General features: G+C 49.2%; 1 protein-coding gene across 2 annotated transcripts; it reads right to left on the reverse strand.

Moving 5' to 3' along the window:
• Window positions 1-13,140: 13,140 nt before the first annotated feature.
• Window positions 13,141-80,662, reverse strand: Taf1b (TATA-box binding protein associated factor, RNA polymerase I subunit B). Of its 2 annotated transcripts, none has more exons than XM_006976616.4 (15): window positions 80,547-80,662; window positions 78,380-78,478; window positions 72,876-72,963; window positions 68,748-68,845; window positions 68,215-68,310; window positions 64,545-64,695; window positions 62,521-62,677; window positions 55,032-55,131; window positions 26,643-26,790; window positions 23,997-24,174; window positions 23,383-23,429; window positions 21,739-21,829; window positions 15,655-15,725; window positions 14,905-15,127; window positions 13,141-13,543 (listed from the first exon to the last, which is right to left on the reverse strand). In XM_006976616.4, the coding sequence occupies exons 1-15, from the start codon at window positions 80,562-80,564 to the stop codon at window positions 13,342-13,344; spliced, it is 1,767 nt and encodes a 588-aa protein (XP_006976678.3). In that variant the 5' UTR covers window positions 80,565-80,662; the 3' UTR covers window positions 13,141-13,341. The 2 variants fall into 2 exon arrangements, with proteins under 2 accessions (XP_006976678.3, XP_076415759.1); XM_076559644.1 differs by having other exon boundaries at window positions 80,448-80,572.
• Between the last annotated feature and the right edge of the window lie 63,517 nt (window positions 80,663-144,179).

The following is a 144,179-nucleotide window of genomic DNA, read 5'->3' on the forward strand; positions in this document are numbered from 1 at the left end:
TAGAGCATCCTAATTTGGGAAGTAATGCTGATTCCTTTGGTGTGCCACCGAGAGGTGGCAAGCTCTGTGGGCAGGTCGGGAGAGCTCAAAAGTGAGGGGTACTCCCGTAGGGGTGAGGGCACAGCCATGGACTGGGATAGCGGGGTATCAGCTGTCCACTGAAGAGCTGGGAGAGCAGAGACCGGTTACTAGGGAGTAACTGGACACAGGCGGAAACTGTAGAGCCCGCAGGCTTCGGTAAGGTCTTAAAGGAGGAAGCTTCGTGGAGGGCTTGGGGTAGGGTCTAGACACACCTCATTCGTGTTTTAAAATAATCTGGCTGCTGAATTTTGAACGAATATCAAAATTACTAGCGAAAGATAAATAGTAGCCGGGAGCATGGCCCGGGGTCACGGAACAGTGAGAAGTGTTTGAATTCTAGATAGATTCGTGTTCGCAGAACTAACAGGATTTCCTGAGCACCGAAAAGCAAGTTACAGAGTTTCATGGATAGATGGTGTGTCTACAACCCCAGGACTCAGGAAGTTGAAGCAGGAGGCTTTCAAGTCTCAGGCCAGGCCCAGAGTGAGACTCACCACCACCAAAAAAAAAAAAAAAAAAAAAGAGTTAAGAGTGACCAGAGGTTTTGCAGCTGAACAACTGGGTAGAATGACTTGTCCCCTGAGATGGTGAGGGGCAGCGAACATAGACGTTCAGGGGTGGGCAAGGGTCCTGTTTAGGATGTGTTAAGTTTAAAGTCCAATTTTCATCAGAGTAGATGTGTCACCTAGATGGATTCTAGATCAGGAGTCCAGGAGGGAAATCTGGACCGAAATTTGACCTCTGGGCATGTCATCCTGAGGGTGGAATTCAAAGCCTTGAAATGGCTGAACCTCCAGGGCATGTAGGAGGAAATAGGATGCAATGGACCCTGGGTTCTGAAGCCTTCAACATGGAAGGCTTGGCGGGAGAAGAGCCAGTAGAGGAGACGGCAGACAGGCTGAGCTTTGAGGAAAGTGGGGGCCAGGGAAAGATGCTGAGCCAAGAAGGAAGGTGTGCTCTTGCTGAGGACCGAGCACCTAAGGTCACCCATGCCTTCGTCCTGTGTTAGCCACCCCTCTGTTCTCCACCCTGTCTTCTCACATCTCTGAGGCCCGAGGGCCCCAGTCAGTAACCATGGCTATTTCCAGCCTCTGTGCCCAGCCCTGGTGAAACACTGGGGCCCTGGCACCTGTTCTTTCTTTACTTGATAGTTGTATATTTAAGAAAATTACACACACATATGCACACGTGCACACGTGCACACGCACACAGACGTCTCCATACTCTCGCCAGAGTGTCCCTTCATAAAGCTTAATCCCATGTTACCCCCAGTAAAGTCCACCCTTCCCAAGTCAGCTGCTTCTCTGGAGATTAGCAGACTCCAATTCACTCACAGACTCACGTGTACCTCTGTTCCCCTATCCAGACTTCCTGACCCCTCCTGTGTGACCCCTCCTGTGTGGCCCATCCTGTGTGACCCACAGTGCCTCCAGCATATTTCCAACGTTTACCATGCCCTGTCTTCCGTGTGCAAGATTCTTATGTGAGCTCTTGCAGAGAGGACATTGTTCTGTCATTGTTGGGTTCCCAGCACTGGCATGTACATGGCAATGTCCTAGAGATGATTATTAAAAGGCACAGTTCTCTGTAGGCACCTAAGGCCCCACATTCTGGCCCCTCCTGGCCTACCTGAGGACACTGAGGAGCATTGGTCCACTGGGTCCACTGTCTGTCCCAAATAAACAGCAATAGTGAAGACAGACGTGTTAAGCCAAAACCTCAGAAACAGAGCGGGAAGGCCCACTGGTATTAGGGACAGATGTAGTGATAGAAACGTATGATCTTAGGTGTGATGGTGCACAGCTGTAATGCCAGCAATCAGGAGGTAGAGGCAGTCATCCTCATCTGTATAGTGAGTCTGAGGCCAGCCTGGGCTACATGAGACCCTGTAACAAAACAAAAATCTGAAAAAAACCTCTCTCTTGTTAGTAAACCTCAAGACTATTCCATTTATTGCTAACGCATTCTGAAGTTCAAATCCACATCTGTGAGCTGTTAGCATTATGTCTTTATTTTTACTTAAAATTTTTTACACTTATTTACTTAGTGTAGGGGGGATGTGGGGGTGTATGAGCCTGAGCACGTGTGTGGAGGTGAAAGGACAATTTGTGGGAGTTGGTTCTCTTCTCTCATCATACAGGTTCCAGGGATCGAAGTCAGGTCATCAGGCTTGGTGACAAGCTCCCATACCCACTGAACCATCTCGAAGGCCCTTAATTATACTTTAACATTATTTTAAATTATAAAATAATAACTACTCATGGTTCAAGATAAAGAAACTAGTAAGGAAAGGGAAGAAAGACATTTAAGCAATACAGAAGAGCTAGAGTTCAGATGGGCCCCTCCCTCTGCCGTCCCCACTTCCCTGAGAGAACTAACCACTTGTAACTGTTTTTGTGTATGTTTCCAGATTTTTCTGTGTAAACAAAGGCATTATATGATTTGTCCAGGGACGAGTTACCACTTCTTACATTTCCCACAGTTTTCGTGTCAGACACTGGAATCTATTTCTTTTCGTAGATATATGATAGGGGCTAGTGCTTAGCAATCCGTTTTCCCTTAGCTTATGAGAATCACAAACATTCGCAATAAACATCCTCCCAAGTACATTTTTGCATTCTAGGCCAGGTATAGTCATAGAATAGATTCCTAGAATTGGAGTTTGGGGCGGCGGGGCGGGGAGGGGAGGTATGCACACTTGCCTTTTAAAATGAACGTTTTTACTCTTGTACACGTGTGCACATGATGTATATATGTGGGCCTGTTCGTGTGCCAAGGGGCATGTATGGAGGACACCATGCAGTTAGCTCTCCCCTTCCATCTTTATGTGAGTTCCAGGGATGAAACTCAGCTTCACAGGCCTCTTCTACAAGCGTCTTCACCCATTGACCTAACTCTCACCGGCCCACAGACGTTTTTCCAAAAGGCTGTGCCTTTTAGACAAGTAGCTACTCAAACTGGCCAAAGCCATGACCGTGCCAACACCAGACATTGTCAGAGATTGCTATGAAAAAAAAAAAAAAACCTACTGTTTTGAACTGCACTTTTAATGTTATGAGCAGGGCTTATCTTTTTGGAGGGGCTTCTTAAATTTAAGAATGGAACTGGGTGGTGGTGGCACATACTTTTAATTCCAGCACTTGGGAGGCAGAGCCAGGCGGATCTCTTCGAGTTAGAGGCTAGCCTGATCTACAGAGTGAGATTCAGGACAGGCTCCAAAGCTACACAGAGAAACCGTGTCTCGAAAACACAAAACAAAAGAATGAGGTGGTTTTGCTGTTTCTGCTTTGTTTTCCTGAGATAGGATCTGATTATATGGCCCCAACTGATCTCAAACTTCTGGGCTCAAATAATCCTTCTCCCGCAGGCTTGAGTAGCTGTGTCCAGGCATGTAGGATGCACCCAGCTGCAGTCTAATTTTGTTTCTTTGTTACTATCACTTTAATTTGGGGGATGTGTTTGTAGTTGTTTTTTAGACAGAGTCTCACTATGTACCCCATGCTAACCTCAAATCCTCCTGTCTTAGTCTCCCAAGAGGACAGTTACAGAAATGTCACACATGCCCAGTCAGTGGCACTGCTTTCAAAAGATTGTATCCTAAGCGATGGGTATCAGAGTAGGGTACTCCCTGGACCTCCCTCCCAGTGCGGATCCTGTGGTAGCATTGGACTCTGGAAACAATGTGTCAGGGTTGGATGCACTTTAAGAGGGTCATAGCATAGATGCTCATGCTGGCTAGTGAGGTGCACAGTTGGACAGGTCGTGTGTGTGTGTGTGTGTGTGTGTGTGTGTGTGTGTGTGTGTGTGTGTGTCCCACTCCTATATTCCAGGACTCTAAGGACAGTTTCTGTGATCACAATCAGCCTCGACATTGCAGTTCCTTCCCAATCTGGCCCCCACCATGTTTCCTAATTGACACCCCCGTTAAAAGCTTCCAACACGATGTACCCCTATTACGGAGTCCCGACACTGTGATTCACATGTGCTGAATTCTAGCCCCTTTCCCTGGCTCTGTTTAAACCAGCCCAGTTTAAACCAGCCCGCCTTAACCACTAGAATTGCCCCGTTAGAGGGCACCCCTCAGGCTGCTCTGCCTTCTCACTCATTCCAGTTCCACACGACCTTTTGAGCTCAGGATTCAAATGCTAGGTCAGTATCGCATTTTTAACCGGAGTAGCCATGCCTCCGACATTACTCAGTTTCCATTTGGGAAGTCAGGGAGTAGCTTTGGGTGCTGTGGAGTTAACTGAGTGATGTATTTCAGGACTTCCCCACAGTGCGGGGAGGTGTGAGAGGGTGTATGACAGAAAACAGAGGGGAAATCTGGAGACTGAAGAACGAAGAGAGCTAGCCAGAGGGGACAGGAGAGGAGGAGCAGGAATTGAAGTAAGGTCGAATGACACACACGGGTGAAAACGTCCGCGTGAGAACCATTAGTGCGTGTGCTAGCTCTAAACATTACAGACACAGCTAAACTTATACAAATCCCCCCCCCCCACACACACACACAAGGCCAGGAGTGGTGGCGCACAACTTTAATTCCAGCATCTGGGAGGCAGAGGTAGGAGGATCTCCGTGAGTTCAAATCAGCATGGTCTACAGACTGAGTTCCAGGAGAGCCAGGGCTGTGACACAGAGAAACCCTGTCTGGAAACAAAACAAAACAAAACAAAACGAATCCCACATCACCTGGTCCATGGCCATTTAAAGATGTCTTCTATCCTCTCTAAAGATCATGAGGGGCTAGAGTATATTGCAACACTTGGTCAGAACGTGCCGGAACTGGCATTTAGCCCCCAGTGTTCTCCCTGCGTCCCAACGACAGAAATAATTCTCAGAGCAGGAGTCTGTGCTGTTCATCCTCAGGCATGCCGCCGCGCTGCCTCCCGTGACTTTAGGAGCCGTGTGAACGACTCCCTGCCTCCCGTGACTTTAGGCCCGATGACGAGGCTGCTGTGGGAAGGATGTCTCAAGTGGCTCGATGATAATGGCAGAGCCTCTGTGCCAGATCTCCAACCACCCCACCCCGCTCACCGCCTCAGACCTTTGCCAGCCTGAGATGAAAGACTTTGCACTCTGGAGAGCAGGGTGTGGGCGGCCAGGGAGGCTGACTCTCTCCACTGCCTCCAGCCCTGAGATGTCGGAGGCCGTTCAACCTTTGCGCCCACCGTGGGCAATCAGATCATGATCACTGTTATTATTCAAGTCTTTGGCTAGTTTTAAAGAAAAATGTCACAAATTGGGAATAGGGGGGCATACCTGTAATCCCATCACTTCCAAAGGCGGAGGCAGGAGGCTTAAAAAGTCACACTAGTCTGAGCTGCCCAGTAAGACCCTCTCAAATAAAAAGAAAAGTGAGATGTCCCATAGATTTCCAGGTATGTAACAGGCGCTTAATGACTGCTAAACTTACAACTTCATCGATTTTCCCTTATCCTCATATACGCTGTTTAAAGGATAAAAACTTTACCTTATTAAAAAAAAACTGTCAAGCGTATTAGCATGAGTGGTCATTGTCATTCAGGGTGGTAATGACATTGGTCTCCCTTGGGGAGTATCAAGGGTCCAGCATAATCAGACACACCCCACAGCCTCTGATTCTTGAAGCTCTGTTAGGTAGTTTGAGGTCATCTCTCATAGATGGAGAAGTTGCTATGGAGAGATAATTAGTTTCGGAGTCTCAAAGCCGGTGAGTATGGAATGTGCGCTTCAGCGTCTTGAACCCTATACTTTGTAATAGGTCTTGATGTTTCTGCCCCGAGATTCCGAGATTAACCCATGGCCCAGCGTAGAGCAGTCGGGGACACACTGAACGCGGCAGAGCTGTAGCTGGCACTGTCTAGTGACAGCGTGTGGCTTTGGAGATGGCGTTTGGTGGTTGCCTAAGCGGGTTCTCAACTCTTGAGATCCCCGGGCTCTCAGGAGCGTATCCATTCCTGTCACCCACGCGCTCTGCTTTCAGCTGTGACAGTTGTCATGAACATTTGCCGTAGGTTTGTCCCCTTCCCCCAGCCTGTCTGCCCACTGCCAGGTCTGGTAATCCCTGGTGAGTCTTGTCAGGTACCTGGGACTCGATCCAGACTCCAGTCACCAAGAAGTCAGCTGTGCTCCTGTTTGTGAATGGAGGCCGGAGCGGCTCAGTGGGATAGGGCGGCACCCGCTTGCTGGCAACTGGAAGAACCAGGATACCTCACATTCTTTTCCCGTGGCTTCACTGTCAATTGATCGCTCCGGCGAGGGCTCGGCCGTTGCAACATAGTTACCAGAAAGCCCTAGGCTCAGCAGCCCAGGCCTTCACCTCGAGAAGGCCCTCAAACCTGTGACTGAACAGCGCAGAGGCGTAGCCATCCGATTCGCTGCCACTTGAAGGAAACACCCAGGCGGGGTCTGAGGGCCGAGACCACGCTTGCTGCTGGCTCACACGGCCACATCTGCTCCTTGAAGGAGCCGTCCTAGTGGTAACAAGTGGTCAGATATCTTTGATACAAAATAGATACCTGTTTAAAATTGTTGGAGCATCACATCCATCGTAGTGAAGGGGAGACAACCTTGCTTTGGACCTGGGGAACAAGCAAGGGTTGAATCACGTGCTCAAAGTTCAAGCCTCACTGCCCCGGATCTTACAGTGATTTCCCTGCACTGACAATGTCCTTTGCTTGAAAAAAAAAAAATCACATATTTTTGCTCTATATTTTATATGTCCTTTCTCAACCACAAAACCACCAAGTCCAGTGTCTGGAATGTTGAGTAACTCTGTAGTGCTAATTGGAATAAAGAACTACAGGCTGGAGAAAGAGAAAATCAAGGGCATTTTTGCAATAAGCGTTGGCAAGGAGACGCAGGAGCAGTTAGGGGGATTCTGTGACAGCCCTCCAGGAGCAGATAGTGCTTGGTCTGAACAAAGTGTGAGCATGTGCAGCGCTGCTGCTTTGGAACAGGGAGGTCGCATAGCAATGTGCAGCTTGGATATCCTTCAATCCCATTTTTAAAAACTTTTAAATTATGTGATCATTTTATGTGTACTGATGTTTTGCATGTATCTTTGTGTACCACTAGTGTGTCTGGTGGCAATAGAGGCTAGAAGAGGGTGTGGGATCCCCTAGAACTGGAGTTACAGACAGTTGTGAGCTGCCATGTGGGTGCTGGGAATTGAACCCAGGTCCTCTGGAAGAGCAGCCGGTGCTCTTAATCCCTGCACCATCTCTCCAGCCCCTCCTTTAACTCTCTTAAGAGCTCCTCCAAGCAGCATATAACTTCATCTTTACTCTGCTCTGAGCTATGGTGGGGTGAGCAGATGGTTCTGCAGCATGAAACCAGCAGACGGCCAGGCAATGAGTGAATGGGATGTGTGCGCATGTGTGTGCGTGTGCATGAGCGAGAGCGAGAGTGAGAGCGAGAGAGAAAGCATGCGCTGTCTGTGTCTGAGAATGGAACCCAGGGTCTCACACCGGATCTCTGCCACGTTGTAGCATCCCCAGCCAGGTGAGTGAGTGTGTAGTAAGCTGAGCAGACTTACAGACGGCATAATGAAAATGTTGACGGGATGGCCAGCACTGTTGGCAAAGGACTGTGGTCTCAGCTAATGGGGAGGCACGAGTTCAAGGCTAACCCGGAGTTCAAGGCCAGCCTGGGCAAGGTAAGAAACCCTTTTTGAGACAGAAAGAAAACAGAGAGCTAGAGCCACAGCTCGGGGCCAGGGCTCTTGCCTAGGATGCCTGAGATCCTCGCTTGCATCACCAGCGTGACCAGCAGAGATGGGAGACTGTGGTCCTGACGTTCTGGGGCGATGCACGGTGAACAGCGAGAACCATGGAGAGTCCGTTTGTACTTAGATGGGTCCTGTGTCCTCGGCACCTGTCTTTGAATGCTACCTACATGCTTAGGAATTCCACTTCTTATACAAGGTCTTGAGTTTCTTACCCCGAAGTCTCCTGGGCCCTCAGGGCCATGGGGACGGCATGCTGAGCTGACTGACCTACCTGGCTTGTGGCACTGGACCCAGGTGTGCACAGCTGACCCCACCCCCAGCTCTCCAGTTGCTCTCTAGGGAACCACAGCTTCCCAAATGCCATTTACTCACTGACCGTGGTGTGTGCGCTGGGAACGGGGAACTGAGCTGGGAAAGGCTGGCTGGAGATGCCATCTAAGCAGGGTTCTCAGGGAAGAGAAGTTCTTCCGAGAAGAGAGAGGACATCCCATGTCAGCCCCGGCAAGAGCCTGGGGGAATGAGATGTCATGGCTTGTCTGAGCTGAGGGAGCATGTGAGGCAGGAGATGTGAAATCGTAGAGGAGCCATGGTCCACTGAGAAGCCACTGGGCCTCTAGACAGCAAGGAGCCATCAAAGGCTTTCGAGCCCCAGAGTGCCAGTAAATCTATTTTTGGACGATTACTGGCTGAGGAATGACAGATGCCTGGAGAGAAGGGAGGTGTTGCAATCCCCCCAGAAGAGAAGCGAGAGTGTCTGAGCTGGGCAGTGACCCCGTGGGGCTCTGTCAGGGCTGGATGGAGGTCGGTGCCACAGGCAGGGAGGGGGAGAGATTTGTAGCTGGTGTGAGAGGCAGGGTACACCTCTGAGGGAGATCAGGTTTGGGGTGAGGATGGGGGCGGTTCTAAGGATTTCTATTGATTGAGGGCAATGTTCTCATCCACACCACCCCCAGTTGAGAAAGGCAGCCCTGTGAGTGGATGTAGCCCAGGAACTCTAGAGCCAAGCCAGGATGCCTGGGATCAGATCTTGATCTGTTTGACCCTGAGCAATCGATGAACTTGGTGTCTCAATATTCCCACTTGTAAAATATGGAGAGCCTCGTTACAGTAGTTAAGGGGCGGAGTATAAAATAATGGGGAGCCGTTTGCAGTAGGGAAGAGGCTGAGGAGTCTCAGGAGCGGTGGTGCCTTGGAACACTAGGCAGGCAAGGGCTATTTGATGGTAATGAAAACAATGCCCAGTTCCTTCTCTAAGAACTCAGAGTGACTTAGAACCAGTCCTCAGGAGGCACAAACGAGTCTGTTCAGTGCACAGTGCCCTGGAGTGACCGATGCGGTGGGGAACAGTTAGTGATGTCCCCCCACGCTTGGAGCATCTACCAACAACAGAGTTCTCCAAGGAGCCACAGCAATGACCCTGGACCAGAGGACCCAGCGAGGCAACTATGTTAAATGTGCCAAGTAGGATGCCCTGTAGGTGCTGAGCAACTGGAAGAGAGGAGTATCCGGGTGCCGGGGAAGGGTCAGGGAGGAGGGGACAGGGTGGGGCACCAGGGAGAAGGTGCCCAGCTGCAGGTCCTGGGAAGGCAGAGACGTAAGGAGCACGTGCAGGCAGTGGACATCGCGTCCACTCTGTCCTTCCTGCTGGGTGACTCTGGGCTACTCCTTACCTGGGCTCCATTCCTCTGCTGCAGGACTGCCTTGTGCAAAGCATGGCAGCTAGAGACAGGGACAGTTAAAAAGCCAAGCCACCAAAGGAAAACCGACCCAGCTTTGGAGCAGAGGAGTTGGCTGCACGGAGGGAGAGGACACAGTGATCCCACAGGCAGGGGCCTTTCCAGAGGATTTTCCTTCGGGTGTGGATTTCCAAGAAGAGGAAACGAAACAAATTCCATCTTCCTATGCTTTAGCCTTGGGGTTAGTTTTCTTCCTAAGACATTCCTCCCTCCCTCTCTCTCCCTCCCTCTCTCCCTCCCCCCTCCCCCCTCCCCCTGGGGCGTGTAGACAGGCACGCCAGTGAGCCCTGGGAATCCACCTGTCTAGGCTCCCACCCAGCACCAGACTGACAGCTGTGTGCTGTCGAGCTAGGCTTTTTTACCTGGATGCTGGGGGTCCGAACCCGGTCCTCAGGCTTGTGCAGCAGGCACCTCCACCTCAAAGCCATAGCCCCAGCCCAATCCTGGGCGTTTTTTAAATTAAGAAAGCATCCTTTCCACTTGAGGTAAAATTTAATCACTTAATGCAATTAACGTGAACAACCATGGCAACCAAAGGTCATTACATTTAAGTGGTAGTTTCACTTTAAAAGGGGTACTCCCTTGGGAGTACTCACAAGCCACCCAGCTCCCCGAAAAGATTCGGAAGGCATGCACTGGTTGTTCCAAAAGGAAATGATCGTCCCGGAGAGCAAAAGGCCAGGTGAGCCAACATGAGGGGCTCTTCATGTACTGAGTCTTCTTGGCCATGCGTGTTAGCAGCTCAGCCTGTCACACCATGGGCAGCAATTGTACACACACTGAGAGCTCCTTGAGTGCATTTCACGAAGAGACTGAGCTGTGCGAATCTACTCGGCGTTCAAGAACTCAGAGAGACCGGGTGGTGGTGGCACATGCCTTTAACCTCAGCGTTCGGGAGGTAGAGGCAGACGGATCTCTGTGAGTTCAAGGCCAGCCTGATCTACAGAGCAAGATCCAGAACAGGGGCAACACTGAGAAACCTTGTTTAGACAAAACAAACAAACAAAACAAAAAAACCACAAAACACCCCAGAGGCATTTTAAGTGAAAAACAATAAAACCCCTCACCAGCCACACACTTGAGATAAAAATCTCTACTTATCTGTAGCATTCAATCACCTCATGCAACTTTCACAGCAGCCATGCTTGGAAATTCTGTTCGCAGTCTTCGGGAGGACTGAGTACAGTGCCCCTTCCCAGTATCTTTTTTATTTGGTTTTTTCCAGACAGGGTTTCTCTGTGTAGCTTTGCGCCTTTCCTGGAACTCACTCTGTAGACCAGGCTGGCCTCGAACTCACCGAGATCCACCTGCCTCTGCCTCCCGAGTGCTGGGATTAAAGGCATGCGCCACCACTGCCCGGCCCCAGTATCTTTCTGTGTGTACACAGAGTCGAATATGTGCCAGCGAATGGGACTGGGGTGTGGGGATTAGAATTACAGGCACTCTACAGTCGAACTCACCATCTGCTGGCTGCCAGGTGTCAGGGCCAGGACCTGGGCTCTCCCCTCCATTGCAAGGTCAATGGCAGGCAGGCCTGCTGTGGCCCCCCAAAACCACTCTTTGAAGGGATGAGGCACTTTACCCACCGGAAACCAGCACTGCAGTCCCAGAGCAATGCCCGCTGCTCCTGTGCATGGGAGTCAGAGCTGCAGGGATGTACGCCTTTGAAATGCAATGCCCGGTCTCAGCCTACCAGAGAACACACGTATTTCAGAGGGGGTTCACTAAGAATAGCTAGCAGTGTGTGGGCATTATGCAGAGGAAGTGTCCAAGTTGTACCAGTGCGCATGGTCATGCTTGTGTACTAAAAAATGGTAACCAGGTCAAAATCCACTGGTACGATTAAAATGCAGTGGGCTGCATGGGCTTTGAAAACCTTTACATCGCGGAGACTGCCATGTGCTGCTCCAGACCTTGAGCCACTGTGCCTCAGGGTCAGTGCACTTGACTGCCAGGCGAGCCGGGTCAGGGCATCCACCGTTTATGCCGCCTGGCCATCTTGGATCTAACTCCTTGCTGATTAGGTCAGAGCTGAGGACAGCCACAGTCCCATCGATGGAAGCTGGACCCATTACTAAAACATAAGATCTCAAAAAAAAAATCCAAGACCATACAAAACAAGACTCCAGAATGTCCCTCTTGAACAGAGAGCAAAGATTTATCAACAGAATTTTAGCATATCAGCTATGCCTCAATCCCAGCTGGCTTAGGAGGCCGAGACAGGAGAATCGAGTCAAGGCTATCAAAATGTTGTCTCAAACAAATCTAAAAACACTTAATATACAAAACAGAGGACAGATCAAGGCCAAGGGAGAGGTATCCCAGGAATGCAAGGTTGATCCAACATCTGGAATTCCGTCAGTGTAAACAACTGCATTAGCTGACCAAAATGAGACCGCCGGACCACCCCAGAGATGCCAAAAACCATCTGTTTAAAAAGAATTTCCTCAGGCTTCCGCTTATATTTCCCCAAAGGTTCCTGTGACAAGCTTGAGGTAGAATTCTTCTCCTGGCCTTGAATGGCGTGCCCACCTCGTGGGTCCCAACATCTCTCGCACTCTCGCCCATCTGTCACCCGACACCCCCGGTAGCTGGCTGCCCTTGAGTCTGTCAGCCGCTGTTCTTGGTCCCTCTGTGATTGATGATTTTCCCTGAGGTGACACAGCCTGTTCCCTCTGCTGTTCTTCATGCAAGTTGGTCTCTGTTCCAGTGTCGCCTCTCTGGAAGGTCCCTCACCTGTGCTCTGTAGAGTACCCCTTCTTATCCCTCGCCAGTCACCCCACGTGTCCCTGCTTGGTTTCATTCCCCTACCACAGACTACTATCAGCTCAACTCCATCATACGAGCCTTAAAGCAGCCGCTTGTTCAGTGCCGTACCCCTGGTGCCTAGCTTGTGACCAGAACACGGCAGTTCTCAGTGTGTGCCGCAAAATAACTTTCAATGGCCTGGCCGTGTGTCACACCTCTTTAAAACACCTGCCGGGCTACTGTGTGGAAAGAGCATTGCGTCCGTATCTCTCCACTGAGTGAGGTGGGGTATCGCGTCTTTTCAGCGCGGCTTTGAAGTTCCCTAGGCCTTCTCCTGCTGCTTTGCATGCACCATTGCTACATTAAATGCTGTTCCTCTGCCCGGTGAATGCTCAGACACGTCACCCCAGTTTGCTGTTTGTCATGGTGATGCCGCTCATCTTTTCTTATCCACTGAGCCATCGCTCCAGCCCTATGCTCATCTTTTCTCTTGGCTTCCGGGTTTGAGATAAGCTCAGGTCTTCCCCAATCCCAGGAATCGAAGCATCCATACTGTTTTCTCATAATCCTTACACGTAGGAGGAAGTGAATGCTTATGCTGTCTAGATCTTGATCCGTCTGAATTAACTTTACAAAGAGTAAGGAATAATCTAAGTAAGAAGTAAACTCAAAGCCAATCACATTCATGCAGACTTGTAATCCCTGATTCAAAATGGAAATGCACTGAGGCCAGCCTGGGCTACAATAGGGAGTTCCAGGCTAGCCTGAGCTGCACATTGAGTTCTAGATCTGCCCTACATAGCTCGTGTTCTCATCTTGGAAAGAGAAAGTTGAGCTTTAAAATCCAATGAATACAAGTGTTCGGGGTCGTTTACATAACGTTTTAATTTTCTGAAAAAAGCTTTTATGAAAATAATTCAAAGTTCACCTATTTTACAATGCATATAGAGACACATGTCAACATGTATGTGTGTACAATAGTGTATTTCCCACAACTCCCTGGAAAGTGGCACTAAGATCCGACGCTACCCTATGGCAAGCCCTTCCAAGCAAGCGCCTCTATGGTTCTCAGTGTCTTCTTATTTTCTTGGGTCTTGATCTCTTTTTTAATTCATTGTATTTTTTTTCAAAAAGTTTCTTTTCAATTAAGCTCACTTCTTCATGGAGAACAGAGGTCTTTACTCTTAGTAAGAACGAGAAGATGCTTAGTATAAACTGGTAACTCAGAGAAAAATTGGATTCTTCATAGGTTGTCACATGTTTGCAGTAGCTAGAATGGGAAGGAAAAAAGGTAAATTATCTTTAAATAGTAATTCAGAAACTCTGGCATCCATCCACTAACCACCTCCCAAGTCCCTTTGCCAGTAGATACGGTTAAAACAGTGTTTAGGATTGTATTTAGGAGGAAAGCTTGGAAAATTTGCTGAGGCTCCTTAATTATACAAAGAGAAAACTCTTCACAGTGTCCATGATTGCTAAGCTGGAGACGGGAGGGGTCTCGCTGTAACAACCTCGATTTCTGGAATGTTTGATCTAGCCTGTAGTCATGCTTAGAGACAAGTAAACACACATCCCTTGGCCATCATTCTGAGCAGTGTGACCCATGTGTGTGTGTGCCCTAAACTCCTGAGGGTTTTTTGTTTGTTTTTTAAGGAATGAGAAACCGACAATCACTTTAGTAAACCAGCACTAACTATACTCTGTGTCCATCCTTACATCCGCAGCTAAGTGTCACCCACATCCTCACCGAGGAAACTTCTCTTTGCAGTAGATGGGGGCCAGGCCCGAAAATCACAACCAATCAAGTTGCAGAGGTGGGGAGCCCAGTCCTAATGGGCTCATCTACAAAGCGCTCCTGTACCCCAGGCTCAGGGCGCCTAGCAGAGGAGGGGCGGGGAGACTGTAAGGCGGAGGACCAGGCGTTTGCTATGAGGTTGTGTCTCCTAACGTCAGCAGCTTCACCCACAAAGTCTCACTAACACGACTGCCTAAACTCAAGCTGAACAAGGACAACAGACATGCCAAAGTGGATGGGGAGGAGAGGAGCCCGTGAGGCCTCGACACTACACAAAGAACTACAGACAACTAAGGAACGCTGAGGGCAGGAGAAACAGTCTTTCCCAGCGAAGAGCGCAGCAATCGGTCAGCCCTGAAAACGTACCTATAAGTAACACTACACACACACACACACACACACACACACACACATGCACACACACACATACACACACACACACACATACACCACACACATACACACACACACACACACACACACACACACACGCACACACACATGCACACACATGCACACACACATACATACAAGTAACACTACAAAGACTGAGCAGGGTGTGTTTATATATTTTATATATAGATATAGATAATGTATATACACACACACATATATACACATACATACATACATACATGTATGTAACAATGAAAAAAGTGCAAGGCAGTGAATCTGAAAGATAGCAAGGAGGGGTTTTGGAAAGGTCTGGAAGGAAGAAAGGGAGATAGGAAATGGCGTGATTATATAGTAACCTCAAAGAGGAAAGGAACACTCTTCAGGCAGAGCTGGAGATCTCATCACACCTCAAGCTTCTGGAGTTTTGAAAACATACGTACCTTTTGCAGAATCTCTGGGTACTGAGCCAATACAGTGAGTTCTTGGTTATCAAGGACTGGCCTTTCTTTATCAGGAGTCCCTGGAGGCTATGGCCATGGAAACAAGGGTGATCAGTGTCCTCTTCGGTCCAGTTGAACTGAAAACTCGAAGGGCCCTTCTTTTCCACCACAGGCATGGAACCAACCAGGGCACTAAATTGCTTTTGAAGATTCTTCACCATTTCTGCAGATGGAAGGCAGAAGCAAACGTCAATTCACAAGTGAGGCCTGGAGTTCATAAGAATGGACTAGTGTTGGTTCCTTAGCCTCTGGGGGTGAGGGTGGGGCGATCTGGCCTCCAACCCCGGAGCCGCCTCCTGAGGGCACACTCACACCAGCTGGTTTCATAACCGCAATAACATGCAGGTAGCATTAGGTGAGGCTGGCGCTGCATGAGGGGCCGCAGGAAGTTACTTAACAATGATTTAAAAAGAGCACCAGACCATCTCAAGACAAGCTTCCCAACAGAGCCCTCATAGTCACAGAAACGGATGATCTCAGAGTTTGCTGGGCCCTTAAGCTCAGCTATGAAGAGGCAGACAAGTTCCCAGAAGGTGGGTTTCTATGTGGTGTTTCCTTTGAAGGAGACAGACATGAGAACATCCCCATTGAGTGGGAAGCGTGCTCATGCATCGGCTTTCTGTGTGCAGACGGCTGGGGCTCCCAACTGCACTGCCGCCACCTGGAACACAGGGAACCCAGCACACTCACCTCTTCTCTTATAGGCGACTGACTTGTCGATGTGCGACCGGTAGACTGGTCTTTCGGTTTTCCAAGAATATCTGTACAAGGCAGGAAAGAAGTGGAGCAGAATGGGAGGTGACTGCCCAGACCCAGTCCAGAGACGGAGGCAGGACCCGGAGCTCAGGGGCTCTGGGCATTGGTCTGCAGCCTCTCAGCAGCGCTTCCATCCAGAAGGAAGCACCCGGGAGAGCCGGGCAGGGAGAGCCGGGCAGGGAGAGCCGGGCAGGGAGAGCCGGGCAGCGAGGGCCGGGCAGGGAGGGCCGGGCAGGGAGAGCCGGGCAGGGAGAGCCGGGCAGGGAGGGCCGGGCAGGGAGGGCCGGGCAGGGAGGGCCGGGCAGGGAGGGCCGGGCAGGGAGGGCCGGGCAGGGAGAGCCGGGCAGGGAGAGCCGGGCAGGGAGAGCCGGGCAGGGAGAGCCGGGCAGGGAGAGCCGGGCAGGGAGAGCCGGGCAGGGAGAGCCGGCCGGTGTCATGCTCCTTGTAGGAGACAAGGACCCTTCAGGAGCCATTATACAGAACACAGGAGAGACGTTTCCATCACCGCACACCCCCTTGCTGTTTACTCACTGCTGTCCTCCTGCCTCCGCCCCATGCTCATCACTGAGGGCTGCCCTCAGAAATCCGATTTTGAAAACTCATACAAAATAGACAGTGCCAGTCTCTCTGGCACACAGTGTCAGGAAATCTACCCTCTTCCTGGTGAGAAGAAGGAAGGATCCAAATTCTAGCACGCCAGACCTAAGAACATCCCTTCGCCGAGGCAACCTGATCTTGTCTAGGGAAGGCCAGTCAGGTGTGTTCATTGTAGAGGGTGCTGGGCTGAGCTGGTCCACAGGGTCCCTACCCCCACCCCAGGGCATAGGCTAAGTGCTATCTGCATTCCTGCGGGTGACTAGTGACCACAAATGAACAGTGACATAACCATTTCTGGTCCAGGCAGTTAGTAAACTGCCCAGGAGGGGCTGCTGGTGTGGGACCAGATATCAACATGTTTCCAAGCTCCTGTTCATCCTCCCTGTGCTTCCCAAAGTAGGAGACTTCCAGAAACTGCAATAAAAAAATTCACTCTGATGCAGGCCACTTTAAAAAAAAAAAAAAAAAAAGACACCATAACAGCAGAGGTCAGAGGGTCTGGTCTGCTTCTGCAAGTGTCCAGCAGCCCGAGTGACCATGGAGGTTCTGGAAGGCAAGGGCTGTCTCGTCTCCTTTATGCCCTCGAGGGCACACAGTAGGCATTCAACTGAAGTGTTTGTTAATATGGAACAGATGAATAAATAAGCCAACAAACACGTTTAGCATCTGTACCCTGTTTCCTACTCTTAAAGGGCTGTTACAAGAGTAATCTGCATCATATTTGCTGGGCCTGGAGGGTGGTTGCACACACCTTTAATCCCAGTGCTCAGAATGCAGAGGTGAGGTGAGTTCCACACCAGCCAGGACTATGTGGTGAAACCATCTCAAAGCAAAAACAAAAAAAGATAATATGTTTTGCTATGTGCTGCCAGGAGTGGTGGTACAGCCCTATAATCTCAATACTCAAGAAGTAGAAGAATTAGGAGTTCAAGACTAGCCTGAGCTACATGGTGAATTTGAGGCCAATCAGGGTTACATGAAATTCTGTCTTAATAACAAGAAAAACAACCACCAAATTATACTGTACAAACCCTATGCAGTCATTAGGTGTGGCATATCCAGTTCTTGGCGAAGTGCCTGGCTCAGAGGTACTCATGAAACAACCAGAACTTTCTGGAAAAGACACTAAGGAGCAGGAAGCCAGAAACACAAATGTCTCCATTTACCTATAAAACTCCCCTCATTCTTAAGTGTTAGTTAAGAAAACATATGTATTAAAGAAATGCTCAACATCCTTAGTCATCAGAGAAATGCAAATAAAAACGACTCTGAGATACCACCTTACACCTGTCAGAATGACTATGATCAAAAACACTAATGACAGTCTGTGTTGGAGAGGATGTGGAGCAAGGGGAACACTCCTCCACTGTTGGTGGGAGTGCAAACTTGTACAACCACCATGGAAATCAGTATGGCGGTTTCTCAGAAAACTGGGAATTGATCTACCTCAAGACCCAGCCATACCACTCTTGGGCATATACCCAAGGAATGCTCAATCATACCACAAAGATACATGCTCAACTATGTTCATAGCATCACTATTCTTAATAGCCAGAACCTGGAAACAACCTAGATGCCCGTCGACTAAAGAATGGATTAAGAAAATGTGGTACACCATGAAACTTGCAGGCAAATGGAACGAGAAAATATCCTGAGTGAGGTAACCCAGACCCAGAAGGACAACCATGGTATGTACTCACTCATAAGTGGATACTAGATATAAGGCAAAGGACAATCAGACTGCAACCCACAGATCCAGGGAGGCTACCTAGCAGGGAGAACCCTAGGATTAGTGTGGCTTATAATAAGTTTTGGTTTTGCCCAATCACTGGGCATGCTTTAGTGAAACATTTCACTATTAGGATAAGAATTTGTACTGTATCAAGCTGATGAAAGGATATACTGGCTGTACTTTCAGGAGGGGGGGCTAAAATCTTTTTAGATTATGGATTAGCCTATAGAAAAATGTCTGCCATAAATCAAACGGTGAAGGGGAAGATAAATAGGAATCCCACTTACACAACTTAAGTAAAACATAGCTCTCTGAACAGACGAAGATAGGTTTCTTCTGTATCCCAGAATCTAATCAATATTTATATGTATAATTCAGCTATTATTTGGCTTAAAAGGGCTTATTGGGAAATGTTATCATTTTTACCATTTCCTACAGAGAAAATATTTTCCAGTTTCAAATAACTCTGGACTTTGGAATTATAACCTGTTTTTTTTTGTTTGTTTGGTTGGTTTTGTTTTTTTGAGACAGGGTGTCTCTGTATAGCTTTGTGCCTTTCCTGGAACTCACTCTGTAGCCCAGGCTGGCCTGGAACTCACAGAGATCTACCTGCCTCTGCCTCCTGAGTGCTGGGATTAAAGGAATGCACCACCACTGCCCAGCTATAACCTGTTTTTATGCTAAAAAAAAAAAAATTAAGTGGAAAATGCTGAAGGACCACTGAACTTGATGTTGTATTTACATATCTATATCAGTATAAAATAATGATTAGAAATGTCTGTTTAAAAAGGTGAAGTGCAAATGTAAATATAACAAGAAGTTGTAGATTTTCAACACTGCACACAAACTCCTTTGTTACAAATAAATATTTATGCTTCTAAAAAAACACTGTACACACAGACTGTTTAGTAATGTTAGGATTAAGTAACAAATATCACTTTACCCAATTTAAGAACTGAGATTTTTCTCAAAGAGTAAAAAAATTCAAATTAGCTGGGCATGGTGGCGCACACCTTTAACCCCAGCACTCAGCAGGCAGAGGCAGGCGGATCTCTATGAGTTCAAGGCCAGCCTGGTCTACAGAGCCAGTTCTAGGACAGCAGAGCTACACGGAGAAATCTTGTCTTGAAACAAAAACAACACATCAGTGAGCTGGTCATTTAGCTCTATGGTGAGTGTGGTTCTCTAAGACATCTTAAAATTATCATTTATTTTTTAAGTGATAAATGTAACAAGGACCCCATATGGTCACGTCCTCAGGAACACCCACTACCAAGCTTTCCTTAGGAGCTGGGTCTAGATGGGTATTTCTTGTGCACTGATAAAGAAGACCTAGACAAGTGGCTACCACCACAATCAAGGAGGCATCCCTGCCACCCAGGGCCACATGCCCCAAAGATGGGACAGGCAGGGACCGAGGATGACAAAGTTCCAGCTGTTGGACGCCCTCCTGCAATGGGTCTCCTCCAGACGTCTGCCCCCATTTGCCTGCTTCTCCAGCACACAAAGGTTCCCAAAGAGACACACAAAGGCCTGCGTTTCTAGCTAGACCCTCTACATGCTTCCCTCCTCTTTTCACTGTTTGAAAAAAAGGATCAAGGTATAATTTCCATATAATGAAACCCCTTTCAGGGAACTTCCAATTAGCATTCACACACAGCTGTGTAATCACGGCTGTGACTAATACACACAACAGCCCCATGGCTCCAAAGGCCAGGGCCCTTTGTAGTGGATCCTTCACACACCCTTGACCTTGGGCAACCACGGTCCTTATCCTGCAAGCCCGGCCATTTTGAGAATGTGATATAAATAGACTGCTATGGTGTGCAACCTCTGGGCCCTCGCTTAGCATGCAAGACATTAGGAGTCACTGCTGGCTGGATGGGCAGGCTCTGGTTTGTGCTCTCAGTGGGCTGCATGGCGGGATATGCCAGTCACTGTCTCATCACTAGCAAAAGTCACAACAAACATTCCATAGGGACTTCTGCGTGAACGTACGTACCACTTTGCACTCCTATGCTTGGTGTGCGTGATTCTAGTTTGAAAGTGACCCCTTCAACGACACCGGCATCTTTTCTTGTATGTCCTGTACGTCTTCAGTTTTTCATTTGAAAAATCGAGTTGTTTTCCTATTTTTATGAATTCTTTATAGTTTATAGATGAAAATCTCTCATCATACATGTGATCTTCAACCATTCTCTTTCTCTCTCTTGGGTTTTTTTTTTTTTTTTTTTTTTCTGCTTCCCAAGATAGGGTTTCTCTATGCAGCCCTGACTGTCCTGGAACTCACTCTGTAGACCAGGCTGGCTTTGAACTCAGAGATCTGCCTGCCTCTGCTTTTCAACTGCTGGGATTGAAGGCGTGCACCACTGTGCCCAGTCTTCAACTGCTTTCTCTAAGACTAGGCTTTGTTTTCTCTTAATTACCTTTGAAGAAATTGTTCCCTCTATAGTCCAGTTTCCAATTTCTCCTTTATGGATCATGCTTTTGATGTAACTAAGAAAATTCTGCCTAACCCAGGAGATCAGCAAGCCTTCCCTTCCCTCTCTTCTTCCGTGGTGTGCACATGTGCATGTGTGTGTAGGCCAGAGGTCAACCTCAGGAGCCCCTTCAACTTGTTTTTTGAGGACCTGGGGCTTAGGCTAGACTGGGTGGCCGGCAAGCCCTTGGGATCCTCCTGTCTCTGTCTCTCCAGTGCTGGGTTCCAGGTGTGCACTCAGCACATCTGGCTCTTTACATGGGTGCTGGGGATTGAACTCACGACCTAATGCTTGCTGGCTGTGCCATCTCCGCCAGCCCAGCAATGAGTTCTTCTACATGTGCTTCTAGACTTTCACCCAGGCTCTTCTCAGCCCTGCGTAAGCTGGCGGCTCCTGAGCTGGTTAAACTACTGTTTTTACCAGCGTTTTTCATGACCTCATGCGAAACACCACGATCAACTTTAGAAAATGCAGGGATGACCATCTCACAGCCCAAAAGATGATGCCCAGAGCAAAAGGGAGGTCTGGGCTCCATCCCTTGTAGTAAACAAACACATAAAATAATAAATAATTCATACTGCAGGATTAGAATTAGTTATATGCCTCAAAGTACTGGCATTTAGCTACATCAGGGGAGTATTTTGTAATCAAAAGGAGTAAGTCTACTTAAAAGAATCCATTTTCCAGGGAGACACTAGGTCCCAGGGCTGTCCAGTGGATCCCGTACCAGAGCCGTCCTCTCCACAAGGTATGATAGTGCTCTCTCTCTCTCTCTCTCTCTCTCTCTCTCTCTCTCTCTCTCTCTCTCTCTCTCTCTCTCACACACACACACACACACACACACACACACACAGGCGGTGGCAGCCTCCACTAACCAGTGTTGGTCACTGCCCCTGATGTGTGGGCACAGAGCCCCTGAGCATGCTGAACGCCTGCCCCTTGGTGTCATCCATGACAACCCATTTTCACATGAACCTCTATTTCCTGCCTTCCCTTAAAGAAAGGAACAACTAGAATGTACATGGCCAACATTTCCAGAGAAAGGTCACATGCTGCCAAGCATGCACTGATGAGTGCAGAGAGACACAGAGAGACACGGGCAGGAGAGGCAGAGGTGGGGGATGGGGCAGGAGAGGCAGAGGTGGGGGACACGGGCAGGAGAGGCAGAGGTGGGGGATGGGGCAGGAGAGGCAGAGGTGGGGGACATACTTGGCCCTCGCTTCCTCCCATTTTCGTCTTTTCTCATCAAAAGTTTTCTTCATAACCTGGTACCATTTTCTGAACTCAAACTGCGGCTTGTCTGAAAGAGATGAGATCCGTGCTTAGCAGTGGAATCCATCCATCACAGTGACGCATCATCACACCCGAGGTCATTCCCAAGGACAACATCCATGGCAGCGCATGGAGAGCAGGAGAGAGCCTCGGTCTCCACACCGGCGCTCCATGCCACCTGTCCCTCTGCCCACGAGACCACCCTGAAATCTTTTTAGTTTCTCCTCGGCTTCAAGGGCTTTCTGCTGCCTCCTGGAGAAGGCTGCTGCACAAATCTTTCCAACTGGCCGGTCTCAGCAAACAGTGCAGCTGCATAGGCCGTACAGCAGAGAGGAGGCCATGCAAAGGACTGGAAAGGCCGAGGGCAGCTGAGAGTTGAGTCAACTCAAGTTCTCGGGCCCCAGGCTCCTCACGAGACAGGGGTGAAGGGGACGGAGGGGTGAAGGGGAGGGAGGGGCGGTACCCAGGGCAGTGGAGAGCACAGACACAAGCCTTGTGCTGTTGATGGGAAAGTCAAAGCGCTCTCTTAGCCACATCGACACAACTGGCCTTCACCTCTAGCACTGAAGGAGCATCAGAGGACGTCTAGTTCAACCTATGTGCGTGTTACTGTGAGCACTGGACAGAAAGAAGCGTCTCACTTCACACACATAATGGAAAACGCATGAACCGAGAATATTAACCCCAAACTCCTAAAACCAATGACCAAAAATCTTTCTACAAACGGAAGCCACACCTGAATTTAAGTATTCATATAGACACAAAACCCGCACTGAGTCACTCTTGGCTGCTAACTGTGTTCCACATCAAAGATAAACTCTCAAAAAGCAAGTATGAACTGAACCTGGCGGCACTGGACTGTAACCCAGTTACTTGGGAGGCTGAAGCAGGAGGATCATAAATCACGTACAAAGCGACACAAACATGGGCAGCTTAGCCAGACCTTGTCTTAAAATAAAAAAGCAAAAAGAGGCTGGGGGTACAGTTCAGGGTAAGAGAGCTGGCCAAGGCACGTGTGAAGCCCTGCATTCAATCCACAGCAGCTGTCTGTCTGTCTGTCACTTACAAAGTGCACGCCAGCCCATCATCTAAGGGTTGATAAACAGCGGCAGTCTAGCAGGGACAGACAGACGCAGGCCATCGGTTATAATCCCATGTGCTAAGTATCCAGGGGAGTCTGCCAGAAGCCATGGTGGCAGGCAGGATCAGCTCGGGCTCTGGAAAAGGGCGGGGGTTGGAGTGAGGGTGTGGAGTGAGGGGTGAGGGGTGTGGGGTGAGGGGTGAGGGGTGTAGGATGAGGGATGTGGGGTGAGGGGTGTGGGGTGAGGGGTGAGGGGTTTGGGGTGAGGGGTTTGGGGTGATGGGCTGGTCTGGCGAGCGAGCAAGAATTAACAACAGGTGGTCCTGAACCCAAGAGAAACCTCCCACATTTCCTGCAGCCAGACATAACAACGAGATCTAGAGACGGAAAGGACAGCACAAGACCCAGTGCACACACGGACACGCGTGTGCGTGACTGTCCATCGCTGTCCTCACATCATCCACAACCACGCTGAACCGACCGACACAAAACCCACGTACCTTCTCTGTGTTTTTCATTATACGCCTCAGCAAGACCAGAGTAAGACCTGGGGATGACAAGACACAAGGCAACGTCTTTAGACGGCATGTGGCTGGACGTTCATTTTTTATTTTATTTTGGTTTTCTGAGACAGGGTCTCACTATGTAGCTCTGTGTAGCCCAGGCTGGCCTTGAGTTTACAGAGATCCGCCTGTCTCTGTCTCCCAAGTGCTAGGATTAAAGGAGTGCCCCGCCACACCCAGCTTGGACAGCTAATGCCAACTTCTGAGGAGAAGGCGCTAAGCTGGAAAGGCAGTCACTGTCCTGGCGAAGACAGAGACCTTCGATCCTGGGGACTTCTAAGAGGATGACACTGCAAAGCACCTTTCTGAGAGATGTGCTGCCAGGGGCCTAAAGGCGTCCTGATACGGTGCCAGATTGTTCTTTATAATGTGCGATGATGTTTTAAAAATCAGAAATGTGTGGGAGAACATGATGATGAGAAATGCTGCTAGCCCAGAATCAGGCACGACCAGCCGCCTGTGGCCACAGCACAGCGGACTCCACATTCTGCGGAGGAAACACAGGGTCCCCGCAATCGGGGAACTAGCAGAAGCACCTGCCGTGGACTCACCACTCTAACTTGTCATCCAGCAAAAAGAGCAGTTTCAACGCGACCACGATGACAGCCACAGCCTGCACATCGTATCTAACTGTCCTTTTCTTTTTGGCGATAGGGTCAAAGGTCAGAAAATCCACTTCTCCGATTCCAGTCATCTTCACCACTTGGCAGGTTAAGCTGTGCATTTCGTCTGTTGGAAAACGAAACAGTCGAACACAGGTTACATTACCTGGCTCGCCAGGCCACAGTAGTGTGCATGTTCATAAAGCATCTGTGCACATCTGCTTTGTTCGTAAGGCAGGAGCTTGCTGTATAGCGCCGACTGGCCTCGAACTCAATGACTCTAATGGAAGTGGGTTATAGGCTTGCAGCCCCTTACCCAGCAACCTTTTATTGAAAACATGATGCCATGCAGGACTTTGGAGAGCAATACTTGATAAAATACTAAAAGATGAGGCCAGTGTAGAAACAGAAATGGGTGAATCCTGGCAAGTCCTACTTGACTTCCTAAAACATTTATGCGTGGGGCACACTGGGTCTCATGGCAGACAGGCACATACCAGCTTTGTGCTGCCCCACACATGTGCCTCTACAGCAGGGGACACTTACCGTGTGTGTAGAACGGACCTCCAGACAGCACATGGCTGTTGGGTGCCACGGTGAGCCCTGGAGGCTCACACACTCTCAGCGACATGCTGTGCTTTCCCCGAGAAACTGTGCATTCAGCACAGGCCATATGAACGGTAGGAAAGCCCTACGACGTGAGACTTAAAACCTGAAACCCTAGGGCCTTCCCAATCAGGAGCCACATGATCAGAGTCACACAGCCTCAGCTTCTGCACCTTTTTTTTTTTTTTTCCTTAAAGGACAGGGTTTTGCTGTGTAGCTTAGGTTTGGGATTACAGGCATGAACCACTAGACCTAGCCAAAGCCTCCTCATTTGTGAAGTGGGTTATGAGAGAATAAAGTGAGATTAAATATGTTGTTATACAGAGGGATATTCTTTGAAAGTTCTAAGTTGTATAGGAAACTCCTCACTGGCCTACATATAACAGGTGCACCACAGCCTCCTAACTGAAGGAAACAGCCTCTGAAGAGAAGCATGTAGCTCACAGAATCGACACGGGTCTCGGTTCACTGACCTCTCCCTGCACAGAGCAGACGGCACAGGGGAAAAGCGGACCCTACCCTTACTAGGTCCGTGTGACCTCAGACGCGTTACCCGACCTGAGCCACGACCCTGTCTTCTAGTCATGAATGTGACGCGGACTAACCTGCCTAAAGCACCGGGGTCAGTGCTGGCGGCCCCCATCCCCATCTGTCCTCGCCATTACGACCGTCCCTGCTCCCTCGTGAGCCGGGCTCCCGTCTGCTCACCCCGGTGAAGGTGAGACCATCAGCTCATACTCCTGATCAAGAACTCATGAAAACTGTCGGCTCCCGGACCCAGCAGGTCTCAAATTTCCCCAAGCCTGCACGGTCACCTGCCTCTGTCTGCACAGCTCTCTGGTCCCCTCACCTCCACAGTTCTCCCCCCATTTCGTATCAGCAGCTTCTCGGGCTGGTTTTCACGTCACAGGTTGTGGCTATACCAACGGCTTCTCAGAAGACCTGGGTAACACCAGCAGACTTCCCCAGGCAGCCCTGTCTCGGTGCTAAGGTTCCCCCAAGACTTCCTTCATGGACCGATGGTTTGTAATCTGAATGCCAACACACAGAGACTGTCCCGTCGTAATCGGAACTGCTGCTTCCCCTCACCTGCTACACTAGGAACCCAACACAGGCCACCTCAACAAAGCAGGAGAAGGGAAGTGACATGAGCGTGGTGACTCAGCAACAGTCACTCCGAGGCTGAGCACGGTGACTGACGCCCACAGGCCCAGCAAAGGCAGAGGCAGAAGGGTCTCGTGAGTTCTGGGCCAGCCTGGTCTACATAGGGAGCTCCAGGCCAAGACCACATAGACAGGCCCTGCCTCAACCCCTCCGGCACCCCCCACACAAACAAATCCACCCAGACAGACAGCAGAAGTCCAAGCCGTCATCTTTCTAGTCCGGTATGAAATGCAGGGGGCCTCGCGCCCCAGGCCGCATCCGGGTTGCCTGGCACGTGGTCTGCATGAGATGGCTGAGACGCTCATCAGCCTCGCTGCTCTGAAGAGCTCACTGGGCTGTCCACACTGTTCTCTGTGCCTCTGGGCACTGGAACTTGCACATGTTACCAGGCTGTGTTCTGAATCAGGGTCCCCTGCTGGCTCAGTCCAGCCCTGAGCTCCTCCCCAAGCTCACATTCGGCCTGTATTTTTGTTCTGGATTAGAGTTCGTTATGCAGTCCTCATGCTCTCAGGTGAAGAGTGTGGCTCTTCCACGCAGATCACCAAGGCCCACAGAGACACTTGCTGCTTCACCGGCACTCAGTCAACTTGCCACAGAAGCTACGAGTTCTCCCAAGTGTAAGTCACACAGAAACAGAACTCTGTTTCTGAGCACTGTCCCTTTAACCACGTTATACGGTCCGAATTAAATTAAGGAAGCCTCTGAATTAAGTTCCTGTCACTACGGACTCCCTCAGGTGGCTTGAGTAGCTACAGCTGAAAGGCCCTTCTGTTCTGCCTAGTGTAACTTGGTAAAGCCTCCTCCTCCCCGCCCACCACAGCTCACCAGGGAGATTGAGCTCCAGTAAGTACTTCATGCACAAGACGTTGGGATGAAGGTAGCAGTCTTCAGTTATATCTGGAAAACGAGGCAAGTCCAAAAATATGGCGACTTCAATCATATTGTTATAGATGTCTCCATAGTCAGGCCAAGACTGAAATTTTAAAAAGACATAATCAGGACAGTAATTCTTGCAACATAAATTATTTTAAAAATATTTTCTTCAGGCCAGGCGGTGGTGGTACATGCCTTTAATCCCAGAACTTGGGAGGCAGAAGCATGTGAATCTCTGGGTTCCAGGCCAGTCTGGTCTACAGAGTGAGTTCCAGGACAGTCGGAGTTATACAGAGTTATACGGAGTTAACCCTGTTTCAAATAAAACAAAGATATTTTCTTAAAATTATTTTAAAGGTATTTTCTGACTTGAATGAATTAATTAATTAGTTAATTAATTAATTAATCTGTGGGGTAGGAGGGCAGCCAGAGGGATGGCTCAGCAGTTAAGAGCATTAGCTGCTCTTTTGTTGTTGTTGTTTTCAAGACAGGGTTTCTCTGTGTAGCTTTGCCCCTTTCCTGGAACTCGCTTTGGAGACCAGGCTGGCCTCAAACTCACAGAGATCCGCCTGCCTCTGCCTCCTGAGTGCTGGGATTAGAGGCGTGCGCTCTTGCAGAGGACCCAAGATCAGTTCCCAGCACCTGCATCAGAGAGCTCCAGCTCCAGAGAGCCACACCCTCTTCTGGTCTCCACAGGAACCTGCATGCACATGTGCACCTGCACACACTACACACGAATAAATCAATCTTTTAACGCAGTGTGTGGGTTGGTAGGATGGCTCAGTAGGTACAAGTGCTCGCTACCAAGCCCGAGGAACTGAGTCAACCCCTGGGGCCCACACAGTGGAGGGAGAGAACTGGCTTTGACAAGGGTCCCTCTGAGGTCCCTATACACCACACAGTATGTGCAATGGGGCACCTGTACCTCCCCTACAAGATCAGCAAATAAACAAAAACTGTAAAAGCATTGTGTATTTATTAGACTTGGGCACGGCAGTACATGCCTTTAACCTCAGCACTTGGAGAGCAGATGGAACCTTATCTCTGGAGTTCAAGGCCAGCTTTGTCTATACAGTGAGCTCCATGCCAGCTCCAAGGCTACATAGTGAGAGCCAGTCACACAAGAAAGTATTATGCATTCATTAAATGCAATTTAGAATATGGAGAAAAATATGAAAGGTGAATACTCATAAATCCTACTATTCACATCTGGCCATTTTAAACAATCACGACACTAACCTAAAATGCCACACAGTTCTACCTGGCTCATAGACTCCATCCTGCCTTGCTCATGATTTAGTGAAATCATTACTTCCTGCCTTAGATATGAAGGAAAAAGAAAACCGAGACTCAGCTGAAGACGCACTGGGCGAAAATACAATTCAGTGGCATTAGCAAGGCTGTAGGTTCAATTCCCAGTACAATCAATCAATCAATCAATTAATCAATCAATCAAGCAAGCAATCAATCAATCAGCTTGAGTCACAGCATGGTCTTAACTGCTCTAACCCACAACCCTCCTCTCCCATACTTTCCCATTCATTGTCAAATCACAGAAACAGGAGTGCCCACGGTGACCTAACATTTCTGATCCCATGAGGGCGATAACACCATTCTCTAAGTCACAAGTTAAAAGTCTGCAGCTCAACTTCATACTACAGCTCTTCACATAAAGGCATGTACACTCTTCTTTGAAACTTTAGAGAAGTCTGGAGTTGTCTAGAGAACACATTCTGCCCCTGGTTTTTATGCATATCATTTGTCCACATGAAGCTTATGAACGTGCCTAGTGATATGAACAGTGTCTCATGGGATTTCAGGAAAATCGAGGTTTTCGTTACAGTGGGGACCGTGCTAAGGCTATCCTTGACAGAAATGTTGCAAGCCTGTTGGGATACACATACTAGACATTGTATAACAACACTGTTTGTAGAAGCCCAAGCAGGAAACATGAATGTCTGCCGGGGATGGGACAAGTGGGTAGATCTTGGTATCTCACAATGCAACAAGAATCAGCAATAAAATGCATATGCTACATGCAACAATGTGAGTTTTCAAAATATAAAGTTCAAAGAAGGGTGCCAGACGTGAGCGAAGGACTCAGTGTGTGAAAAGAACAGGGCTCAACAGTCTGGGACCCAGTCTTGTGCAGTTACGTGAGGACAGCCCCAGGGAGGGCCGGCTCATGGCTAGCCAGAGGAACCTGGGGAGATGCTGGAGGCCGAAGGCCTGACTGCGCCGGCTGTGAAAACCCATTGTGCTGCCCACATTTATGACATGTGCGTTTCCCAGACGTCGGTTTGCCGCTGTGAAAATGAGGAGGGGGAGGAGGAAAGACAGTACCCGCTGGGCAAACTGCTCTGCATATCAGCTTCGCGGGGCAACTGTCCAACCAAGGACAGCAGCACAGGAAACCCTCAGAATCCCCAGTGGGAGGTGCCTGGCTTCCAACCAGCACTTCCCCAAGCAGGCACTCCACCGCCTCCTCTTTTTTCGGGGGTGCGGGGGTGCGGCACACACGTTCTGCCACTGAGCTACCCCTCCATCTCCAGTCTTTCTACTTTCAGTGGGCTAACCATTCAAAACTTCTCCCTCAGTAACGGAAACAACCGCTCCCCACTTGGAGCTCAGTCGGTGAAATGGAGTTGTTTAGAAAGCCCTGCCTTGAGTCGAGTCCTTCCCGCCGACTGAGGAATTACTATTTCTTTATAAAAGGGTTCAGGAGTAAGTGTGCAGGATGCAGTTGGGTGTGGGCGTCTAGACGTCATCCTATGCTGATCTGACTTTTCGTGGTGCACAGGCATCTCTGTCGTGTACCTTCTTTAACACGGTTTCACTACCTAGGCTCATGAATCTCAGGAGGAGCACACCGCCTTCTAGTCCATGCTATGACATCCACACAGGATTGATTACTGCTGGGGAGCACAAAGTGACTGCTCCCATTCAAGGTGGCAATGCGTTCTTTCAAAACCTTTCTAGCATTGAGATAAAGTAATTCTACACATATGCTAAAATACAATTACCTGTATTCTAATTTGCCAATTTAAAAGAGAAAAAAAAACACAAATTCTCATCAGTCTTTAGGGAGAAAGTGTCTGTTTCCTTAAAAAAAAAATAATTCATTTAGAACTCTGTTTCTCTCTGCACAGAGCCTAGAGTGTCTTTGAAGTTAAGACAATTTTAGCATCACTGACAGGATTTATGGCAGCTCCTAATCCTTTTCAATAAGGCCAAGAGGAGACATAGTAAGTGCTTTTTACCTTCAAGCAAAACACTAGAGCAGCACACAGCCCCTTAGAAAAACAATCACCTCACCCAGAAAAGTGATTTAATAGACGACAAATTCCTGACAAACAGGTCGCTAATGAGCCGCAATTTGGTAGGCTAATACCACTAAGTATGTTTTCAAAACTGCCACACAGAGAGCTGATCCATCAGTCTGTCATGAATTGGCCACCATCTTTTCAAATATGAAAAGAGGAGAAAATAATTCCTTACAATGTAAATCTACTCATTTGTACTAACACTTAGATTCTAAATTTTTCTAATCTCAAGCTGGCATTTTAGATTTCACTTTAAAAATTTCCTATTTAAGTATTTACCTTGGCTTTTAGATTTGCTTTGTAGCCCAAATGGTCTAAAACCCACTAGGTAGCCCAGGCTGGCTTCAAACTTGTGATCCCCCTGCCTCTACCCACCAAGTTTTAGGATTACAGATGTGAGCTACCAGTCTTGGGAAAATTTATTTATTTATTTATTTTATTTTTTATTTTTTATTTTTGGTTTTTCGAGACAGGGTTTCTCTGTGTAGCTTTGCGCCTTTCCTGGAACTCACTTGGTAGCCCAGGCTGGCCTCGAACTCACCGAGATCCGCCTGGCTCTGCCTCCCAAGTGCTGGGATTAAAGGCGTGCGCCGCCACCGCCCAGCTGGGAGAATTTATTTTTAAACAGAGCCTATTTTTAAATTTCTGAATGACCAAAAAGTATACAATATCATTCCATTTATTCTTTAAGGCAGTCTTTCATCATTATGATGTGTCTAAATTACAACTGTATTTCAGAACATTTAAGTTTCGTTATAAAACTAATAGTGATCATAAATTTCAGAAATACAGGATACTGCACTGAAGACAACAAAAAAGCCAGGCGTGGTGGCACACAGGGGTGGTGGGGCACACAGGGGTGGTGGGCACACAGGGGTGGTGGGGCACACAGGGGTGGTGGGCACACAGGGGTGGTGGGGCACACAGGGGTGGTGGGGCACACAGGGGTGGTGGGGACACAGGGGTGGTGGGCACAGGGGTGGTGGGCACAGGGGTGGTGGGCACACAGGGGTGGTGGGCACAGGGGTGGTGGGCACACAGGGGTGGGGCACAGGGGTGGTGGGCACAGGGGTGGTGGGCACAGGGGTGGTGGGCACAGGGGTGGGGCACAGGGGTGGTGGGCACAGGGGTGGGGCACAGGGGTGGTGGGCACAGGGGTGGTGGGCACAGGGGTGGGGCACACAGGGGTGGTGGGCACAGGGGTGGGGCACAGGGGTGGTGGGCACAGGGGTGGGCACAGGGGTGGTGGGGACAGGGGTGGTGGGCACAGGGGTGGGGCACAGGGGTGGTGGGCACACAGGGGTGGTGGGCACAGGGGTGGTGGGCACACAGGGGTGGTGGGGCACACAGGGGTGGTGGGCACACAGGGGTGGTGGGCACAGGGGTGGTGGGCACACAGGGGTGGTGGGGCACACAGGGGTGGTGGGCACAGGGGTGGTGGGCACACAGGGGTGGTGGGGCACACAGGGGTGGTGGGCACAGGGGTGGTGGGCACAGGGGTGGGGCACAGGGGTGGTGGGGACAGGGGTGGGGACAGGGGTGGGGACAGGGGTGGTGGGCACAGGGGTGGGGACAGGGGTGGTGGGCACAGGGGTGGGGGGGACAGGGGTGGGGACAGGGGTGGGGCACACAGGGGTGGTGGGGACAGGGGTGGTGGGGACAGGGGTGGGGACAGGGGTGGGGCACAGGGGTGGGGCACAGGGGTGGGGCACAGGGGTGGTGGGCACAGGGGTGGTGGGCACAGGGGTGGTGGGCACAGGGGTGGTGGGCACAGGGGTGGTGGGCACACAGGGGTGGTGGGGACAGGGGTGGTGGGCACAGGGGTGGGGACAGGGGTGGTGGGCACACAGGGGTGGTGGGCACAGGGGTGGTGGGCACAGGGGTGGGGACAGGGGTGGTGGGGACAGGGGTGGTGGGCACAGGGGTGGGGCACACAGGGGTGGTGGGCACAGGGGTGGGGCACAGGGGTGGTGGGCACAGGGGTGGGGCACAGGGGTGGTGGGCACAGGGGTGGGCACAGGGGTGGGGCACAGGGGTGGGGCACAGGGGTGGGGCACAGGGGTGGTGGGGACAGGGGTGGTGGGGACAGGGGGGGTGGGGACAGGGGTGGTGGGCACACAGGGGTGGTGGGGACAGGGGGGGTGGGGACAGGGGTGGTGGGCACACAGGGGTGGTGGGGCACACAGGGGTGGTGGGCACACAGGGGTGGTGGGCACACAGGGGTGGTGGGCACACAGGGGTGGGGTACAGGGGTGGGGCACAGGGGTGGTGGCACACAATCTTCATCTCAGCGCTCACTAGGCAGAAGCAGGCAAATCCCTGTGAGATCAAAGCCAGCCTGATGTACACAGGATCCAGGCCAGCCAAGGCTACAGTGAGACACTGTACACATACATGCGTGTGCGCATGCGCACGCACACACACACACACACACACACACACACACACACACACACACTCACGCAACAAAACGTCCAAGAAAAAGTCACAACTTGCTGGGCAGTGGTGGCTGAGGCAGGCAGATCTCTGAGTTCCAGGCCAGCCTGGTCTACAGAGAGCTGTTTCAGGACAGCCAGAGCTACACAGAGAAAGAAACCCTGTCTCAAAGGTCACACCTCAAATGTGGGCTCTCCTCGCAGCCATCTTGGGCACAGCCAAGTTGACCACACTGGGTTTTCACCCCAACAGCCTGGTTAGCGTTTCTCCATACACAGCTCTCCCATGTGCTGAAATATCCCAAACTCTCATCTGCCTCTCCCACGCTACCCACCATCAGTGCTCCTTAGGTGAGCACTGCCACGACCCTTTCACAATGAACATGTATGCATCGGTACTGCTCCAGTCACCCCGTCTTCCGTGAGCAGAGGAAGGCAGCGCCCTTTGGTGGAGTTCAACCAACCGCTGGCCTGTGGCATCCTGAAGGGAGGGAGCCGTGGCTGCAGACGCCGCGCTGAGGCCTCTGCCCGTGCATCTGATCGTCATTCAGGGAGCCCAGAGAGGGATGAAGGGACTTTCCTTCAGTGCCTCGAATGAGGTGAGCATTATCATGACACCGCTGAGCCCCACTCCTGTCCCGGGGGAGGGTGTCAGTGAGACGGGGTTTGGCCTGACCATGGACACACACCACAGCCCCAGTGACAGTACAATTAAGCCAGGCCAATCCGGGGTCCCATACTGCTCCCTGGCCTGGTTTTAGAAAAGGAACACTTTTGCCTCTATCCTACTGCCCTTAGCCCAGAGAGGGCAGTCAGTCTCTGATATCCACAAGGTTCTCAGGCTCAGATAGCCAGCATGTAATTACCGTAAACATCCAGGGGAGACTGCAGAACACGCCCAAGGGAAGGGTCCCACACGAGCTGCGGGTGTGTGTAGCATGTTCTCACTAGATAAGTGGAGCCCACAGTGTAGTAATGAGGGAGCTTTAGGGACCCCAGAGCAGGAGTTTGGGGATCCTGCTCAGAGCACGGCTTGTTTAGTAAGGCGCGGTTGCAGTTTGCTTCCCGCTGACCCCTGGGTTATCTGCTAATCAGTCCAGCTCCTACCTCGAACTCACTGTGGGCCCGTGGGGACTACAAAGGAAGGACAGACGAGAGATAAGATGCTGCACTGGATGCATCGCAGCACCTCCGCCAGGATGCTTATTACGCAGGCGTCTGCTTAGATCGCATACCTAGATCTCCTGCCTGAGTCCACCTGGGTCGAGCCGACAGGCTAAACAACCACTTCAGAATTTATTATATTTCATTATTTGTTTTGTTTTGTTTTGAAGACAGAGTTTTTCTCTGTCACCCTGGCTGTCCTGGAACTCACTCTGTAGACCAAGCTGGTCTCAGAACTCACAGAGATCCGCCTGCCTCTGCCTCCTGAGTGCTGGGATTAAAGGTGTGCGCCACCACCGCCCGGGTAATTTTTTTTCTTTTTCTTTTCTTTTCTTTTTTTTTTTTTTTGAGGCAGTGTCTCTCAGTAAAAAGCTCAAGCTGTCCCAGATCTCACAATTCTCCTGCCTCATCCTTAACAGGTGTGGGCCACAGTCTTACGCTTACTGAAGTGGGAGCCTCTCCAGTGGCTCCCCAGGGAGGACAACAGCCAGTGTGTGTGGCGGGGGCCAAGGCACAGATGCGGGGGCCTCCATCCTTGTTTCCCTTCTGCGCTGGTGGAAACGCTCAGCTGGTTTTTCCCTGAGAAGCGGGCACACACACTCCAGGGATGTCTAAGACACAGGAGGCCAGGAACAAAAGCCACCGGCTGGCCTCCACGCTGTCTAGCGGCAGTGACCCCCAGGGGAGGGGTGGGAGCCGGGAGCCGGGCGCACCTGTGGCCACCACACTTGGCTGTGTCTCCCTCAGGCAGATTTTGCACTGTCAGACTCTTATTCTGACACAGATTGCACAAGCACACTCGAGGGGCACACGTGCCTTACCGAGTGGGGGTGAGCGGGCCCACAGGAAGGTCTGAGGACGGGGTGTATTAACCCTGCTTAAACACTGACTGCTAAGGCCGAGACGGACAGCTCTGGAGGAGTCTTTTCCTTCCCTCCACCGAAAGGGACCTCGTTCCACAGAGGGTGTGAGATTGCTCCAAGGCAGAATGAATCATCATGGCAGAGAGCCACTCAGTGGGCTCGGCTGAGCATGCATCCATCGCATCTTCTCTCTCTGTTGTCTGGAAGGAGACATGCTGCTGTCAGGACTCAGAACAGCACATGCGGACTTCAGGACGCTGCTGTCAGGACTCAGAACAGCACATGCGGACTTCAGGACGCTGCTGTCTGTACTCAGAACAGCGCATGCGGACTTCAGGACGCTGCTGTCTGTACTCAGAACAGCGCATGCGGACTTCAGGACGCTGCTGTCTGTACTCAGAACAGCGCATGTGGACTTCAGGACGCTGCTGTCAGGACTCAGAACAGCACATGTGGACTTCAGGACACTGCTATCAGGACTCAGAACAGCGCATGCGGACTTCAGGACGCTGCTGTCAGGACTCTGAACAGCACATGCGGACTTCGGGACTCTGCTGTCAGGACTCAGAACAGCACATGCGGACTTCGGGACTCTGCTGTCAGGACTCAGAACAGCGTGTGCGGACTTCAGAAGGGCTCTGCTGTCTTCTTTGTCCCCACTTGCCGAGTCTAATGAGCAATGACAGAATGGCTAACTCTTGAGAGGAAGACTTAGAAAAATTGCTAAGGACAGCGGTTGGATATGTACACTATCCAGTATCTATTTATAAATATATACAAGAATCACGGCCCAAAAGATGCTGCCTTCCCGCCTGTCGGTCATCAGCAGATAGCCTGTAGCCTGTATCTACTGGAGGCCAGTGTGGCTAGGTCCAATGTTTCGGCTCCACTAATGACTGTCCTGCTGTGTGGACGGGGTGCCCTCAAAAGGACTGGGTGTTCCGGTTAACTCTACCACAGACCCGAGACAGCTTTGCTAGAAGCCGCCACGTCCAGAACCTTGCGTGAAGAGTGAATCCGGAAGGATGCAGACATGCGATCCTCAAGTTCATTAGTAAACAGGCACAGCGGAGACCGCCCGCGTGGGGCTGGAAGTCACACCTCAGAAAAGGAGATCACAGGAAGCAGGGACACTGAAATGAGCACACCGCCTGCTCCGCAGACCGCCCAACTCGGACCTGAGACTCTCTGGGCCTGCGTGCGAGAAACAGCCCACTCAGCACTCTTCGGTCCCCTCCACCCTCCTGTCCGAGTGGGTTTCCTGATGCTCCCGGGCAGAGGGCCCTCCTGAGAACTGACCCAGCTAATGGCAGGAAGCGGCTCCCCTCCAGCAAAGATTCAAAAGGGGGGGTTTCAAGCCCTTTTCGGTGGGGTGGTTGCCCCGGGTGTTCTTAAGGCATGCCAAACCTCCTGAAATAACAGAACTAGAACAACGCCCCGATAAAGCCAGTCCCCAGAGCCCACACAGACCCCACTGCCATTATCTTCAGGGCCATCTCTGAGCACAGTCACACCTTCTGTCAGTTCTGGTGGAGGTGCAGCTGCTCAAGAAGCCAAGACTTGGAGGAGAAAGCTAAGCCAGGGAGGGGAAGAAAATGCTCCCTTTGTTAGTGAAAAGCCGTTTCCACGGAAAGGTTTCATCATACAGAGCGAACGCACTTTTGTAAGCAGGGGCAGCGCACACCGTGAAGGAAAGCTGCCTGTGCGCTAACAAACACTGCGTCCCCTTCTCTTGAGAAGAGGTCTCCACTCCACCAGACACAGATCTGACACGGGCTTCCAGAGGGACACAGGTTCCCTCGGTTACACCCGATTCATGTGTTCTGTAAGACCACAGGCTGTAATAAATTGTCCCGGCACGCATTTAAAAACGGAGTGCTTGGGAAAGCGTTTTAATTGAATTTCACAAATATTCCGGCGCGTTTGTTTCCCTTCATGAAGCAATGCTGCAGGACAGGCGAGGACAAGCTGGAGTTTCTGTTACACAAGAGCAGGTTCCCGTGATAAAGCAGCAGATTACAATACCCCATCAGAGCCGACTTCCTGCTCAGCTAGGAAGAAGTGCGGCCGCACCCTGCCTGCTGCTGCCGTGAAGCCCAACTCCAGCTAAGCAGCAGCAGTCAGCCCTGCATGCACCTGTGAATCCAAGTTTATTACAAGGCTTTCGTCCGAGAGCCCTGACAAGGAGTAAAATCACCACAATCAAAAAGCATTGCAGCATGGGTTCTTTATGGAGAAAGGATAAAATGAATTCCACATATATTATGACTCCAAAAGCTCACCAGGCTATTGAGACTGCTAGAGTTATCTTAATGGTTACACATTTACTGTGTGGTAACGAAAGGTACTTCTTATGTTCACCGTGTCATTGTGGTGAATGTGGTGCGTGTATGGGGTGCAGTCTTGGGCTGACAGCTTCTCACAAACTTTTGCACAGGTAAATCTAAGCCCTGTGGGAAAATACGAAATTAGCAACTGACACCCAGGGAGGACTTGCCACCTCCAGGAGATGGTGACTTGTTCTGGCCCCAGGATCAGAGCTAGGGACAACTTTTGGGTTGTGCTGACTGTTGCATCCAATGTCATGACCTCTTACTAAAGGGGACTAAGAGCTCGTGTCCAGCGGAGCAGATAGTCCCCACTTGGAGCTGATGCTGCAGGAGCGGAGTGGCTGTTTCTCTGCAGCAGATTTATGCCTGTCAGCATCAAGTGCAGAGCAAGTTCCTACTCTCTCCCCTGGGTAGTGCAGGGAGGAGAAATTGGACTGAGCACACTGGGTACTGGGTGTAGTAGCTCAAGATCAAGCTAAATCACAGATAATCCACATGAAATCACCAGTTTCACTTGGCAGTGAAGTATGGCTCTCTTAAAAGCAATATAAATGGCCGGGCGGTGGTGGCGCACGCCTTTAATCCCAGCACTCGGGAGGCAGAGCCAGGCGGATCTCTGTGAGTTCGAGGCCAGCCTGGGCTACCAAGTGAGCTCCAGGAAAGGCGCAAAGCTACACAGAGAAACCCTGTCTCGAAAAAACCAAAAAAAAAAAAAAAAAAAAAAAAAAAAAAAAAGCAATATAAATGTCCCCACATGGACACCCTTTCTGAGTATAGCTGCCTGGAGGACTGGCGAGGAGTTCACGCTGGTAACATGATGTATCTCACAGCTGATCCTGACACGCCCATGATTCTCACTGTTATGAACAGGAGTCACACACCTCAGGTGTTTACTACACAAGCTTAATACAATTCTTGTTTTGTTTCTATTTTATATGCATTGGTGTTTTTGCCTGCATGTATGTCTGTGTGAGGGTGTCAGATCCCCTGAACTGGAGTTTCAGACAGTTCTGAGCTGCCATGTGGGTGCTGGAAATTGAACCCGGGTCTTCTGGAAGAGCAGCCAATCTTCTTAAGCAGTGAGCCATCTCCCTAGCCCCAATTTTTTTTTTTTTTTTTTTTTTTTGGTTTTTCTTTTTTTTTTTTTTTTTGGTTTTTCGAGACAGGGTCTCTCTGTGTAGCTTTGCGCCTTTCCTGGAACTCACTTGGTAGCCCCGGCTGGCCTCGAACTCACAGAGAACTCGAACTCACCTGGCTCTGCCTCCCGAGTGCTGGGATTAAACGTGTGCGCCACCACTGCCCAGCCCAAATTCTTTTTTTAAAACTAAATATTACTATGTAATGGACTTCTGAAGTATTACACAATGATTATGTCGGAAGCAGATGGAAACTTCTGGTTTGGGTAGACAAGTAAAAACTTCAGCAAATCAATTTGAATCTCCCCAGAGCAAAATGTTTGAATATATTTTGTTTCATATTAGTTTCTTATCATTTGCTCAACCACACAGACTAAACCCTTCCATGCATACAGTTCTTGTGGACTGAACCAGCAAACATGGTCCGAAGTCACAAAGCATTTATGCTTCACAGCCGGAGACAGAGGGCATAGAAACACCCTTGAACCACAAGCTGCCCGCGGCCTCTCTTTCAGGGACCCCACTTAGACAGCATCCTCCAACTACTCAAACTACCCTTACACTTTTGAGAAACACACAAGAACACATTTGCAGCTTGAAGTAAGACAGGAAAGTGAACACCTATGCACCCCTACCTGCTCAGGGACCTAGGACCTCACCGCTATGGACATACCCCAGGATGTGCCTTCCCCACCCAGCCCTCTGTCCACTGGAGGCAGTTTCCCCGGTGTCCTGAATGTAAATCACCAGAACTTACACCAAAAGGTGAGACCCTTTTATACAGACTTACCTGAGTCTACAAGTTTCTCAGTCCCAGCCCTGGTCCTTGCAGCTGCAGCCTATTTATTTCAACATTTGTTCAATACAGTCAATACAAACTTAACATGTCTTATCAATTATCAATTTTCCTACTGTAGACATTAGATGACTTTTACTTTAGTTTTTGTTTTTTATTAGTGAGCTGCCTTCTCTAGCCTTTTCCCCAAACACAAAGCTTGTATCCAGAGAGCTACTTAAATTATGGCACATCTATGCTACAGCTCTAAAGAGAATAAAAATTTGTAAGTAAATTGCAGCATGTAAAAGAATATTCTTAGTCTCAGGAAATGCATGCTGAAGTACTTAGAGGCACGAAGCCACGGCTGTAACTTGTCTCAGTGACTCAGAAGTAGAATTATGTAACTACACAGGTAGACAGAGACAGACAACGGCAGCAGTACTTCTAAAAAGAATACAATGTTAACAATATTTGAATTTGAGTAAAGGCCAGAATATGGATTTTTTTTTTTTTTTTTACTGCTTTTAGTATTGCAGTTTTCCTAGAAATCTAAGGTCATCCCTAAAAGAATGTTATTTTTAACGTTCTCCAAGAGGGCCAGAGAGATGCACCAGAGGGTAACGGAGCTTGCCACCACCTAACAAGCTCAGCATGATCCGTGGACCAACAAGGGAAAAGGAGCGAGCCAACTCCTGTGATCTGTCCTCTGACTCCATCTGTGCATCTTAGGTTAGTGCCCCCCACCCCCACCCCCAAATGTAATGAAGATGCAGTAGAGGAAAAGCCCGGGGCTGGAGGCCTCCGTAGTCAAGAACATGGCCGCCCTTGCAGATCCGGCACGCATACCTCAGCTCATGATAATCTGTAACTTCACTTCCAGGAGATCTGACGCCCCTTTCTGGCCTCCCAGAGCACAGCATGCATGTGGCACACAGACACACATGAAGGCAGAACACCCCCCCACACACACACAGTTTTCTCAAATAGAGAGAAAATGGATAAAAGCTCTCTGACACATAAGTGAAAAAGTCAATTCAATGGCTGCTACCAATAATTCTTTATCTTTATTATATTTATATTTCCTACTGAAAACTGTAAGAAATCTCTCTAGTTTTCGTAACACTTCATTCAGGATTACTTCTGAGGGATAAAAGACGACTGGGAAAGATGTAGAGAAAGAACTCTTCCACACTGCTGGTGGGAGTGTGGATTAGTGTAACCATTGTGATAAACAATGCAGAGACACTAGAAATGGAGTGAACCTGTAGGGCAGTGTCTGTGCTTCACCCCTGAAGTACCGCCCCTACTCAGCAGCAGGTAAGTGCTGGGTACCTGCCCCCGCCCGGGGTGTGGCCGAGACGGGACCCCCTAAGACCTGAGATGCTGCGTGCTCACTGTCTCTTGGCTATCTCGTGACCCTGGACGCCGGATGCGGGACTGCAGACCAAGTCAGAGTTCTCCAGAGAACCGCACTGGACTGCACCTCCCCTCTCCTGGATCCCGTAACCGACCCCTTTGCTTGCTGTAAGTTGACCCAACATAAACCTCTTTTGACTGTCAGATAAACTACGTGGAACTGCCTCATTAATTCCCACCACACAAACCCACGCGGGACACACATCCCAAGGAACCGAGGTCTGCACTCTCAGGTCCACTGCAGCATGGCTGGCTGCAGCCAGGGCCCATCACTGGTGGGTAGACAGCACCAACCCCGCCCTGAACTGCGGGGTGCAGAAAGGAGCTGAGCGCAGGCAGGCAGGTGGGCAGCGCGAGAGTGTGCACACACACACACACACACACACACACACACACACGCACGCGCGCGCACACACACACACACACACACACACACACACACACACACACACACACTCTCACGGCCTCCACTCTTGACTGTGGGTGTGACGTGACCTGAAGCGCCCGTGACCTTCACTTCCCCACAATGACGGATGGTACCCTGGAACTGGAAGCAAAAATAAATCCTTTCCTCCCTAAACTGCTTGTTGTGAGACAATTTGCCACAGCGACAGATGAACCCAGAACAGGGATGAACTGAGGAGGTGCGGTCGCTGCTGTGTGGACCTGACCATGTGGCTTTTATACCTTTCGACTATTTGGGGGAAGAGCTTGTAAGTGCTGTGGGCAAAGCATCCTGGGCTTCACTGTGGGAACTTAGCAGACAGGCCTGATGAGAGAGGGCTGGAGGGACAGCTCAGCAGTGCAGCAGACGGACAGACGGACGGGCTACGCCCCTGCCAGGCTCACTTCGGACCCCAGCACCCATGCCAGGCAGCTCACAAGGACCACAGCCCCAGCCTGGGAGATTCGTGGGCTCTCTCTCTCTCTCTCTCTCTCTCTCTCTCTCTCTCTCTCTCTCTCTCTCTCTCTCTCTCTCTCTCTCTCAGAGAGACTCTTGAGAGGAATGTAGACAGTTGAAGACAGTTGAGGCCTGGCTCAGGGGCTCAGGAGGAACAAAGACAAGCAGACAAGGCCCTGCTGTGACATTCTGGCGAAGAATCTGTGTGTGCTGAAGACGGACGGCAGAGTCAGAGCATCACTGAAGGGAAACCCTTGTGCTCTACTAGGCAATGGGAAAGAAAGTGTTTTCTCAGGGTGAGCACACACAAGCTGATACAGCCGGGGTCCAGCAGGGCCTGCCTATAACAACTCCGGCCAACCACAGGGCCCGCCTACAACTCCGGCCAACCGCAAGGCCGGCCTACAACTCCGGCCAACCACAGGGCCTGCCTATAACTCCGGCCAACCGCAAGGCCGGCCTATAACTCCGGCCAACAGCAGGGCCCACCAGTCTCAGTGTCGCCTGCCTGGTACTGGCTTTGACAGCATGAAGGATGCAAGACTGAGGGGCCTGTGGAGAGCGGCTGAGGCTGGCACTGTGTGGCAGGGTCAGAGTCCCTGCAAAGAGGCCCTGAGAAGCCAATAGCGAAGTGAGGCCTCAGCCGTCTCACACCTCAGGACACTGGTGTTGTAAGAACACAGGATGACCACCAAGGAGAGCTGCAGGGTAGAGTGGAGCTGGCCGAAGCCTGAAGAGAAGCTGCGGGTATTGCAGGTGGTGGAACCGGAAGAACTGGGCTACTGAGGCCCCCTGAAGCCCAGAAGACAAGCCCCAGGTGCTAGACACTGAGCTATAGGATGTCATATTTGCTGGATTTGGTTTTGTTTTGATCTGATTATTTCCTGTGATGTCCTGATTCTTCCCTTTTGGAAAAAGAATACTATTCTGTGTCATCATATATTGCAAGTATATAACTTGTTTTTAATTTTGCAGGGGCCCATAGTCAAGAGACTTTGGACTTTTAAAGTTGGGCTGCATTTTATATTATACTAAAAAGAGACTTTGGAGACAAGATGTGGAAGGTTATAGTTTAAAAGTGATGTTTGGTTTGTCAATTGACAAGAAGTAAAGTGTGACAATTAGCTTTAATTGTGAAGTTTATATAACCTAGTATCTAGAAAAAGAGTCTTAATGAGGAATTATCCACATTGCCTTGACCTGTGGGCATGCCTATGAGAGACTGTCTTAATTAAGTTAATTGACGTGTTCACAGTGGGTGGCATCACTCCCTAGACAAACAGTCCTGGACTGTATAGGAGTAGAGAAATCCAGTTGCGTATAAGCAAGCAAGCAAGCAAGCATTGATTTCTCTCATCTCTCAACTGCAGATGTGATGTGAGGAGCTGCTTCAGGTGACTATCACTGTGACTTCCACACAAACACTACTCAGCTTTAAGAGAGAAGAAAACGCCACTATTTGTGATGATACAGACGAGCCCAGAGTATATTATGCTAAATGAAATAAGGCACAGGAAGCCAAATATCTTACTCGCATGTGGGATTTTTTTAAGAAGTTAAAAGCAGTAAGATGGTTACCAGAAGCTCAGCACTGGGGTGACAGAGAGAAATGGAACTGTTGGTCACAGGTATAAAGTTCCAGACAGACAGACAGACAGAGGAATAAATGTGGTGATCTATGACACAGCCAGTAATTACAGTCAACATCAATGTATCGAGTATTTCAGAATAACTCAAAGGTCTCATTGTGAGAATGAGGTAGATAAACCAGGTCTGGTGGCACATGCCTGTAATCTCAGCTACTGGGGAGCTGTACCAGGAGGGTCACAAGTTCAAGTCCAACCTGGGCAACTGAGCAAGACTCTGCACCAAAGTGGAAAACTTTAGAGGCTGAGGATGTAGCTCTGTGGTCGAGTGCTTGCCTGACACACCCAGGACTCTGGATTCACCCTTAGCACAAAGCAAAAGGGTAAAAGAAAGTGATGAGTCTGTGAATTCACTGGATTATTCCCCTGGAATCCCAGCAGCGAGGTATCAAGATGTCCTTCATAGACGTATCAACTTAAAATACTAAGCAAGAAAACAGGGTGACAGAAGGGATTATAAAACAAGCCTTCTACAAAACCAAACCATGGCCTCCAAAGCCACACCCCACCTGCAGGAAACGTTTACTAGGGAAGTGCTCTACCACTAGGCTAGACCTCTGCAGGGGGGGGTCTTCATTATGAAGAGACAATAGAGATTACAAGCAGGGTTTTAAAATCTAAGAATGAACAAGCAATGAGATGTCCGTAGGCGTCCAGGAAAGAAGTGCTCAGCATCGAACTCCATTCTGTATGTTTAAAGCCCAACACTGGAACACTCCGTGTCTGCCCTGGGAGATTAATTACGCTGGGGAATGACCTTTCACCATAAACGACAGAGAAGTAAAAGGATATGCAAACGAGTTTTCACCTGGGACAACAGGCCACAGGGAGCTCGAACCCTGAGCAAAGAAACCGAGGAACCCTGCCTCGAACCCGGCCAGAACCAGCCTGAGCACGTGTCAACCTGAGCAAGGAGCTGGGGTGGGGGCGGCCCTGGGTCTGGTGGAGCCAGGTGTCAGGAATCGATTTCCAGAGGTTAAACAGCTGCAATTCACAGGCAGATCTTAGACAGGGTACAAGCTGCATGGAGAGGAAGCTCAGGGGATCTCTGCAGGAAGCGGGGCACAGGAGCACTCATGGGTAACACTCACACTTGGGAAGCTGAGCAGGAGGGATGCTTTGAGTTCAAGGCCTGGCTAGGACACGGCGTGAGGAATCTGCTGAGCACACCAGAACTCAGAAGCTCAGTGGCACAGCACTTGTCTGGCACGCATGAGGTCCACGGTTTAATCCCACGCACTGTAAAAATACAACAACAGCCGGGCGTTGGTGGCGCACGCCTTTAATCCCAGCACTCGGGAGGCAGAGCCAGGCGGATCTCTGTGAGTTCGAGGCCAGCCTGGGCTACCAAGTGAGCTCCAGGAAAGGCGCAAAGCTACACAGAGAAACCCTGTCTCGAAAAACCAAAAAAAAAAAAAATACAACAACAAACCAAGTAAGCCACCACGGCAGAGATGCCCACCAGGGCCCTGCCCAGCCTGCAGTTCGGGCAGATCTGGGGGAACAGTCAGGCCAGGGAATACCACGGCACCAATACTGGGAAGCTCCAGAGCTCAAAGAAGGCTTTGTTTCCAGCCAGGAGGGGAAAGGGAAACCAGTGAGACAAAAGGGGCTGTTACTGACTTGCTTTGGTTTCGAGACTGAGCCTGGGCTGGTGGCCTCAGCCTCTGGACCTTCCCGCCTCAGCCTCCCGAATTCTGGGGTTACAGGCATACACCATCACTCTTGACACCATCCACACCTCCCAAAAAAACGCAGGGGGTGATTTTTTAAAAAAGAGATTTTAAAATCTTCTTAATAAACATTTAGTTAGACTAAGAAATAAATAGAGGGAAGCCTCAAATAAAGCAGGAGACAAAAAGAAGACATTACAACTGACACCAAAGAAATACAAGCAGCGCCGGGCGGTGGTGGCGCACGCCTTTAATCTCAGCACTCAGGAGGCAGAGCCAGGCAGATCTCTGTGAGTTCGAGGCCAGCCTGGGCTACAGAGTGAGATCCAGGACAGGCACCAAAACTACACAGAGAAACCCTGTCTCAAAAAAACAAAACAAAACAAAAACAAAAAAAGCAATACACGCATTTAGGAACTCTTGTGAACAACTACAAGAAACATTAGGGCAGTGTCCTCAACCTCCCTGACCTGCGACCCTTTGATACAGCTCCTCACATTGTGCTGACCCCAACCATAAGATTATTTTCGTTGCTACTTCCTAACTGTAATTTTGCTACTGTTACGAATCACAGTGTAAATATCTGTGCTTTCCAATGGTCTTAGGTGATTCCTGTGAAAGGGTCATGTGACCCCAAAGGGGTCGTGACCCACATGTTAAGAACCACTGCATTAGGGACCTGTGCACAACTACGTGCCACAGATGGGAAAGACCTAGAAGGAATGGTCCGTTCCTGAACTAGCATGACCTCCCAGACTGCAGCATCGGCACCAGACAGCCTAACAAGCCAAGGGCACAACGAAATCAGTCACACATTTCTCCTGAGGAGGACAGGTCCAGGACTGGAAAGCTTCACTGTCTACCATCCTTTTCAAGAACCGGCTTTAATTATTCTCAAACTATTCCAAAAATTTGAGAGGGGTAAAATTCTATGAGTACAGCATTACCTGACACCCAAACCAGACAAGACCAGAGGAACAAAAAGAAAATTATAGGTCAATGTCGCTCATGGGCACAGATGTAAAATTCTCAACAAAACACTAACAATCTGAATCCAGGAGCAGGCTAGTCATACAGCACAATCAAGTGTGATTTATCCTGGGCATGTAGGTAGCTCAGAACATGTGACTCGCTGCACCAACAGAATGAAGGAAAACAGCAGTGTGCTCCATGTATTCCGACATCATTAAAGCTATGTATGAAAAACCCGCAGCTAACATCAAACCAAAGGTGGCAAAGTTGAACACACTTCCGGGAAGAGCTGGAGCAGGACAAGGCTGCCCACTCCCACATCTCCTAGCAAGTATGTCAACAGTCCTAGCTAGAACACTGGGCAAGGCAAAGAAAGACAAGGCATCCAAATAGGAAAGAAGAGACCAAGCTGTTCCTGTTTGCACATGAAATGTACAAAAGCCTAAACACCCAACCAAAAATTACAACTGATAATGAATTCAATAAATCCTCAGGACACAAGGTCAACATGCATGAGGCAGTAGCATTTCTGTGCTCCAATAACTACCGAAGAGTCAGAGCTGTGGTCTGAGTGGAGCTATAATGCAGATGCCCCGGGAAGATTTAACCAAGAGATGAGAGAGCTCCATAATGAAAACTGTGAAACACTGATGAGAGACTGCAAAGGACATTGAAACCATGGGTGGGGGGGAGGAAGGGGAGAGGAACACACACATACACACACACACACAGAGACACACACACTACCACCACACACACATACACACCACACACACACACACCACACATACATACACACCACACACACACACACCACACCACATACACACACACCACACACACCACACATACATACACACCACACACACACCGCACACAATACATATACCACACACACATACACACCACACACACACACCACACATCACACACACACCACACACACACACACATACACACCACACACAATACACACACCACACACACATACACACCACACACACCACACACACACACACACATACACACACACACCACACACATGCACACCACACACACACACACACACACACACACACACACACACACACACACACACACGACAACCTGTATTTGTGGATTGAAAGAAATCATTTAATGTCCATACAACTCAAAGTGACCCAGCACACATCCAATGAAATCTCTATCTACTACAACAATAGTGTTTACATAAACAGAAAGCCAAACTTCAACTCTAGGAAACGAAGACTCCATAAGGAAAGCAACACTAAATCATAAGAACAAAGCTGGCGGATTGTAATACCCAACTTTAAAACGTGCTGCGGATCTACAGTAACCACAGCAACAGCAGAAAAAGATGCACAAAGATCACTGCAACAAAACAGAGCCCCCAAGACAATCCATGAGCGACAGCCACGGTTCCGGTGGAGATGCCAGGAAGCTATGGTGGGAAAGGACGCCTGCTAGTGAATGGCACCTGGAAATGGAAAACAGGAAACCCGTGTGCAAAAAGAAAACAACATAACTAGACTTCCATTTTTCACCATAAGCAACAACCAACAACAACCCAACTCAAAGTGGACCAAAGGCTTAAAGATATGGCCTAAAACCATGAAGAGTCCAGAAGAAAGCAAAGGGAAATGCTTCAGGGCTTCAGTCAGAACAAAGACTTTTTTGGATATGACATCAAAGTCGTAGGTAGCTAGGGCAGAAATAGATAAACGGAATCATGTCAGACTCCAAACAGCAGGATCAAGAAACAACCCACAAAATGGAAGAAACGATTCGTCTGACGAGCGATAGACACTTAGACCACATAAAGAAGGAAATAGCAGAATATTTTAGATTAAACCAATTTTTAAACAGGAAGGGATCTGAACAAAACATTTCAAAAGATGTGCAAATGGGTGACACATGCATGAAAAACACCCAACACCCTAGCTGTCAGGGCATCATCTCGCTCACTCAGGACGACTCCCACTAAAATGATGAGAACGTTTTCCTTCCCGTTCATAAAATGGCACAGTGAGGAGGAAAAACCTTAAAGACTCCCCAGGGAAAAAGGGGCAAAAGCCCAACTGTTGATCTGAGCCCATCTACATTGTGGTGTCCATGTAAACTGGAGTAGTGATGTAGAAATTAAACACCAAACCTAAAAGCTCAGCACTCACAAGTCACACTAGTGTGCACCCACAGGAGGGGTCAGCACTCACAAGTCACACTAGTGTGCACCCACAGGAGGGGGGGGACTCCCACTGGAGCTGCATGCACACACTTACACAGCTCACAGTGGTCCAGGCGTGGAGCCTGCTGAGGTGTCTACTGACTCCCTGGTAAGAAAACATGGCCTGCATCCACAGCAGGATGTGTTCAGCCATAAAGAATGAAACCTTGGATGCAGCAACCCGGACCAGCCTACAGGGCATGGTGAAGGGGTCAGACACAGGGAGATGATGGAGCGTGTTCTCCTGTGTGTGGTGAAGGGGTCAGACACAGGGAGATGATGGAGCGTGTTCTCCTGTGTGCGGTGAAGGGGTCAGACACAGGGAGGTGATGGAGCGTGTTCTCCTGTGTGCGGTGAAGGGGTCAGACACAGGGAGGTGATGGAGCGTGTTCTCCTGTGTGCGGTGAAGGGGTCAGACACAGGGAGGTGATGGAGCGTGTTCTCCTGTGTGTGGTGAAGGAGTCAGACACAGGGAGGTGATGGAGCGTGTTCTCCTGTGTGCGGTGAAGGGGTCAGACACAGGGAGGTGATGGAGCGTGTTCTCCTGTGTGTGGTGAAGGAGTCAGACACAGGGAGGTGATGGAGCGTGTTCTCCTGTGTGCGGTGAAGGGGTCAGACACAGGGAGGTGATGGAGCGTGTTCTCCTGTGTGCGGTGAAGGGGTCAGACACAGGGAGGTGATGGAGCGTGTTCTCCTGTGTGCGGTGAAGGGGTCAGACACAGGGAGATGATGGAGCGTGTTCTCCTGTGTGCGGTGAAGGGGTCAGACACAGGGAGGTGATGGAGCGTGTTCTCCTGTGTGCGGTGAAGGGGTCAGACACAGGGAGGTGATGGAGCGTGTTCTCCTGTGTGCGGTGAAGGGGTCAGACACAGGGAGATGATGGAGCGTGTTCTCCTGTGTGCGGTGAAGGGGTCAGACACAGGGAGATGATGGAGCGTGTTCTCCTGGGTGGCCATTCAAGAGGTGGGAGAGAGGAGTGACGGCAGAGCCTGGGGCTCCTGACTGTCTGGTGCACGGCAGGACAGCTTCAACAGCAGCCAGCAGAGGATTTCCACGTTCCCAGCACACAGACAGACACAATTACCCCATCCAATCACTGCACACCTGCACTGAAGCGAGAGATCATGCCTCATAAATATGCACAATTAATTATGTGGGTTAAGATCAAGCAGACCTGAAATCAATGAAATAACGTTTTTATTTAGTACTGGAAGGAAGTAGCCTGAATTTGACATCTAGTGAAAATGTCTCTCAAAACATCAAAGAAACACAAATCAAAATAGTGAGCATTTTATTCCAATCAAATGGCCGTCATCAAGAACACACACAAACATACAAACCCCACAAAGTGTGGCAAGGAGCGGGTGGGTGGGATCCTTGTACACTACTGGCGGGAATATAAATTCTGCAACCGCTGTAGATGGCGATATGGAGATTCCTACAGCATAAACAAAAACTAAGGAACCACCATATGACCCAGCGTCCTGTGGCAGGGGAAGGAGGGCAGCCTAGAGGAATGAGAGAAAGAGAAACAGGAAACAGCCATGTAGACCGGTGGACGCCCAGCCCAGGTTTATGTGCAAGCTCATGGGTATGTAAAGAGTGATCACATAATTCCACCTGCAACCCCGGCCTACCTCCCCTCCTGTTCTACCATCCCTGCCATCAGCTGAAAGTCCCCAGTCACAGTGTCTGTAACCATGTTGAGAGGACGAGGAAACCAAGTGTCCACAGTCCCACCCTGGGGCTCTGCAAGGCTCGCTGTCTAAGTCCTGACCCTGGGACCCTGCGAGGCTCCGTCTCTAAGTCCATGTGTCAATGGATAAAGATAATGTGGCATATTTATACAATGGAGTTATATTCAGCTGTAACAAGGAAGGAAATTATGTTACTTGGAGGAATGACAGAGATCATCAAATTAAGCAAAAAAAAGCCAGACTCAGAAGACAAACATCATGTTTTCTATCATATGCAGGAAATAGATTTAAACACACACACGCACGCACGCACGCACGCACGCACGCACGCACGCACGCACGCACGCACACACGCACATGAAAGTAAAAAGAAAAGGTACTACCTGAAGAGTCGAAGAGACAGTGAGAGGGTGACAGGATCGGCAAATGTGAGGACAACACAATGACAAACACGCACAAAATGTCCTGAGGAAATACCGTATGTGCCTATGAAAGAAATGAGTAACTGAACAGAGACTGTGGAGTGGACGGAAGAAAGTAAAACCAGGCGTGCTGGTTGGTTTCTGTCAACTGGACACAAATCTAAACAGGTCTGCGACAAGGGTTCTTTTTTTTATGTGCATTGGTATTTGGCCTGCATGTATTGGTATTTGGCCTGCATGTATGTCTGTGTGAGGGAGTCAGATCCACTGGAACTGGAGTTAGACAACTGTGGGTACTGGGACTCGAACCCCGGTCCTCTGAAGAGCAGCCAGTGCTCTTAAACGCCACCGAGCTATCTCTCCAGCCCATGGGAAGAGGGATTCTTAATTAAAGTGCCTCCACAAGATTATCTTGTAGGCAGATACGTGGGCAATTATCTTAACGATTGATGTGATAGGGCCCAGCCCACTGTGGGTGGGGCCACCCCCGGGCAGGGGTCCTGGGTACTCTAGAGAGCAAGCCGGAAGCTGCACTCCTTCACGGCCTCTGCATCACCCTGGTTCCTGCCCTTTGTGAATTCCTGCCCTGACTTTACTCCCTGAGGGGCCGTGCTGTGGAACTCTAAGCTGAAATAAAACCCCTCCCTCCCCAGGGTGCTTTTGTCATGGCATTTTATCACAGCGACAGAAACCCGAACTAAGACACTCAGGCTGGGCAGGTGGCTCCGTGGGCACGGAACCTCCTGTGCAAGCCTGAGGACCTGAGTTCACATCCCCAGCACCCACATAAATGCCAGGTGTGCACATGTGTGGTCCCAGGCCCACTCCCGGGAAACAGGTAAACAGCAACAGTGGAAGGCATGTGTCATCCTCTTCTGGCCTCTGCCTAAGTGTACATGGGTGCAGGCACCTATACACACATGTACACACATCACACACTCAGACACACACTTGTGCACAGACCTCCTGTAACACACACGCACATAAAGATAAATACCAGCTCTGAGTCCAGGCCAATTCCAAGACTAAGAACTTGGGTTTTTCTTCTCCCAAACAAAGCCCCAAGGATGGAGTTTCCTCCTTGGCCATTCCACCACATTCTGACAAGCTGGCTGAGGCCTGGAGTGCTTGCTGGAAAACAGGTGTCCTCTGTCCCCCACACTAATGGCCTCCCCCCTGCCCAAGCCAGGAAACACTAACTTGCCTTATCAGGAAGAAGCCCACTTCACGTGGCTGCTCTGGCTAGCAGGCCTGGCCTCGGGCCAGAAACAGAACGGCTCCTATCTGACCCACCAGCTGCACGGACTTCCAGCTTCTCCTCTACCACAGGCCTTTTGTTCCTCAGGGCCACCTCTGCCTCAGGGCCACCTCTGCCTCAGGGCCACCTCTGGGTTTCAGTAAGCAGCAAGACGTCCACGCACATGTCACACGTGCAGGTACACATCCACACACTTGCACACACACGCATGTACACATACAGTAAAGAAGTAAAGGAGGACCACTTTGCAAACTCTACAGGCTCCGTTGGTTTGCCAGGGAATGCTCTTAATACCTGGATATCCAGATGATCATTTTCAAAGCACCTGAGCTGCCTCTCATCGATGACTCTTTTTTCATTATAAACTACTACAGCAGCCCCTGGCATATGTTCCAAAACCCTTAACGGAGGCCTGAAACCCCCCAGCAGTGCCCCGCCCTGTAAGTATCAGCTCCTTCCGCATACACACATACACATACACCTGTGCTGTGCTTTAACTCAGAGTCGGCACAGTGAGCGAGCAGAACACACAGCAGCACAGTAGTTAGTGGCAGGGGCGGAGGATGGTGCAGGGGTTAGGCGCACGGGCTGCTATCCCAGGGACCCGAGTCGGGTTCCCAGCACCATGAGGCAGTTCAGATTCACCTCTAACTGCAGCTCCAGGGGATCCTAAGCCGCTGCGCTCCTGAGACACCAGCACTCACGTGCACACCCCCCGCCCCCCATACCTGATTCAAGTAATAAATCATTTTTAGCGATGTGAATGGGGCTGCACTCTCGGAACACCGTCCTGTGTTTTGGCCTCCCCACATACAGGTAAACTTCATGGCTGCTCCTGGGCACACCTGAATTGCTGACATCACCGCTCCTGTATCTTCCGTCATATTAAGAACATTAGTGTTTACAGATTCTAAGCACTGTGGCTGATACTGATAACCAAAGGCTGCCAAGAGGGCAGGTCACGTGCCAGGTGTCAGTGGGCTGCACAAAAGGATGACTCACGGCCTGGCAGCCGCACAGAGGAAGGCCATCACACCACTCAGAACTCAAAACACGGATCAAAACTTCCTAGCCGGGCGGTGGTGGCGCACGCCTTTAATCCCAGCACTTGGGAGGCAGAGGCAGAGGCAGGTGGATCTTTGTGAGTTCGAGGCCAGCCTGGTCTACAGAGTGAGTTCCAGGATAGGCACCAAAACTACACAGAGAAACCCTGTCTCGAAAAACCAAACAAACAAAAACAAAACAAAAAACTTCCTGAGTTAATTTTTGAAATTTTCATCTAACATTTTTAGTACTATGACTGACCACAGACAACTAAAAGCCTGGGTAAGAGGGTTTTATCCACTATGGTCCTGTTACACCTATGGGTGCACTATGGTCCTGTCACACCTATGGTGCACTATGGCCCTGTTACACCTATGGTGCACTATGGTCCTGTTACACCTATGGTGCACTATGGCCCTGTTACACCTATGGTGCACTATGGTCCTGTTACACCTATGGTGCACTATGGCCCTGTTACACCTATGGTGTACTATGGTCCTGTCACACCTATGGTGCACTATGGTCCTGTTAGACCTATGGTGCACTATGGTCCTGTTAGACCTATGGTGCACTATGGTCCTGTTAGACCTATGGTGCACTATGGTCCTGTTAGACCTATGGTGCACTATGGTCCTGTTACACCTATGGGTGCACTATGGTCCTGTTACACCTATGGTGCACTATGGCCCTGTTACACCTATGGTGCACTATGGCCCTGTTACACCTATGGTGCACTATGGCCCTGTTACACATATGGGTGCACTATGGCCCTGTCACACCTATGGGTGCACTATGGTCGTGTTACACCTATGGGTGCACTATGGCCCTGTCACACCTATGGTGCACTATGGTCCTGTTACACCTATGGGTGCACTATGGCCCTGTCACACCTATGGGTGCACTATGGTCGTGTTACACCTATGGGTGCACTATGGCCCTGTCACACCTATGGTGCACTATGGCCCTGTCACACCTATGGGTGCACTATGATCCTGTTAGACCCATGGGTGCACTATGGCCCTGTCACACCTATGGTGCACTATGGTCCTGTTACACCCATGGGTGCACTATGATCCTGTTAGACCTATGGTGCACTATGGTCCTATTAGATCCTGATTTGGCAATGGACTGCATCCGTTCCTCTAATTTCAGAGACAAGGTGAAACACTGGAATTTTTTCCAAATTCTATCTGTATGATATCAACAACAGGAGCGGATGCAACCTTTATGTCACAGGGCATTTGAACAGAATGATTTTCTGAAAAGTGAGACCTCTACCCAGTTCATATCACACTGACGCTCTTCCTCACTAATCTTTTAACAATAAACATGACCAAAGGTCCTCCCCATCATGTCCTATCAAGTAACGAATTACTTAGGTAACCTATTTACTTGTGATAGAACAAAGATGAAGTATTTTCTAAGAGAATTAACTAGCTGAGGAGAAAAAAAATCTCAGATTATTTGGTCCTAATCTTTTTTTTTTTATTTCTCCTGAAGAAGGGACTTTACCTACTTTTGAAAGATTGAACAATAATGTATACAGTAACAAGAGATAGCTGGATGGACAGATGGTAGATGGATAATAGACAGACAGACAGACACATGTGACAGTCTGCGCCTCAGCTTCTGACTGATGCCAGTCTCTCTCCACCCTCGTGACATCAGTAGAGACGCCTGCTCAGAATCCCTGCTGTCCCCACACTAACCATGGCTCTTCGGCTTGGTCCATCAGCTAGTAGGTCTACCTGGGTCAATCTCAGGCTGGAAGGGTGTGGCCTTCCTCTGGACATCCCCTGTGGAATTTTCTATTTCACTTGGCCTCTGCTTCTCTCCAGCAATGAAGCTAATGTAACAGTCACACCCTGGCAGTGTCATCCCACCGGACTAAGTTGGTGACAGGTGGGAACAACCTCAGGTAAAAATGCTCCAGATTCCCCGTTTTTACCCAAAGTTCCGGAGTGTTTTCTGTTGCTGTTGTTTTTTGTTTTTCATAACTAAATAAGTACTTCTCAATGTACTGTTCACTTTGGTCAATCTCTCAAGACCCGTGTTCTTGGGGGGTCTTGAGACACCCTTGTCCTAGACTTGTTTCTGAAAGAAAAGATCTGTGGCCTCTCCAGCTGTTGTTTTCACCAAAGACTGACAAACCGTCAAGGCACAGAAGACTTCTAACATGGGAGATCCAGCCCAGACCCAGGCCTCATGATCTGCCTGTCATATAAGGATATGGAAAAGCTATAATGTTTTAGCCTTAACTTCACTGTATTATAAACTCCGCTGTCTTTATTAGGTTGCCACATGCATTACTAGAGTCAGAAACCACTGACATGCATTCCACAGAAGTCTCTTAAACAGCACAATAATTCCTTCTGTGGAAAATGGAAGAAAGCATTTACTATTAATACTTAGCCTACTTTTTTTTTATTTTATTCATTTCATTTGCTTTGGTGTTTTGCCTGCATGTATATCTGTGTGAAGGTACCAGATCCCCTGGAACTGGAGTTACAGGCAGTTGTAAGCTGCCGTGTGGGTGTTGGGAATTGAACCTGGGTCCTATGGCAGAGCAGTCAGTGCTCTTAACCACTTAGCCATCACTCCAGACCTACTTAGCCTCCTTACAACCATCTAATGAAGAATACAGGGGAGGTAACCTTTGAGTACGCTAACAGGAATAAAGACACACAATTCAAAGACAAAAGCATTGCTACCGGAAAGCAGGTCTAGAGAAAGACAACGGAGGCGGAGGGATGGTGAGTTCAAGGCCAGCAGGTGATGCAGCAAGACCCTGTGTCGGGCAGGAGGATAAACTAACATATGCAGAAGACTTGAACCGGCACAAGCCACGCTGTGTGCGGGCAATGAGAGACAGACCGGCCTCTTTTTCAGAGCGGCCACATGAGCAAATTTTAAAAAAGGATACGTCTACATCATTAAGTTACAGCCATTGAAACTAGACTTTGACTACAAACCCATAGAATCACACCGCACCAGAGACCACACAAACAACTGTACTGTTGCGTGTTAGTCAGTGCAGTGCACAGAAGAACACAGCTTACCTCTACAGCAAAGATGCCTTTGTCTCGACCATACACTCTCATCTCTTCTGGGAACACCTGGAAAGCATTTATGTACGGGATGCGGTCCTCTTCCACAAACCTGCACTTGACAGAAAGAAGGCCCGATGAGAGCCGCGCACTGGCTCTGGTCAACGTCCTGACAATCTCCCCCTTCACAAGGGAAGGGAGAATTAGCCTGGGGGCTTCTCTCTCCCTCATATTTTAAAAGAGAAAGCTGCTGTCCCAGCCCCCCTGGGGAGAGCAGCCAGCTGACTGTCTACAGGGTGTCGGACGCTGTACATGCTGAGTCTGAGAAGTATGTATCTGCCCGCTCACCACCAGGCTCCCAGAGCACCCCTTCCAGGGCTGGCTGCTATCACATGACTAGCTCCTGCTTATCCTGTGAATCCCTTCTTCAGGAAGCTCTTCCTTGGTCCCTGTTTCCTTGTCCCCCTTCTGTCCTCAGGTCATACATAGCCCTGTGCATGCTACCTGACGGAAAAACTATTAACGTTTCTGTCCCAATGCCTTGTATACAGCAGGAGGCCAGGCATTCTGAGTCAAATGTTGAATATGAAGAAACCTCCACATGTTTAAAACATTTATTTCTGTTTCATTCATCAAGTCAAATAAAGTTGTGGGGTATGACATGGCCCTGGTGGGAAACACCAGTGAACCAGAGTTAAAATTTCTGTCCCCACAGACCTTGTGTTCTAGCGAGAAAAGGAAGATGCGGGCAGACAGTCAATAAACCTACAGTGTGCTAAGTGAGAGACACAGAGGAGAGAGAGAGATGGAGCGCGCACTGGTGTGTGAGCCCAGTTGGGAATAAGCACCCAGAATGCACTGCCTCAGCCCCCACTGTCGCCCGCTTCCTAGAGAAAGTGTGGACCGAAACAATTTCAAAATTAAAACATGGTTCCTTTTAGTCTACTGAAATTAAGAATTAAATATTTAAGTTACAAATAAACAAAAACCTCTCCCAGTTGGGTTTTCATTAGTTATTTTAGTTTATATAAAGTCTATGCATAGAAAACTACAATATTGTCTTAATATTATTATATACATAAATGATGTAATAAATACCTATCACTTCAAAAACCACCTAGACTTCCAAATGCTAACATATACATCACTTATTTAGTCCTCGATATATATACACACACACATATATAGTATGTAATAATAATGTATGACATGTACATATGTAAACATGTATCTGTAAGTGTGAGAACACATGGCAGCAGAGTGCCCAGTGCTAGAACTGAGAGGGGAACAAGAGATGAGGGGCTGCCCCACCCACCCTACCAGTTCACAGACAGCAGGAGACACATGACCACAAGGGCCACTGGAGAGGCGTGTTCAGTGCAGCGGGGGGGGGGGGGGGGGGGGGACGAGAAAGAGAAATGAACCTTGGGGAGCACATTCTGGGGAAGCAGGTCTTGAAGCATGCGGGGTTTTGACAATGACTCACTGCTTACAGTACTGTTCTTAACCTCTTCTCAAAGCCTGCTTGCTTTGAATCTGAAATTTCTGTTAGGGAAACTTTTCCTCCAAATGACTGGCAGCTCAATCCAAACTCGATCACACTACTTCCCTCAGTAGGGGTAACAGCTGGGTACCAGGATCAGTGCAGGGAGGTGTGGACGGAGGAACTGGCACCAAATGAAAGCATCCTGCACGCTTCTCCTGCCCAACAGAGCGCGTCAGTAGCGAGCGACCCCTGGAACCCCTCTCCACTCCCAATCCTAGTGCAGCCTGGAAGCTCTGATCTGAGACCCACTGGACCTTAACAAGCTGCCGCGCCCATTAGAGCTGTGTGCACTGTGCAGCAGTCCTGCCCGATCGATCGTCCTTGTCATTTCCCTCACCGCCAGCGTCACCCGAGCCACCGCCTGCCTGAGGACAGAAGACACTTGCCTCCCTCTTTCCTCCCCTGCACAGCTGCTCAGATGGTCTCTCCAGCTGCTGACTATAGCACTCGAACCCCAAGTCCTAATGGGCACAGGGCTATTTCCGCAGAGATAAACTACGTCCTGGAAGTGTAGCAAAGCGGTAGCTGCAAATTTTTGTGGCTATACTGATTGTATATGTGGAAAACATTGGACCACATGTTAATTTGCTTTGTTCTGTTCTGTGAGAGGGTCTCACTATGTCGCCCTGGAAGGTCTGGAACACACTCACACTTCTGTCTGCCTCTGTCTCCTGAGTGCAGAGGATTAAAGGCTTGCACCACCATGCCAGGTATACATTGTATACCTTTTTTTGTTTGTTTGTTTTTTGTTTTGTTTTGTTTTTTGAGACAGGGTTTCTCTGTGTAGCTTTGTGCTTTTCCTGGAACTCACTTGGTAGCCCAGACTGGCCTCGAACTCACTGAGATCCGCCAGGCTCTGCCTCCCGAGTGCTGGGATTAAAGGCGTGCGCCACCAACGCCCGGCTCATTTTGTGCCTTTTTAAAGATTGATTTATCTATTTTATATACATGAATGCTTTCCTGCACATCTGTATGTATATAATACATGTGTGCCTGGTGCTCACAGAGGCCAGAAGAGGGCATTGGGTCCCCTTGAACTGGACTTACAGACAAATTGTGAGATGCCATGGGCATGCTGGAAACCGAACTCAGGTTCTCTGAAGGAGCAGGAAGTCCTTTCAATCACTGAGCCACCTCTCAGGCCTTAGGAATTGAATATTTTTAATGGTTGAGAATTTTATTCCTAAATGATACCTCAACTTTTTAAATTATGGTTGATGAGAGGAGACATGGAGGTGAATACAACTAAAACTTATTATAGACATGTGTGGAGGTTTACTATAGACACGTATGAAGGTTTACTATAGACAGGTATGAAGGTTTATTATAGACACGTATGAAGGTTTATTACAGACACGTATGGAGGTTTATTACAGACACGTATGGAGGTTTATTACAGACACGTATGAAGGTTTATTATAGACACGTATGAAGGTTTACTATAGACACGTATGAAGGTTTATTATAGACACGTATGGAGGTTTATTACAGACACGTATGAAGGTTTATTATAGACACGTATGAAGGTTTACTATAGACACGTATGAAGGTTTATTATAGACACGTATGAAGGTTTATTACAGACACGTATGGAGGTTTACAATAGACACGTATGAAGGTTTATTATAGACACATGTGGAGGTTTATTACAGACACGTATGAAGGTTTATTACAGACACGTATGAAGGTTTATTACAGACACGTATGGAGGTTCACTATAGACACGTATGGAGGTTTACTATAGACACGTATGGAGGTTTACTATAGACACGTATGGAGGTTCACTATAGACACGTATGGAGGTTTATTACAGACACGTATGGAGGTTTACTATAGACACGTATGGAGGTTTACTATAGACACGTATGAAGGTTTACTATAGACACGTATGGAGGTTTACTATAGACACGTATGGAGGTTTACTATAGACACGTATGGAGGTTTACTATAGACACGTATGGAGGTTTACTATAGACACGTATGGAGGTTCACTATAGACACGTATGGAGGTTTATTACAGACATGTATGGAGGTTTACTATAGACACGTATGGAGGTTTACTATAGACACGTATGGAGGTTTGTTATAGACACGTATGGAGGTTTGTTATAGACACGTATGGAGGTTTACTATAGACACGTATGGAGGTTTACTATAGACACGTATGGAGGTTATTATTATTTAAGGGGGAAAAGTCCCGGCCCTAGCCCGGCTTACAAGGACACACCTCTGTCCTGCTCCCTCTCAGTCCTCCCCTCCTCCAATCAGCTCTCATCCCTAGACCCACTATCCACTTTCGGCTCCTTGATCACACACAGCCCACTCCTGCTTCGAGCCTGGCGCTAACAACACTCTCCACCCGGAGTGCTGGATCCTCGTTCACGGGGTGGCTGCTCACTTAGCTCCTGGATCACACAGCTCTCCACCCGGAGTGCTGGATCCTCGTTCACGGGGTGGCTGCTCACTTAGCTCCTGGATCACACAGCTCTCCACCCGGAGTGCTGGATCCTCGCTCACGGGGTGGCTGCTCACTTAGCTCCTGGATCACACAGCTCTCCACCAGGAATGCTGGATCCTCGCTCACGGGGTGGCTGCTCCTTCACTCCACATGCAGCTCAGACCCCCTCTGCTGCTCTGAAGCTGCCGTCCAGTCGTGTACTTCCGCAGCATTTGCTCAGCCTCGGGTCTGCGCCTGCCCGGCCGATCACTTTCTCCTCTATTCATGTCTATCCATCCCCTCTGGTCTTCAGCCCCATGAGAGCGGAGCACTGACACAGGAACTTCCCAGCTGTATCTGGACTCCAGCCCACTGTGCAAGCACAGCAGACACTCCACACATATTTACAGAAAGTGCTGGCTGTTGTTACTTCCCATCATCACTGCTGGCAGGAGGCTCCTTTATAATCAATGTAAAGGGACAGGAACTAATCCTGAGGCCTATGGATGCTGCTCTAAAGATAATAGGCAACAGCAGCTTACAATTACTGCTGAGACATGTAGGGCCAGGCGTGGGGCGCACGCCTTTAATCCCAGCGCTAGAGGCAGAGGCAGGGGGATCTCTGAGTTAGAGGCCAGCCTGGGCTACAGAGTGAGCAACTCTGTCTCAAGAAAAGAGAAACAAAGAATGAAAAAAACCAAAAGAACGAAAGAAAAGGGAGGGAGGGAGGAAAGGAGAGAGGGAGGGAGGGAGAGAGAGGCAGAGAAGGAGAGGGGAGAGAGAGAGAGAGAGAGAGAGAGAGAGAGAGAGAGAGAGAGAGAGAGAGAGAGAGAGAGAGAAGAGACATATACGCATCTGGCCAAGCTCAGGACATCTCCCTGCGGACCAATGCTCTTTAGCTGCACAAAGTTTAGCCGTACGCTCAGACTGAACACCTGAATCTCCTGCAGGGCGACTCAACAGAGATAACAGCCCCTGGCCGGAGTCTGACTCTGCAGGTCTGCCAAGTCCCCAGATACTGCTGGAGCGGCAGGTCAAGAAGCCGCAAGTCGAGGAACAGCAGAGCGCGAGGAAGAGCAGTGGCAGTCCTTTCTCCCACTGCCCCAAGCAACTAAGCTCTGTCCCCAACTCGTACACCCCACGGAGGAGCATGGCGACAGCCCTCCAGCTAACTAGATCCGATCTCCTTGAAGGCAGGCATTTTAGAATTGCCCTCTGTGGGGGAGGAGAGTCAGAGCGAAGGGGGATGAGCCAGGGAGGGACTGGAATTGTCTATTCCATGAACACCGCGTTTTCCCCGAGAAGAACTGCAGTAAGTCTTCACTTGTTCAATTTCTGGGAGAGTTCTGCTGCCCACTCACAGACTGCCCTGGGGCAGCCGGCCCCTTGCCCCAGCTCTGAAGGCACCATTAGGTTCTCATGATTAGGGATCTTTTTGAAAGACCCTCTGGTTACCAGCAGGAAGATGGGTAGGAAAGATTGATGACTGAAGACAGAGCTCAGTTGGGCAATCAGGGAGCACCCAGGTGAGGTGGGGGGAGAGCGGGTTACGGGGTATCATGATGACTGACTGCGTGAAGAGTGAAGAGAGAGTCCAGGAGAAGCCCTAGGTTTCCCGACAGAACACCAGGCTGCTCAGCATGTGCTGAGAGCACTGAGCAGGGTCGAGGAGACAGAGGGTGAGGCACGTTTTAGTCAGACTGATTTAACCATAAAGACGTCGAGGAGTCATGGCCAGTGGGCAGCTCTACAGGTGAATACATGGGTCTGGCCCTCACTAGACAAGCCTGGGCTGGCGGCAGAGTCGGGAGTCTTCTGAATATAGATAATAATTAGTCTTGGGAAAAGATGATGTCATCTCGTGAGGGCACAAAGTAAGGCAATATTCAACACAGAGAATCACGAGTGGTCGCTGTGCGGCTGCTCACACCCCAGGAAAGCTTTGTTATTTGGTTAATGTCCAAATCAAAGGCACTATCATCATTTACTAGAAGCATTCTATTTCATAAGAAGGCCAAGCGCAGTAATGACGATGACCACAATGACGGTGAGGAGAACTGAACCATGACTAGCCGGAGCTCTAATGACCCCCAGACCTGCTCTAACTGGGGGTCATTGGATGCAGTGCCAATGGCCGCAGCGGCCAGAACCCTAAGGTGCCATTTTAACACAGGCCCACTCTACCCAGAAGGAAGCAGAAACTGACTTGCTCACTGTCATGTCATGTGACAATGAACTGGCAGAGCCAGAAGCCTGGCTTCCAACTGGTGCCCTTGTGAGCGGTCCACTTGCTGATGAGATTCAACATTCTTATTCAGAACACACACAGGAATGGAGAAATGAGCATGTCAATGATTTTGCTCTGCCTAGTAAGTGACTGATTCTTGTGCACTCAGTTCATTAGTCATAAACCCCTGGATAATGGAGCCGGCTTTAGCTCAAGCATCTTCTTCTTTAGGTCAGTCTTTCTGTCTGAAATCCTCTAGCCTACCTTGGGATATGTAAATGCCTACTACAGCATAACAAGGCCTTTCTATAGCTTTGATATCAACTTTTCCTAATAAACAGACTGCCTATATTTTAGTCTTGACAACCACAATACATCGTTTTATATAACTACTAATGGCCATTGTTAGTAAAAGATCCCCTGTTCATCTTAGAGAAATATTTAAGATGTCTCCACAGGAATATTAATGTCTTTTTTCTCTTCAAATTATTTTATTCACATTAGATTATTAACTTTCTAGTCTCTCATGTGAGGAGAACACTACAATTTCTGCTATACCAGTAAAAACTCGAATTATTAGACTTAAAGATAATTAACTTCAAGAATCAGAAGCCAAGCTCCACGAAGTGATTAACTGCCACTGTCAGTCGGCCTGGATCTGGACTCACCTAGGAGACACATCTACCTCAGGCATCTGGAGAAATGTTCCCAGGGAGGCTTAACTAAGGGAAAATCCACCGTGAGCGCAGGTGGCACCCCCTCCCCCATGGGCTGGGGTCCTGGACCGAACACAAAAGAGAAATGGAGTAGACAGCGGCATCTTTCTATATTAGTGATCTGACGTGATCAAGCCGCCCACCACCGACATGGTGGACTGGATCCCTCACACCACAGCCGACATGGCGGACTGGATCCCTCACACCACAGCCGACATGGCGGACTGGATCCCTCACACCATAGCCGACACGGCGGACTGGATCCCTCACACCACAGCCGACACAAATCTTCCTCTTCTGAGTGAGCTGCTTCTGTCAGTTCTTAGTCACAACAGGAGAAAAGTAACCCGGGCACCACCCAAACTTTCCAGGCCTTTCCTCACTTTAGGCTTTCTTGTACAATTAAGAATATCCCGGGGTTGGGGATTTAGCTCAGTGGTAGAGCGCTCGCCTAGCAAGTGCAAGGCCCTGGGTTCAGTCCTCAGCTCCAGGAAAAAAAAAAGAATATCCAAAGGCTGTTCCTAAATTCACACAGATTATCATGACAAAATGATCAGGAAGTAAGTTCAGCTCACCTCAAGAGGTCTGAAAGAGTCATTGTTTCTCTCTGCCAGAGCAAGGACAGGTAGCAGAGAGCAAGGGTCCTGGGCACAGTCATCTTCAGGACACCCTTCTCCTTCCAGTCCGAGTATTCCACTCCATCCACAGATCCGGAACAGACATCTGCGGCCTCTTCAGGAACAAAGCAAGAGTTTAAAAATGAGGAACACAACAAGGGGCATTCAAGATAGACGGTAACTGATTTGCTCTGCACAAACAATCCAGCTTTGCATGTGCCACCAACTCTGACAGCCCAAGTTCAATCCTCAGGACGCACAGGGTGGAAAGTGAGAATCTGACTCCTCCAAGTTGTCCTCTGAGCTCCACATGTATGTGCTGGAGACACACGGACACACACACACACACACACACACACACACACACACACACACACTCCCAGGTGGTCACTGTGCCCGCCCTGACTGTGCTTCACTAGACTGAGTGACTCCAGCTGTGCAGATCCTGTGCAGAGATGAAATGTGGAGCTTTTTTCCAAGGGTTGATCTTACCGCATTGGTTTTTTACTTTGTTTGTGTGCAGGCATGCACTGGGTTGGGACCCAGGCCAGGGAGCACGGGGAGGTCAGAGGACAACTTGTGGGAGTCAGTTCTCTGCTTCCGCCACGTGGCTTCCTGGGCTGGACCTCGGGTCCTTAGCAGCAGGTCTCCTTTACCCCAGACCATCTTGCCGGCTCTGTCCTAACGGTTTTCGTCCATCCTTCGGTGTGCTCAGCACTGATTTCCTTGTTCTTGCTTGTGGCTTGGCTGTCATTTATTCTTAGCACATCATCACATTTCCTCTGTGTTCCGACAGTCTCCTCTCAAGAGACGTTTCCCCTTCGTCTTGTCGGGTTCTGCTCCAGTGAACCGTCTGTGGGCTGACTCTGGACTTTCTGTTCACCACCTTCCTCAACCTCTGTCCATCTCCTCTCTCCTGCTGGATGGATTTCCTGGATCCCATTTCACCTTCTTTCTGATTCTGCATTCATTTTTATGGGTTTTTTGTTTTGGTTTGGTTTAGATTAAGATGTAATATTTGGATTACATTAAGATGTAATATTATTAAATGAATGTTGAAAATGAACAGAACATTTTGTGAGGACAGTAGACTACACTTCTCTCTCTCTTTTTGTATATTTTTTTTTAGCAACATGGAGAGCTATTTGAATTATATGCACATACAATCTTGCCTCTCTCTCTAACATATTCAAATAAAAACCTTTCTGGATGATTGCCTATGGTGATAATAGTTATATCTGAGTGGGATGGCAGCTGGGGTTTTATCTTCTTTGTAACTGCATTTTATAGTTTAATATTGAGTTCTGTTTATAATTTTAGTATAAAAACTAAAAGAAAGTTCTAGAAACAAATTTGTGAAAATATTTATTTTTCTATTTCTGTGCAAGTATGTCTAAATGTGTGTGTGCACCACCAGCATGCCTGGTGCCTGCAGAGGCCAGAAGAGGGTTTCAGACCCCTAGAACTGGAATTACACACAGATGTGAGTGATCACGTGGGTGCTGGGAATCGAACCTGGATCTTCTGGAAGAGCAGCCAATGTTCTTAACATCATTTCTCCAGCCCTCAAAGTGCCTCTTCAAAAACAGCACTAAAATTTCATTCAGTTTGCTCTTCTTCGTCGCGTGACTCAGGAAGTCATGATTCCTAAGTCAAGTTCCCTTCCTTAGACATCCTGACCATCAGGAGACAGGACTAAGTTATTAATGAGCTTGTTTGTTTTAGAGATCGTGTCTCCGCTGAGGTCTCAATGAAGGCTGACCTTGAATTCCCGATTCTCCTGCCTCTGTCTCCCGAGTGCTGGATTACAGGCGTGCACAGCACACCTGGCTGGCCTGTGTTAGTCTGAAGACGCAATGTTGGCTTTAAGACTCTAAGCATCAGGGCAGTAGTCAGCATCGAGTTAGAGATCTGGGCCCCACACTGGGGAAGGAGAGAACCACCTCCCTCGAGTACAACACATAAACAGTTTTATTTTTTACCTGACTTTGGTGATGCTTTGGTGACAGGGAAAGGCTTTGGAATTTCGGAGTCGGACTGGAACTCTGCTCCACTTTCAAGGGGACAGGTGGTGTCACTTGGCATCTCAAGCTCACTGGCCCAGTCTGAACACTGTAGACTGTCTTCCAATACCTGTCCATAAAATAACAGACACAGAAATGACTGCTTGAGTTTAAAGGTCAGCTTCTGTGAGCGTTCCTGCCTGGGGAACTGTTCCCCAACAGTACCCGGCAATGCTTCCCGGAGAGAGACTACAAAAAAGAGCAAATGGGAAACAGTGTGCCAGCACGAGCACACACACACACACACACACACACACACACACACACACACACACATATACACACAGACAGACACACACACACATATATACACACAGACACACACACATCTATACACAGACACACACACACACACACACACACACACACACACACACACACACACACATATATATATATATACACACAGACGTGCACACACATATATACACAGACAGACAGACAGACAGACAGACACACACCCCAAGTCTCCTGATCCCAGGAGCACCTCTCTTGTCATGTAAAAGGAATGATATATGTGGGGCTTGTGGATGTAGTTGGTAGACTTGGCTTGGTCCTCTGCACGTCCACAGGGCACCGTAGCTCATGTCTGTCAATCTAGCACTTGGGAGGTGGAGGCAAGTCCAGGTCGTCCTTGACTACGCAAGCTGGCTTATGATAATGATGTTTTATCCCAGCAAAAGAAGCCCTAACTAAGACTTGGTGAGAAGCTGTAGTTCAGAGGTAGAACGCTTGCCTACTGTGCATGAAGTCCAGGATTCAACCCTCAGCGCTGCACGAACTGTGTGTGGTAATGGATGCTGTAATCTCAGCACAAGAAGTAGAGAGAGCAGGAATAGAATCAAGGTCATCCTCAGCTACATACTGAGTCTGAGGCCAGCAGGGACTGCCTGGGACTCTGTCTCTAAAGCAGGGAGGGGCATGTTTAGGAAGAACAACACTTCAGATTGGAAGATATAATGCACAGTGACATTTTAAATGACTATCTTTTGACATTTCCTCTTGGATGTCTAACGTGGCCTCAAACTTGACACGTCCCACGCCCGACTCCTGATCTTCCAGTCCCACCTGCCCTTTCAGTCTAAGGCGGCTTTCCTTCTAGCTGCTCAGACTGAGAAGCTCGTAGTCATCCTGGACTCCAGTCTCCACACCCCACCCTAGTCCATCAGGAAATCCTCTTGGCTCTATCTCCAGAGCTCATCCAGAGTCCTCCTCCTCATCTCCTGTGTACTGCCAGGCCCCAGCCTGATGCCACTCACCAAAGGCAGGCTTAGCTTGTTCCTCCCTTCCACACCTCATGTTAATCTCACTTCCCAGAGCTCCGTCACCCCACTGGGAAGCCCTCCCTGGCCATCTGGGTTACACAGCACCCTTCCTGATGCTCCATTATGCACATTTGTTGGCTTGCTCTGGAAGTTTCCAGTTTATTCAATAGCCCAAAAGTTGTAGGACGGGATTCAGATGCAGGCCTCTCTAATTCCTGGAACAGATGCATCCAGAGCTCTAAGACCACATTTGCAGACTTACTGAGAAACCCACATTGCTGAGAATAGAATCCATGGGCTTGAACTGCTAGGCAAGTTCTGCCTGTGAGTTATACTCCAAACCCATTTCTAATTTAAAATGTAATTTTCTCTCCCTTTCAAAACGGGCATTGCTGTACCCGTGAGACATAAATGATAGAATTTACCCATGAGCTTCCAATTTCATTTCTTATTTATTCACCAGGATTTAGTGTGATACTATTCACCCAGGTGTTTACTCATACCAACACAACTTCTGTCTGTAAGTTTTCAGTTAACCTAACAGATCAGAGTGTCATAGAGAACCCTAGGTTCTCATTCCTGCTTTCACATACCAGGCAACATCACAGTGCACAAAGACAAGGACAAACAAAACACCAAGTGTGAGATATGAAGGTCACGGTCTTACTACGGTGAGTAACTCTCTCTCTCTCTTTTTTCCCGTTTAAAGAGTCGCCATAAAACCATAAAGCATCTTTTGCTTTTCTTGACAAGCAAGTGGTTCATATATCCAGACGGGCTAGTGTTCCTAACTTTATGATCATAAAACGCTTCCTTTTCCAGTTAATTTAAATTACCTTTGGGAGCTGGGTGAAGTTTACCACCTCATACTTAAGTGGGTCATTCCGCAGGTCGTCTCCCTCAGTGGTGTCCTGCATGGTTCGACTACTCTAACCTCAGCCCCAGGACTGGTTCCTAACCATGGAGGACGCACGCGTGTGCAGCTCGGAGGGAGGCGCCTCCTCTGCTCACCTCTGTAATCGATTCCTTTCATCCTGGCCCGGGACCCTCATCCTGGATCACTGACCTTTGCATGCAGAACGAGGAGGACCTGACCAAACAAGGAAGTACGGGCCACGCTCCCAAGTTTCTACCAAATCTGAGTCACTGGACTTAGAATCTCATCTTAGCCCTGGAGGGCAGCCACCACTCATCGGACACATCTGTGGTTGGGACACGTGCCTTGCTCTGCAGCAGAACTGTTCTCCAAGGAAAGGCGCCGCAGCAAACCTCTGGAGACATCCAGAACAAACCGCTCACAGAGAGCGGCTCTAATGGGCGGCCTGACTGACTCTCCTTCACTTCAAAGCTGCTGAGATGAGACAGGGGCTGGATATGGAATACCGGGTACAGCAGGCACGAAGGTCACGTGGAAGCAATACACATGCAGGGCTTGGGGATGTGGTTGGTAGACTGCTTCCCGGCACGCACAAAGCCCTTGGCTTGGCCCTCTGCACATCCACAGGGCACCGTAGCTCATGTCTGTCAATCCAGCACTTGCGGGGTGGAGGCAAGTCCAGGTCGTCCTTGACTACACAGCAAGCCTGGCCTGGGATACATGAGACCCTATCTCAAAATAAAATAAGATGGGCGGTGGTGGCACACACCTTTAATCACCGCATGTGGGAGGCAGAGGCAGGAGGATCTCTGTGAGTTCAAGGCCAGCCTGGGATAAATAGTAAAGTTCCGTCTCAAAAATACAGTAACACTAATAATAATAATAATAATAGGAATAACAGATGCAAAAATTCCAACAACAACAATAAATAAGACAAAGAAACCCGGCAAACTCAATAGTCACAGGACAGGAGTCCAAGAGTCTCCACTCTTCTAGTGGGGGGTGGAGCTCCGAGGCACGGAGCTTTCCTAGCATGTGAGTTTGACCCCAACACTGTAAAACAAGTAAGAAATTCCTTAAAGTTCCCCAAGTGAGCTGGACGTAGTGGTGGCTGTAATCCTAGCAATTGAAAAGCTGAGGCAGGAGGATTACCAGGAGTCCAAGGCCAGCCTGACTATGGAGTGAGATCCGGACTCAAGAACCCAAACCAAACCGGCAATACAAACTTGGAAAGGGAAGAGGAATTTTAACTGCCTTTATGTCACAGCTATTTATTAAACAGCCACAATTCATTGTGGAGTCTGGATCATTCTGGATTGCACCAGGAGCCTCTTCCCTGAAAATCCATAAACAAGCACCACAGCCAGACTCAGGCAGCCACAAATACCACCTTTGTCTCCGCCACACAAGGCGGATTCTGCTCCCACCCGTCAGCTACGTGGCTCACCTTGGCTTTCTTTCCTCTTGTGCGAACTGGGTTTTCACAATAGGCCTGCCTGCTCTTCTGAAGGTAGCGCTTCCAAAACCTGTGTAGAACCTCGTTCTAGGGGAAGGGAGATACGTGGTGAACGATTATGAGGGCATACACAGTCACATCTACACCACACAGGCGCTCACACTTTACAGATCGCCCCCCATCAAATGCGGTCTCCCCTGCATTTCCTTAGCAGGGACACGGCGGGAAACACTGACTCAATAAAAGCTTCCTTTTGTTTTCAGGGCTGGAGATTAAAGACAGACCTAAGATACACTTCTAATCTTGAAGCAAGGGAAAGGACCAGGCATTAGAGATCACCACGGACCTGTTTACACAATCACGACCACAGAAAGGAAACAGTTTACACAGGACGACACTTTTGGGTGGGCAGAGCCCGGCTCTTCCTGTAATTCCTCTCAGGTCCATTCAAACATGGAGGCGCTAACATCCACACACACACACACACACACACACACACACACACACACACACACACGACTTACCTTTAGCTCTGGGCCTACTCCCAGGGTCTTCAGGGCTTCTGCCTGGTGGTAAAGTATGCACTGGAAACCTTCACACACGTACCAATCCCAGCCTTTCTCTGAAGGACAAATAACAAGCTTTAGACACACGTATCCTAACTTACTATGACTCTTCTACACAATGCAGTTTCTGTTGACACATGCCAAAAGGCTACTTTTGTATCTCAAATAGTTTCTTTCCTTTCTTTGTGTGTGTATACACTTTTGTATTTGTTCTTTCTAAATCATTCATTCATTCATTCATTCATTCATTCATTCTGCCTGTGTGTATGTCTGTGAGAGTGTTAGGTCCCCTGGAACTGAAGTTACAGGCAGTTGTGAGCTGCCATGCAGGTGCTGGGATTCGAACCCGCGTCCTGTGGAAGAGCAGCCAGTACTCCCAACCACTGAGCCACTTCTCTCTCCAGCTTTTTTTGTTTTTTTGAAATAAGTTCCCACTATGTGACTCTGCCCTGCCTGGAACTTGTTATGCAGACCAGGCTGGCCTCAGATTTGTATCCGTCTTCCCGCCCGTCTCCTCCTAAGTGCCCTTAGCATAGGCATCCACTACCACGTCCAACTGTGAACAGGTTCTATTTTTATACTCTTTTTAGTATTCTGATATATTTGTATCAGTTTCCAAATTGATGTATTTGTATATATTTGTATTTAACAAAATTAAGCATTTTGTTAACATATTGAATTGTTTTCAATTATCTATCATAAAGGTGGAAAACTGACCAGTCAGCATGTTTAAAAAAACAAACAGGTAAAATTTATGTTTGTTTGGGGTTTTTGTTTTTGGTTTTAGTTTTGTTTTCTTTTTGAAGAGGGTCTCACTATGTAGCCCTGGCTATCCTGGAACTCAATACACGGGCTGGTGTGGAACTCACAGAGCTCTGCCTACCTCTGCCTCCTGAGTGCTGGAACTGAAGGTGTGTACCAGCACACCCAGTGAGATCTAAGTTTTTTAAATGTGTATTTTACAATGCTCAGAACATTGCTATGTGTAAAAACCTGGTCACTGCTTCTACCAGTGTTCTGGTCCATTTCAACACATATCTTGGTCAACACATAAGTGAATGTCACGAACCAAGAACTGATGTGCAGAAGTCCCGGAATGGGCAACATAGGCACATTTAAAGAAAGCAAACTTGAAGTGGCATTCTGCTTCTGTGAAAATGGTTGTAGGTTAGAGAGAAACTGAAAATTAGGAATCTGGTGCACACTGGTGCCTCGGTACCAGATGTATCCTAAGTATTTTATTTCCTCCCTTTTAAAATGTGTGTATGTGGCTTTGTGTGCAGTGTTCGTAATTGTTAGTGTGTGCGCGCATGTAGGTGGCCTGCATGTGGCTATGTGTGGGTGTACGTAGGTCTATGACCAAAGACAGGGTCTTCCTTGATCATAATGCATCTTTTTAAAAATTACTATTATTTCATATGCATGGATGTTTTGCCTGTATGTATGTACATGGACCACGTGCACAGGCATGTTGCCCAGGATCCCCTGGAACGGAGTTACAGACAGCTGTGAGCACCATGTGGGTGCTGGGAAGTGAGTGAAGGCCCAGCAAAGCCAGTGCTCTTGCCACCGAGCCACCTCTCCGGCCTGTCCACCTCTATTTTTTAACATGGGGTCTCTCAGTGAATCTAGAACTCATGGATTTGGCTAGGATCCACCTGCTTCAATCCTCCCAAGACTGGGGTTGCAGACGCATGCTGTCGTCATTAGCAGTCTATGTGAGTTTTGGGGCTCTGCCCTCCAGACCTTGTGCTCAGGTACATCACTGATGGTGCCATGCTCCCAGCTCCTAAACATTTTAAATGGACTATTCTCGTGAGCCTCACAACAACCCAAGAGGCCATGAAGAAATCTGCCAGAGCCGTCAGAAATGCATGTTTAACTATGGTAATGACCTGTGGTGGTATTGTGTTCCCCAAAATAATAAACTTATCTGGGGTCAGAGAACAGAAAAGCCACAATATTAAACATGAGGATAGGCAATGGTAGCACACGCCTTTAATCCTAGCATTCCAGAGGCAGAAATCCATGTGTTCAAGGAAACAGCCAAGCATGGTGACTCATGCCTGTAATCCCAGGGAGTGGTGGTAGAAAGGAGAAAGGTATATAAGGCGTGAGGACCAGAAACTAGAAGCATTTGGCCTGGTTAAGCTTTCAGCTGGTTAAGCTTCAGGCTTTTGAGCAGTAATTCAGCTGAGAGCCATTGGGATGAGGACACAGAAGCTTCCAGTCTGAGGAAACAAGACCAGCTGAGAAGTTGGCCAGGTGAGGTTAGCTGTGGCTTGTTCTGCTTCTCTGATCTTCCAGCTTCACCGCAATACTTGGCCCCGGGTTTGTTTTATTAATAAGACCTTTAAGATTCCTGCTACAACGACCAGCTGAAGAAAATGTTACAATGGCGAAGCCACTGCCGGCCAAACACGGAAACGCGTTCAAAGCACGCTATCGAGATTTCTCACGCAGGGCTTCGCAAGTCTGCTACTGACTCCCACATAACTTCTCCGCATGGAGAAGATTCAGACTCCTTCACTTACCGGACCATCCCAGGGCTCCCTGACTCCACTGACTCTCCCACTCGTCCTGGAAAGAGTCTCAGACATAACAAAGAGCCTGTGGTTTCTGATGATACAGAGGTTAAGAGGGTTAAACCCTTCGAGCTGAGGTCTGTACAGGGCTCCCTGGGCCCAGCCATGCAAACGTGGACACTGATAACACTGCGTTTAAACTACCTGCACGCTCCTACTGCACATAACATCACTGCTCTCCTGTGGCAGGTGAAGTGCCAATGTCTACACAGTGTTGACTATGAGACATTACCTAGTACAGCGTCCACGGTTCTGTAGACAGTTTAAGCCCAGACTACACATTAACTCCTCACATATATCAGAGTTACTCGGATAAAACTGGATAACAATCAGTCAGGCTTTGGCCTATAAAAAGCCACTACTGGGCTGGGGAGACGAGACAGATGGTTCAGCGATGAGGAACACTGCCTGCTCTCCAAGAGGACCTGGGCTCGGTGGCCAGCACCTAAACAGTGGGTCACGAGCATGTGTAACTCCAGTCACAGAGGGCCCCGCACAGACTCTGGCCTTTTAGGGTACCTGCACACACACAGTACACAGACATCCATGCAGACAAACACCTACATACATATACATAAAATAAATAATTTTTAAAGTCTTTTTTTTTTTTTTTTTTTTTGGTTTTTCGAGACAGGGTTTCTCTGCGTAGCTTTGCGCCTTTCCTGGAGCTCACTTGGTAGCCCAGGCTGGCCTCGAACTCACAGAGATCCGCCTGGCTCTGCCTCCCGAGTGCTGGGATTAAAGGCGTGCGCCACCACTGCCCGGCTTTAAAGTCATTTTTAAGTATGTGTTAGTATTGCAGCCTGCCCTCTGCTATTCATCTAGGAATGTCCATGTATTTCATATAAGTATGCCATGTATGTCTATTCCCAAGTTCATATACATGTATACACAAGCATATCTGCATGTATACTTTCACAGCTACCTGCTGTAGAACTGGCTACCGTCAGCATGAGGTCAGTGGTTTCTGACCTGAGAATCTAGCTGGTCCTAGCTAGTCACAAAAACACAAAACATCAGACAGATGTTTCTAGCTCCTTCTCCACAATGGCCCACTGTAAGGAAACCACCTGCAAGATGTTTCCAGCTCCTTCTCCACAATGGCCCACTGTAAGGACTCACTGGATTCACACCTGTGCTATAGCCATTTTAGGGAAAATTACCCTTTCCTATTTTAAAAAGGTATGTTCAAAATGCAATGTGAGAAATGGTGTTTGGAAAGTTGAATATGGTGTTTAACTTGCCTAAGCTGACAAGCCCACAGTTGAGCCATTCCAGAGAGTGACATCACAGTCCCCGGCACAGCAGGACGGACAGCTGCCCCACAGAAGTGTGCCTTACCGACCACCTAAGCTCCAATGCACCTGCTTCCAGTTTCACTGTCAGCCATAGCTTTAATGCTAGTTTGCTGGCACCTTGTCTGGAATTGACTGAAAGTGCCCTCCTGCGCCCTCAAGCCACGAGGGAGGCGTGAGCAGAGCCTTAAAGTTCGGGTGCTCACCGTGCTTGCTTCTCGTCCTCAGCCCCCTGCGGATGGAGTTGATCTTGGTATTAGGAATAACCGCAGTGCTCACAACTTCCTCAGATCTCTGCAGGGAACAGAAGAGACAGTGAGGAAGAGAGCTCTGTACCCCAGGATGCTCTGGGAAGAGTCTGGAAAACTCCCAGAGACTAGGCAGACGATGACGACGGTGAAACCATACTGTGCTGGTTAATCATTATACAGCTTTTTCATTTAAAATCGGGTTTCTGAAAGAGCTGGCACACAGTAACCAAACGAATACACCTTTACTTAAACAATGTAATTATATTTTAATTGAATATAAATTTAAAAAGCTGGGCATGGTGGCACATGCCTTTAATCCAGCACTCAAGAGGAACAGGCAGGCGGGTCTCTGTGAGTTTGAGTCCAGCCTGGTCTCCAGAGCAAGTTCCAAGACAGTCAGAGCTACACAGAAAAACCCTGTCTTGAAAAAACAAAAAAAACAAACAACAAAAAAAGTATTAAAAAATTAATTTAATTTAATTTTTTAAAAATAAAGGGAACTGCGTAAAAAATATATTAACTTTTCAAGGCAGACCAAGAATAAAATAGACTCAATTTTTTATCCATGCAAAATACACTTTACCACTAAACAATTTATGTTTAGGGACAGTGGCACATGCCCACCCACAGTCCTAGACTTAGGAGGTGAAGGCAGGAAGACCAGGAGTCTAAGGACAGCCTGGGCTACGTAGACCCTTCCTCAAAGCAAACAACAACAATCAACCAAACAACCAATTACTGACTCAGTGAGATTGCTGATGCCCCACACTGTCTGTCTTCTTCTTGGCAAAAATAGCCATTTGGGCAAGAAACTGTTCTTGCCTGGACTGCTTGACCAAATGCTGTATCAACTGGACATGCAGGACCCATTGGAAGGTGACCATTGAACTTTGCAAGGCAAAATGGTCCTTCAGGTTCCTGCTTTGCAGAAGAAACTGCCAGACATTTTAAGGACACTGAGAAAAATGACTGAGAGACCAGGCCTATGGGATAAAATGGATGCCCTAACATTGCAGAAGAACTTTAGGTGACTGTCCAGGAAGGCAGCTGTCTCTGTCATCCTAGATTTTTGGAAGGTGCTTACAATGACCTTCCTGTTTACTTAGTTAATATTATATCCTTCTGAGGTCTTTGATATAGTTAAAGGCTAGATAGTTATAATTATGGTTTTCCTTGGTTTTGACAGGAGATAAGGTAGATATGAAACCTTGGACTCACAATATAGGATAGATAGGATATCTTCTTTGATTTTGCCAAATACAAATAGACTAGATATTATAACTATAATTCATGCTTGATAACTGTTTTGTTATATGCAATTTTGCTGTGTTGAAGTTAAAGCCTTCCTTTTGAATAAAAAGAAAAGGGGAAATGATGGGTGATGTCATTCTGTATGCTGTGAAAATGTGTTGCTCTGACTGGTTGATAAGTAAAGCTGTTTGGACAATGGTGAGGCAGAATAAGGTTAGGCAGGACATTCTAAAGAGAGAGAGAGAAGAAAGGAAGAAGACAGAGCAGGGGAGACATTGCCAGCCGCCACCAGAAGAAGCAAGATGTACAGGTACTGGTAAGCCACAAGCCACGTGGCAAAGTATAGATTTATAGAAATGGGTTAATTTAAGATATAAGAACTAGATAACAAGAAGCCTGCCATGGCCATAGTTTAAAAATAATATTAGCCTGTATGTGTTTATTTGGGTCTGAGCAACTGCGGGATTGGCAGGTGAGAGAGATTTGTCCTGACCATGGGCCAGGCAGGACACAGGAAAACTTTCAGCTACAGCCTCCTCCTCTAGAAGCAGGGCCAGCCTGGTCTATACTGATCAATGCCAACTGTTATCAAGGGCAATTACCTCAGACTGATTTTCTTACAACCAAAAACAAAATACTGAGTCTGATTTCTAGAGAAAAGTAAAATTTTTTTAAAATAATAAATGGCATTACTGTATTTTTCTAAATTTAAAGATTGAGGATGAAGCTTATCTTTTTGTGGGGCCAGGGGGATGTGTTTCCAGATAGTCTGGGAAAGCCTCAAATTTGTGGTTGCCTTGCCCTTCAAGTATTGGAATCCCAGGCTATACCACACCAGCAGAATGAGTCCCATTAAGAATAAAAGGCAGGCTGGAGAGATGGCTCAGCGGTTAAGAGCACTGGCTGCTCTTCCAGAGGTCCTGAGTTCAATGCCCAGCAACCACATGGTGGCTCACAACCATCTGTACTGAGATCTGACACATAATAAATAAATAAATCTTTAAAAAAAAAAAAAAAAAAAAAGAAGAATAAAAGGCACAAGCTGAGGATGTAACCCAGCTGGTAAAGTGTTTGCCAAATAGGCCCAAAACCTAGGTTCAACACCCAGAAGCCAGCCTGGGCTGCACAAGGCCCTGTCTCAAACAAACAGAAGAAGAGACATGCCTCTAACACAGGATTTCTGGACTGCAGTCTCTCTGATTTTCAAAGCGATGTGATACACTAAGAAACCACTAACGCGGTTACTGAGAAAAGACAGGTAAATGAGGCACAAGGTGGGGGCGCTCCACACCTGACCTGTGTAGGACACAAACAGCGAAAACAGAATAGGGAAGGAAAGCTGAGCATCCCAGGAAGCTGTGACGAGCTGACTGGACGGTCAGGCTGAGGAATATCTGCACACCTAACAGAAACCTGCAGTATTTAGAACACCATGAACATCGTCAAGACAAAGGACTCGGAGCTCACAAGTCTCCCTTTGCCTTTCCACTCACAGAAACACAAGACTGCACAGAGCTGCAGATGCACACTGAGAACAGCGGTGATCTCTGCTGTTTGCATAGTCTTCCATTTCCTACTAGGAGCATGCATTGTTCTTATAAAATCTACTAAGATTCACATAATTTGAGCCCATTCTTTTATTAAATATTTAAGAACTTGCAAAAAACATACGATGTCTACACCGGCCAGATTAAGGGCCTCACATCCTTTGTCCTGACTAAAACATACCAGGAAAAAGCCTTCTAATTAGAAGGCTTCGCCACAGCAGAACTTCCACTTGTCACAGGCTCACTAACTCACGGGTCATCTCTTCACCCAGTGAATTTCAACACCTCCACACTACACAACTCCAGGAAGCACCAGCTGTACACTATGTGTTGACTAAGCCTGGATCAGTGTAACGCCAAAAGTAACAATGGACTGTTGTACAACACAGAGTTTGCCTATTGTGTGGAGGGAAGACTCTGAGGTTCATGGCCTTTTACAAAAACATGCAGGGACCAGAGATGTCATTAGTGTGACACATGCCTAGCGTGTAGAAGGCATTAGATCATCCCCTACACAGTAGGGAAAAGAAATGCCACCCACCTTCAAGAAATGTACATTACTCCCCTGGGTTGAGAGTCTTAAACACAAAACTAGGTAGTGATACTATATATTCTTCCAAACCAAAAATGATGGTAGATTTAAACAGACCGACCTTGCAAGACGCATCAAAGACAAATAAAAGCAGCCATTAGTTACGGCTGTTCAGCTCCTATAAAAACAGTGCCCTGACTCCACCTGCAAATGGAGACTCTTCCATCATGACATTCCGCTCCTTCACTATGTTTACGTTCGAGCAACACTATGAAATTAACAGTGACTAAACCACTAGGGCCTCCATGAGCATCAAAGCAGAGGACACACTGCAGACTCCAAGTGTCCAATCTGATGTATTTGTGTGCATGAGTACTTATGCATCTTGATGAGACATGTCTCCATGAGACCATCGCCATGATCATCGCCATGATCATCGCCATGATCAAGGAGATTAGCACTCAATCATTCCCCAGGGTCTTTTCAGTTAAGTATACATCCTGTTGATACCCTGTCTGACTAACAGGGACACAAACAAGCACCTGAGCTGTAGACTGAAGAAGCCACCAAGGAGACACAGCTGTGTGGGGCTAGAGGAACAGCTCAGGGCTAAGAGCATGTGCAGGTCTTACAGAGGACCCTTGGATTTCCACACCTATGTCAGGCAGCTCACAACGATCCCCAACCAGGCCCCCTCTTGTGGACTCCAGAGGCACCTGCACTTATATGCACACACACACACACACACACACACACACACACACACACACGCCTTTTTATAAGAGAAAAGCATTGTGTAACTGAGCTGTCAGCTAAATTAGCTATGCTTCTTAAGGGTTTTGTTTGTTTCACATCTTTTGTCCAGATTTTTAGTTGTCTGAGGTAGAAAGGCAAATCACTCCCTACCACACTCTATGTTAGGGCGCAGTCTCTCTTCGGCTCCTACTAGCCTTTCTGAAGAAGTGGTAAAGGAAGTAGCTGTTCCTTCCTGGCTCTGCACTTCCAGCAAATCCTTCCCTGTGGAGAACAGTCCTGGCATGTTCAGGCTCCAGCAGCAGGCTGTCCATGCTTTGATTACTTTGGTTGTGTATCAGAAAGGTATGCTCACCAGAACAAGACCTAGAACTTCCAATGTGAAGACAGCCTCATTTACCAAGGTTCCACAGTGCAGAGTGACAGTCTCTACCTCAAGAAACAGGTATGATGGGGTGAAATGAACCCTGGAGTTAGAAGACTTAGGTTCAAGTCCCACCTCAAATCTTTGCACTCCTGTGACATTAGTGAACTAACTCAACTGATGCCAGGTGTGGTGGCGAATGCCTTTGGTCCTAACTCTCTTGGGTCTCTCTGCCTTGGAGCCCAGCCTGATCTACAGAGTAAGACTGTGTCTTTAAAAACAAACAAACAAACAAAAAAAAAAAAAACCCACTAACTTAACTCATGAGCTCTACTTGCTCTGTCTGTCAGGGCATCACACTGTCTCACAGGTTGTTGTGAGGTAGAAATTACATAATATATGAGAAAATACTCAGTACTTCATAAAGGAATTACCCAAAGATAAGTGATAATGAAGCATGTTTCCAATACTCCCAGCAGTCCCCGATCATCTTATATCCCACCTTCCAAATCTCTACGCTAGTGCAACACATTAAAAACTCAAAAACAAACAAACAAAACATCTCTCAAGTGTTATGTTAGATATTTCCATATACACAGTCTACATGAAACATTCATTTATAAATGTGGCTCAACGTAATTTTTTATTTTCTTATTATTTTTTAGTTTTTTGAGAAAGGATTTCTCTGTGTAGCTCTGGCTGTCCTAGAACTCGCTCTGTACACCAGACTGGCCTCAAACTCAGAGATCCGCCTTGCCTCTGCCTCTTGAGTGCCTGGACTAAAGGTGTGTGCCACCACTGCCCAGGGGCTCAACGTAATTTGGAAAATTCATCTCCAATCTAATTTGCAGAGTTCTTAATCCAAGACTGTGCTCTTGAAGACTGTTTCTACTGGAATTTGGCCATTGAACGAGGAATGAAACCAGATGCATTTTTAGGAGTCAGGCCACACACCGGGCGGAAACTGCAATTTTAAAAGCATAAGCAGATTCGTGAGTGGCATGTTACTTACGTCTGTGACATTGTGGCAGGAAGTGCAGTAGTATTTGCCTTCATCGGTTAGGCCCCAGGAGACGGCAGCACATTGCGAACAGCGGTCCGTGAAGGATTTCTACAGAGGGCAGAAGAACTGTTATTGTCAGGCTGATCCACTGCATCTTTAACTTCATGGCTCTAAATTCTACCTCCAGGGTTCCTGGCAATTTCATCCCCAAAATTAAAAAAAAAAAAATCATAGAAAATTAAAAATACATTGGACTATCTATCTAGAAATAAGGAGTTCAGTCTCATCTGTAGTATAAAACACAGTATGCAGGGTGGTGGTGGCGCACGCCTTTAATCCCAGCACTCGGGAGGCAGAGCCAGGCGGATCTCTGTGAGTTCGAGGCCAGCCTGGGCTACAAAGCGAGTTCCAGGAAAGGCGCAAAGCTACACAGAGAAACTCTGTCTCGAAAAACAAAAAACAAACAAACAAACAAACAAACAAAAAAAAACAGTAACTATTCCACAAAACGACTAAGACGTGCAGACTGAGAACCAAGAAGGGAAAGGTGGACAAGGCTAAATTGGAAACAGAGACGTAAGGAAAACTCCCTGGAAGAGCTGAGGGAGGAAAAGATGACCCAGTGTATGGACAGGCAAAACAAAAATACAAAGATTAGAAACACTGTTGGCAGCCAATGCCTTTAATCGCAGCACTCGGGAGGCAGAGGCAGACTGATTTCTGTGAGTTTGAGGCTGGCCTGGTCTACAGAGCAAGTTTCAGGAGAGCTAGGGCTGTCTAAAAAAAAAGAAGAAAGAAAGAAAGAGAGAGAGAGAGAGAAAGGGAGGGAGGGAGGAACGAACGAACAAATGAACAAATAAACACTGTTGTTATTTCCTTTGAGGCACTGAAAACATACCAAAAGCAGATGTCTTAAGTTTTGATTTATTCATCCAGCAACATAAAGGGTATCAACTGTATGTGTATTAGCCATTTAACTGGGTGCTGGGCTGGGGTTCTATGTAAGCAAAAGGAGCATGGGATTCACTCGCGGTCTATATAGGTGGATCGTGGTGGGTTGTAATTTCAGTGGTATCAATTTATTATCTAGACTTTAATCATCCAGCATTCAACATTTATTAGTATTTACTGAGAGTCTACTACGAGACCCTCTATCAATATTCTGCCGGTGGACGCACCCCCCCCCCCCAGAACTGGTTCCTAATTCTCTGGTGTTTGACCTATGGGTCAGTTACTGAATACGCCTATCATAGTAAAAGTGCATTCCAGTTCAACAACATCTTGCTCATTTTTATGATGAGGTATAGGTACATGTGCTGGATAGGTTTGTGTCAACTTGATACAACCTAGTCATTTGAGGAGGGAACCCCCACTAAGAAAATGCCTCCATAAGGCTGGGTTGTAGGCAAGCCCATAGGGCATTTTCTTAATCAGTGACTGATGGGGGGAGGGCCCAGCCCATTGTGGGTGGTGCCATCCCTGGGCTGGTGGTCCTGGGTTCTGTAAGAAAGCAGGCTGAGGAAGCCATGGGGAGCAAGCCAGTAAGCAGCGCCCCTCCATGGCCTCTGCATCAGCCCCTGCCTCCAGGTTCCTGCCCTGTTTGAGTTTCTGTTCTGACTTCCTTCAGTGATGAACAGTGGTGTGGAAGTGTGAGCCAAATAAACCTTTTTCTCCTCAACTTGCTGTTTTTTTTTTTTTTTTTTTGGTCACGGTGTTTCTTCGCTGCAACAGAAACCCTAACTAAGACGGCACATTGGAATGTCCTTAGCAGGGGTCTGGAATGGATACCCAGACAGGCTGACTGACAAGGGGTCCTCGAAGGCATCACAAGTTCCTTACCCGCCCCAGCATCAAAGGGAGCTTTGCTGGGGGGTCCCCTCCAGAGAGGGTGAGCCATCATCCCACAGCCCCACAGCTTCACCCTCCTCCTGGCCCACGCCCCACGTGCACCAACACCCCACCCGCCCCGCACCTGCACCCCCACCCTCCCGGGCCGGGAACACAGCCTGGTTCCGGGCCGCGAGGCCGCCGCCCCCTCGCTCCGCCCTCTCCGCAGGTCACCGCCCCCAGCCGACACCTCCTCCCCGGGCTGCTCCTCCTCCCCTGGCTGCCCTCGGCTCTTTCAGTTAGGGAACACCGCCGAGTCCGACCTCTCCGCTGCCCCCTAGGTCCTTACGGTCTCCTCCAGATCCATCGCTGCCCGGCGGCGGCCACCGTTACCCAGGCAGCGGGAGCCGCTTCCGGGAGAGGCGGGAGAGCGCTCCGGCCGGAAACACAGCCCCCGCCTTCGCGTTCCGCTAATCTCCTTTGCCGCCCCTGCGGCTCGGCAGGACCCAGGCTCAGGCTGCAAGCCCGCAGTGCAGGATCAGGACCAGGCTCCAGTACCCGGCTCAGACCTACGAGGAAGTGTCTTTTTTTTTTTTTTTTTTTTTTGGGGGGGGGGAGGCTGGTATGTGTCGAGACAAGGTTTCTCTGTGTAGCCCTGGCTCCCTGGAACTCGTTATGTAGACCAAGCTATCATCAACTTAGAGATCCGCCTGCATTTGCCTCCTGAGTGCTGGGATTAAAGGCGTGCACCACCACCACCTCCCGGCTTCTAGATTTTACAAAACGTACTCTTAATGTTTGAGGTAGAGAACACAGATTGTTGAGTTAGATCTGGGTTTCCATTTGGATTTTTTTCTTCTTCTCCAGATCCTAGGAACCAAACCCTTGTACATGTTTGTCGAGTACTTCACACCACCGTGCAACATCCCCAGCTCTTACACCTAGATATCAGATCATTAATTTCTTTTTTTCTTGTGCCTCCACTTCCTCCTGTGTAAAAATTATATATTTACCTGTGAATACAATTAAGTCTTACAAAGTCTCGGTAAGTTTAGCTCTTGTCCCTTAGTTGAACACACTAATTCCTTGCTTCATTCCTTAAATCAAAGTTGCTTTAAGTTTTGGAGACTTAGCTGTGAACAAAATAAGTCTCCACCTTCTTGAAGATTATATTTATCTTATTATTATTATCATTATCTTAATTGTTTTGTTGTTGGGTTTTTGTTTGTTTTGTTATATTTTGTTGTTTGTTTGAGACAGGGTTTCTCTGTATAGCCCTGGCTGTCCTGGAACTCACTCTGCCTCTCTAGTCCTGGGATTAAAGGTGTGCACCACCACTGACCGGCTATGTTTGTTTTAAATGCTAAAAATCTTTTCCGTAGTCAGTAGAGACGAGCGCTGAGATGGATTTCAGGTCCCCAGCAGGGGAAGCTGGGATATGGTGGAGATCCTGCAGCACCCTGCAGAACAAAGGAAAATCCTGATATTTATAGACATTAGAGGTTTGAAAGAATTTCAAAGCCCAGAGGAGAGGGGTCTCTGTGTTTAGGAAATTAATGGAGGCGCTAAGAAGGATGGAAGGCCAAAATTTAGGACATTGCTCCTATCACTGCATCCTACCTTGGGGCTGCTACATGCTAGGAGTTTAGCAGCTTATGGAAGAAACTAGGTAAATCGAGGCTGATCGACATTACTGGGACAGTACTTCGATATCAGAACTATGGTGGGAAGAGACAAAAATAAGGAAAACATGGGGTTGGAGAGATGGCGCCAGCAGCTAAGAGCACTGGTATCTCTATTTGATTCCCAGGACCCACCCGGCACTAGGATTAAAGACATGCACCACCACTGTCCAGCTATATTTGAATTTTTCAAAGAAATGGGCATGTTTTTAGAAAACACATTATTAAAAAATATACAAGGAGAGGCTGGGTGGCACACGTCTTAAATCCCAGCACTCGGGAGGCAGAGGCAGGTGAATCTCTGAGTTTGAGGCCAGCCTGGTCTACAGAGCAAGTTCTAGGACAGCCAGGCTAGCTATTCCAGAAACTTACTTAGGGCTGGGATGTCACTCAGTGGTGGTGTGTTTGTCATGCGGAAGACAATGGCCTCAAGCTCCAAGACTGGAAATAAATGAATAATTGAAACAACAGCAAGACAAAGAAAAGACAGGAAGTGTCCACACCAGTCAGCGACAGACCTAGGTTAGCCAAGATTCCATACAAGCCGATAATGAACAGTCCAGTTAAAAACAGAGTGCAGTAATGCCACACTCCTCTAGTCCCAGCTCCTCTGGAGGCTGAGCAGGAGGATCATAAGTCAGAGGATCACCTGGGCTACATGATACCCTACCTCGAAAAAAACAAAAACAAAAACAAAAACAAAAAGTTGATGAGGGGTAGCAATGACGGTTTTAAAAAAAGGGGGCGTGTTAGCCTCTGGATACAAGCAAAAGCCAAACCTGATGGATTGGGTGAGAGAAGAGAAAAGATGGACTGTAAGTGTCAGGACCTGACCCGCTGTGAGAAGACAGCCTTTACCGAGGCAGAAAGTCTTCCTCCTAGGCACACGATATCCAGGGGGAGAAAACGGTATTTCGTTTTGATATATGTCTCAGTGCTTCTTGTCCCATATCCAGGTGGGGACCCTGAGGACCACGATGACGAGATGAGTTGGATATTCAGGGCAAAGGTCACAACCAGGGATAGGAATGTGGGGATGACCTGGGTAAGATCACTAGGGTGGGAGTGTCCAGAGAGGAAAAGGTCCAAGGACTGAGGCCAGTAAAGGACCATGAGAATGAATGTCCTTGACACAGAAGGAAAAGCGGCAGTACACGGCACCCTGGAAGCCAGCAGCCAAGAGGAAGACCCTTCTTCACCTTCAGCGGATGCTCCTGAGACCCGCAGGGAGGGAAAGATGGAATCGCCTTCCCATGCGCCGGATGACTGATGGATCTAGACATGAGAGTCACTAGAGAGGAAAGCAGTGTGACCGCTCATCTTGATTGTCTCCTTGAGTAGAGAAATGTTTAGGAGATCAGTGAATCACGTGTCTGCATGAGTGTTTTCGGAGATGATTGACGTGTGCCATAGCAAAGGAGTGGAGAAAGACCCTCCATCTTGATAAGCTAGGGACCTGGAGGGACCCAAAGTTGGAGGAGGAAGCCCCCAGCTCATGCAAACTGGCTTCCTCCTCTCCTGCAAGTTCATCTGGCAGCTTTCATTATCAGCAGACTGCTCCAACCTGTCAACATGACTCACACCAGCAGCCCTCCAGGGAGCCTCTGGGCTTTTAACCTGAAACGGGGGCTGCACCCTTGAGCCCCTTGTTCTGAGGCTCCTAGCTTAGTAGACACAGAAGCTACCTGGTTGTCTGCCCCCACCCCCAATGTGCAGATGGTCATCGTTGGCTCACCCAGCTTCCGACGAACACCAAGGGTGTCCAGCTTTTTGACATTGTAGCTGGACACTGTCATCTCCAGAGTTCACACTCAAGAGCTAAACAACTGAGTTGAGAGAGAGAGAGAGAGAGAGAGAGAGAGAGAGAGAGAGAGAGAGAGAGAAAACACCTCCTTTTTTCCCCCTCCGCCATTGTGAACTGTACACCCAATGAACTTTCTCACCATATATTTTCACAAGACTTTCACAATCAAAGTATTTCTGGACACGATACAAAAGCAAAAATGGTCCCATTCCCTCAATGGATTGGAATGAAAACTAGTGGCAGAATCAGGGCCAAGACCAGACACTGCAGTAGAGCCACACCTGGGCTGTAAGGGTTCCGGTAGGGTGACACAGCTTTTTATGCTGAATCACGATCCTCCATCCTACCAGATGGCGGTGAAAGTGTTCATCTCTGGAGCCACGGGCGTGTTGAACTGCAGGAGCAAGCAGGCTGGCTTAGTAATAAACATGTAGAACTTTTTGAACTGCTAAATATCACACACACACACACACACACACACACACACACACACACACACACACACAAGCCCTCACCATGTTTCAAATAAGCTTGTAATTTTGAGTTGGGATGCATTCATACATGTTTGTGTGTGCCACATTTGACCCATAGACCATGAATTGTACATGCTTGTAAGCTGATTCAATACATACCCTATCATATACGCATGTACATATGTATATATGTATATGTGTGTATGTATGTATAGACATGTGATTTCTATCAGTTTTGTTCCTCTAGAAAAACCTAAGTAATGAAACCCACTTCAGTACAGTGTTGGGGATGAAAGTCTGTAAAAGAATATTTTTTAAAAAAATGAGAGAAGCATGTAGACTACTCTTGTTATGTTTTGGTTTTTTTTTTTTTTTTTTAGTTTTTCGAGACAGGGTTTCTCTGTGTAGTCTTGGTGCCTGTCCTGGATCTCACTCTGTAGCCCAGGCTGGCCTCGAACTCACAGAGACCCGCCTGGCTCCACCTCCCGAGTGCCAGGATTAAAGGCATGTGCCACCATTGCCTGGCTTTGTTATGGTTTTTATTGAAAATAGAAACAGTTGCTGTCAGTCATGGGTAATAGACAATAAAGAAAGGCTTTTATTCATTTATTTGCTCTTTTCTTTTTAATTATGTGCCTACGTGTGCTGGGGTGATGGCAGGGGTATGTGCACATGAGTGTAGTGCCTTCTGAGGCCAGAAGAGGGCATTAAATCCCTGGAGGATGGAGTTAATGGCTGGTTGAGAACAGCCTGAGATGAATTCTGGGAACTGAACGTGGATCCTCTGAAAGAGCAGAATGTAGCCTTAACCACTGAACCATCTCTCTTTTCTTGACTTGCTCAAAAGGAGAAAAATGACAACCAAGAGACAAAAGGGGTTATGGTTTCCAGGGGTTTTCAATAAGGTGGAGAGAGAGAACAGGACCTGCAAGGCAAGGGTTAGGTAGGCTGGGAAACCAGAGATGGTCAGCTCCGATTGCTTCAAGCAATGCTTCAACTCTGATTGCTTCAAGCAAGTCAGCGGAGAACAGGAAGCCGGCAGAGTGGTGAGAGGTTTCAAGAGACATCACATGGTGAAAGCAAGGATGGCCCAGCTTGTAACGGTACCTGCTGCCAAGCCTGATGACCTGAATTTAATCCCTAGAACCCATACGATGGAAAGAGAGAACCAAATCCCACAAATTGTCTTCTGACTGACACATGCATTGCCATGACACTTATATGTCCACCACCCCCACCCACAAAAATAAATAAATAAATAAATAAATAAATAAATAAACAAACAAACAAATCAATCAATCTAGAATTGTAAAACTCTACAGGGGCTGGAGAGCTGGTTCAGTGGTGGAGAGGGTACACTGCTCTTGCAGAGGATGCCAGTTTGGTTCCCAGCACCTATGTGGGGGCAGCTCACAGTGGCCTGTCACCCCAGTTCCCTGGTGATCTGTTGCTGTCCCCTGGCCTCTGTGGGTGCCTTCAGTCACACGCACATACCCACATATAAACACAAACAGGTCATTGTCTTAAAGAAGAAAAATGAAATATACAAAACAAGAGAAAACCAATGTAAAGGAGAAAGTCATTGTACAAAGAGAGAGAACATGGGTAGAAAACGTGTAAAGAAAAAGAGAGTTGAGTCTGAAGTCTTGCAAACCACTGGGGCATTAAGCATGCCCTGGCCTCTGCTGCTCGCTTTCCGAAGACTCCCCTTTGTCCTAAAGGGATGGACCCAGTGTTTCAAAAGTATCTTCCAGGACTTTCTACCAAAGAGGAAAAAAATCCTGACTGTGGTAGGATGTGCTGCTCTGCCTTCAAGCTTCTGCTGGCTGGTGAGAGAAGCAGTGAGTGAATTTTCAATAATTAAATCAGTCACTCTTTCAGCAGTTACACAAATATGATTGTACCACAAAATGTTGTTTGCCAATTTTTTATTACATTAAAAAAATTATTGGGGACTGGGAGAGCCTGCCATGGCACGCATGTGGCAGTCACAACACTTTATAGGAGTCAATTCTCTTCTTCCACACCGTGGATCCTGAGATCAAACTCAGGCTTGGCAGTAGCGCCCTTTACCGGCTGAGCGACCACCACGGAGAAATGATTTACCTGGAATATATGCTCCTTGGTGCTCATTAGATGCTTACCTCAGGAGACTTTCTGCCTTCCATTATTGAAACTCGATCAGGAGCAAAGATGAGAAACATTTATATTTTCATCCACCTGTATAACAAACTTCCAAAGGGCTCAGTGACCTAATCCAGGAGTTGTTTCTTTTGAATTTTCACCAGAATTCTCTGGGCCATCCAGTGGTATTTGTCATGTGGTATCTCGGCCATGTTTATCTTGGGAAATGACAGAAAACAGCCAAATAGGAAATGTCACTTCAACGCATGTAAATGCTGTGACGATGTAGCAGGCTGTGTGCTTAGGGTGACTGGGGAGACGGGGATGAAGAGTTTTATACAGTTGTAAGACAACTCTAAAGCTGAGCAGAGATGGGGATGGTGTGAGAGGCATGGAAGAAGAATACACAGGAGGGGGCTGGGGAGAGAGCTTGGTGGGTAACGTGCTTGCTATGTACACACGAACACGTGAGTTTGGATCCAGGGCGCCAACATGAAAGCCAGGCATGGCAGTACACGTGGAACATCACCCGGCACTGAGGTTACAGAGATGAGGGGGACCTGGGGGGCTGCTGACCAGGCAGTGTAGCCTGAATGTGGAGCTGTAGGTTCAGTGAGAGAGCCTGTCTTGCAAAATTAAGTTGGAGAGCAAGAGAGAAAAAGCACTCAACATAGATTCCATACACACACACACACACACACGCACACGCACACGCACACGCACACGCACATGCACATACATGTATATATACCACCCCCACATAAACATAGACACAAAGAAGAAGGGGAAACCAAGTAGGGTGGGCGGTACATGCATACAAGCTAGCACTCAGGAAACTGAAGTAGAAAGAGTGTAGGTTTGGGGCCAGCCTGAGCTACATAGCAAGCCAGATCAGCCTGGGCTCATAGTAAAACACTAGCTAAAAAAATTTTTAAAAAATTAAAAAAACAGCATGATGAAGAATAAAAAGGAAACAAAGAGAGGTGTGTGTGTGTGTGTGTGTGTGTGTGTGTGTGTGTGTGTGTGAGAGAGAGAGAGAGAGAGAGAGAGAGAGAGAGAGAGAGAGAGAGAGAGAGAGATGAACAGATTTTAGAGATTCAAAAGGCCTTGAGGCAGAACCCAAGCAGAAAGTTTGAGAAACTGAAGAGGCTATTGTGGCCTGAGGTTAGGGGGTGAGAGGCAGCCTTGCGGGATCAGACGGCTGGGCAAGGCCTAATTGCTGAAAGTCTTCTTGGCCTGCAGGCCTAAGACTTAGCCGGAATTTACAGACAGCCTGAGTTGTTCATGGCCACCAGCATGGGTCCTCGGCATGGAAGAGAGGAAGGAGGAACCCACGGCAGATCAGCCGGTGCCGTGAAACCGGTCACAGCTACCCAGGTACCCTCGGACCTGTGCCTGTGTGTGCAGTTAGCAGCGTTCTCAGGATTCTGACCTGCAGACAGACAGAGAGACTAGGAAAGCAGATGTTCCTCAATGGGGACACCTTCCAAGTCCCCCTCAGACACTTTGGGGTTGGTTGGAATATTCAGTAAGGCAGGTGTATTACCTTTCTGCAAGATAAACTTCATACAAATTTATATTTTGTGCCAGTTAAGGGCATTGGATCCCTTGGAGCTATAGTTACAGACAGTTGTAACACACACACACACACACACACACACACACACACACACCCCATGAGTGCTGGGGGCCAAACTTGGATCCTCTAGATAAGCAACAGGCGTTAACTACTGAACCATTATGCCAAGCCCTGGTAAATCTATTTTTAAGGCAGTGTGAAGCATAATCCTAATTAGTCTTATCAATAAAAACCAAGAGTCAAATATGGGGGTAATAACCCAAAAGATCAGAGAAGCAGAGCAGCAGCCACCAGAGACTTCTTACCTCTACGAATCCTCAGACGGAAAAGGGGTCAAGATCCTATGTCCACCTCTCTTGTGCTGGGATTAAAGGTGTGAGCCTCCCAAGTGCTGGGATCAAAGGCATGCACCACCACCACCACCACCGCCACCACTGCCAGGCCTCTATGGTTAACTAGTGGCTAGCTCTGCCCTCTGATCTCCAGGCAGGCTTTATTTGTCAGAATACAAACAAAATGTCACACAACAGCAGTGCCGACATTGGAGTGGATGTGGATGTGAGGGAATAAAAGGGAACCAGAGATAATACACTGAGGTAAAGGTCGAATCCATCACTGGGATGGTTGTCAGCAGAGGCAGGGGTGAAAATAAAGATTTGGGTCACACTGAATGTGGCTATAAGAAGTGATATCGAGCAGCAAGTTAGAAATGGGAATCTGGACTAGTTAGATGTTCTGGGCCACATGCCCAGAATCATCATTTTAGAGTCATCGGTGTCTACAAGGAGTACTATGTCTGTGGTAGGGGAATAAGAACATCTCAGAAACGAGAGAAGGGAATCCTGGGACTGGGCTACAGGATACTATATTCTCAGAAGTCAGGCAGAGTAGGACAGTGAAAATATGCGGGAGGAGATTCAGGATTGTGGGGTACAGAATCACCAAATGCAGAGTCTGGGCAAATTCGGCACAGGATTTGTAAGAGTTTAAGGCAAGGAGAGGGATGAAAAGTTTAAATAGAGACAGTTAGATCTGGTGGTGCACACCTTTAATCCCAGCACTTGGGAGGCAGAGGCAGAAGTATCTCTGAGTTCAAGGCCCGCCTGATCTACAAAATGAGTTCCAGCGCAGCCAAGAGAAATCCTGTCTGGAAAAGAAAGAAGAAGAAGAAGAAGAAGAAGAAGAGGAGGAGGAGGAGGAGGAGGAGGAGGAGGAGGAGGAGGAGGAGGAGAGGAAGAAGAAGAAGAGGAAGAAGAAGAGGTTTGCATAAAGAGGTTTGGAGGAAGAGGAGAAGGAGGCGAAGAGTGGATGCTGTATGAACAGAAGTCCACAAAGAAAAGAAGTCAAGACCCATGCAGTGCACAAGGGAGCCATGGATAGAGGAGTCAAGAAACAGGGACGAGGCAGTGTTTTGTGCACTAAGGTAAATGAAATGTCAGTCATGCGGTAGAGGAAGGAGATGACAGGCACGTCCTTGAGTGGGTGAGAGGGACAGATCTGACCCCTGATGAGGCCACCCTGAGGGGCTGTATTATCTCAGTGACCAGATCACTGGAATGCAGTGAGTGTGACCACTGTGCAGCAGGCTTGGCCCTGGCCTGCTGAAACGGCCGAGTTAATCTGTACCACCCTCTGCCTCCTCTTTACCCTGGACACTGCCAACGTCTGAGGGCTTGCAGCTTGGGACGGCTTTACTGAACAGTTACAGAGGCTCTCCTGAGCACAGAGGGTGCCAAGTATTGTGTCCAGGAATCCTGGCCCCAACAGGTCCCTGCTAGATGATCCTCTCAAGTCCCATTGCTGAGGCTCACTTCCCCTCTATATCACGGGAATGGTAACTTTACCATCACCTCATGAGCTAGCGAGGTATAGCTGGGATCCTGGATATGGCAAACCTTTGTCGAAACGTCATAAACTGAACAACAGGATACGAACATCATTAGTTATCGTTAGTTTACTGTATTTGTGCCATAAAACAGCTTACAGGGGATGCATTTCTAAGGGCAGCCTCCCATGCCACTGACCTCTGTGGGCTTAATTTTCACAACTACCCTACTTTTTCTCAAGATAAGGAGAGAGTCTTGGCTCCTTGCAAAAGCCTTCCAATTTCATCGCTGACATAAATGTATCGCTTCGAGATCACCAGTTGAAAGGAAGTGTAGACATATTATTATCTTCAAAGCTTTCCTAGGAACTTATTAAATGTTAATCACAGAGCACAGGGATATTCCAGAGAGCAAACACTGGCCTTGATACTTCTTATATGGAGCCTCCTTCCCAGCTACCCTCAAAATCGCCGCTGGAGAGAAGAAAACATGGAGTATCATTCCCTAAATGGGTCCTCCAGCTGTTCCAAGGTCTGCTCTGGTGTCCCTGCCTGCCCACAGCTAGCTGAAGCCCTCTGTGGTTTGTATAGTCTTGGAGAAAAGACAGAGGGAAGGAATATTTGCTAGGTATTGACTTTATATATCAAACATCAGATCCATTACTCAAGTCCTGTCATAACTAAGCTAGATTATAATCATTGTCTGTTCACAGAAGGGGAAACTGAGGCTTGGGGAGGTCAACCAGGTCACATAGCAGGCTAGAAGCCAGTTCTTCTCCAGCCTTCCTGCTGAGGGAGTAGCTGCCTCCAAAGGTCTCTTTAGTGAATGAGTGGCAAAGTGAACCATATCTGCTGAATCCAGAGCCACCTTGTCTGAGGACGTTGACATGTTTTGAAGGCACACTTCCAATTCAGCAGAGACAATGTGATCTTCGAAGATTTGGGTGAGGTACCCCGGAGTTTCCCCAAACTCTTGTGTGAGAAAATCTCAGGCAAATTGCAGCATTTGTCCAGGACTGGTGTGCACATTTATAGTCTCACGTCAAACATGGTCTTTCTCCTCCTCCTCCCTTCTAGGAAGGAGAATGATCAGACACCGTGGCTCTGGCCAGAGGCATTAAGGTCCTGGAGAGAGAACTCTGGCTTTTGACCATTCTGTATTCACAACAGAACACCTAAGCTCGAGACTCTGCGCAGCATAATAATGCAGGGCCTCTTGTTCAACAAAGGTGTGAGCCTTTCAAGACGGCAGCAGTAGGGGGCAGAGCGAAATGAGGGGCCTTCTGAGTACAAAGCCAGGCACTCAGGCTGTATGCAGAGGCACCAGTCCTGCCCATGGCGCTGATTCTGGAGACGAATGGAAGGGACCCCGAAAAGGAGACCAGGAAGATATGTAGGCTAGTTGGCAGGCAGCAAACGTGTGACAAATGATTTTGATTACTATCTAAGAGCCTCCAAGTTCAAGGCGATGAGGGAAAGATGTTGCCCGTTCTTTTATAAATCTCAAAAAACGATCTCAAAATAACAAAAGAATATAAGAAACGCATAGCCAGGCCTGTGTGAGCCCAGCTACTCGGGAGACTAGGACCAGCTTACAACTTAGTGAGACTAGGACCAGCCAGCCTGGACAACTCAGTGAGACCCTGTCTCCAAGGGGGAAAAAAAAGGCTGAGTCTGTATTGAGTGATAGAATCCTTGCCTAACATCACACACAGGCCCTGCATCCAACAAAACAACAAAACCCATATTGACAAACTTTGCTTGAGACTAGCTACAGTTATGGTGGTTTATGTGTGAGATATCCTCCACAGGCTCCCCTGTTTGAACACTTGGTCCCCAGTAGGTGGCGCTGTTGGGGGGAAATCCTTTAAAAGTGGGGCTTTGCTGGGTGGGCCGTGAGGTTTGACGGTCTGGCCCCACTTCCTCCTGTCTTTCTGCTTCCTGACTGTGGTAGCAGTGTGAGCAGCCACCATGCCTTTTCTGCCGTGACAGAGTCTAGTTCTTCTTAAACTGTATGCCAAGACAAACCCATTCTTTCTTGTCAGGTATTTGGTCACTGGAATGAGAAGAATCATGAAGACACTAGTAAATGCCACAGCTCTGCCCTAGGAAATGTGAAGCTCCTGTGTTGCTCATATCTGTAACTCCAGAATTAGAGGGGAAGAGAGAAGGGGACCCCAGGGCTAGAAAGCCAGCCAACACAGCTGAAACAGTGAAATTCCAGTTCAGTGAGAGACCTAGTCTGTTCTAGGCAATGAGACAGACCTATACAGGAAAACTACCCAGTGTCTCCCCGGCCTCTGCATGCACACAGGCAGACACACTCACTCATATGCATATGCTACACACATACACACACACACACACACACACACACACACACACACACACACACGCACGCAGAGGGTGATAGAGAAGGACACCCAACTTTGACCTCTGGCTTCCACACACATGTGTACATGTGTACACATATGTTTATACCATGCATACAGACACACACAGCTTACCTTTAGATCTATGACCTGCTTCAAGTTAATTTTCAAATATAGTATGAGGTAAGAGTTAAGACTCGTTTTCATTCCACAGCCAACCAACTTCTCTGGCACTTTTATCAAGACTATCTTTTCCCACAATTCACTGTGTTGGCACCTTGCTGAAAATCAATTGACTGTGAAGATGTGAGTCTATTTTTGGCTTTCTTGCTTCGATCCAGGGACCTTTATGCCATCTTTTGCCTGGATACCAAACCACCTTGGTCACGGTGAACTTCATACTAGGTCTTGAAATCTGGCAAATAAGCCCTTCAGCAATGTTTTGCTTCAAAGTTGTTTCAGCTTTTAAACTATGGCCAAAAAAAAATTTTTTTTTTTACTAATTTTGTTTTTGTGCTTACTAAAACATTTTCACACAGCCCTACTGAGATCTTGAATGTCACTGTGTTGAATCGGCAAATGAACTCGGGAAGGAGAGTTGGCGCTTTATCAACAACAAAGGTTTAAATCCGTGAGTATAGTGTATTTCACCGTTTCTATTCATCTTTAATTTTTCTCAGTAATGGTTTGTAAGTTTGAGAATACAGCTAATTGACATTTTTTGTTGAATTAATCTCAGTTTCCTAATTCTCTGGGTAATAAAGAAACCGAGGCAAAGAGACAGCCAAGAGTGACATACAGCTAGTTCCCTTTATGCTCTCAAAATTGAGCAAAACAAAATTGGTTAATTGGGAATTGTGGTTAGCTGCATTTCAGCTAAGGAAGAGTCAGCTGCATTTAGAATTCACACTAATAGTTTGGATGATGTCACACCCCATGTTCAGAAACATTCATTGGGAAATAATTATGGGATGTGGTCGAAGAATAAGCGTATCAATTTACAACGGGCAAAATTGGAAGCAACCGAGCAGGCTGATTAAGCGAAGGGTGCCACGGTCTCCCAGCACAACCTCAAGAGTGGGGTTGTGCAATCGTGGTTTTCAGAATGGGGTCAGGCCGCGGGACAGGTCCAGGCAGGTGTCGGACCGCCACTCAAGCTCCGGTCACACGAGCTCTATTTTTACCTCTTTCGAATGTTACAGTTCCTGAGAGGATTAAAAACAAAACAGAAAAACAGTCTCAGTGAAGAAAACGTTGTGAAGCTATTATTGGCCGGCCGATGGCTGGAGTGGGGTGGGGGGTGGGTGTAAAAGTGTTTACTGTGGAAGCCTGACGGCCTGAGTTTAGTTCCCAGAAACCATAGGAGAGGATCGATGCCTGGAAGGTGTCCTCTGACTCCCATCTACGAGCCAGGGCATGTGAGTGACTACCTATACACACACACACACACACACACACACACACACACGTTCTGTACACGCATGCACACACAGAATAAAATAGTGATTCCTTTTAAAAATTAAAAAACGGTTGTTGCAAAATTATTTTAATGACTGATGAAGCTAACAATGGGATTAGAAAAAATTTGTGTTTTTATGTCAATGGGGAAAGAAAGGAAAAAGAAAAGTATGTATGGAAAAAAAACCCGAGGAGCTACATAAGTACCAGAATATTAATAGAAATGAATCATGGCCATTTGGATTGTGAATTATTTCCAAGTGTTTCTTATGTATATCTCTTGTAAATATACGCAACATGGCACACTCTTTAATGAGAATCGAATAAATAGAAATTCTCCAGCACACTATTGCAGGCTCTTCCCCGTATGATGTAACCCGTCCTTCTGACTCATCCTTTACTCCCAGGTCACGATAGGGGCACAGGTTCTAGCCTTAAAGAATGATTCACCCTATCCGCAAGCCCCTTGAATGTCCTTGTCTTTGCCTTTCCACGGACCCCTGGTCCAGACGTCTCTAATCCTGAGCCGTCACTTCCTGTTGGAATTCAACCACTCAAAATCCATCTTAACATGTCAGTTAAAGCAAACGCCCATGTTTCGATTATAGAGAGATCGTGTCCTCAACTGAAGAAAAAAGATGTGGAGGAAAACCGTGGGAAGGAGAGACTTCTACACTGCAGAAGCGGCACCTGGGGTAAAATGGGGGGTTGCTTGTCTTGTTTTTACGTGTTTTTCTTCTTTTTTAGAGTACCTGTGTGCACACGCACACAGGAAGGTGGAAGTCAGTAGTCAGCGTGTGGGGGCTGGTTCCTTCCTTCCACCGTCGGGAACTGAACTCAGATCAGCAGGCTGGGCCGCAAGGGCCCTTACGTACTGAGCCATTTGCTGGCCCCATGCTTGTCCCCCCACCCCCATTTTATTATTCCTTCCATCTGTCATGACATGTTAATATAGGAAAAAAGGGAAACTACCCTGCCATTTCAAAGGCCTACGCCTCTTTCTTTTTTTTTTTTAAAGATTTATTTATTAATTATGTATACAGTAATCTGCCTGCATGTATGTCTGCAGGCCAGAAGAAGGCATCAGATCTCATTACAGATGGTTGTGAGCCACCATGTGGTTGCTGGGAATTGAACTCAGGACCTCTGGAAGAACAGCCAGTGTTCTTAACCTCTGAGCCATCTCTCCAGCCCCAGACCTATGCCTCTTACAAACACTCTCACTTTTTAACTATGTTTTTGTTTTGTGTTTTGCTTTCTGGTCTGTGTGTCATATCTGCTCCATTATGTCTGTAGGGTGCAGGACATGGTCACAGAGCTGAGTCTGGAGTGAAGACCAGGCTGGCCCTGGCTTCCCCTCCTGTTGGCCTTTCCAGTCCTCACAAGGCTGAAGAGAGAATGAATAGTTAAGGTGTGTCTGGTTTTAAACAGGAAAATGCTGTTTGGAGGGCACCAGCTGGCCCCACACTGCCTACCCCATCCATGGCTGCTGAGTTAAAGATTTATTATTTACTTATTATTTTTATGTGTATGTGTGTGTGCGCTCATATGAGTTTATATGTGCCGTGTGCGTGGAGGAGCATTTAGAGGCCAGAAAAGGGCACCCGCTCCCCTGGGACTGGTTTCACAGGCAGTCGTGGGCAGCTAAGTGAGTGCCAGGAACTGAGGCCAGGTCCTCTGCAAGAACACCAGGCATTCTTAACTGCTGAGGGTCTCTCTAGCCCTAGCTACTCATTTAAGACCCACCGTGAGCCACATGTGACTGTGTACCTGTCAGCACTCAGGAGGCTGAAGCCAGAGGATCTCCAATCCAAGGCTAGCCTGGGCTACATAGTGTAGCAGGAATCTTAAAAGTTCTTATTAATAAAATCAAACCTGAGGCCAGTTATTGGGGTCAATGCTGGTAGATCATAGAGACAGAACAAGCCACAGCTATCTCACCTTGCCAATTCCTCAGCTGGTCCTGTTTCCTCAGACTGGAAGCTTCTGTGTCCTCATCCCAATGGCTCTCAGCTGAACTGCTGCTCGAAAGCCTGAAGCTTAACCAGCCAAATGCTTAACCAGGCCAAACGCTTCTAGTTTCTGGTCCTCACGCCTTATATACCTTTCTGCTTTCTACCATCACTCCCTGGGATTAAAGGCTGGCTTTCTGGGATTAAAGGCGTGTCACCATGCTTGGCTGTTTCCAATGTGGCCTTGAACTCACAGAGATCCAGAGGGATTTCTATCTCTGGAATGCCAGGATTAAAGGCGTGTACTATCACTGCCTAACTAGTCCTGTTCTGTTCTCTGACCCCAGATAAGTTTATTAAGGTACACAATATTTTGGGGAACACAATACCACCACAACATAGTAAGAATTTATTGCTGTTCCCTCCATATCGAAACATTCCATTAAGGCTCAGGAAATAAAACACCCAAGTCTCAGGAGGCTCCTGAAAGTTACAAGATTCACAAAGTCCCTCCCCAATGTTATGTAGTCAGTAACAACTGCTGGGAAGAGGAGACTCCTCAATCTGCGTGGAGTTGGGGATGCAGCTTTTCTGAGCTGTCACTCAAACTAGAGTGGGCTTTTTGGTGATTCGGTGTCCTTGGGTCATGCTTGCTCCTGAAGGAATCCCTCACCCACACTCCAGCCAGGAACCCCAGTAAACTCACTGGTTGGCTGAGATAGACCTGGAGACTCGGGTGCAATCATTCTCTTGGTCTGTCATTGGTGCATAACCTGGGAGTAAATGGACATTTGTTCATGTCTCCAAAGGAAAGAAAGACCCCACCCCACCCACCCCTCTCTCACACACACACTGGAAAAAGTCAGAGGATCAGCAAAATGGCTTGGTAGGTAAATGCACTTGCTATCCGACCACACAAGTCTGATTCCTAGACCCACAATAATGGACTTCATGAAGTTGTCCTCTGACCTCTGCCCACACACCACGGCACACTTTCCGACACTTATACATATAATACATAACACACTACTAACCAATAAAAAAAGTTTAAGCTCTACAGTCATCCTATACACAGTGCAAGTGTGTGTGTGTGCGTGTGTCTGTGCATGTGCACGTGTGCATATGTGTACGTGTGCATGCGCGTGCGTGTGCGCGCGCGTGTGCGCTTGTGTGTGTGTACCTGTGTGTGCATGCGTGTGCGCGCGCGCATGTGTATGTGCATGTGTGTGTGCATGTGTGTGTGTGTGTGTGTGTGTGCATGCACATGCACCAACCTGGGCACATGTGTGTACATGCTGAAATATCACCTAAAGATCAGGGACTTAACAAAGGCCTGTGCTCCCGTGAGCCTAGAATTCTCACCTTGACAGATTTTCCTTTGCTGTTCCCAGGCCTTGAGACTGCTTAAAAGCGATAATCAGCAGGCGCGGGCACAGCCTCGAGGTGCTCTGCAGTCTTATTAAAGACTGAAAATTACAGACGAGAGAGACAACTGAAGACGGCTCCGGAGCCCCAGGCGGGTCTCTATCTCCAGAAACAACATGGGGCCCAGAACAGAACGGATGAGCGAGCCTGTCAGCCCCGGCCTTTACTAATTAAGTGGACCGCCAAGACATACAAAGACACCTAGGTTATGATTCTCACATCTCAGAGGGGACTCTAAAGGCCTGGGAGGGGAAGAGCAGGTCTAGGGCATGTACTAGGGACACTTAGTCAGCTCAAGCGCTTACCCAGGGTGGAGCAGGTCAGCTGGGATAGTTCAAGGAGCAGAGCGCCCACCCTTTTCACACCCAGCACCACAGTTCCCTACACGTTTGCAGGGCACGGGTGTGTGCAGAGACCCACGGACACTTCCTGTGAGGCCCAGACCCCGCCCCTGGAAGAGATTCTTCCAGAATAAACGAAGGCACTACATGTGTCTAGGAGGCTCCCCGGGACACAGCCTCTGTGGTGTGTTCCCGCACAGACACCCGTTCCATCTGTCCAAGCTCAGGTTCCCCACCTGTAAGACAGACAGACGATGTACGGCTGACCCGTCAGGGTTTCTGACAGGGCTGAGCAAGATGGCGGAGGGAAATTCTTTGTAAGTGTGATACATCTAGTGGTAACATGCTATAATATTATCAGTAGGGTTATAAGCTCTTTAAGGCACCAAGGTCAGGGGCCTCTGGGCTTAAGGCACATCATCCCCAAAATGTACTCTTAAACTGGATCTGGAACACAAACTGAGAATGCCATTGGCCAATCCTCAAAGAACTGAAAGAAGAACTCTTGTATGCCCACCACCCGACTCCTGGGCATATTTCCAAAGGGAATGATACCAGTGTGTTAGAGGGCACCTGCCCTTCCCATGGTTATTGTCACACTATCCACAGTGGCCAAAGTGTGGACACAGTCTAATGAGTCTGCCCACTGATGAGTAGACCAGGAAAATACAGCCGGCATACACAATGGAATACTATCCAGCTATACAAATAACGGAACCCAGCTTGAATGGCACTGGAGATTCTTTAAGTTAGGAAATAAGCCAGGCTTGGAAGCGCAGAGCTATGTGATCACACATATGTGGATGTTAGGTAGGTTGGTCTCATAGATGCTGGGAGTAAATGGTTGCCACCATTGGGCTGTGTGGTCCTGGGACAGTTCTTTAGTCACTTTGGGCCTCAGTTTCTCCATCCACAGTGTAGACATACTGAACCAGACTCCATCTCCAAAAGCACTCAGATTTATTTTTATTTTTATTTTATTTTATTTATTATTTTTTTGGGGGGGTTTCGAGACAGGGTTTCTCTGTGTAGCTTTGTGCCTTTCCTGGGACTCACTTGGTAGCCCAGGCTGGCCTCGAACTCACAGAGATCCACCTGGCTCTGCCTCCCGAGTGCTGGGATTAAAGGCGTGCGCCACCACCGCCCAGCTTCAGATTTATTTTTAAAAAGATTAATTTATTTATGTGTGTGTGCCTGCACATGTGTGTGTGTGGTGTGTGTGTGTGTGTGTGTGTGTGTGTGCGCGCGCACACGTGTGTGTTGGTGCCCATGGAGTCAGAAGTGGCCATCGAAACCCTTGGAGCTGGAGTTATAGGTGTTTGTGAGCTTTCTGATGTCAGTACTGTGATCCAATCGCTGGTCTTCAAACAGAGCAATAAGCACTCTTAACTGCTGAGCCAACCCTGCAGTCCTAGTTCCTAGATTTTTTTTTTAATATCTCTATCAGTCCAGTTTAAGAGTTAACAGGGCTGCTAAGTACGGTAGCACATTCCTATCATCCCAGCTCTCAGAAGCTAAGGCAAGACATTGTGAATCCAGAGCCAGCCTGGGCTACAAAGCAAACCACTCCCTCAACAAAACAAACCAAGTAAACGGCTGAGGCGAGAGATCTCAGAAGATCTTCCGTGGCCACCCTGGCCTTTCTAGGAAGCCAACAACTGGACAGCAGCTGGATCTTCATGACCTGGTGTTACTTTGTAGCCAAGCCCTCTGCCTTGTCTCCAAGCACAAGAGACCCAGGTGTCAGACATCCTGAAGAAAGCTCACTGGGGTTGGTGTGGTGAGGACAGGTTGAGGGTTGTCTTCGTTAGGGTCTCTTTTGTCATGATGAAACACCATGACCAAAGCAATGTGGGGAGGAAAAGGTTTATTGGGCTTACATTTCCATATCACTGTTCCTCACTGAAGGAAGTCGGGACAGGAACTCACACAGGGCAGGATCCTGGAGGCAGGAGCTGATGCGGAGGCCATGGAGGGGCGCTGCTCACTGGCTTGCTCCCCATAGCTTGCTCAGCCTGCTTTCTTATAGAACCCAGGACCACCAGCCCAGGGATGGTTCCACCCACTAGAGCCTGGGCCCTCTCCAACCTGGTCTAATGGAAGCGTTTCCTCAGTTGAGGCTCCCTCCTCTCAGATGACTCCCGCTTGTGTCAGGTAAACATCAAGCTCCCCAGCACAGGGGTATAGGCAAATGGAGTAACTCAGGCTTGAGCTGACTGCTCAGATTAAGGTCAGGCAGATAAGGGGAGCTGGTGGACAATAAGCTGGAGGCTCCAGGGAAAGCTGAGCCAGGAGTCTTCTGGGCTTCTCTTTCCCCTCCTATGAAGTCGGGGCCCAGTCCCTGGCTAGTGGGAACTCCCTCACTGCATCCAGCCTATTTGGTTCTCAAAGTGCTTGCACACACACCAGGTCCTTATGAGATGAGTTATTTATCCCCAGGGAATGGCAGAGATCAATAGCAGAGAGAAGCTTCCAGAATCTTCTCCCAATGCGGCTGGGGGGGGGGGGCACAATCACCTCTTCCCATAATGCTATAAACCATGTTTATTGTACTCAAATATTCTTTATGATCCCCACAGAGGCATGGGTCATCTAACTGATGAGAAAACAGGGAACAGAGAAGTTGATCCGGTCACCCAGTTTCACACAGCCACCAGGGTTGGAATCTCTATCCTCCTAAATCCAGATTCTGAGCTCTTAACCCCTGACCTCCCAACCCAGGCACTGGGAAGGGCCAGCAATTGAGTCTGTCACATTACCAGGTGTGGGTGACATCACCGGATATAGTCCAGTCTTTGGTATCAGCCTCTTAACCTCACTTTCATGGCTTCACACTTCTTCCAACATGAAGAATGGAGCAGTCTCCTTGGGTGACCTTTGACCTTACTGGACTTGACTTCCCGGCGTGTCCAGTGCGAGGAGACAGGAAGATGGCTGAAGCCCTGCCGGTCAGCATCCTGTACTTCCGGCATGATGGTGGGTCCCCCTGAGCTCCAGTGTGGACAAAGAGCAGGATCCAGATGGGTCCTCAGCAAGCCGGCCCTGAAGAATTCCATGGGCCTGAGTTCTAGAATCATCTAAAATTCTTACATTCGTAATTAACAGCCGAATAAATAAGTTCTAACAATAAATTTCCAATATTGGAACTGTAAGTGTTGGGAGCATCTGCCCCCCAGGTCTTCAGCATTGCTACAAAGGAGCTGTGGGGACCCCTCCACACTACTAACCAAGACCTGGCTACACACGGCATTTTAGTAAAATGGCATGTCACCGTGTGTGGTGGCTTCCAGGGTGGCTCATGTGAAGCAGACTGAGCAGAAAATACCCTGATGTCAGTGACTGGAGTATACACATCCTCCCCCTTAGCAGCAGGAAGGACCGCCCATCATTTCCTGCCCGCCGTCTAACGGCCCCACGCTGTTGAACTCTTCCCAGGAAACCGTTGCTGGGAACAACAGGTGTTTCTGAGTCCCTCTCTGTAACCTTGTGAACGTGCCTGGGTGTTTTCCAAAGCTGATGTTCCTGTGTGAGGATCCAGACCCCTTCCATTCTCTGGCTCTACAATCCTCAGTGGCCTCCTCATCCTCTGTACTCAGGGAGGAGAGAGGGAGACTGTGGAGGATGTTTGATCCTAACTTTGTTTTTATTGTTTTTTGGGCTTTTTTTTTTTCTTCCTCAGACGTGGTCTTCTGTGTCCCAGGCTAGCCCGGAACTTGCTATGTAGCCAAGAATGACCTTAAGCTTCTCCTCCTGCGTGCTGGCTTGGCAGTCATGATACCCCACGATTGGCGCCCAGCTTTGCACAGTGCTGAGGATCAGAACCAGGGCTCCCTTGATAGTAGATGTTCTGGTGTGCTTTGCTGTGGTAAACACCTTGACCAAAAGCAACTTCGGGAGGAAAGGGTTTATTTGGCTCACATTTCCAGGTCACAGTCCGTCACTGCGGGAAGTCGGTCAGGAACTCAGGTAGGGATTGACACATGTGCCATGGAGGAGTGCTGTGTACTGTCTCCTTCACTGATTCATGCTCAGGTCGCTTTCTCAGGGAGCCTGGACACAACCTGCTGGGGAAGTGGTGCCCACAGTGGGCGGGGCTCTCCCACATCAATCATTAGTCAGGACAGTGTCTCCCAGGTACAGCCACAAGGTTGTGTTTTATCTAAGCAATTGCTCAGCGGCTCCTTCCTCACAGGTGACTTTAGCTGGTGTCACACTGACAATAAAAACTAGCTGGCATGCTAGGCACACACTACCAACTGTGCCACACCCCCAGTCCCCTTATTTTTATTTCCTAAAATAAATGTCTTTATTTCGATTTTTATTAAAAATCAAAATCTGTGAAACATGCACAAAATCTCCCCAAAATTGTAAGTATACAGCTTGTTAAATTTTTTCCAAGTGGACATATTCATGTAAATAACGATTTGTGTTAAGGAACAGGCAGTTATGAAAGTCTCCCCTTCCCTCCCCCCATATCCGCCCCCCCACCCAGCAGTCCAGAACCTTGGTTTCTGTCATTTAGAGACTCAGTTTACTTGGTTATGGATTTTATGCAACTATGATCACGTATGTATAGTTCATGCTTGGTCTCTGTGATTCACCTTCATGTGTGTGGAAGTCGTATTACTGGGCACATCGCTAGCTTGTTTACTCTCATGGCCATGGAGCATTGCATTCTGTTTGAGTGTTTAGCCACTCTCCCGTTGATGGACATGCGGGGAAGCCGCAGCTGCTCTGGGCGTTCCTCGCCATCCCTCGGCAGTCGGGTTTAAACCAAGAGTGGGATCCCTGAGTCACCATACGCATACGCTTTGCTTAGTGGACACCGCCAAACCTAGATATTTGTTTTTCAAAGTCTGGCCAGAACAGGTGTGGTGTCACATGCCTATGGTCCTGACACTTGGGAAGCTGAGGCAGGAGGATCGTGAGTGTAAGACCAGTTTAGCTTACAAAATAAAAATGAATGGACGGAAGAAAGAAAGTTCTATCCAGAAGATTATGAAGGGTTTTGAGAGAGGGGCTTTGAGAGGAATGTCATAAATAATCAGGACTGTAGGAGAGGAGAAAAGGGAATGAGAAGCCAGGAGATAGGGCCTGGCTGAGACTTAACAGACCTACAGACCAGACAGTGAGTGGCAGATGACAGAACAGCCCAGACTGGTCTAGCATGGAGCGAGACTGGGCATAGATGACAATCCTTATCGAACACTGAGTTGTGATTAAACCTCTGGGTCTCTTCCTGGTGTTGATTTCCATCAATGAGAATGAGAGAAAATTATTAAAGAGCCTTATCACATAGCCGAGTGGTGGTGGCGCACACCTTTAATTCTGGCACTCGGGAGGCAGAGGCAGGTGGATCTCTGTGAGTTCGAGGCCAGCCTGGTCTATAGAGTGAGTTCCAGGACAGGCTCCGAAGCTACACAGAGAAACCCTGTCTGGAAAAACAAACAAACAAACGAGCCTTATCACGCCGATACAGTGGGGCTGTCGATCTGTTTTCTTTGGATACTTGTTAGTGCTCAGTTCCCCAAGGAGGAGACGGAGACCTTTAATCCTGGTCTTTTCTGTCCGTGGGCATTATCGAGAGCTGTCTGTTTCGAGGGCAGTGTCAATGCTCTGGGCACCCCAGTCCCCAGGCTTGCCCTGTCCCCTCCCTGCTACCTTCATGAAGCAGATGGCCGAAGAGGACCATGACAATAACAAAACGGCCCCTAGGAAGGTTGGATTTTAATTACAAGACAGAGCCGAGGCGCAAGGCGGTGGACAGACATCAGTGGGGGAGGGCCGGCCATCGAGGAAGGATGTGGGTCAGAAAGTACAGACACCAGCAAAAGGCCACAGGCTAGCCCCCCGAGGGAGTGGGTGATAGGCCTGGTGTCTGGGAACTATCCCTCTCACCCCGCTTCCTCATCACGGCTCAGGCCAGGACACACTCTCCCCCGGAGGATGTGACACTTGCTTTGCTGGTCTCTCTGATTCCCTTTCCTGTTCCCGGGTCTCACTTCCAGTGGGGCTAGCCCTAGGACATCCTTGACACAGAGCGAGTCATGAGACCCTGTACTCACTCAGTCAGGGCCCATCTCTCCCGCCTAGCTACAGACACGGGACTTTCTGAACACGAATGCCGGGGGATGGACAGAATGACATTGCAGGAGGAGGCAGGGAGTGGGCAAGCCTCTTCACTACACATCCCAGGATGGCCTGGAACTCACTATGGAGCTCTGGCGGGCTCAGACTTGTAGCTAATGCCTGCTTTGGAATCCCAAAGGCTGGAATGGCAGGTCGGAGCTACCATGCCGCTTGGGTACGGACTGACCCCGGTCACTGAGACATGTGTTAACGCTAGGAGCTTCCAGGGCAAAATCAGAGGGGTGAGGTACCATGTCTGCCGAACATAAGGCTCCCTCCGCCTTGAGGATCTTGTCTGGTCATTGCTCAGTGAGCATCCATCTTCCTGAAAGGCTTGGATGTGCTCTTGTTAAAAAACCCGATCCCCCCAATCTTGTCGCTCAGCCCGAAGTGAGGGGTGATGGCGCCACCTGGTGGAATACTCTTCCCTCATTGCACTGATCTCCGTCCAGGCCAAGCAGGCTTGTCCAGGATGAAATGGGAAGAGCCAACTGTCCCAATCCGTCTCTCCTGGCTTCCCCCACGGAATCACCCCACCCCGATGGGTATCCCCTACCTGGAGAGGCTATGGAGGTACCATATTTTTCTACCAGGAGAAGTTTTTAGGCCTCAGTCGTTGGGTTAGGGTCTGGGGAGGTGGGTGAAATCCTGCCGCAGGAGCTGTTGGGCCCTACATAAGGAACATCGGGTCACCTGAGGCCTTCTAAGAGACAGTGAGCAAAGGAGGGTGTTGGGAGGCCTCCCCATTTTCTCTCAGGAGCATCTGGGTGTTGAGTGAGCAGTTGGAGGGACAGGGATATTCTAGCTGTCACCAGAGTAAAGACACAGAAAACACACCTGACCCACTGTATCAGCCACCGGGTTGCTGAGAGCCAGCCAGAGAAGAGCATTGACCTGTGTGGGCCAGTGGGCTGGGATTACTTCTAGGATTTTCTGGAAAAGAAGGCACTTGGGCCAAAGGAGAGCGTTGGTAAAGTGCCTGGCACGAGAGCATGAAGACGTGAGACTGGATCTCCTGTTTCTGCACAAAAAGCCAGGTGCAGCTGTCTGTAACCCCAGCATGGGGGTGGGAGGTAAAGGGGGTCAGATCCCCAAAGCTTACTGGTCAGCCTGATTAGCTGAATCCATAAGGTAAAACACTGTAAGACTTTTTATTAAGATTAAAAAAAGAAACCCTGCCCAGAGCACGCTCAAATGTGTCATACCCAAATACTCAAAGGGATGTGACCTTCAGCTTCCATGTAGGGTCGGGGAAGGATCCTGAGCATCACTGTGACTCAAGGACATGGACATTACCGAGACCTGCATTGCTAAGCAATTGGTTCTGTAGTGTGTGCTCACAAGAACTATGAAAGCCGTGAATGTCACTGGGCGACAGAACTATGTAGGAACATCATTGTGCATGCGATTTGGTGGTGACAGAAAAGGCTGTAGGTGGCACGTAACTGCATTTGCTTGTTCTGCGTGCTTTATCTTAAAGATCATTTCAGTGGGTTTTTTTTTTTTGTTTGTTTGTTTTGTTTTGTTTTTGTAAATGGAGCACGGCTCACAACCACAACTTGGAGCATCTCTAAGAGATGACTACAGTTAAAGAAATAGGGAGGTGGCCCATTGTATTGATCTGTCCACACCCATCCGCCCATCCAGAGGCAAACACTGGCGTCTGGCCCGTAACCAGAGGATTCACCATGGAAGGGCGCACCTTTGCCTCTCAGAAGCTCCTACACACAAGAGTAAGTGGGCACAGCCTTAAATTGCAAATCAAGAGGTAATTCTGTCTGTGTGTTTGTGTGCATGCGCGCTCATGCATGCATGCATGCACGCACGCACGCACATGTGGGTTGGTCTGTGTGTGTGCACATGGACAATAGAGAATGTGAGTGGGCATGAACATGGACACAGGACCCTTGGCCCTGCACCCTGGCACAGAGCTCCGTGAGTCTCCACCAGCCACCCCTGTAACCTGCTTCCTCTACCGGCTAGGACCCAGGATGCCTGTTTTGTGTCCTGCGCATGTCCTGGGGTAGCCCCAAGATAATTCAGGCCATTCAGAAACACTATAACTGTACCAAAGACCCTTGTTCTTATGGTTCAGGTAGCAGGACTTTCAGTTTTGAGTACCAAGGTTCTAGTTACTTTCTCTCACTGTGACCAGAAATTATCCTGGGGAGGAAAGGGATTACTTCACCTTGCAGTTTACAGCCCGTTGTGAAAGGAAGTCAGGGCGGGAAGCGGAGCAGAGACTGTGGAGGAACGCTGCTTACTGGCTTGCTTTCCATACCTTGCTCAGCCTGTCTCCTTATACAGCACAGGACCACCTGCTCAGGGCTGGCATCAGGCACCGTGGGCTGGGCCCTCCCATATCAGTTGTGAATCAAGAAAATGCTCCGCAGACTCGCCCACAGGTCAGTCTGATGGAGGTAACGCCCCAACTGAATTTCCCTCTTCTGAAATGACTCCGGCTGGTGTCCAGTTCACAAAAGGCCAGTGGGCACAGGGGGGTGATTAAGCAGATAGCAAACAAAGGAAAAGAGTAGATGGCAAATGAGTAGTGGCTAGAGAGACACAAAAGAGGCAAAATGTTTCCAAATGTTTACTGCATCCGAAAGAGAACACAGGGGAAGTCGAGGCAGGCCGGGGTGGTTCCTGAAGAGACACCCCTGTAGAAGAGGTTCCTACCCTCAATTCCCGTGGATGACCTCCAGTTTTCCCTCCCCACCATGGGCATTTTCTACCACGGGGTGAACAACAGTAACATCTGTTGGGAATGGCTCGCCTTCCAGCTGTTCTCACGCCTGATGCTCTTCAGAACCAGGGAGCTGGTCTGACCTCTGACCTTCCGCAGAGGGTTTTGTTTGGAGGCTACTTGGAGGCACGCGTGCTTGGATTTAAAATAGGGACCTGAGCACCCCCACTTCCAGAGCTGGCTGCCCAGTGAGCTCCAGTAGCACATGACAATTCACCAACACCATGGGCCACCCCAGGCATCGAGGTGGATTGTCTCTATGTCACAAGACTTGGGGGAGAAGGGGTGAGGCAGCCTTTGGGTGCTGCGTGGGGGCTGTGTGAATGGCTCCAGTCCCATCCCATCACCCACCCCTCCCCACCCCACTCCCTGCACCCAGACCTCAGTGGTTCCAGGGCATCCACTGCCTTTGAGGATCTTTTTTGCTGGGCCCCATACCAGCCACCACCAGCACAGGATTGCTAATCCTGTGACAGGAAGCACAGGCAGGAACTGCTTACCTCCCAGAGAAGTCAGGGAACTTGTTGGACCGCTAAATAGGGGCCATTTGGGCTCCTTCAGCCCTGACCAGGAAGGATCAGCTTGTCGCATGAGTGACACAGGCAGATGGGGCTTACAGGGAAGAGGTCAAGTTAGAGGGACAGAGGTTCCAGGTGACTGCTAGGTCCTCCCAAGACGTGGGTGAGCTGATACGGCAGAGCTACAGGATCTGAAGTGTTGAGGAGTCGGGTGACCAGTCAGGGTTAGCTTTCAAAAGTGAGGACTTGGTGGGAGGGGGAAGATGTCGGGCTGGAGGTCCCTGAAGTCATCGGAAGTGGGTAGTGATGATCCAGTGACCCAGGAGCTGATGAAGGGGATCAAAGAAGACTGACAGAGAGGCTTGGTGGTCGAGGCAGGGCAGCATTAAGGCACCCAGAGACAGCAGAAGCAGCGCTCTCTCTGACAGAGCTTCTCAGCATGTGAGTCCTGACCCCCTTTGGGGGGTCAAACAAGCCTTTCACAGGGGTTGCCTAAGACCATCGGAAAACACGGGTATTTGCATTAGGTTTCATGAAGACAGCAAAATTACAGTTATTAAGTAGCAACAAAAATAATCTTATGGTTAGGGGGTCACCACAACATGAGGAACTGTACTAAAGGGTCACAGCCACAGGAAGGTTGAGGACCACTGCTCTATGATGAAGGAAGAGAATGAAATCTACTTCTGAGTAGCTGCTCTTGACCCTGGACCTTCCGTGAGGACATCTGGTCCAGATGAGTCATTGTCACGGAGGTCTAGAGGGAGCTAATGTAAGGCCTTGGAGCAGGGGGGACAAGGCTGTGTCCGGATTCGCATCCTGGGGAGAGAAGAGGCCAGGTATGCCTCGGGTTGAGAGTGTTACTTTGGACCCAATTAGTGGTAAGAGGACAGACTCTCTTCTAGGAGACCTAGAGACCAAGGTGCTGTCTCACCAGGGGAGGATTTTGGAGGGGAGTACCTTCATTTATAGTTCCACTTGTAGTCTGTAGAGAGTGAGAGTTCCCACCTAGACAATGTTCTACCCTTTCACAGAACTCAAGGGCAATGTCATGGCCGGGTCCTGGTCTTCTTGGTGGTGGTGATTCATGGAAAATAAACTTATTTCTCACATTTCTGAAGGCTGTGTTGTGTAATGATGATGTCTACATACTCCAGAGAAGGGGGAAACTGTTCTCACCGAGCAGAGAAAGGACAAGTTAGCGGAACACTGTAGGAAGACTTTAGCATGGGCCAGGAGCCCACTTACAGAGGGGAAATCTTCTTGGCCTGGGTGATGGCTAATCTCAACCACTAACTTGATGAGACCTAGAATCGCCTTGGAGACCACATCCTGGACATGCCTGTGGAGGGTTATTTTGATTTGGTTCATTGAGGTGGGCACACCCACCCACTGTGGGTGGCACCATCCCCTAGGCTGGGATCCTGGACTTTGGAAAAGGGAGAGTGTGAGTTGAGCACAAGTGTCCATGGCTTTCTGCTCCCTGACCATAGCCGCAATGTGACCAGCTGCCCCCTCTGCTGTGACTTCCCCAGCGCCATGGATTGTAACCTTGAGCTGTGAGCCAAAATAAACCCTTCCTCCCTTGAGTTGCTTTGGTCAGAGTATCTCATCACAGCAACATGAAAAGCAACTAATATAGCCTGACTATATCTTTTTTGTTGTTTGTTTGAGGTAGGGTTTCATGAAGCCCAGGCTAGCCCCAAATCCACCATGTAGTTGAGGATGATCTTGAACTCCCGATCCTCCTTCTTTTATCTTCTGAGTTCTGGCATTTTAGGTATGTACCACCATGCCAGGTTTGATGTTAATGCAAGGCTGGGAATTGAATCCACACTTTTGTGCATGCTAGACAAGTATTCTCCCAACTGAGCCATATCCCTGACTCCTAACCCTCTCCTTAAGGTCCAGTCTCTTTGTCATATCCCCCAGGCAACACCTGCATTTCAGTCATGGAATAACTTGAATGTGTCTCCTAAAGCTTGTGTGTTGAAACCTTAATTCCTGGTGTAGTAGTATACATAGGACTTATGTGCGTGTCTGTGTTTGTGGGGTGGGTGGGTGTGTGTGTGTGTGTGTGTGTGTGTGTGTGTGTGTGTATCCATGCTTGTTCATGAGGGTTGGGTGCAAGCATGCACGTGTGGACGTCAGGGGACACACTCCTTGTTTGAGACAGGGTCTGTTCACCATTGTGGATGCCGGGTTACCTGGTCCTTGAGTTTCCGGAGAGGCTTCTGCCTCCCATCTCCCCATAGGGCAAACCAGGATTGCAGATGCTTACACTGTTGTATATGTGGGTTTCAGGGATCTGAATTTAGGTCATCAGGCTTGAAATGTGGTCAACAAGCACATGGTGGGTGGTGCCATCCCTGGGCTGATGGTCCTGAGTTCTATAAGAAAGCAGGCTGACCAAGCCATGAGGAGGAAGCCAGTAAGCAGCCCCCCTCCATGGCCTCTGCATCAGCTCCTGCCTCCAGGTTCCTGGCCTGTTTGAGTTCCTGTCCTGACTTCCTAGGATGATGAACAGTGATATGGAAGTGTGAGCCAAACAAGCCCTTTCCTCCTTGAGTTGCTTTGGTCGTGGTGATTCATCGCAGCAGTAGAAATCCTAACTAAGACAATTGCTCAGTCTCGGGGATCTGCCGGAGGGGCGGTGTCCAGCCAGGAATGGACAGGTTGGCACAGGGCCCAGCACACTGAATCCTAAAGGGGTTGTTATCAGCAAAGCTTTGTGTGTTAGTCTTGCAGCCTGGGAGGTTGGTTTGTGTGAACTTGACAAGGTGGAGCCGCTGGTTTAGGGAGGTCTCCCGCTGACTCGAGTGATACAAAATGTCAACATGTGGATTCCTGCTAGGAGATGGAGATCGTATGGACCCACATTCAGTATCAGCAGGGCCGGCACACTTGCCTTTCTAGGAAGCCATCGTCTGTTTGGTAACACGGAATCTGCATGTTAGAATTGAACCACTTGGTATCTAAGGCACCAGACTCTTCTGGTTGCTAGTCAGCCCCACTGGTTGCCTTGACAACCAACTGTCCTTCACTGTCACTGGCTCAGCCCCCTTCGCCTTCAGGCCTTCCTTTTTCCATTCTCATGAGGCACTCTTCTCTTCTGAGCTAGTACTTCTAAAAGTTGCATTAGTAAATTGGAAAAGATGTTGTGCTGGAGGGATGGCGCAGTGGTTAAGAACTGTACTGCTCTTGCAGAGGACCTGAGTTTGGTTCCCAGTATCAATGTCAGGTAGCTCACAAAAGCCAGGACCTCCTGCTCCAGGGGATCTGATAACTCTGGTCTCTACAGGCTGTACACACACACACACACACACACACACACACACACACACACACACACACACACTACACACACAAGCATATACACACACATATACACACACATGCATGCATGGACACACACCTTAAAAATAACACATCGCCGGGTGGTGGTGGTTCACGCCTTTAATCCCAGCACTTGGGAGGCAGAGGCAGGCGGATCTCTGTAAGTTCGAGGCCAGCCTGGGCTACCAAGTGAGTTCCAGGAAAGGGGCAAAGCTACACAGAGAAACCCTGTCTCAAAAAATAAAAAACAAAAAAAAACAAAAACAAACAAAATAATACATCTTTTTAAAAAATAAAAAATTCTGGGTTTTTTTGTTTGTTTGTTTTTTGTTTTTTACAAGCACGTGAAATACAGGGTACGTGAAGCAAAGCTCATCTGTTGAAAGCTGCTTGGAGACCGGCTGAGAGTTCTCAGGGGGACTAGCGACTGAGGCGGAGCGATCTTCACCAACTGTCTCACATGATAGCGGAGCTGGCAAGCCTGAAGTTTTCGAGGTGGCTTGGCAGGGGGCCACGTGGGCAACAGGTGATACCACTGCTTGACCCTGACCGTGGCAGGCTGGGGACTCAGGCTGGGGTTCTGTGTGGTGGTCTCTCTCGTCTGGAATTTTCAGCTGCGGAGTTTAGAGGTCCAGAATCTGCTGGCCCGTGGCTCCTGTGAGGGCGGTGAAGAAGGGATCTGGCACAACTTCCTCCTTGTCCTGTAGGTGGGATCCTCATCTCACGTGGGTTTCCCTGAGTAAATAGATACCCTGCCCACGTTTCCCATTTTAAAAGAAAGCCGGTTGTGTTGGCTCGGAAGCTCGTTTTATTCTGAAACTGCAGAGTCCGTCCCCAAGTGAGGTCTGATGCTGGGGTGCCGCTTTAGAGAGTTTCCATATACTGGGTGGTCATAAACATCGAGGTCATTGCTCATGGTGTTCCTCCTGGTTCACAGAGGCTGAGAAATCCAGAATCGAGGGGTCATGGATGGCGCTTCCTGCTGCATGCTCACATAATGATTTTTTTCGGTGTCTTTGAGACAGGCTTCCTTTGTAAGTCTGGCTAGCCAGGAATTCACCATGTAGACCAGTCCTGCCTCTGCCTGTGAGTGCTGGGATTAGAGATCTGTACTACCGAGCTCAGCTCAGACTCCTTCACAGGGCCACTGATCCCCACCATAGGAGCATCACACTTACTACACACTTACTACGTACACACTTATTACACACTTATTCCTTCTCGAAGCTTCGCCTCCTGCTGTCATGAACCTGAGGACTGGGGTTTTGACGGGAAAGGTGCCTGTTCAGATTGTAGCAGGAACACAGTTCACATGCTACCAACGGAAGCTCAGAGGCGGGAAGGAGCAGGCTTGCTCATGGTCAGCAAGCAAGAAAGGTCCAGAAGCTTGGGAGAGACACAGCCTTTGACTCGGTGCCAATGCAACTGACTCTTCAGTTCGTCAGAGGATGGTGGTGCTGTGCAGGCCAGTGTCTTGGTCCCTCTTTTCATGGTTCAGATTCCTGGCGGGGGGGGGGGGGCAGTTGTCTGACCTGGTTGAACCAGGAGCCTAGACGAGGGTAGCAGAGGGCAGTGGCGGAAACAGGAGCGCCCTCAACCATGGTCCCAGAAGACTGTGTCTTGTGTGGAAGCCTTGACTTCGGTTCTGCCCGTGGGGAATGGATGGAAAGGGGGAGTCGAGGCCAGAGAAGTGTGCCCAGCTCTGTCTCTCAGGTGACTGTCCTACCTGTCCGGCTACTCTGTTGTGGTTTCCTGGCCTGACTCACAGAGACCTTCCGCAGCTGGGAGCGGCAAGGTGCATTGGTATTGGAAGGTGTGGCAGAGAGCCACGAGGTAGGTCCAGGTGTCCCTGATGCCTCCGGTCAAGTCCTGGGAGTGGGTCAGCCCCCTTTTTACCTGGAGCATTTGGAGCAGGTATGCTATCACCCCCTTTCTGGTCCAGATGTCCACGTTGGCAGAGCCCAGAGAGACCTGGGCTTGGCCTCCCGAGAGCGGTCTCCAGCTCTTACATAGCATCCTCTCCACTCTACTGGCTCCACCCCACCCTCAGGGGAGGGGGACTAAGGCCACTCCCTGCCTTGGCTTCAGAGGGAGCCAGATACAATTTCAGGTGTGCCAGGGAACTAGGCAAGGTTTAGGACCTCCCTGGCAGGACGAAGAGGATCCAGCTGGTATCTTTCTGCAAACAGTGGGACCCTCTTCTCCCTGTGAGCTTGGGTTAGGGCTCCCAGAGAAGCCAGCACTGTCTACATCCTAGACCCCCTTAGTCCCGGGCTTAGTGGGACAACAGTGTGTTTTCTGAACCACAAGTGCCAGGGCTACACACTGCCACTCACGTCCTCTGAGCTCAGACACAAGCCTGGCCTGAAGCTCTGGGTCTGACTGGCCATAGGCCTGGGCCATCTCCAAAAATCAGGGGCAAAGATGTCCGCACTTCAAGGAGCCTCGGATTGGGAAGCAAGGCTCACAGACAGTGGGCACTCGAAGTGGGGGCAGCTAGGGACCGCAAGGGGTCATGCTCCCAGCTCTTGACCATTTTCAAATTGTGGTCCCCCTAAGTAAAGGGGAAATCATGGAGTGTCCTGAATTTCCTTTCCTTTCTCTCCCTCCCTCCCTCCCTCCCAGCCTCTGCCTGCCTTCCTTCCTTCCTTCCTTCCTTCCTTCCTTCCTTCCTTCCTTCCTTCCTTCCTTCCTTCCTTCTTTCCTGGATAAGGTCTCAGGATGACCTTGCACTCATCACCTTGAACTCTTGACCCCGTCTCCACCTCCGGAGTGCCGAGACTATGAGAATACACCACTATACCCCAAAAGTCCTGGGACTCCTTAGAAAGATCTTTAACTGGGAATCTGCAATCTAAGAACAATCTAGAGGGAATAGCAACTTGTGATCTGGATCGTTTTCATAAACCCTCTACACCTGTGATCTGCGGAGGGCTCCCAGTCCAGATGTGCCCTGACATGCTAACTGGGTCTGCTCCAGCCCTTGCGGGCTACAAAGGGGCGAATCGAGAGAAGCGGATGCCAGTGTTCTCCCCCCATAGTGGGCTGTCAGGGAAGCGGATGAGGGCCCACCCCGGATGGAGGCTTTGAGGCCTAGGGGATCCCACTCGCCTGTGAGCCTGCACGTTCTTTACCACAGCTGGTGTGTCATGGGTCCTCTTGGCTCCACCGACAGAGACCCAGACTTGCATCAGAATGTTCTAGGCTGTGTGACCACAAGATCAACCATCCCAAGAACACAGCAGGTGCTGGGGGAGGGGATGGTATCTGACATGGAGAAGTTGGGTCTCTCAAGGACCAAACAGGGAGCCAGATCCTAGCAGAGAGGAGCCTGGACATCTCTGGAGAGCAGTGGTTCTCACCTGTGGGCTGCGACCTTCACGTGGGTCACATATCAGAGATCCTGCACATCAAATAGTTACACGACGATTCATTAACAGTAGCAAAATTACAGTTAGGAAGTAGCAATGAAAATAATCTTATGGTCAGGGGTCACCACAGCATGAGGAACTGTATTAAAGGGTCGCAGCATCAGGAAGGTTGAGAACCACTGGTCTAGAGAAACCTGCTCTTTCCCTGGGCTGAGCTGACTTGGGAGTCCCTGAGCAGCAAACCAGAAGAGTTCTAAAGCAGCAATGACCTCAACTACATGTTACCTTCACTCTAGGGGCTTAGTGTTCCCCGTCCCAGGAGGCCTGTACCGGGTGCCGCCCACCCCCACCCACTGAGAGGCTCCGAACACTGACTCTGTCTTCACCCAGTTGAAAACCAGAGCACACCTCGCCGGGAGGGAGGGTCAGGGCCACGGCTGGATCCAAGCCGCCACCAGGAAGCCTCTCTCCCGCCCTGACAAATGTGGTACTGGCTCCACCCTGGTGGTGGGGAGCTTAGGTTGCTGTGATCCCGGCCGGCCACAGACTCCGTTTGGGCCCCCGAGAAGCCACGCTTTGCCCCACCCTGGAACTGTTGACAGAGTGGCAAGGAAATCTAGGTCAGTAGTGGGTGAGGCCCTGCAGGTGTGACCCAGTGCCAGGAGAGAAGGCAAGGCCAGCTGGGGAGGGAGCACCCACGCTGATGACACATCCCCACTTCCGGGCCCTCCCAGAAACCCTTTCCCTGGAAGCGTGGCAATGGGGGAGAATGCGAGTTTAGGAATCCCAGATCTGGACTCAGCTCCACACACGCGTACCTTTGCCTTACCCTGGGTCCTCCGGCTCTGATTTCAGACAGCGGCCTCTCTGGCCTGGAGCTCCTCTGGGAGCCGCGCTCTGGCTTCCTGAAGACACGCAGTCACTTCCTCAGAGAGGCCTGCTCTGACACTCCTGGGGCACCCCCTCTGTTGTTGGGACCCCTAGTGGGAAGGACTTGGGGAGTGTCTGTGGGATGAAGGCACAAATGTAAATACGAGTCAAGCCCCAGAGTCGGCAGATTTGGTCTAACCTTCGTTCTGAAATCTGAGACCAAAATCCCCAGTACTGCCGGTACCGACTCTAAGACCCAAGGAGCCTCAAGAGGGACACCCCTCAAATGACTGCCTAGACCCAGGTTCCAAGGGACCTAAGAGGGGATAAGGGTTCTCCTGGAACCACGTATGGAAATCCCTTTGTCCCCAGTGCTCTGAAGTGGTGCATGAGCTCATCTGCCTCCCTTCTGTCCTCCATCCTCCCTCCCTCCCTCCCTCCCTCCCTCTCTCCCTCCCTCCCTTCCCCTGCACCTGTTCATCTGGCCTGACACAGGGCAGGCCCTGCTGAGGTTCTGAACGCATCCTGACATTGCTAAAGCTCCCAGGCTGGAGAAACCGTTGTCACTCCAGTCTGTCTAGTTCAGCCAGCCCGCCCGGCACCACTGAACAAAACCTTATGACACCCTCTGCCAGGAATGGAGGCCTGATGAGCCGGCTCACAGGGCAGGAGAGAAGGGGACTGGCTTTGCCCAGGACATAGCCTGGAGCTCCTTTTCGACAACAAGAAGGGGTTGTCTTATACAACATGTCCCCACCCCCCCAAGGAAAAGGGACAGGGGGGTGGGGGTGGGATGTGCACTAAGTTGGCAATATGATTCTTCCCATTTTACAGATGAGTAACCTGAGGCTTGGAGAGAAGAGGTATCTAGACTATCAAAGTCAAGGTAGAACCTAGCTCCCAGCCTCTAAAGAGAGAGCGGGGAGGGAAGGGACATGGGAGGGGGGGACAGAAAGGCAAGAAGTAAAAACGAGTGCTCTGGGCTCAAGCTGGAGCCTCACGGGACCTGCAGAGGCTGCCCTCAGTTCCTTTTCTTCTCTTCCTGCCCCCCCCCACCCCCACCCTCGAGCGAGCCGCTGTGACACCTCACTTTCTTCTCCAGAGTGGCTGTGTTCCAGGTGCTGTGTGCGCCTGCCCTCTGGTGGCAAGACCTGGAAGTGTGTCACCACTGGTCCCGGAACTACTGGGTGCCCTCGGCTGTGAGTCAATCCAGTGCCCTCCTCAGCCAAAGAGGAGGAAGCTCAGGGCCTCCCCCAGGAGCCCTTGGCTCCTCCTAGGTGATGGACGTCAAGAAGGCGCAGACCAGGGGGATTGGGAGTTTTAGCTGAGTTTGAGGGGAGCTGGGTGGGCTAGACAGACATGTGGGGTGTCCTCGAAAGAAGGGAGTCTGTGAGAAGGTGGTCAGTCTTTCCGGGACAATCTCAGTGCTCGGGGCAAGCATATAGTTTGAGGTTGCAACATTCTGTGTCTGAATATTTGAAGGTGATACATCAAACTTACAAACTATGAAATAAATATGCTCCGATCTTCTTCTTTGACAAATGTACCTCCAAAAGGGCCTAAGGGACCCGGTTTGGATTTAGAATTTGGACTCTTGGGTGTTCTGCCCTGTACCATGATAATGGGGGGTTGGTTGGGGCCTGTGTGTTCCCTATCTGTTTCTATCCTTGCATTGTTCCACAGCCAAGGACACATGCACGCATGCATATAGACATGTAGTACACACATGCACATACCCCTGCACTTTGCACACCAGGCAGGCATGTATACAAGCTGTGTCTGCTCATCATCCATACATGCCACCCCTAGGTCATCAAGACAGACCCTCAGAAAAGCCTGTGGAAGACCTGGGAATGGAGAGGGGGTTGAGAATTTGGGAGAATACAGTTCCTCTCCTCCTGGGAAGGCCTGAGCTGGGGACATTCTGTGTCAGCATGGGTGTATTGATGACATGAAAGTCCTGGGGCTAGAGATGACTTGGCAGTTATGAGCACTTGTAGATCTCACGGGGATCTGGTGCCAGTACCCACATGGCAGCTCACAATCTCCTGTAAGTTCTGTTCTAGGGGATCCAGCACCCTCTTTTGACATCCAAGGGTACTAGGCATGCATGTGGTACATAGACATACATATAGGCGAAACACTCATAGGCATTAAAAATAATAATTTTAGCCGGGTGGTGGTAGTGAATGCCTTTAATCCTAACACTCAGGAGGCAGAGGCAGGAGGATCTCTGTAAGTTTGAGGCCAGCCTGGTTAATAGAGAAAGTTCCAGGACAGCCAGGGCTACAGAGAAACCCTGTCTTGAACACACACACACACAATTTTTTAAAATTGTTGAAATCCTCATGGTATTAGATCTTTCAATCCATGAACACAAAATGTCTTATTTGTTTAGGGATTTCCATTAATGATGTTTTGGGATCTTCCTTGCCTTTGAGTGTGTGTGTGTGTGTGTGTGTGTGTGTGTGTGTGTGTGTGGCCACAGGTCAGCGCCAAGTGTCATTTCAGGAGCTGTCCACCTTGCTTTCTGAGTCAGAGACTCTCACCAGGACCTGGAACTTGACAGTTAGGTTTGGTTGGCTGACCAACTAATCCCAGGAATCCCCCTGTCTTACCTGGGGTTAGAAATGTCTGCCACTGCGCCTGGATTTTTCTGTGGGTGCTGGGGATCGGACTCAGGTCCTGGTGCATATCTGCCAGGCATGTTAACTGGCCGAGCTGTTTCCCCAGCCCCAAGCTTTGCGTTTTATATATTTTCCCTCCAGAAGTCATAAAGGCCATCTGTGAGGTGGGTGTCCTGGTGATTATGAGCCATGCTTTATAGACAGGGCAACTGGAGCTGAGAGTGACGAGTCCTCAGCCGGTAAATGGGGAGGGAGCCTTCATCCCCATCCCAGCCACCCTGGGGAAGCCCTGAAGACAGGGCCACGCCTCCCTCCTAAGCGACTGAGAAAGGACTCTGAGGAAGATGCTCAGAGCCAGTGAGGGGGTGGGGCAGGCAGGAACAAGCCAGGGAGGTGAGGGGCCACTGGACCTGAAGTCTCGGTCAACATCAGGCGTGTGTCTGTGATGACCTTGGTGATGCACAAGATCAAATCCCAACTCCCGGTGCTCTCCAGCCGTTAACACGGGACTTAGGAAAGGCTGTGAGCGGCGGGCTTTGGTCAAGCGCACAGGGAGCTGGCTCTCCGCTCTGGCATGGCCCCTCCCTTCCAGCCTCGGTATGCCCGTCTGTAGACTCAATGGGGTTTCCAGGGAGTGAGCCGCTCCCACGGTTTCCTTGTGGGCCACGTCTGACCCTCACGTCGAAGCAAGACGAAGCTGCTTGCCCACCCTTGCAGATGAAGAGAATGAAGAAGCTGAGGCAGGATTGCCCACTGACAGGAGGCAAAGGGCTCTCACTGCTTCCCCTGCTAGAACAGGCGCCATCTCTCTGGGACAGCGGAGCGGGCCGGACTCCTCGAGATGGAACCCTGGCCCTGCGGCCCCCGGCTGAGTTACCAGGGGCCCTCGGAGCCTCTGCCACGGTCCCTGAGAGGGCTGACTGGCCCCCAGGGCCCCTTGGCTCTCTTCCGGTTATTTTTAGCTGAGGAGGCTCCAATAGCCCTGCAGTGAGTTTATTTTTGGTTCCCTACAGCTGTGCTATTCTGGTCGCTGTGCGCACAGAACTGGTTCTCAACCTGGGGGTCGCGACCCCCTTGTGTGTGTGTGTGTGTGTGTGTGTGTGTGTGTGTGTGTGTGTGTGTGTGTGTGCGGGGGGGGGGGGATCGGGATTGAGCAACCCTTTTGCAGGGATCGCCTAAGGCCATCAGAAAACACAGCTGTTTACATTACAATTTGTAACAGTAGCAAAATCACAGGAAGCAGCAACAAAAATTTTATGGTGTGTGTGTGTGTGTGTGTGTGTGTGTGTGTGTGTGTGTGTGTGTGTGTGTGTGTGTGTGTGAGAGAGAGAGAGACCATAACAAGAAGGACCATCTTAAAGGGGGGCAGCATTGAGAACCACAGTTGTAGAGGAATCAAGGGGTCTCAGGCTCAGAAGAGCTAAGGAAGCCCCTCCCGGAAGGTGGTCCCTCTCCTCCACTCTGGAAATGCCCAGGGGACGGCCAGATTTCCCTTTGTGGGACAGAGATCTCAGATGCCCCATGGCTCACACGTCCTGAAAGTGGGCTAGAAGTGTCCCTCCAGTAACCTCCGTGGAAGGTCAAGCCTTTGGCAAGCCCCAGACACCGGGACGCCTCCACGGTTTTAGGTGTGACTCAGATGGCCTCCCAGGTTCTCAGAAGCCTCGGCAGCATCCTCACCGCCCTGCTTTGCTCCAAGGCCTGGGGAAGCTGACGGGTTTATCCAAGATCTGTGTTCCCAAGGCGTGTTTGGTTTCTGGGATCCTGCGCGCTGGGGAATTCCACCCCTGTGCAAGGCGGCCCTGCTGCGTGGACCTCTCTGGTAAGAAAACTCCCTGGGGTAGCACAGACCTTGCACAACAGAGAGCCAGCACAGACACCCCAACAGTGAGGGGGTTCCCAGCCTTCCACTCAGCTGCCTCCATTTCCCTTTCTGGAGTCCTTGCCTCCAGGCTTTCACTCTGCCCTGCCCCCTGCCCCCAAGCTTATCAGGCCGCATTTCCCCTCCTCTGACTAGGAACAAAGTAGAAAGTGTCCCCTTTGAGCAAAGAGTACCCCTAGGTCCCCTTTACACCCCTCCCACCGCCTTGGCACCCTGGCCTGTCACCCATACTGGGCCATTCAAGGTCTTTTCTCAAACAAAGGCTGTCCTTCCGCTTTGCCACAAGGAATTTTGCTAGCAGTTGCCAAGATGATGTTTTTAGATTCTTAAAGAAGTATTAATGGTTTGTTTGTTTTTAAATTAGATACAAAGTAATGGGTTTCTCTTTTTATTTCATCAGTACTATTAGTGTGCAAGTGTGTGTGAGTGTGTGTGTGTGTGTGTGTGTGTGTGTGTGTGTGTGTGTATGCACCCCTGCATGGTTGCACAGGCCACGTCGCACATGGAGAGGTCAGAGGACAACCCCACGGAGTCTCTCCTTCCACCTTCCTGTGGGTTCTGGAGATCAAATGCAGGCCACCAGGCTTTCACAGGAAGCACCTTTACCTGCTGACTCACATCTCCGAAGCTGTCCTCAAACTCTGCGTGTGGAGGATGACCTTGACTTTCTGACCCTCTCGACTTCAAGGCACAAGGACTGGGTTAGGGGCCTGCGCCCCCACACTCAGCTGTAGGTAGTACTGGGGATTGAACAGGGCTTCACGCATGCTGGGCAAGCGCTCTGCACCCCCTTCTCCTCCTCTTGCACCCCGCCTCCTCCTCTTGTCCCACTCACATTTCTGCTGTTTGGTGAATTTTGAGCCACGGTCCGCCTGTCTCTGTCTCTGAGGTGCTGGGATTCCAGGCATGTGCCTCCAGGCCTGGATCCCTCACGTTTTGTTCTTCACCATTTCCCAGCACTATTCTGTTGTTGGACCCATCTTTATGTTGTGATCAAAAGAAAAGGCTTTTTTTCCTTGGGGGGAGGGAAGACCCAAAGTTAATTGGATACCCATGTTGTCATCTGAAGGGGGGTGTGCTACCCTGGAGGGGGCGGGGGCTTTCCTGTCGTTCTCATGAACCCTTCCAGCTGCAGCTGGGAAAGAGGAAATAGCATCCCAGAAGAGGACCACAAATAGAGACTCTGCAGCCCGGAGAGCCAGGCGAGCTCCTAGTCCAACAGGGCAGCTTTGAGGCATCACTTGTCTGAGGAGATAAAGCGCGCACACACGCACGCGCACACACACACACACACACACACACACACACACACACACACACACACCGCCCCCTCCAGCCTGTGAGTCTCAGGAAACATAATCAGTTTCCTGCTGAGCTCCAAGGTGAGTAAGAGCAGCTGTTTCTACCTGTTTGTGGCTGGGCCTGGCGTTACCATGGAAACAGCTATCAACAGGAACATTGCCTCCCTGGGGCATATCGCATCCTTTATAGCCTGTGTAGAAAGCAAAGCAGTTTGGCTTGGAGGGCTAGTGTTCAGGGCTGGCCCCCTTCCTCCAAATACTGCTTATTTAGACCCCCAAAGGAAATATACCCTAGAAACAGGATTTCCATGCTCTCCTGGATACTTTGCTTTGTAAATTCCGTGAGGGCTACTCTAGGAGGAGTTGGCCGTTTAAAAACATTATTTTTAATTATGTTTGTTTGTTTGTTTGTTTGTTTTTGAGATAGTGTTATTACACTTGTAGGTCACAACCTGTGCTCTAAGTCAGGTTCAGCCACCCTTCCTCAATAAGCCAATTAAAATAGTCAAATTAGGGCTGGAGAGATGGCTCAGAGGTTAAGAGCATTGACTGCTCTTCCAGAGGTCCTGAGTTCAATTCCCAGCACCCACATGGTGGCTCACAACCATCTGTAATGAGATCTGGTACCCTCTCCTGTGTACATAATAAATAAATAAATCTAAAAAAAAAGAGTTTAAAAAAAAAACAGTCAAATTAGCCAGGCATGATGGCGCACGCCTTTAATCCCAGCACTTGGGAGGCAGAGCCAGGCGGATCTCTGTGAGTTCGAGACCAGCCTGATCTACAGAGTGAGTTCCAGGATAGGCGCAAAGCTACACAGAGAAACCCTGTCTCGAAAAAACAAAACAAAGAAACAAAAAAAAAACAAACAAACAAAGGAGTCAAATAGTGTCCACATTGAGAAGAGGGACAAAGGGACCCAGCAAATACCCAAGTCCTTCCAGAGACCTGAAGAGAGACCAAAGCTTAAAATATAGGGCCAAAGATATGCACATCTAAGCAGCCCCCCTCCCCCTAGGTGCAGCCCTGCCCACAATTGACCAGTCCTTGTTTGGGCTTCCATCTCATCCTGTAAGTCTGTGGTCCGGCGCATTAGAAACATGAACTCTGTCTGCATAAGCCGAGTTTCCCTGATGGCTGGGGCCTTTTTCTTCTCCCAATAGGAGACTCCAGGGGAAATTCTCATGTCTTGGCAGTCTGTTGTTACAGTAATCTGATGGTCAGAATGAGATTAGTGTCTTTTTAGAACATCTTCATTTCTTCCAGGTAAGTTACAGCAGTGTCTCCCTGTGTATCCACGGTTGGCCTGAAACTTGCTGTGTAGACCAGGCTGGCCTCAAACTCACAGGCAAAAGGGCGCCTCCCTCCACCCCCCAAAGACACAACGGAGGTGAGTTCTTCAGTCCTTTGTCCAAACTCTGCACTCTCCCTCTGCACGCTGACTGAAGTCCCTTCGTGAGAGGAGCAGGTTCACACACGCAGCCTCTGGTTCCCACCTGTTTTCCACAGAGGAGGGAACTCAGGTGGGCTATCACCGGACCTCATTTCTCAGGGGAGTATTTGACCCAGAGAAGATGAGCATGCGTGGTGCTGGGTGGGTGTGTGCTTTCAGCTGGGGCTAGCATCTCGATCTGGGGGCTTCTTAGATGCAGGTGCAGTCCCTCCCAGGACAGTGGGGACTTTGTCTGGACAAGCTCAGTGGCCGCGCCTCAGAGCAATTGTGTGACTTTTCCTGGGAAACAAACACTTCCTCACCTCCAACAAGGTGCTGACAGATCAGGGAAACGCCTCCATCCGCGTTCACACATTTAGTTGGTGAACCAGTGGATGTTCTGGGGTTCCTGACAGGGCTGTGGTGACTGCGCCTCTGGGAATCTCACTCCAGCACTGTGTGGGTGATGGTTCAGGAAAGGGCCTCCCTGGAGTCCACCCCCAGGCAACTCTCACCTCCGTATAACCTTGGGGAGGGGGAAGGGCTACTTTGATTCAAAATGGCAGTGGTTCTCAACCTGTAGGTCATGACCCCCGGGGGGTGACAAATGACCCTTTCACAGGGGTCACCAAAGACCATCACTGCAAGTGTTACAGCTCCAGAGGGAGAGGTATCCTGACTTGTTGGGAAGACAAGGTATACCTGCAGCTGTGAAGGGAGGTAACCTGGAAATTTCTTCTGCTCTACTGGGCTCCCAAGGGAGCTTCCCAGCAGAGATTCTGCTCCGTGCAGGTGAAAGAAGATCTTCACCCAACACTCTTTTAAGAAAGAGATTTATTTGGGAAGGAGGAGTCCAGGAGAGTGGTGGCCGCCTCTGCCTGGGTAGAGAAGGACAGCTGCCCAATGAACAGGCAGAGGGGCTTATATAGGGCTTCCTAGGGGTGGAGTTTTTGCAGGGAGAAGATTTTCAGGGAGGGAATTGGTCGGATTTCCATCCCCCTGAACTTGGACAAGCTTAGATTGGCTAGATTTCATGCTCAGGGATTGATTGGTTTTCTGCTCAGGGATTGGTTAGTTTTCCTGCTCAGGGATTGGTTGGTTTTCCTGCTCAGGGATTGGTTGGTTTTCTGCTCAGGGATTGGTTAGTTTTCCTGCTCAGGGATTGGTTGGTTTAGTTGGTCAGGGGCAGAGTTGGCTCTGGATTCAGGGACAAAGTATGTTTCTTTCACTGGTCTTTTTTTAGCCTTTTGGCTCTGGTTTCAGGGCCAGAGTGGGTTTCTCTGGCTGGCCCTTTACCCTACAATCACAAAACACAGATATCTACATTATGACTTGTAACAGTAGCCAAATCAAAGTTATGAAGTAGCAATGAAAATACCGTTATGGTTGGGGGTCACCACAACAGGAGGGACTGTGTTAATGGGTCGGGGTGTTAGGAAGCTTGAGAACCACTGCTCTGGAGGAAGCAGCTACACAGAGGAGGAAAAAATGAAGTGTCCAAAATACACAGAAACCAAGCAAAAGTCTAGGTTTCCAAACCAGTCCTGTGTGTCTACCATGGTTAAGAACCAGAGAAACCAAATGCGATATCATACTCCTTGAGTCCCCGCACTCAGGAGGCAGAGGCAGGAAGATCTTTGTGAGTTCAAGACTAGCCTGATGTACATAGCAAGTTCTAGGACCGCCAGGGCTACAAAGATAAATCAATAAAAGTCCACCAACTGGCAGAGACAGCTCTTCTACAAAGTTACATTGTATCAGTTGCTGTCTTTCATTGCTACAACGAAACTCCTGACAAAAGCAACCTAATGGTGTGGTCCCTGGCGGCGCACACCTTTAATCCCAGCACTGGGGAGGCAGAGGCAGGCAGATCTCTGAGTTAGAGGCCAGCCTGGCCACAGGTTGTGTCCCAGGACAGCCAGTGCTACACAGAGAAACCCTGTCTGGAAAAAAACAAAGCAAACAAACAAAAAGGCAATGTAATGGGGCAAGGGTTACTTTGGCTCACAGTTTGAGGGTACGGTCCATCCTGGTGAGGATGGCCCTGTGGCAAGAGCTGAGGCAGCTGGTCCAGTCTTATTTGGAACTATAATCACAGCAGATAAAATTAATTAAAATGAGGTTATACTCAAATAGGGTGGACTTTAATCCACTATGACTGTACAGACACACACACACACACACACACACACACACACACACACACACACACATATGCACACAAACAGAGTAAAGCATCTACAAGCCGAGGAATCCAAAGAGACAGCAAACCATGGCTGGATCTCCAACTGTTTTTAGATTCCCCTGCCTCGAGAGGAGGGTGTGACCCTTCTCCAGTAGCCCCCAGTCCAGACCCAAGGAGGTGGGAGAAAAAGGGGAGGGCATGGGATTTGGAACAACAGTGAAGAGCCGGAGTTCTGCCCTTACCCTGCTACTTCTTGGAGTCATTAAAAAATAGTACCAGGGCAGGACAGATGGCTCAGTGGTTGGGAGCACTGGGTGATCTTCCAGAGGACCAGGGTTTGATTCCTAATACTCACACTGCAGCTGGCAGCTGCCTATAACTCCAGTTCCAGAGGATCTGACACCCTCCTCTGGTCTCCATGGGCACTGCATGCACGTAGTGCATGGACATTCATTCAGGCAAAAGGCCCATACACAAATAAAATAATAGTACTTATCCACAATGGCTCCCGCAGACTACTCAGGCAGGAGGGGTTGGCACCTGAGCATCATGGGTATAAAAAGCTTCGAGTCTGAGACTTGACTGTTTCCTTGGAGACGGGCTCAGGGTGGAGTCTGCAGAGAGGGGAGGGTGGACCAGGGCTACATTGGGTGTTGTCTGGCTTGGGGGTCACTGTAGTGATGCCGTGTTACCTGGGAGACGTTTGGGGCTGGAGCCAGACTCCAGGTCCAGGGACAGACAGCAGGGATGCAGGATGGCAGTGGGGGCATTCCTGGGGACGTTTGTCTGGTGCCAGGCTCCTGTGAAGGATGGGGACCTTTTTCCAACGTCTGTGTGGTTGGCTCCCCGTGAGAAGGAAGCTGGAAGGAAGTCCCATGAGATCCGAGGCACAGAAGAGCAGAAACGGTGTGTGTGTGTGTGTGTGTGTGTGTGTGTACGCATGCGCACGCACAGCTAGTGGTATTCTGGGGAACTAGTTCATTTTTGAAAAATTCCAGAATTCCCAAAGGGAAGTATGGGCTTCTGTGCCAGCCCCCCACTTCTCTGTTCTGGTGCCTCTGGGCAGCTTGTGCACCGCTTCTCTCAAAGACTTCACCCCAAGTGACAAAAACTCCCATAGGCTGTGGACCCACTGTGTGCCAAATTGGGAGACCCAGTCAGAACCAGGAAGACATGGATTTGCTAGATTCATTCAACAACTCCAAGAAGTGGAGGTCATGATCCGATGAGTTCAGGAAAGGAGCCTGGTTAAGGGGGGTGCGGTCTTCCAAGTCTTAGGGGGCATGAAGGCTAATCTTGGTTGTCAAATTGACTGCAACTGGAATCGACTCTAACACAAGCTGATGGGCACTCCTGTGAGGGATTTCTTGATCAGATGACCGGAAGCAGGGAAGACCCGCCCTAAAGATGGATGCCACCCTGAGTGGCAGCCACCTAAAAGGTCACAGGGGAAGGGAACTTGGCTTTTTGCCTACTTGCCCTCACTCCCGCTGGCAAGTCCATCTATCCTGATGCTGCAGCATCCCTTCAGCGATTCTAAAGCCGGCTTCTCTGAAGACTAGGAATCCTCCAGGCCCCTGTGCCATATTGGGACTGTTGAGACTTCCAGCCCTGTGGACTGAAGGACTACTGGATCCTCTGCCTCTCTGGTGTGAGACAACTATTGTTGGACCACCCAGACTGCATTCCACAAGCCAACATAATAACCCCTCCTGCGTGGTTTATCAGTTCGGTTCCTGTAGAGAACCCTACTGGAGGGACAGTAGTGTCCTGACCTCTGTCCTGAGGACTCAGTGGGGACAGGATGACCCTAGGGAGGGGGTCAGGTTCTCAAAGGAAGGCTGCCCCAAGGACCCTCGCTCTGGCCTCTGTACCCACTAGCCGCCCCAAGAAAAATCTAGAAAGAGAAGGCAAAGTTTCTATTTTTGATGAGACATAGATGAAGGCTTTTAAATTATTAAAATCCAGAAGTAAATTATTTATTCAGGTCAGATATAAAAGCGTCTCTCATTTTATGCCCATTATCCCCCCCGGGGGCTGTCACTGATGTGCTTCCCTGTGACAAGTCATTTGTCTGCACAGGGCATGAGTGATCTCATCTGTAACATGGCCTCGACTAGGATGGCTAAGAGCTTCCAGTGTTCAGAGGAGCCTAAAGATCCAGCTAAAACCGGCTTCCTCCAGGAAGCCTTCCCACCTGCCCCCAGGCTTCCATAGCCTCCCCTTCTCTGGTCAGAGCACTCACTCCTCCACACTGCCGCCAGTTCACACTTGGATCCCTGCCACACTGCTACCAGTTCATACCTGACCCCCCACCACACTGCCACCAGTTCACACCTGGCCCCCCACCACACTGCCTCTGGTTCACACCTGGACCCCCGGCCACACTGCTGTCAGTTCACACCTGGCCCCGCCACACTGCCACCCGTTCACACCTGGCTCCCCGCCACACTGCCGTCAGTTCACACCTGACCTGCCACACTGCCACCAGTTCACACCTGGCCCCCCACCACACTGCCGCCGGTTCATACCTGGCCCCCACCACACTGCTGCCGGTTCACACCTGGACCCCCGGCCACACTGCTGTCAGTTCACACCTGGCCCCTCACCACACTGCTGTCAGTTCACACCTGGCCCCCCACCACACTGCTGCCAGTTCACACCCGGCTCCCCACCACACTGGTTTCTCCTTGAGTTCTGGACCAGATTACATTATCTTCTGCATCCTCAGCATCCACACAGTATCCTGGTTAGTGTTTGAGTGAATGGGTCACAGTGTCTAAGAGAGGTGTGGTGCCCTCTTTGTCCTGGGAAGGATGGACTGTTTATCGCTTCAAGACCTGGGCCCAAGAAACCCCATCAAGTTTGTACAATCACACATCCTTGGTATTTCTGAGATTATTTCCCCTTGAGGATTCAGCTTGGGAAGGGAAGATATTAGGTTGCCATAGCAACAGATTTTTTTCCCCCTCTGTTAGAGCAAACATTTCCAAGAAACCTGGGGAGACTGCAGTCAGAGGAATGAACACTGTGTCTCCTCCCACACCCACAAAGGCCTCTGAGCCCACAGTGGGCCCTCCTGCTTCCTGAGACCCATATGAGTAGAGACAAGGTCCATACATCGCCCAGTGGCTTCCTTCATTTCCCCCCACACAGCCTCTAGCCCTACAACTGACCACATCACCCTGGGCCTTTCTTTTCCCATCCTCAAGGCCCAGGGACCTCACAAGGGGCCTCTGGAGAGGCAGGAGAAGGAAGAGGCTGTTTCAGAGAAGGACTCCCCAACCCTGTCAGCCTCAGACTCACTGGCCTGGAGAAGCTTGAGATCTGGGGCAATTACCCCAGGACCAAACCTCAGGGAGGCCACAGGGCTTTCTCTAGGACATACAACCAATGCGTAGCATTAGTAGGATTTGAATCCAGCCCTGGTGATGAAGCCCATTATTTCACCTCTCCAGAAATGTCACAGAAGCAGAGCTCAAATGTTTGGGTGTGCACAGTACCACACAGGCACTGAGAGGATGAGGGCTCAGCTGATGCCCAGCACAGCCTATCTGTGGCCTGTGGAGTTCCTATTAGCCCTTTGAGACTTGTAGCTGGGACACAGTACTCAAAGAAGCTCTGTGGCTTTGGCCAGGCTCATGAGCGCTGGGCATGCTGGGAGCCCTGCAGGCTGTGACGCTGCGGTCTCCCACAGCCCTGGCTTGGAGGCTCACTGTCTTGCTGAATGCAGTCGAGGTGGAGAGGGAACAGCTAGGACACACTCAAGCCAGGGTGGAAGCAGGCTCGCTGGAGCCCACGGCACAGGATAAACCACCCCTACATGGGAGAGAGCCCTAGCACCAGCTAGGCTCCTTACTGGAGCGATAGAGCGTGCAGACACCTACCATGCCTTCAGGAGAGGTGGCTGGGCTCAGGGACCGAGAGCAGGGACTCTGGGACCCTCTCCATCACCATGATTACCTTCGACAAGGCAATACGCACCATAAACTCATTGATAAGGACAGACAGCTCAGGGTTACAGCCTATCGATCTGACCACAGCCGGGATTTGAATTTTAGTTCTACCCCTCTAGGATGACTTTGAATTCGGGAAAGCTAATTATTCTTTCTGCACATCGGTAGTATGCCTGTCTTCCCAGAAACAGTTGGTATCTTTGGCTTCCAAGTTCCTCCTCACCCTCACTGGTGGGCTTTGCCTTGGCTGTGGCCTCAGCACAGGCGCCAGGAAAGGGGTTGCCGTGGCACCATAAGAAAGCAGAATCCTCACATCCTGGCAGTCAGAGATCAGCTCAGAACCTCACAACCTTGTTGGTGCCCCCCTTCCCGTCATTCTAGAACGCCCTCTCCCTGCCCAGAGCCCGCTTCCCGGCATCCCTTGAGATACGTGGATCTGTGGTGTTTAGCTGCCCACACATGGCAGCGCCTGCCTCCCAGTACAGCACCTCCTGTTCTCGTCTCCATGACAACATGCACCACCCCTGAGCAGGACCACTGTTGCTCAGCTAACCCTAAGGCTGGGCCTCACACTCTTTGGCTACCCATCTGGGTAGTGTGTGTGTGTGTGTGTGTGTGTGTGTGTGTGTGTGTGTGTGTGTTAGGGAGCACCCACGCACCTGCTTAAGCTAAGATTTAGTATTCACTCCTGTTCTTGTCACACACACTCACACTCACACATACACAGACACACACGCACAGGCCAGAGTGACGTCATGTGGGTGTGCACTGGGGTACCTGTGAATGAGAACACGGGCATTGAAAATGCCAGCCCCTCATCCAACACCCTGAGTGTGAGGGTCTACTGGTGCTGGAGCCCTCCGGCCATGACCAAATGTATGCCATGTTTGTGGCGACGTATCCTCTGTGGGTTTGTACTTAGCAACACGCCTGCATCTCTGGGTTTGTAATTCAATTTGTGCATCCGATCATCGGTGTCTGCATCTCCAACAGACTAGCAGGTCTGTTCTTCTGCTCGCCACTGATTCAGAGACAACCGCTTCTTCTCTTTCGCTTCGGTACTAGGAAAAGGTCTGGGTCCGGCACGCTCTCCCAGGAAGCTAGAGCCACTGCCTTAGCTAAAAGGGATGACTCACCTCTGTGTGCTCAATGAGCTCTTAATTAGGGCCACAAAAGGTTCTGCTTTAGCCTCCAGGATCCTCGTCATTTTCTCGTGACGTGCTTCGTATGTTTTGTTCAGAGGTGGGAGCTGTAGAAAGGACCCCAGCCAAGACATAAAGCGAAGGGATATTTTGTTACAGGTCTCCTAACAGCTGGTCACGTGGCTTTGTACAGGTCACTCTCCTGTTGGTAGTGATTCCCCACGAGCTGTCCAGTTTTTCTCATCCAGAACGACAATTGGCTGACTCTATAATTCTTCTCATACACATTATTTCCTGTCATCTCCTTGGCCACCTCATTGGGCGCATGTTACTGCCCCAGCTGAGAAGGGTGTGGAGAGAAGTATAAAGACTGGATTCAGTCTGCCAGGCCACTCGACTGGGAGGCCCCTCCTCACTGTTTCCTGCTGACAGGGCCATCTATCAAAGAGGAAACTGTCAGAAAGCAAAGAGGCGTGGCTGTGAGGCTGCCAGGCCAGGGAGCAACAATGTGTGGGCCTCTGAGATCACAGGCTGCATTAGGACAGGTAAAGCCCAGACTCAAGGAGCAATGGAGGATTGAGATGTCCCAGAGTGGGATCCAAGGAGGCAGGGTCAGGTGGGAGAAGCCCCTGGCATAGAGATTCAGGGACCAGAACCCTGAGGACACTCACCTACAACACAAGGAAGCTGAGCTTGTGTGTTCTCGAGTGCGAGCCGGTATGTATGCGTCTGCTCATAAGAAAGGTGCTCAATTCTAAGATTGACAGCCTATGTTTGATCCGCAGAACCCACACAGTGGGAGGAGAGAACCAACTTCTGCAGGTTGTTCTTGGACTTCACACACACACACACACACACACACACACACACACACACACACACAGGTGTGCATGAGTCTGAACCAGTAAGGCCATGTGCTGTGGCCTTGCACAATGTAAAGATCTGTCACTCAAATTGGTTTAATAAAACTCTGATTGCCCAGTAGCCAGGCAGGAAGTATAGGTGGGGAAACCAAACTAAGGATGCTGGGAAAAGGAAGGGTGGAGTCAGGAGTCACCAGCCAGATGCAGAGGAAGCAAGATGAGAATGTCATACTGAGAAAAGGTACCAACCCATGTGGCTAAACATAGATAAGAATTATGGGTTAATTTAAGTGTTAGTAACAAGCCTGAGCTACCAGCTGAGCGTTTATAATTAATGCAAGCCTCTGAGTGATTATTTGGAATTAGCTATGGAACAAGGCAGGACAGAGAGAAGACTCTGTCTACAGCCATGGTTTGGGAGAGGAGAGGAAAAAGCTACTGAGTTACTTATAACTTAGGTGGAGACTGGAAGAGAAGAGCTAGGCAATGCTAAGTGAGGGTATTTGATTACTACATTCAGTATTTGATTACTATAACAACCTAGATATACCTGGGAAGAGGGAAACTCATTTGAGGAATTGTCTCCATCAGATTGGCCTGCAGGACATTTTCTTGATAGCTGATTGATGTGGGAAGGTCCAGCCCACTGTGGGTGGAGCTACCACTGTGGCATGTGGTCCTGATGCTATATAAAAAAGCAAACTGAAGCTGGGCGGTGGTGGCGCACGCCTTTAGTCCCAGCACTCGGGAGGCAGAGGCAGGTGGATCTCTGTGAGTTCGAGGCCAGCCTGGTCTACAGAGCAAGATCCAGGACAGGCACCAAAACTACACGGAGAAACCCTGTCTAGAAAAACAACAAAAAAAAACCAAAAAAACAAACAAACAAACAAAAAAGCAAACTGAGCAAGCCATGGGGAGCAAGCCAGCAGGGAGTGTTCCTCCATGGCCTCTGCTTCAGTACCTGTGTCCAGTTACTGCCCTGGCATCTCTTGATGATGGACGGTAACCTGGAAGCCAGACAAGCTTTTTCTTCCTCCAGGTTGCTTTTGGTCAGTGTTTTATCACAGCTACAGGGAAGGAAACTACAAAACCGGGTTGTTCACAGGAGCATGGGCAAAGGGTTCCTTACAGGACAGCAGTTTGTCGGTAGGGTGGCAGCTCACAGAAAGCCACAACATCAAAGAGCCCCTGCTCCCAGCCACCCGTCCACCTCTTAGGTACCCTAGAGCCTGCCAATGGCATGCACAGCAGGGTGATGAAGAAATCGTGACAACCCCACCCCCACCCCTTTCCACAGGAAATGGAGCAGCCTCAATTCCATTACCAAAAACCTGTTTTGTTTTGTTTTGTTTTTTTTCTCATCGCCATGACTGTGGGCCAAGGTGTTCTGTAAGTCGCCATGGCAACTGCTTCATGATGGTGGCTGCTGGGGAGGAAGTAGCCTGGCCGGAACAGCCAATCCCATGGGGGCTCTGTTAAGAGGAAGCCTGCTCAGCCTCACCAGAGGAGCGACGCACATTGCCTCCTCAGCATGGCTGTTGAGAACAGAGGTGAGGACTCGGGCGGGCGTCTCTTCTAGGGAAAGCCTGAAGCTGCTGGTCAGCATAATCTTGACTCTGCTGCAGTCAGCAGGACAAGATCTGCCTGAACAGTGAGCGCCTGCAGGGCTTTGTTGAAATGACCGAGCAGGGCTCCGGGAGAGGGCTGGGGAGGGTTTACACTCCAGTAGACACAGCCACGAGGACCTGCGGCACACCAGGGATGCAAGGATGTGAGTGTTGGGATCCAGTCCTGCTCCCCTGCCCCTCTGAAGTCAGCTATGAGCGGCATGATGGAGCTGGTCTTCTTCTGAAATCTTGTGCTGCCCCCCAGCTCTGCCTGGCCCTTTCTTGAAGGTGTTTCATTCTCCTGGACTCAAGAGCCCGGCTAGCCCATGGGGTTTCTTGCAATGACAAAAAGGAAAGTGGAAGGCAGGCTACATAGAGACCCTACTCACCGACACCCCCAAACTGGGTAACTTTGGACGGTGGACCACGCATACAATTGCACATGCTGTCCCTGCCTGTGCACCACCCCATCTGTCCAGGAAATGTAAACTATATAGATGCCTGGTCCTGGCATAGCATAAAGCCCTATCAGGTTCTCACCTCAGTGATTTCCTCTGAGCCCTGATCTTTAAGGCCCCAGGCTCCTGCTCCAGGGTCAGAGCTCAGTCAGCAAGTCCGGAACCATATGACCCAGTGTTTCCTTTCTCCTGTCCTGCCCTCCTCACCTCCCACCGGCCCTGTTTAGTCCTCGGCAAATGTATGTGGCTTGAACTACATGTTTTGGAAGATTCGAGACACGTTATCTTTAGTCTTCCACATCTTAGAGACCGTTAGAGGCCACAGACTCACCCCCTAAGAGTACAAGACACTCCTGAAATGTAAATGGTCCTTCTCATCCTCCAAGGTCCCCAAAAACACCTAGTCTCAGAGACGGGCCAAGTCTTCTGCCCACTCTCGAAGTTCTGTTAGTTTTTATAGTTTGCTTGCTGTTAGAATACGTGTAGCTTTCTGGAAGCAGCTGAGGTTTATTCTCCGACATGTTGTTCCTCCAAGCGATAATTCTAGAAACTCATTCCCTTGTCTTTGGGAGTAATAACCTGATTAGCAGGACACCAGACAGAAACCATAGCCTTCATTTCCAGCCTTGGGGGTGTGAGGAGCCAGACAGGATCATGCCAGCTGTGGGGAGAGGTAGTTCTGTCTGTGCCAGGCCAAATGGCTGCTTGGAGCATCGTTAGGATTCAGGAGGCTCCATCCGCTCGGTTCTCTCTGAGCTGTGAAGCTGGAAATAAATAAGTAAACAAGGCAGATGGCATTGCATCCTGCCTGCAAAAGCTGAGCCAGGGAGAGGAGTTACCGCTGTCGTTTCCAGCGGATGGGAGCCCCCAGGAAATGCTCCTCTCTGGGGACTGCAAGAGGAACCAACTATGGGCTCCATTCGACCACGAAAACAAATACACAGGAAAGGTTGCTCACATTCGGCTTCCCTTGCCGACAATCAGCTGGATCTGTGGTAAGCACCAAGGGCCGCGTGCCTGGATGAAAACCTTACTGAGCCGAAGCAAGGTCGAACATGGAGGTTCGGGGGGCAGACAGCCCACACCCACATATTTAACAAGCATCGGGGCTTGCTTTCTGCTCCTAAGCTGAGCTCACTTTCTTAGGCTCAAGAGGAACATGAGCTCCAGCCATGCTCCCAGTGCCCATGAAGAGGGCCCGGGGAGCCCTGTCTGCATTGTTACAGGGTACAGGGAAGAAACAGATGAGGCCTGCAGGAGAGCCAGACAGTTGCAGGGTGCAGGCAGGGCACTCAATGTGGGAAGGGCAGGAAGGAAGGCAGAGTGAGCAAGCAGGCAGGCAGGGCTGGGCAGGCAGCGTGGGGCAGGCCTGGTTTCCTCTCTAGCATCTATGCAATGGTGTGCTTTATCCTTTTCAGCAGCTGCTATGATCATCCCACTTTCCTTCCCCATCCCTAGCACACACACAAGTATGTACACACATGCACACGTGCACACATACATACACAGTTGAATTTCTACTAAATGTTGTAGTATTAAGGGGCAGGTCTTTTAAGGCATGACATTAATATTATATTAATATAATATAATTAGTTATATTAATATTAATATAATTATTAATATTATTAATATTATAAAACTTGGTTAGTTACCATGGGAGCAGGTTCCTGATAAAGGCTGAGTTTGACTCAGTTTTCTCTCTAGCGTGCCCGCTGGCCCCTCTGTGGCATTCCCATGGAGCACAGAGACCCTTACCGGATGCTCGCAACATCACCTGGACTCCCCAGCCAGCAGAACTGTGAGAAATACGTTTCTTTATAAATTATTCAATAGCAATAGCAAATAGACCACGACTCTGCAGTTCTAGCAATTGTGCGAAGGAGCCCCTCCCCCGCCCAGCTCCCCCAGTCTCTGCAGACATACTGACAACCAAGATGTTAGTGCAACAGAGGGGACTGTATTACAGCCCAGTGTGACCTGGGTCTCATATCGCTAAAAGCTACTTAAGACAGCTGTGACAGGCCCGGCAGTGGTGGCGCACGCCTTTAACCCCAGCACTCAGGAGGCAGAACCAGGTGGATCTCTGTGAGTTCGAGGCCAGCCTGGGCTACAGAGTGAGATTCAGGACAGGCACTAAAACTACACAGAGAGACCCTGTCTCGAAAAACCAAAAACAAACAAACAAACAAGACAGCTGTGGTAGTGTGTGCCTGTACTCCCAGGCCTTCAGAGGTAGAAATGGGAAGATCCTGAATCAGAAGCCGGTTAAAGCTACGTAATGAATTCAAGTCTAGCCCGGGCTACCTGAGACCTTGTCTCAAAATAAAATAAAATAAAAAAAAAAACACTTAGTCAGTGTTGTGTTTGTGTAAATTTTTTGTCCTATTTTATTTCATTTTGATGTTTTGAGACAAGATCTTCTTATGTGTCCCAGACTGAACTAGACCTTGGGGTAGATCTGTCTACCTCGGCTTCTCAAGTGCGGGAATTACAGGTGCACAATACATGAACTATTACATATCAAAAAACACTTGAAGTGTCCTGAAAGGCAGACTCCCCAGGCTAGAGCCTCCAAAGATGCACGAAACTCCCTGAACAGGGCTGGCTTTCCTAGGCCCAGCCCTCACAGTGTATACATAAATAACCATTCCCCGACTCCTCCTCACAAATCGAGTGAGCATGTGTGGAAACACTGTAAACCAGAGGCACTAAACAAATGCTAAAGACAACGTGCAAACAAAGAATCCACTCATACCGTAGAGACACCTGTGATGGACTGGATGACAGCTAGGGACACCTGTGGTTACCTTAGGCAGCTGCCCGGTAAGTCAAACAGCCCCTGGGATGCAGGAACAGAATGAGCCTTTTGTTAAGGACATGGGGAGGGGCAGGTTCTCCTGTCCCGAGCTAGAATCAGTGAGGCCTCAGAGATGGGTGCTCGCCTCTATTCCAGAACGTCTATAGATTAATGTCGTCCCCCCAACTCCACACCTGGATGACCTTGGTCTTGACAAAGTTTCACAGCGGTTTATGATAATAAAGCACTAGATAAAGCCCCGCATTTTAAAGCTAGACTGCATTTGCACTGCCTGTAGCTATCTATGAGCCTGTGAGTAGAGGATGACAAGCCCAGCGTGTTGGGGAACACCAGACCGATTCAAAGTCTGCGTGGATCACTTAGCCATGGGTGACAGTATGTCCAGGGCCTATCTATGGGCAGAACACCGGTATGGGCTGACTCAGGGGGGAGGCTAAGAAATGGAAACTTTAGTCACTCTGAGGAGTGGAGGAGGTTCAGGAGGGCAGGGAGAAGACAGGCAGGGTTCACCTCCAGTAACCATGTTCCTGTATTACCATGAGAGCCCCATGCTGCCACAGGCAGAGCCCCTTTGTCTAAGTCAGAGTTTCTATTGCTGTGACGAAACACCATGACCCAAAAGCAAGTTGGGGAGGAAAGGGTCTAGTTGGCTTATATTTCCACACCACTGTTCATCTTCAAAGGAAGTCAGGACAGGAACTCACACAGGGCAGGAACCTGGAGGCAGGAGCTGATGCAGAGGCCATAGAGGGGTGCTGCTCACTGGCTTGCTCCCCATGGCTTGTTCAGTCTGCTTTCCTATAGAACCCAGGACGACCAGCCCAGGGATGGCACCACCCACCGTGGGCTGGGCCCTCCCCCATCAATCACTAATTAAAAAAATACTCTACAGCTGGACCTTACCGAGGCCTTTTCTCAGTTGAAGTTCCCTCCCTTCAGATAACTCTGGCTTGTGCTGGTAACATAAAGCTAGTCAGGACACCCTTGATCAGAAGACCGTGTCGTATAGTAATGGTTTTTCTCCCATGGTGCATTACTGTGCTTGTATTGCTAAAGCAAAATACCCCCAAAGAAGGTAGCTTAGTCTGGCAGTGGTGGTGGCGCACACCTTCAATCCCAGCACTCGGGAGGCAGAGCCAGGTGGATCTCTGTGAGTTAGAGGCCAGCCTGGTCTACAGAGCAGAGTTCAAGGACAGCCTCCAAAGCTACAGGAAAAAAAAAAAAAGCAGGTCCTTAGAGTTCTGTAAGGACAAGTAACAAGTAATGCACATAAACCCTTTTAACCCTGCAGGTGCCTACAGCACATCCTCAACAGTGACAATGACATGAGCAGTGTCGAGGAGCCCAGGACTCTAGCTGCCACCCATAAGGTATGCCATCCACTGGACTCCAGCTCATTCCAGGATTTCCACGATGCAGATATGGCCAGCAGCACCCAGGAACCCCAGACATGTGCCCCTCGGAAACTGTGTAAGGTGGTCCCTAGATGTTTTCAGCGACTGAGTTTTATGATACCTGGTGTGACTCAACATGTAACTGTGCCAGCTTCCAGTACCCTGCTGGCTCCTCCGGCCCACCGCCTCAGAAGAGAATCTGGACATAGTGCAGACAGCAGGCCCCACTGGGATGCAGTTCAAGACTGGACATTGGTATCTCCTACACCAGATCATCTTAAGAACAACTAAAAGCACCACAAAAAAAAATCCCTCTTCTTTCTCTTCGACTGAACTCCGGGAGCTCAGCCTGGTGCTTGGCTGTGGACCTCTGCATCTGCTTCCCTCAGTTACTGGATGAAGGCTCTGTGATGACAGTTAGGGTATTCACCAATCTGAATACTGGGGTAAACCAGTTCAGGTACCCTCTCTACTATTGCTAGTAGTCTAAGGTGGGGGTCATCCTTGTGGATTCCTGGGAACTTCCCTAGCACCCGGTTTCTCCCTATCCCCATGATGTCTCCCTCTATCATGGTATCTCTTTCATTGATCTCTCACTCCACCCCTGTTCCAGCTCAAGATCATGATGGGGAAATCTACAGAGACAACCAAACTAAACTGAGGGGAACTCATGAACTTTAGACCAACAGCTGTGGAGCCTCCATGGGACTAGACTAGGCCCTCTGCATAAGTGAGACAGTTGTGTAGCTTGACCTGCTTAAGGGGCCCCCTGGCAGTGGGATCAGAATCCATCCTTGGTGCATGAGCAGGCTTTTTGGAGCCCAATGCCTATGGTGGGACACCTCACACAGCCTTGAGGCAGGGGGAGGGACTTGGACCTGCCTCTACTGACTCCCCATGGGAGGCCTTGCCTTCTTGTAGGAGGGAATGGGAGATGGGTTGGGAGGAAAGGTTGGAGGGGCAGGAGGAGGGAAGAGAGAGATCTGTGATTTGTAGATGTAATTCTGAACAGTCTTATTAAATAAGAAACACAGAGCCAAATGCAGAGTTAAAAGCCCAGAGATCGGGCAGCAGCCAAGGGCTAAGACCTCCTTCTTACCCCTCACAATCACTGTCGTCCTTCCCCTCAGGAAGAGACCTACTTCCTGTGTGTCAGTATTTTTATTGACTTTCTGTTCTGCCTTCTCATTGGTTGTAAACTCAACCACATGACCTACTCATCACTGCCTGTCTATACAGACCTCCAAGTCTGTATAGACATACCATATGTCAGACGATGCCTGTTCACCACAGACAGGGCGGTTACGACAGGACAAAGAAATGGTTACATGGAGAAGTCTAGTTTGGTGAACCCGTGTGCCTGCTGCTCTCACAAAAGCTGGGTCACTGGAGTTCCCTGCACAAGTTGTAGGCAAGTCCACTGAAGAGTTTTCTCCTTCCTGGCCGCGGTCTGCTGCTTGTACAGTACAGCCTTGGAGAAGGACCTTGTAAGTCCTGAAACTTTCTTGTGAGGCTTTGTGCCTCCCTTGGGAGGGCTGTTGCCATTCAGAGCAAAGCGCTGCAGAACAAACACGTTGGTCTGAAGGTTCAAGACCACAGCTAAGAGACCTGCAGTGACTGGGTTAGGGACTCATGCCCATGATGTTCCAGGGGTTGGTCCGGTGGAATCCTGTAAGAGGACCTGATCCAGCTCCATCCCAACCCAAGACCTGCTTCAGAGGGAGCTTCCTGTTTGACAAGCAGGAACAGCCACTAACAGGGCCAGGTGAGGGCAGCCGTCAGCTCACAAGCTGGATGTGGAGGAGAACAGAAGCAGAGTGTGAAGGGATGGGGCAGGGAGGGGAACCAGGGAAAGTCCCCCAGAGGAGGTGACACCTAACAGGGGCATGGAAGGAGAATCTCATCTTATTCATGGGTTTTCAACACCCTCCGTCCAGTTCCTGCCTTCACATCCCCAATTTGAATGTACTATACTGAGAGGTATTCTGAATGAAGCCAGGCCTTTTCCTGTCCAGACTTTGTCATTTACATGCAGAAAAAAAAACCTCTGCATTTCTTCCTTGGAAAACTTCCCAAAACCCTCATTCACTCAGTACCTATTTATCAAACACCAGCTTAGATGAGGCACCATTAACAGTTCATGTCCTGACTCGCTCCACAAGCCTTTCAGGTAAGGGCCAGTATTACTGCAATTTTTATAGATAAGGAAACTGGGGACGGGGGGCGGAGCTGGGATTTGGGTCTCAGCAGCATTCTCCAGAGTCGGGAGCCTCACTGTTGGGTCTGTAGCTCCCTTTTTGACAGAGCACTCACTGAAGACAGTGTGCTAGCAGCCTCTGTTCTGTCCTCTGTGAGCTGACGCAACACTTCCCCTGTCTATGCGACCACAATTGGCTCTGTGGCTCCAGCCTGTGGCCAGAGGGTCTGTTCCCACAAGAGTGTGTGTGAGTGTGTGTGAGTGTGAGTGTGTGAGTGTGTGTGTGTGAGAGTGTGTGTGTGTGAGTGTGTGTGTGTGTGTGTGTGTGTGTGTGTGTGTGTGTGTGTGTGTGTGTGTGAATTATCGGAAAAGAGAAAAAGAAAACAGCAAGCCCAGGGCAGCTAAGGAACGAGCAGCGTGCCTCCATAGCAAGGCACTTAACTTCTCCTGTGGGACCTATAGAAACATCAGAATGAGGGGGCTAAATTAAACTCCAGATTCGCTACTTCTACTATTGCTAGGACCAAATATTTGATGAGCAACTTATGAGAGGAAGGGGACTGGGGAACGTGGCTCAGGGGGTAAAGTACTTGTTGCACAATCATGAGGACCTGAGTGCAGACACCTAACGCTCCTGTAACAAGCCAGATGTGGCTGTGTCATGTAACAAGCCAGATGTGGCTGTGCGTACCTGTAATTCTGGTTCTGGGAGGTGGAAACGGGAGGATCCCAGGAGCTCGCCTGGCCAGTCTGGACAAATTAGTGAGCTCCAGGTTTGGCAAGAGCTCCTGTCTCAGAAGCCAAGGTGCAGAGCAATAGAGGACTCCAATGCAGACCTCTGCACATACAGATGCATGCATAGGTACAATAGAGGACTCCAATGCAGACCTCTGCATATGCAGATGCATGCATAGGTACAATAGAGGACTCCAATGCAGAACTCTGCATATGCAGATGCATGCATGGATGCAATAGAGGACACCAATGCAGAACTCTGCATATGCAGATGCATGCATGGGTGCAATAGAAGACACCAATGCAGAACTCTGCATATGCAGATGCATGCATGGGTACAATAGAAGGACACCAATGCAGAACTCTGTGTATGCAGATGCATGCATGGGTACAATAGAAGACACCAATGCAGAACTCTGCATATGCAGATGCATGCATGGGTGCATGAATCCACAGCCAGATATGGAGGGAGGGGGCTGATTTGGTTGATGGTTTGAGGGATTATAGTCTGTCACAGCAGGGAAGCCTTGGCCGTGGAATGGCTTGTGGTTGTGACAACAGGAGCCTGAGGTGGCTTGCCTCGATGACACCAGCAGACTGGGAAACAGATCCACTGGAGCTGGGCTATGGCCCTCAAGGCCCACCTCCAAGTACCTGCTTCCTCTAGCACAGTGATTCTCAGCCTTCCTAACGACACGAAACTCGCCTTGGGAGTGGGTCCTATTCCACAAATCCCCAGGCCTTCCTTAGAGCACAGGATAGGACAGTGTGCCACACAGCTCACACCTCAACCATGGAGCACCAGGCTAGTCCTGCCCTGAGACCCATCCTGGTCCAGGGAGGCAGAGAGAAGACTCCTGGCAGGCTCTGTCTTTCCAAGGAGGCATCAAGCCTCCCCTATTGCCCAGAAATGTAACCCCTTCCTGCCCGGTGCCCTGAGTCCTTTCCCCATGGACCAATGGGTTCATCGTGAACTAAAAAAGCAAACGGTGACTGGGTCTAAAAAGAATAAATTCAAGTTCCCTGTTCTGTCTGGCCCCATTTGAGGAGTTGGGAACATGTCCCATTCACTCCATGAGGAGGAGGAACACAATCAAGATGGCCAGGCAGCAAGCCTCTCTCAGAGCGGGACCGTTCAACCACAGCGCCTCAAACGGTGGAATCTGGAGGCTGGACCCTTTCCTGGAGTCATCTCATTCAGTACCTTCACCCGTCACTTAGGAAAAGGGAAGCGTGGAGACGTGAGGTTTCTCAGGAACCTAGTGACGCTTGGGGGCACCTAGCTTATCCCTCTCAATCTACCTAAGGCGAGAATGACAGCGTCTAAGATTTGCCACAAGCCACTTAGAAGCCTGGGGCAGCGTGTGACCCAGGTCTCCTAATTGGATTTCAGAGTTTCTTTTTTATCATCTCTGGAATCGCAGGGTCTTCCTGTATTGTTGAGAAATCAACCGTCAAAAGCCAGGACCTCCTCTATAATACTGCAGATGACATTTGGCCCAGTGACGTCCCAGACGGTCACAACCGGGAATAACAAGCCCCTAGCTTCCCGAGTGAACTTTTGGATGTTTTCAAAATTCGGCATTAATGCAATGATTTCACAACAACAGAATGATACGTTCCTGAGATCCGCTCTGTACAACATGCAATTTGGAGAGGAACATTAGTAGGGAACATGGACGGTTACCACTATCTAATCAAGGAAGCAGAGCTTGGCTCCAGGGAAGGTTGAGATTTTTCAATCGTTTGTGACAAATTTGCATAAATGTCCTCATTTAAAATGAAGGGAGGGTGGGGGAGAGAGAGGGAGGGGGGAAGAAAGAGGGGAAGAGAGAGAGAGAGAGAGAGAGAGAGAGAGAGAGAGAGAGAGAGAGAGAGAGAGAGAGAGAGAGAGCGCCCAGGCTTCTGAGGACAGACCTTGCTTCAATACATGCCTCACTGAATCTTTGTGCTAATTGTTTCTCTTCCCAAACTGGCTTCCAAGAACCTTCTGGCTATATCAGCACTAAAAGAGACAAAAAATGCAGGGTTTTGGAGCCAAAATACTTCCAATTAGCCTCAAGGCTCAGATTCAGTCTCAGATCCTAGTGACCCTCTTTCGTGTGTTCCCAGTGGCTTCTGGGTAAGGAAGAACAAGGTTTATCACAGTCTGGGCAGGACCTGGGATTGTCTACAGGGGCATACTTCCACCCCTGCCCCTAGATATCAGATTATTGAAACAATAGACCCCTCTAAAGAAATTAGAATTTCCCCAGAAGTCTCACGCTTGGAAGGAAAAGTCTGGGTGGGACCCTGGTGCCAGCCAGAGGAGGTCCCATCTCCGTAATGGACTGGCAGGACCATGCCTTGGCCAGAACTGGCTAGTTATATGGGCTTCTTGCTCTCTAAGCTGAACTTCACATCAGCATGTAGAAGATGGATTTGGGGGAGGGAGCCATCCCCCCGCCCCCCGATTTCTTTGTTTAACTTCCCAATGTGATTTTTTTTAAAAATCTCCTCTCTCTGTTTTTCACTATTACTTGTTTCTGTGATTGGGCTGTGGAGGACAAATGGCTGAGCCTAGCTTGTCTTCCTCTGCTCGGAAGAGCTCTGGCAGCCGGCCCATGATGACTGACAGGTTGATCCTTCTGCTTGTTCGGAAGTGAGCTACACAGAGATGGAAAAAAAAAAAAGAGAGGGCAAAGCTTATTGCTTGGATCAGTGCAGACCCAGGCTCACATTCTTGGCAAGGCCAGCTTATTGGCTTGTGTCCCGGCTTGAGTAGTTCACCTGCTCGGTGACACTGGCAGTGTACACCACAGGCGACTGGACGCTAGAGACCCCAGGGGCCTTGGCACTGAGGGGAGAGAGGTGACTAAGACTCTCCGAGTCCAGAAATGGTGGTGACATTGGAACAGTAGAGTGGCCCAGTTTGTGGCCTGGATCAGCTATCAGGGCTCCGAGGACCAGAGCCTGGGCCCTGGCAGCCCTAACGAGCCGGGCTCGGCCACCTACATGCAATAGGACAGGTGAAAAGTCAAAGAAGGGAGATTGAGTCAATGAGTCCGCATGGGAAGAGGAGCCAATAAAGGGGTCCAGTGACCCCCTCCCCCCCAAGTCCACCTTCAGAGTCCTGACATGAGGTTTAGGATTACTTTTTAAAGTCTATTTTATTATTATTTTGGGTGTGTGTACATGGCACATGTGTGGTCAGGAAATATCTTCCAAGAGCTGTTTTTCTCTTTCCACTGTGGATTTAGGGAATAAAACTCGGGTGGACGGGCAAGTGCTCTTACCTACTGGGCCGGCTCACAGGCCAGACGTTTAGTTTTAAACAGAGGACAAGGTGTGAGCTTCACTAAACAGTCCTGGTCAAGGTGCGGTCTCACTCATCACCACTGATCCAGTCTGTCCTGAAAGGTGTCAGGACAAGCTGTCAGAACTGTGTGAAATCTCTTCCTGGGAGACCAGGTCCTCCTCTGCTGGCACCCGTTCCTTCCGCAGCATGAGACTGCCCTGGAATTTCCAATTCTTGGGACCGTTGTTTCAATCAACTCACAGCCAAAGGGAGAGACATAGGTCTCTTTAGGATATTTTCACTCTGGGACGATTCAGCTGGTAAGTTCCTGCTGTACAGACCTGAGGACCTGAGTTCAGATCCCCAGAATTCACACAAAAGAGCTGGGTGAAATCACATGAATCTATAACTTTAACATTCATGGTGAGAGGAGATGGAAAGACTCTTCAGAGCTTCCTGGCTCGCAAATCTAGCCAGTAGGTGAGTGCCAGGTTCAGTGAGAGACCCTGTCTCAAAAGATCAGATTGGAGAGAAATAATGGAAGACACCTGGTCTCAGCTTCTGGCCTCCACAGGAATGCACACACTACATATATGCACACACAAACACTACACACAGATAGATGCACACACACACACAAACACAAACACCACACATAAATGCACACACACGTTATAGAATATTTGTTTACACTATAAAAATATGTCTCTGCCTAAGGCGCCTTCCGATTGGTTTAATAAAAAGCTAAATGGCCAATAGCTAGGAAGGAGAGAATAAACAGAATTTTCAGGCAGAGAGAGAGAAACTGGGAGGAGAAATCTAGGCAGGTGATTTTTGCCAGTAGATTCTGAGCAAGTTGGATGTGCTGTACTAAGAGGTAACGGAGGCACATGGCAGAATGTAGATTTAAATATAGATATGGCTTAATTAAGTTTGTGGGCTGGTGGTCCAACAGTAGTTTGACAAGAAAGCTTGCTACATTTGCTATCCAACACGAGGTCCAAACATAGGACCAGAGAAAGCTAGGAAAAGCTCTGGGCAAGGAGCCAGATGTGGCTTCTAGTCCTACCGTCTCCCGGGTGAGCCAATGCTCACAACATACTGAGGCCCAGCTCCACCGCTGCCTGTAGACCCAAAGGGGGCAGAGCCAGCCACCAGCGCCATGTGCTAAACTGAGCCACACTGCAGCTGACATGGCAGTTTAAGATTTGTCTCACATGGCCAGAGAATGCTGCAGATGTGCAGGAAGTCAGGTCTAGATGGAGAAAACCTCTGAACAGGTACAGTATGCTTTAAAAGGTGCTTAGGTGCCAAAGAAAATGGGTATAGACAGTCACAGAAAAAAATAAATAATTTTAAAAACAATAAAGTCTTTAAAGAGAGGGTAAAATAGTATAAAAAGAACAAGCCACGTAAGGATGGGAAATACACAGGGTGTCTGGATCCTATAGGGTGCATTGTTGACTTTGAATTTTTTAAATGCTAAGGAACAGAGAATGTCAGATGCTGAGAGACACTGGATCGTGGAAGGGACTGCTGAATTAAACCAGCCTAGATACTTCAGGGATGTCTGGGCTTCAGAATGGAAGTGGACAATGTGTTACATTGTGGGAGAGGTTGTGGTTTTGTTTCCACAGAAGACAAAAAGCTATGGATTCCTTCAAAGTTAATAAAGGCCAGATTTGATCATGGTAGACCTCCTGAAAATCTTGGCTACAGACATAAAGAAATAAAAAAAAAAAAGAAAAACTACAAACGGATAATGTATATGCTGATCCCTCAACATGGGTACAGCTCTGAGACTGAATGAGACATGATAAGTCTTGTTGGCTACACAGTCCTCATGATGACTTCTTATTACATGCCATCCTTTTGTATGGCATGGATAGAGGTTTGGTTATACAGTCCAAACAAACATATAAAGTTAACAGATGACTTTTACCTGCTCAAACACAAAACAAAAAAATCATTAGCTGACTTGTACACATCACATATTCTATACTTGTGTTGATACAGATATATGTGTTACCTTTAAAAGTTTGTGTGATTTCAGAAAAAAAAAAAAAAAAGAGGACCAGACACTAATAAAAACAAGTAGCCGAG

The sequence above is a fragment of the Peromyscus maniculatus genome, chromosome 22 (assembly GCF_049852395.1).
Source record: "Peromyscus maniculatus bairdii isolate BWxNUB_F1_BW_parent chromosome 22, HU_Pman_BW_mat_3.1, whole genome shotgun sequence".
NCBI classification, from domain to species: Eukaryota; Metazoa; Chordata; class Mammalia; order Rodentia; family Cricetidae; genus Peromyscus; species Peromyscus maniculatus.

Coding starts and splice junctions, on each gene's coding strand:
- Taf1b (XM_006976616.4), bottom strand. Junction 62,678..64,544: donor CAAAGCATCACCAAAGTCAG/GTAAAAAATAAA, acceptor TTGTTCCTGAAG/AGGCCGCAGATGTCTGTTCC. Junction 55,132..62,520: donor ACTCTTTCAGACCTCTTGAG/GTGAGCTGAACT, acceptor TGTCAAGTGCAG/GTTTGTGGAAGAGGACCGCA.